We start from the raw sequence: 111006 nt of genomic DNA on the forward strand, positions 1-111006 counted from the left end.
ATTGTCTCAAGGATCTTACAAATGATTGACAGGAGTGACACTGGTCTGTAGTTGCTGATTTCTGCTCTGCTCTTCTTTTTGTGAACAGGGACTACATTTGCCTCTTTCCATAGAGAGGACCATTTACACTGTACTAGGCAGTGCTGAAAGATGCGAGTTAGAGGTGTTGCTAGCTGGTCTGCACATCTTCTCAACAATCTTGGGCTCAACTTGTCTGGGCCCACAGCCTTTTCTTGGTCAAGCGATTTAAGTAGGAAATGCACCTCCTCCTGCCTTATTGTCACCACTGACAGTTTTGACACAGTTCTTGCAGCTAGCCAAGGAGGGTCCCTTGCTGGATCAGGAACTTGCATTTTGGTAGCAAAGTGTTCAGCAAAGAGGTCCGCCTTCTCTTGACTACTAGTAGAGGTGGTCCCATCCTGTCGATTTAGAGGTGGAATAAGTTCATCAGGCAGATAACCTTGTCTGTCCTTGACTAGGGACCACCAGGTTTTGGAGCCTACCCTACCTGATGCTAACTTTCTTTTAGTGTCCACCTCCCATTTAGCAATGGCCCACTTTTGAACATCACCCATATGCCTACAGGCTTGCATGTGCAAGTTCCTGTTATAGGTGGTAGGATGTCTCTTATACCTTCACCATGCTTTGTACTTAGCAGTAGCAGCCTCTCTACAATGAAAGCCAAACCAAGGCTGATCTGTAGGCTTCGTCACATATTGCCGGTGAGGAATGTGTTCTTGTTGTAGATTAAGGATGTGTCCAGTGAAGGCTTTCACTTGGTTGTCAACATCCCCTTGGAGAAGAGCATTCCAGTCGGTGGTGGCGAGCTCAGAGCAAAGGGCTGGCCAATTACCTCTTTCCCATAGCCAGGTTGTGCGTGTGGACTCCTCACCTCGTTCTGTTGGGATCTTAAGTGTCGTAAAAACAGCCTTGTGGTCAGACGATCCAACGTAGCCGAGGGGTTGACAAGTGACTATGCCTTCTGCCAGATCACTCACTCTCTCTCTCTCTCTCTTTCTATCAATCTATCTACCCTCAACCAACGGCATTAATCCATTCCAGAGGGCTTGCCGTTGGTCGAAATTGCTGTTGGTTGAGTTAATTTTCCCATAAGAAATAATGGAAATAGAATTAATCCGTTCCTGACACCCCAGAGTCTGAAAAAATTTTTTTTTTACGTAAAATATACATTTCTTTATATGGAAAGGAATGTGACATGCATAATAAACAATAATTAAATGCCACTTACCTTTATTGTGGAGTTGTTGACGAGTGATGTGCCAGCAGCAGAGGAAATTCAGAATTGTCTATTGCTTGGAAGGAGAATCCCCTTCCAGAAGGACTTCAGGTACCAAGTTCTTTGGTGGGGTTACCTCCCCCCTTGGTTTTTTAATGCCACTAGGACCAGCTTGAGAGTCACTGGACCCCTGTTGCACAAAATAGCTGTCCAGAGAGCTCTGTTTTTCACGTGCCCTTAGGATTTCCCTAAAATGGGACACGAGTGTCATTGTACATGTTGCCAATGTGGCTTGCAACTTCGGTGACAGGATAAAATTCTTCGATAAATGCTTGCACCTTTGTAAACATTGAACACATTTCCCTAATCCTTGATGAAGTCATCTTATCCATCTCTCTTCATCCTGCTCTGAAGAACATTCCTGAGATGTAATCTGTTGCTGTTGCTCCTGAAGCTCTTGCAGGTCTGCAGTGGTTAGTTCTTCCTCGTCTTTCTGCACCAACTCTTCCACATCCTTGTCACAAACCTCCAACCCCAAGGACTTCCCCAATGACACAGTAGCTTCTGCTACTGGCATAGCCTCCTGAGGGTTAGCCCCAGACCTTTCAACATCTCTCTGTTCTACACATTCTGGCCACAGTTTCCTCCAAGCAGAGTTCAAGGTCCTCATAGTCGCTCTCTCCCAAGCCTTACCTATAAGGTTTACACAACTGAGGATATTGAAGTGATCTTTCCAAAACTCTCTTAGGGTCAATTGAGTGTCTGAGGTCACTTCAAAGCACTTTTGAAACACTGCTTTTGTGTAGAGTTTTTTGAAGTTTGAAATGACCTGCTGGTCCATGGGCTGGAGGAGAGGAGTTGCATTAGGAGGCAAAAACTTCACCTTAAGGAAGCCAAACTCCCCTGCAATTTCTTCTTGCAAGTCATGAGGATGAGCAGGAGCATTGCCCATTGCCAGGAGGCACTTGAGTGGTATTTTCTTTTCCTGGAGGTATTTTGTCACAGTGGGGCCAAACACACCATAAAACCAGTTCAAGAAAAATACCCTAATGGCCCCATGCCTTACTGTTTGATCTCTACAGCACATACAAATTACCCTTGATGATATTGTTTTTCCCGAACACTCTGGGAGTTTCAGTGATACACCAATAAAGGCTTCACTTTCCAATCACCACTAGCATTACTACACAATATTAATGTCAGCTTGTCTTTCATAGGCTTATGTCCTGGGAGTGCCTTTTCTTCCTGAGTAATGTAGGTCCTGTTTGGCATTTTCTCCCAAAACAGGCCTGTTTCGTCACAATTAAACACTTGTTCAGGTTTTAGGTTTTCAGTCTCTATGTATTCCTTAAAGTTCTTCACATATTTTTCTGCTGCATTTTTGTCTGAACTGGCTGCCTCACCATGCCTTACCACACTGTGTATGCCACTATGAATCTTAAATCTCTCAAACCAGCCTTTGCTGGCCTTAAATTCATCATCAGCAGCACTATTTTGAGGCATTTTCTTAATGAAATCATCATGTAACTTCCTTGCCTTTTCACAAATTATAGACTAAGAAACAATGTCACCTGATAATTGTTTTTCGTTTATCCACACCAATAACAGTCTCTCTACCTCTTCAACTATTTGTGGTCTCCATTTTGAAAACATACTTGAACCTTTCGCAACAACAGCTTCCTTGATTGCCTGTCTGTTCGCCAAGGTAGTACTGATGGTTAAATGTGATTTGTTGTATTGCCTTTCCAACTCAGCCATACGCACTCCACTCTCGTATTTTTCAATGCTCTCCTTCGTTTCCATAGTAATTCTCATCCTTTTTAACACAGGCTTGGCACTAGAAGCTTTCTTGGGACCCATGGTGGCTTATTTAGCAGTTATAAGTACTATAAATAGTGGAATAATCCAAAATATATGGGAGGCACACATGGAAACCGACCGCAACGGCTTGTAAATAATGGCACACTGACTCTTGGAGTGGCTGGGCCTGCTCAGGTCGCGCTCCGGGCACATCGACACGTTCCGGACAAACGTTTTTGGTTAAGTTTTTCACCGTTGGTTAAGGCATTTTTTTCTGTGGCAAAAAGCGCCATTCTGGACAATGAAAGGGTTAATTAATGAGCACTTAATCAACTTTTTATCAGTAAAATCTACTATATAATCTACTTCTCATTTTTTTATTCATGAGGGCAATCATGGAATTAAGTTCATCTGATAATGGCTTGAGAGTCTGGGGAGTAGAGGTTGTACTGTGTTTTTGATTGTTGCACCCCTCAATACACCCAACAGTCAATCCTTTCTCGTATATTTGGAAGTATATGCAGGTATTTTATACAGTGAAAAATGCTGAATCTGTGAGGAAAAAAGGAGACATATTAATTATTCATTTCTCTGGCACATCTCACTTTGTCTTCGTCTTATTCACTCAGTGACCTGTGAGGAAGGAAGACAAAGGCACAGTCCTGACAGTCTAGTATAACTTAGTAATAATGTCACCTTCTGATAATATTGAACACGTATGTAGTGCTAACTTGCATTTGTCCTCAGAAGTAGCATTCCCACATTTGAGTTACTGTTATATATATATATTTATTTAAGTAAGTTCATGGGAGGAAGAGATGTAAGGGTGCTTACAGACATTTGATCAGTTCTTTGGTTTGGCTTGCTTTTGCTTGCTCATTCTCTTTCCAAGCAAGTCCTCGTTCACTGCAGAGCTCCATGCTCCCTTCCCTATCACTAGTTGTCATTTTTAATTCATAATTTATTTAATTTAGTTTTAATTTTAGGTTACAGAGATATACTTGGAAACATCATGATTTTCTGTATTATAAACATTACTTGGTAAAAATTCTGTAGTTTTGTACTCTTGTAAAATTTGTGGTTGTTCTTGAGGGATGTGTTTTAAATTCTATTCATAAGCTCTTTGAAACCAATTTTTATCTTGAAAATGGTTACTGAGTTTTTTTTCTTGTAGAGAGGATAATTATATTTGATGTGCATCTCTTCAGCATACTGTTATTAGATTTATATTTTAAAGGGAACTGTGCTTTTGTCCCTGAACTTCAGATATATTATCAGACAGGATAATGTGTAGGAAATAAGTCTCGCATTACAGAACTACTTTAAAATTAGTGTTGGTATACATACTTATTTATGTAGATTTAATCGTGAAGAATTTCATTGGCACATTATGAAGCCAGTGTAGCACGTAAGTAGAGTGAGTAGTAATCTGCTACAGGCAGTTAGGCAAGTGCAATTAGTGTGTCATAATTAGTGGACAGAGGGTCTAGCCTTCACCATTTTTTGTGCTGAATGAACCACATTTTAGTATATTGCAGAAATATAAAAGCAAGCTATACCTATGATGTAACCACTTAAGTGTTCCCAGTATATGTTACTATCACTTGCTTTTCTAGGTTATTAGTCGAATGTTGTGTATGCCAGGCTGTTACCATGACTGTCATAGTGGTGTATGGAACTTCACCAAGTCATGGGTTTATTCCTCATCCTAATTTTAAGGGAAGATATCTCGACTTGTGTACCTATCTTTAATTGTTGTTTCTGTACAGATTTCATCATATTATATATCAAATTAATGGCAGCTATGCATGAATGTGTTTATGGAATCTCAGCTTTATTTAATGCTTCATTTTTCTAGATCTGCATTGAAATTTACAGTATTGTAATTGTCAAATCAGGACATTTTTATTATAATTAGAATTAAAGCACTTAGGACTAGAAGCAGCCTTTAACTCCTTAACTGTGTCCAATATACTAGTACACAGGTTAGGACTGTGTGTCCAACACACTAAAATACTATAAAGGAACAATACCATGACTGGAACAATACACAGATAACCTGCACATAAGAGAAAGAAACTTATGATGATGCTTTGGTCGGTCCTGGACTGAAACATCATCATCATAAGTTTCTTTCTCCTATGTGTGCCTTTGAAAAACTCTTAAGACCAGTTGGGTTTACATAGTACATCATGGGTAATACTGCATAACTAACATAAGTAAATAATGAAACTAGGACTTGCTGTTTCACCACCAGCTTCCCTACCAGCAAAGAGGGTGTGGAACTGACAAGATGCCTTATTCTGTCCAAATTCATTACCATTGTATGATAACTAAGGATAATCCAACTAAGTCAAACAATGTAGCTTATTTCCATATTTCGATGAGCATTACATCTTGAAACAATTTTAATATATTAAGATTTCCTTGTAAATATATGTTTTACAGTGGTCTTTAAGTCGCATGTATTATGTTTATATAACCCAGGATATTCCCTCGAACCTAAATTTATAACTTAATTATTAACCTAGGATAATGCAATACAGTCAAACATTGTGAATTATTTCCATGTTTTGAGGAGTATTTTACCTTGAAACAACTGTAATAAGTATTACTTGTACAGTGTTAGAATAAAGAACATTTGCACCAATTTATTCTGTATACTCCAAGTAGAGCAATGTCAAGTTAAAGATTTCGTAAGTTTGAAATGTTAAAACACCTTGAAACACATCTAATTTCATCTAAGAAACTAGTATATAGTGCTAAACATTAAAAACAATAAGAAAATGAAAAAATCATAATATGGCATTAATAAATTGTAATATGTAAATATCACTGGTGTATTTATGCTGCTGTTGCTGACAAGTGATAACTTTTTCGCCAACTTCAACACACCATAAAATCACATTTTTATCACATTCCACTCATTTTACTTTTTCAGTCTAAGATTATTTTTTTTTTCCAGAATTTTGCCATGCACAAAATTTATTTTCTGGGGATGACACAGTTAAAGGGTTCAGGATGCTTTGTTTTAGTTTTGCAGTTGAATTTATAAGCTTTTAATCATTACATATCTTAATTTTAGTACCATGTTCCATCTTAGCTAGTGATAAATTTATTTCAAGTTCACATTTCCTTGAATTATGTGATTACAGATTGAAAACTGGTAGCTAACATTTTTTGGTATCTTTAGTATAATAATGAAGTGTTGGTTATGTGAAGACAAATTGGATTATTTGTAGTGCTTCCAACTTATTAGAAAACTTGTTGGCTGTCATTTACAACTTGAATCTCACTTGGAAGAGTTGCTTTTTTTTATCCATAACTCTCATGCTGGTATTTTGTTTTCACTAATGATGACTGCTTCTAGATAGTGGGGTGTTTTAGTGTACTAGATGCATTCCAATAAATTCAATAAGTTTTTGTAATTCATTTACATGAAAACTGATCTAGTCATCAATTCTTGCATGTTATTTTTTTACATTTTTATGTTAAAAGAATGAATAAGAGTATGAGATTGTGTACTAGGGTAAATATGGGAAAGCTACATTAGATGGCATGGCAGCAGAGAGGTAATGCACAGAAGAAATACATAATTCAGTCCAAGTAGTCAGATCATAGATGAGCCACCACATTTGCCGTCTATAATTATCAAATGACCATGTATATACAATATTAGAATAAAATGATTAACATTGCAAATTTGTGCAATGATTGGGCTTGGTTAAAATTATTGCATATATTGATTTTACACTGAATACAAAGTTTGTCTTTCTAGTTGTAAAGCTTTCAGGGTACTGTAACTGGCCATTTCTTGTAACCTATTAAGATATTTTTTATATTTTTAGCATACTGTTCATAGGCAATATATTAAAAAAAATTAGGTTGACATAGTTTTGATACCACTTGTATAGAGTAGTGCAGACAATGGTTTTAAGGCCAATGACAGAACACAAAAGTAGCTTCATTTTATTTCACTACAGTACCCAGCACTGGCCTGGGCTAGTCCATTGTCATCTGTGTCCTGGCTAATATAACTCCATTAAACAGTGTCCTTCAAGGGAAAAGCTAAAATTTAGCCAAGTGTTTTTTGCATGGTAAATGTTGGTATTTTGGTTGTACCCAATATCTAGTGTTAAGAAATTAGATTATTCTGTCAATGAATGTTTTAAATGTAAAGTTGGCTAAGAATGATCTTAGCTAATACAATTCTTCCAGTAGTGGTTAGGGTGAAATGCATTTCCATTACAGCACAAAAAGTAGCATAAGAGTAAGGTTTTCTTTAATCTGGTAATGGAATTTATGGAGTAAGGTGGTTTATTTCCTGAGTTTGTATATAATTTCATATTTTATCTTCTATGTACTTATCCATATATCAAGTATCTCATTCTTATAAAAAGCCAAGTTCTTTGTACAAATGGATATTTTTACACTTAAATAATTTTAATTTAGAAAACTGAGTAATATGCATTTTAACAAATTGGTGGCAGTTGTCATCAGTGGTTATATATCAGTCATAAAACTGATGATTTTTGTAATGACTGACTAATCATGTGAAAGATCTTTATAATGAACTGGTGTTCCTGTATGCTTGCAAATTTAAAACTAATGTATAATGTGGGATTGTTCTAAGGTTCTTATTGCAGATTTGGACAGTGAATATTTAGTCATTTGCAGCTATAAAATCTTAGCGTTTTGAAACTAGGGTTGGTTTATCAATACTGTATAGGAGGATGCTTGCTATCAGTGTATCTTGTAAAAATTACAGGATATATATATACATTAGCAAAAATAATATATTGATTTTATGCATTCAACTTATATGGGTTATACAGCATTGTGGGTATGGGTGTGTGAGGGTAGGAGTGGGCTAAGGATGGTTTAGCAAGAGTGTATAATTGAAATCATAGTGTAATAGGTTATGCTTCAGCATTAAAAGTTGCTTTTCCTTAGAATAATTTTACTCACTTTGGTTGGTTTGGCAATTTTTTTTTATTTTGTTTTGGGTACACAATCTAACAGTTAGTAAATTCCTCCACTTGTACTGTGTGTAAATGATTTATGGATCATTTCCCTGGCCTAGTCTCAGATGAGGCTTCTTAAATTGGAAAGGAAATATTACAGAAAAAAACTGTTAGAAACAAGTGTAAATTGAATGAAAGATGTTTTTAAAGATTTACATATTCATGAGCTGTATGACCCCATACAGGTTTAGTGCATGTTTTTTAATGTAATAATTAAGTGTCAGTGAAACAAGTTAAAGGTAAGCAGTTCCTGTCAGTGAAAAACAATTATTGGGATTCTGTTTCACTTTTATTGAGGTTTTGCATGGGAGATAATGTGTTACTTGTCTGGCATGCTGGAATTATGAAGCTGTATTGACAATGAAGTACACATACTGCATATACATTATCTTTTTCAACATTATATATACATGTATTTTTTTAACGCGCTGGCTGTCTCACCGAGGCAGGATGATCTAAAAAAAAAAAAATCATTCGTCTCTAAGACTCAATAATGGATATTGCTCATTGTGTTGTTGCATGTAGACATTGGCAAGATAATCTGATATTCTATAAGTTTCCCAAGGTTTTTGATAGAGGAAAATGAAGGATTTCTTCTTGGAGGCTAGCCACATTCTGTTAGACTGTCCTCTCTATCAACGAGCACGCAGAATTTACCTCCGTCGTCTCCGCTCTACTACTCTCTCTTTACCTTCCCTTCTTGCTGATGGACCCTTCTTTAATCCTGACTCTCTCATTGACTTCTTGACAACGACTGATTTACTCCACAAACTCTGATGATAATACCTTTCGCACTCCCCTCAGTCCTTTCTACCTCAATCTCTTGCTGCCCTTTACCCTTTCACTATCCACTGCCTCGCTGTTCTCCGTAACCTATTACTCATCCATCTCCCTTTTGCCACCTGATACCCTCGCTTCCTTCCTGCCCTGCAGCGCTGTGCTGTATAGCCCTTGTGGTTTAGCGCTTCTTTTTGATTATAATAATAATAATCTTCTTTGAGGTAGAAAGACTAAGGAGTTAACAGAAACAATTCCTTTAAGAAGCCTCAGGTATAGTTAAACCTTGGTGTCATTGCCTATTGGGGGAGGAGGATTGACAGCTTAAACTAAACTCTGTTGCACTGAAGTATTTTATGCCACTAGACACCTACTGCTCACCGACAAATGCTCATGCAGCAGATTTAGTCAGCTGTATCAGTGACACTACTGCATTACAGTTTATTATGTATCAGGCAAAGTAAATTTCCTGAAAAAAGTTCAATAATTTTTTCTACCTTTTAGGATGGATTTTGTGTGTGTGTGTGTGTGGGGGGGGATGGGGGGGGAAGAAAAGACGTGGAGAAGGTGAGAGGGATTGGCATAATGTGGTAAAAAGCTGGAGGGTAGGAGTGTGGCCAGTGTGCTTGCTTTACCATTTGCTAGCCACTTTCTGGAGATTATTTGCTGTGAGCATCTTGTCATATCACTCGTGCGTGTGTGAAAAAAGAAGGGGTTATGTAGCATGTTCATAGTAGGAAACAGGATGTTGTTTCTTTTCATTTATGGTCTGCAGCTATTAAATCTATGGTTCTTGACCAGTCTCTGCTAAATAAATGGGAGCCTCTATACATGCATAAAGTAAACACACATGAGAGATGCACTTGGGAACAAACTGAGAAAAAGTAATTTTTGTAACTCACTAGACACTATCACTTGTGGCCAAATGCCCAATGCAACAGACTTAATCTACTGCTGAGATAACACTACTGGATGCTCCCATGTACCAGACTCTTCCAACCTTTGCCTGGTCAGATATTTTGTCTGTTACATCTGAAATCTGTTGTATAGGGGTTCATTACACCAAGGTTTTACTGTACTTACCACCGGTGTAGACTTGTTACCTAGCCCAAAGTAATGGTATGTGTGAAAACTTTTGTAACACGGCATCCTTTCCAGTATTAGAAGAGTGTTCATTACATTTTGATATAAATTAAGTTAATCACATATCTTATAAATACTAAATAGTCACATCCAGTAGGACTTGCATGTAAATCAGCCGAGTTTGGTCACAAGAATGCAAAACCTCAATAGTAAGAACCTCTTCAAGGGGGGCTCCTTGGCGTGGTGAAGAGGCTCTTGGTCTGAGGAATTAGACCTGTCGGTCTACTTCCTCAGACCGAACCTAATTACCCCCCAATCCCCCGTTCCCTATCCCATCCTCCCCTTTTTCCTTTCCTCCTCCTCCTCCCCACCCCTCCCTTTTGCCCTTCCTTTTTGGCCTTTGGTGTTTTTTTTTTTTTTCCACAGGCACGCTAGTTCCTAGGTAGGGGAAAGGGTACCGGGGTCCATCCCATTCCGTTGAGGTTCTTGGCGGTGGCGTAGTTTGCCATGGAATCTGGATTGCCTGGGGATGCCCTGATCCCTGTCCGGTATCCCGGAGGGTGGCTTTGGGTGTCTCTCGGGCGATGGGTGTATCTCTGGAAGCCACCTTTCGGATTCCGGGGGTGGTGGCCGAAGGAGGTATGCTTTGTGGCGGATTTCCGGCCGCCCTCTCTTTTGTCCACAGAGGTAGCTTGGCAGATGTGAGGTTGCTATCCCGGATTGCCGGTTTACTGGCATGATGGGTAGGGTATGGCACGGGTTCCATGCTGCATCTGCGCTACTTGCGGTGCTGAGGTCCTCTTGGGCGCGGAGGGAGATTTCTGGCCCTTTCATTCCTCCTAGGACCTATCCCTCCCCGGTCCCCCCTTTTTTTATTCTTTTTTTATTTTTATTTTCTTTTCTTTCTTTTTTTTTCTTAAAAACAAAAAGAAAGAAGTAACCTAACCATGGCAGCCCTAGTCCATGAACCTGCTACCCCTAGGCCCCTTCTTGATACCGTACTCCGTTCTGATCCCGCCTCATCTTTGGACCACTCTTCGGACACTCCTCATGCCTCTGTACCTCTTGCCGGTGCTGTTTCCTCACCCGCTTCAGGTACTGAGGCCTCGACTGACTCCTTCGATTTATCTGACCTTCGCTCTCCTCTGACTATGCTTCCGGCCTCTCCCTCTACGGTGCGGCAATTTTCAAATCGCCGGCCCGTTCCACGTCGGACCAACTCTGGTCCCACGCCTAAACGACAACGACAGTTACCTGCTGATGATACTTCTCCACCTTCTCATTCTTCTCAGAAAAGATTGACACATCCTTCACTACCTTTCCACGCTCAGTTTCAGACTGCACAATGGACTAAATTCTTCACTTTACGACCGACTTCCTCTAGTGCCTATCTTTCTGACCACAGTATTGGCAAGGCATTCCTATGCCATGTTGGTAAAGATATTTCTTTTCATGCTCTTCAGAGCGGTACGCGCATCGTCACCGTACAGAATGCTACCCAGGCTCATGAGCTTTCTCGTCTTTCCCATATTGATACTGTTCCTGTAACTATTGAAAAGCATCATTCCCTCAATTCTTGTAGTGGTACCGTCATTCTGCCCCATACCATAGTTCAACAAAATTTCCAGACATGTGGCACTGACATTCTTGAACAGCTGGAACTTCAAGATCTTCCAATCCTCAAGGTAGACACTTACATTCTTCCTGCCCGTGGACGGAGATGATACCCTAGCAATGTGGCTCGTTTAACTTTCGACAGCCGTGAACTCCCATCCTCAGTTTATGTAGCAGGACATCGGTTACAAGTTCGAAAGGTGATCCCTACACCGCAACAGTGTAGAAATTGCTGGCGATTTGGCCATCCAGCGAAATATTGCAGATCTATCGCCGAATGCCCAGTCTGTGGTGCCGATGACCATTCTAATACGTCTTGCAATCGACCTCCCTCTTGCCTTAATTGTCATGAGGCTCACCCTTCGTACTCTCGCCGTTGTCAAGTCTACTTAAACGAGCGGGAAATCCGTTACCTCAAAGAGGCAGAAGGTCCCCCTTATGCCATGGCAGTTTCTCATCTCTGCCTCCAAGGGAGACTACCTCGTGTTTCTTATTCCCGTGTTTCAAAACGTCCCCCCACTTCTGGTATCCCATCTTCTGCACCCACCTCTGTGGTTACCTCTCCCATAGTCACTCCTGTAGCTAATTCTTTTGCTGTCCTCGGCTCAGACGTCCCTACTTCAACGTCTCAGTCTGATCTTGCTTCTTCGTGTTCTCTCTCACAAGCCTCAGTAGCGACGAGATCTCGTATGACACCTCCTCCCAATCGTCCCTCTACTTCTCATAAGTTAAAAAAAGGTCTGTTAACACCTCCTACCCATCTTCCACCTCCTCATTTTCCCTTCCCTGTCTCAGTACCTGGTTCTCCCCCTCTCACTGGCTCTGTTACAAGTGTAGAGGTTCACCCTCCTCCTCGTACTGTACCTTCCTCCCTTGTTCCCTCCCAAGTTTCTTCCTCTTCTGCCACCTCCCAGGTTTCTGCCTCTTCTGTCCCCTTTCATGCTTCTCCAGTTCCCTCCACCCTTTTGCCCCCCCCTACCTTGGTACAGTCCATTACAGTTCCAATCTTTACTCATCCTCCCCCTACCATTTCCAATATTGTCTCCCATACGACGTCTCTGAATTCTGAAACACTTGAAGCAATCTCTGAATATATTGCAGAGACCAAACCATCAATGGACACTGATCCACCCTCCGCTCCTTCTCTCTCCTCTACTCCATCTGCGCAACTCCTTTCTTCACAGCGCACCGTTCCTTCGCTGCTTGAACGTTTTCCACTGCCTCCGCATGTGGACTTTTCTAACCCCTCTAGTCCGTAGGAACCCTTACCTGCGGATTTCAGGTATCTTTATCATTGCCAATCATGGCCTATTTACAGTGGAATATTTGCGGCCTCAGGGGTAATCGGGGTGAGCTTCAGATGTTACTCTCCCAGTTTTCCCCTGTTGGTGTTTGCTTACAGGAACCAAAATTACACTCTGCTGTTATCTCTCCCATCTCAGGCTATAATTTATTGTATTCTTCAGATCCTTTTCCCGATGGGACCTTTAATGAAAGTGCCCTTCTTCTACGCACTGATATTCCATACCATCAGCTATTTGTTCGTACTTCGCTGCATTACACAGCAGCCCATATCCACTTGCATAGGTGGTATACGCTCTGTTCTTTATATCTCTCTCCTTCTCGGGCATTATCTATTCCGGATATTGCCTTTCTTGTTTTGTCATTACCACCACCGATTCTGTTACTTGGTGATTTTAATGCCCACCATTTCCTCTGGGGGGGGTCTCACTGTGATTCCCGTGGCATTCAGTTAGAGGCTTTTCTTGCCACCCACCCCCTCCATGTTTTAAATACAGGTACTCACACCCATTTTGATCCTCGGACTCACACTCTCTCTTGCATCGATCTCTCAGTCTGCTCTTCCTCCGCCGCATTAGACTTCACTTGGTCTGTTCTTCCGGACTTACATGACAGCAATCATTTCCCAATCATTCTTACTTCCCCTTCATATTCACCACCTCTTCGCATCCCACGCTGACAATTTGATCAGGCAAATTGGAACCTTTACTCACACCTAACTGTTTTTAGAGAGGTTCCTTCTTCGTCCTCCATCGATGAGCTTTTACACCTCTTCTCGTCCTCCGTTTTAACCGCAGCTTCTCATTCTATACCCCAAACTTCGGGCAGGCATTCTCAGAAATGCGTGCCTTGGTGGTCTCCTGCTTGTGCTCGTGCAGTACGTTTGAAACGCGCTGCATGGGGCAGGTACCGGTACAATAGAACCACAGAGAGACTTCTTGATTTTAAGCAGAAGCGTGCGATCGCTCGCTGTGTCATCCGTGACGCTAAACGCACTTGCTGGCGAGATTATGTCTCCACCATCACCTCTGCTTCCTCTATGAGTGCAGTCTGGAAAAAAGTACGAAAACTGAGTGGTAAATATTCTCCTGACCCGGCTCCTGTTCTGCGGGTTGCCGGTGTTGATATAGCAAACCCACTAGATGTTGCCAGTGAAATTGGCAATCATCTGGTCCGTATTTCTCAGGGACTCCATCTATGCCCGTCATTTCTTTCCTCAAAGTCTGCCAGAGAGTTAGCACCCTTGGACTTTTCTTCTCTCAGAGAAGAACAGTATAATGTGCCTTTTACACTTCAAGAACTGGAGGCAACACTCTCAGCTTGCCGATCATCGGCAGCTGGGCCCGACGACATTCATATTCGTATGCTACAACATTTACATCAGTCAGCCCTTGCAGTTCTATTACGCCTTTACAATCTTATTTGGTCACAAGGAGTTCTTCCACAGCTGTGGAAATCCGCCATTGTTCTCCCTTTCCGCAAACCAGGCACTACGGGACATGAAACCTCCCACTATCGTCCCATTCCTCTTACCAGTGCAGTTTGCAAAGTGATGGAACGCCTAGTAAATAGACGTTTAGTGTGGTATTTAGAGACACACAACAGTCTCTCCACTCGTCAATATGGCTTTCGTAAGGGACGTTCTACCATAGACCCCTTACTACGCTTGGATACGTATGTTCGTAATGCCTTTGCGAATAACCACTCAGTTATTGCCATATTTTTTGACCTTGAGAAGGCATATGACACAACTTGGAGGTATAATATTTTAGCCCAAGCCCACTCCTTAGGCCTTCGAGGCAATCTACCATCCTTCCTTAAGAACTTTTTAACTAACAGGCATTTCCATGTTCAGGTTAATAATGTGCTCTCCCCAGACTTTATCCAAGCTGAAGGTGTCCCCCAGGGATGTGTTCTGAGCACAACACTTTTTCTCCTTGCTATTAATGATTTGGCCTCTAGTCTTCCATCAAATATTTGGTCATCACTCTATGTTGATGACTTCGCTATTGCCTGTGCAGGCGCTGACTGTCACCTTATTACAGTTTCTCTCCAGCATGCAGTCGACCGTGTTTCCAATTGGGCCACCACACGTGGGTTTAAATTTTCCAGCACTAAAACCCACCAAATTACTTTCACTAGACGCTCTGTCATCTCCGATTATCCTTTGTACCTCTATGGCTCCCGTATCCCTGAACGTGATACAGTCAAGTTTCTGGGCCTACTCTTTGATCGTAGGTTATCCTGGAAACCTCACATTACCTCTCTGAAGGCAACTTGTCACAGCAGGCTGAACCTTCTTAAAACCCTTGCTCATCTTTCATGGGGAGCTGATCGTCGAACCCTCCTTCGCCTACATTCCACCCTTATCTTATCGAAACTTGATTATGGTGACCAGATCTATTCAGCAGCATCTCCTGCTACTCTCTCTAGCCTTAACCCCATTCATCACCGAGGATTGCGTTTATGCCTTGGTGCTTTTCGCTCTTCCCCTGTCGAGAGCCTCTATGCAGAAGCGAACGTTCCATCCTTATCCGATCGCTGTGATGCCCATTGCCTTCGCTACTATGTACGCTCTCATGATCTCCGCAATCCTTCCATTTATAGAATGGTCACTGATATTAGTAGACATTCTTTATTTGTTCGTCGCCCCTGTTTACTTCTCTCTTCGCCTTCATTCGCTCTTGTCTTCTCTTCAATTACCACCTTTCTATGTACATGTAACATCTCACTTTTCCCTACCCCCCTGGGAAGTTCCAGCTGTTCGAGTCTGTTCTTTCTCTCTCCCTTGCTCGAAAGCCCAACTGTCTACGGTCGCTTCCCGCTCTCTTTTTCTTGACCACTTTCACTCTCATTCTCATGCCATTGCTGTGTACACAGATGGCTCTAAGTCTTCTGACGGCGTAGGATTCGCAGCAGTGTTTCCGGACAGCGTCGTACAAGGGCATTTACTATCTTCGGCTAGTATTTTTACTGCTGAATTGTATGCCATCCTTACAGCACTTATCTGTATTGCATCTATGCCTGTGTCATCATTTGTGGTTGTCTCAGACTCCCTTAGTGCTTTACAGGCTATACAGAAATTTGATACACCTCACCCCTTAGTCCTCCGTATCCAACTTTGGCTACGCCTTATCTTTACCAAGCATAAAGATATTGTTTTTTGTTGGGTCCCTGGTCATGTTGACGTACAGGGCAATGAACAGGCAGACACTGCTGCGCGGTCAGTAGTACATGACCTACCAGTTTCATGTAGAGGTATTCCATTTACGGACTATTTTGCTGCAATATCTTCCCAACTTCACACCCGTTGGCAACAATGTTGGTCTACTATGCTCGGCAACAAACTTCAATCTATTAAACCGAGTATAGGTTACTGGCAGTCTTCTTATCACCAGTGTCGAGGTTGGGAGACTACTCTCTCCCGTCTTCGCATTGGCCATACTCGTCTTACTCATGGATATCTCATGGAGAGGCGCCCTGCTCCTCTCTGTGAGAATTGCCAAGTTCCATTATCAGTCAGCCACATTCTGTTGGACTGCCCACTTTATCAACGAGCATGCAGAATTTACCTCCGTCGTCGTCTTCGCTCTGCTGCTCTCTCTCTACCTTCCCTTCTCGCTGATGGACCCACCTTTCATCCAGACTCTCTCATTGACTTTTTGACAACAACCGACTTACTTCACAAATTCTGATACCTTCAGCCCTTTCTACTTCAAACTCTTGCTACCCTCTACCCCCGTACTATCCCCTGCACTGCTGTTTTCTGTAACCTGCTGACCATCCCTCCTCCCTTCTGCCATCCAATACCCTTGCTTCCTTCCCTACCCTGCAGCGCTGTATAGCCCTTGTGGCTTAGCGCTTCTTTTTGATTATAATAATAATCAATAGTAAGAAGGTAGTGCCTCAATGTAAGTTTACTGGTTACCACCCTACTATCTTGGCTTATGATTAATATTAAATAGAAGTGCAAGTTTATTATTGGCCAAAAACTAATTGGTTTTAGTGGCTATTTTTATGCTAAAATTAGCATGTTAATTGAGCCAAAATCTATTAAGATACTACAAGCATTGTATTGTGTATTACATAAGAAACCATTAGAAAATTATTGTACTTTACTGCAATACATGTGCAGTTATAAATACAGTGTTGAATAGTTTTTTGGAGCTACAATAAGTTGTTTTTCTCTACATTTAACAGAGCATGAAATGTCAATAAAACTGATACATGTGGATAAACAGCAACAGTCAATTAAATAAAAATACATTATACAGCATATTATTATTATTCCTTTAGTTAATAACTGAATGCCTTGTAATAATAATCAAATTGAGTGTTAAACCCATGAATACCTTGTAATTACCAGTAATAAGTTAGTATTTTTTTCTTTAATTGATTTGTGATTGGAGACTGGTGATAGATAGGCAATACACATTTCAAGGAAAAAAAAAAAAAAGCTATCTGTATGTGAAAAAAAGTGTATGATCAATGGAAGTTATTTTGTTAGTGACTGTAAAAAACATACATGTCAAGACCATTATTATCAAATTATGTGCTAAACCTGAAGGGGTCATACATGTCGGGAGCAGTTTGCTGGGTCCTGTGCTAGTGACTTGTTATTCTTGAAGATGGGGTAGTCTTAAGTAGGGGGTTATACAGCATAGGCCTCTTCAAGGGGGGCTCCTTGGCGTGGTGAAGAGGCTCTTGGTCTGAGGAATTAGACCTATCGGTCTTCTTCCTCAGACCGAACCTAATTACCCCCCAATCTCCCCTCCCCTATCCCATCCTCCCCTTTTTCCTTTCCTCCTCCTCCTCCCCACTCCTCCCTTTTGCCCTTCCTCTTTTTGTCCTTTGGGATTTCTCCCACAGGCGCGCTAGTTCCTAGGTAGGGGAAAGGACACCGGGGTCCATCCCATTCCGTTGAGGTTTCTTGGCGGTGGCGTAGTTTGCCGTGGAATCTGGATTGCCTAGGGATGTCCCGATCCCTCTCCGGTATCCCGGAGTAGCTTTGGGTGTCTTTTGGGCGACGGGTGTATCTCTGGAAGCCACCTTTCGGATTCCGGGGGTGGTGGCTGAAGGAGGTATGCTTTGTGGCGGATATCCGGCCGCCCTCTCTTTTGTCCACCGAGGTAGCTCGGCAGATGTGAGGTTGCTATCCCAGATTGCTGGTTTACTGGCATGAAGGGTAGGGTATGGCACGGGTTCCATGCTGCATCTGCGCTACTAGCGGTGTCGAGTCCTCTTAGGCGCGGAGGGAGATTTCTGGCCCTTTCATTCCTCCTAGGAACTATCCCTCCCCGGTCCCCCCTTTTTTTTTCTTTTTTTTATTTTTATTTTCTTTTCTTCTTTCTTTTTTTTTCTTAAAAACAAAAAGAAAGAAGTAACCTAACCATGGCAGCCCTAGTCCATGAACCTGGTACCCCCGGGCCCCTTCTTGATACCGCACCCCGTTCTGACCCCGCCTCGTCTTTGGACCACTCTTCAGACATTCCTCATGCCTCTGTACCTATTGCCGGTGCTGTTTCCTCACCCGCTTCAGGTACTGAGGCCTCGACTGACTCCTTCGATTTATCAGACCTTCGCTCTCCTCTGACTATGCTTCCGGCCTCTCCCTCTACGGTGCGGCAATTTTCAAATCGCCGACCCGTTCCACGTCGGACCAACTCTGGTCCCACGCCTAAACGTCAACGACAATTACCTGCTGATGATACTTCTCCACCTTCACCTTCTCGTTCTTCTCAGAAACGATCGACACGTCCTTCACTACCTTTCCACGCTCAGTTTCAGACTGAACAGTGGACTAAATTCTTCACTTTACGACCAACTTCCTCTACTGCCTATCTTTCTGACCATAGTATTGGCAAGGCACTCCTACGCCATGTTGGTAAAGATATTTCTTTTCATGCTCTTAAGAGCGGTACGCGCATCATTACTGTACAGAATGCTACCCAGGCTCGTGAGCTCTCTCGTCTTTCCCATATAGATACTGTTCCTGTCACCCTTGAAAAACATCATTCCCTCAATTCTTGTAGTGGTACCGTTATTCTGCCCCATACCATAGTTCAACAAAATTTCCAGACATGTGGCACCGACATTCTAGAACAGCTGGAACTCCAAGATCTCCCAATCCTCAAGGTAGACACTTACGTTCTTCCTGCCCGTGGGCGGAGACGATACCCTAGCAATGTGGCTCGTTTAACTTTTGACAGCCGAGAACTCCCATCCTCAGTTTATATAGCAGGACATCGGTTACAAGTTCGAAAGGTGATCCCTACACCACAACAGTGTAGAAATTGCTGGCGATTTGGCCATCCAGCGAAATATTGCAGATCTATCGCCGAATGCCCAGTCTGTGGTGCCGATGACCATTCTAATACGTCTTGCAATCGATCTCCCTCTTGCCTTAACTGTCATGAGGCTCACCCTTCGTACTCTCGCCGTTGTCAGGTCTATTTAAACGAGCGGGAAATCCGTTACCTCAAAGAGACAGAAGGTCTCCCTTATGCCATGGCAGTTTCTCATCTCCGCCTCCAAGGGAGACTCCCACGTGTTTCTTATTCCCGTGTTTCAAAACGTCCCCCCACTTCTGGTATCCCATCTTCTACACCCACCTCTGTGGTTACCTCTCCCATAATCACTCCTGTATCTAATCCTTTTGCTGTCCTCGGCTCAGACGTCCCTACTTCAACGCCTCAGTCTAATCTCGCTTCTTCGAGTTCTCTCTTACAAGCCTCAGTATCGACGAGACCTCGTACGACACCTCTTCCCAATCGTCCCTCTACTTCTCAAAAGTCAAAAAAAGGTCCGGTAACACCTCCTACCCATCTTCCACCTCCTCATTTTACCCTCCCTGTCTCTGTCCCTAGTTCTTCCCCTCTCACTGGCTCAGTTACAAGTGCAGAGGTTCACCCTCCTCCTCGTAATGTACCTTCCTCCCCTGTTCCCTCCCAAGTTTCTTCCTCTTCTGCCACCTCCCAGGTTCCTGTCTCTTCTGTCCCCTGCCACGCTTCTCCAGTTCCCTCCACCCTTTCGCCCCCCCCTACCTTGGTACAGTCCAATACAGTTCCAATCTTTACTCATCCTCCCCCTACCATTCCCAATATTGTCTCCCATACGACATCTCTGAATTCCGAAACACTTGAAGCAATCTCTGAATATATTGCAGAGACCAAACCATCAATGGACACTGATCCACCTTCCGCTCTTTCTCTCTCCTCTGCTCCATCTGCGCAACTCCTTTCTTCACAGCGCACCGTTCCTTCGCTGCTTGAACATTTTCCACTGCCTCCGCATGTGGACTTTTCTAACCCTTCTAGTCCGTAGGAACCCTTACCTGCGGATTTCAAGTATCTCTATCATTGCCAATCATGGCCTTTTTACAGTGGAATATACGCGGCCTCAGGGGTAATCGGGGTGAGCTTCAGATGTTACTCTCCCAGTTTGCCCCTGTTGGTGTTTGCTTACAAGAACCAAAATTACACTCTGCTGTTATTTCTCACATCTCAGGCTATAATTTATTGTATTCTTCAGATCCTTTTCCTGATGGGACCTTTAATGAAAGTGCCCTTCTTCTCCGCACTGATATTCCGTACCATCAGCTATTTGTTCATACTTCGCTGCATTACACAGCAGCCCGTATCCACTTACATAGGTGGTATACGCTCTGTTCTTTATATCTCTCTCCTTCTCGGGCATTATCTATTCCGGATTTTGCCTTCCTTGTTTCGTCATTACCGCCACCGATTCTGTTACTTGGTGATTTTAATGCCCACCATTTCCTCTGGGGAGGGTCTCACTGTGATTCCCGAGGAATTCAGTTAGAGGCTTTTCTTGCCACCCACCCCCTCCATGTTTTAAATACAGGTACTCACACCCATTTTGATCCTCGGACTCATACTCTCTCTTGCATCGATCTCTCAGTTTGCTCTTCCTCCACCGCATTAGACTTTACTTGGTCTGTTCTCCCGGACTTACATGACAGTGATCATTTCCCAATCATTCTTACTTCCCCTTCATATTCGCCACCTCTTCGCACCCCACGCTGGCAATTTAATCGGGCAAATTGGAACCTTTACTCACACCTGACTGTTTTTAAAGAGGTTCCTTCTTCGTCCTCCATCGATGAGCTTTTACACCTCTTCTCGTCCTCCGTTTTCACTGCAGCTTCTCATTCTATACCCCAAACTTCGGGCAGGCATTCTCAGAAATGCGTGCCTTGGTGGTCTCCTGCTTGTGCTCGTGCAGTACGTTTGAAACGCGCTGCATGGGGCAGGTACCGGTACAATAGAACCACAGAGCGACTCCTTGATTTTAAACAGAAGCGTGCGATCGCTCGCCGTGTCATCCGTGACGCTAAACGCACTTGCTGGCGAGATTATGTCTCCACCATCACCTCTGCTTCCTCTATGAGTGCAGTCTGGAAAAAAGTACGAAAACTGAGTGGTAAATATTCTCCTGACCCGGCTCCTGTTCTGCGGGTTGCCGGTGTTGATATAGCAAACCCACTAGATGTTGCCAATGAAATTGGCAATCATCTGGTCCGTATTTCTCAGGGACTCCATCTATGCCCCTCATTTCTTTCCTCAAAGTCTGCCAGAGAGTTAGCACCCTTGGACTTTTCTTCTCTCAGAGAAGAACAGTATAATGTGCCTTTTACACTTCAAGAACTGGAGGCAACACTCTCAGCTTGTCGATCATCGGCAGCTGGGCCCGACGACATTCATATTCGTATGCTACAACATTTACATCAGTCAGCCCTTGCAGTCCTATTACACCTTTACAATCTTATTTGGTCACAAGGAGTTCTTCCACAGCTGTGGAAATCCGCCATTGTTCTCCCTTTCCGCAAACCAGGCACTATGGGACATGAAACCTCCCACTATCGTCCCATTGCTCTTACCAGTGCAGTTTGCAAAGTAATGGAACGTCTAGTAAATAGACGTTTAGTGTGGTATTTAGAGACACACAACAGTCTCTCCACTCGTCAATATGGCTTTCGTAAGGGACGTTCTACCATAGACCCCTTACTGCGCTTGGATACGTATGTTCGTAATGCCTTTGCGAATAACCACTCAGTTATTGCCATATTTTTTGACCTTGAGAAGGCATATGACACAACTTGGAGGTATAATATTTTAGCCCAAGCCCACTCCTTAGGCCTTCGAGGCAATCTACCATCCTTCCTTAAGAACTTTTTAACTGACAGGCATTTCCGTGTTCGGGTTAATAATGTGCTCTCCCCGGACTTTATCCAAGCTGAAGGTGTCCCCCAGGGATGTGTTCTGAGCACAACACTTTTTCTCCTTGCTATTAATGATTTGGCCTCTAGTCTTCCATCAAATATTTGGTCATCACTCTATGTTGATGACTTCGCTATTGCCTGTGCAGGCGCTGACTGTCACCTCCTTACAGTTTCTCTCCAGCATGCAGTCGACCGTGTTTCCAATTGGGCCACCACACATGGGTTTAAATTTTCCAGCACTAAAACCCACCAAATCACTTTCACTAGACGCTCTGTCATCTCCGATCATCCTTTGTACCTCTATGGCTCACGTATCCCAGAACGTGATACAGTCAAGTTTCTGGGCCTCCTCTTTGATCGTAGGTTATCCTGGAAACCTCACATTACCTCTCTGAAGGCAACTTGTCACAGCCGGCTGAACCTTCTTAAAACCCTTGCTCATCTTTCGTGGGGAGCTGATCGTCGAACCCTCCTTCACCTACATTCCACCCTTATTTTATCGAAACTTGATTATGGTGACCAGCTCTATTCAGCGGCATCTCCTGCTACTCTCTCTAGCCTTAACCCCATTCATCACCAAGGATTACGTTTATGCCTTGGTGCTTTTCGCTCTTCCCCTGTCGAAAGCCTCTATGCAGAAGCGAACGTTCCATCCTTATCCGATCGCCGTGATGCCCATTGCCTGCGCTACTATGTACGCTCTCATGATCTCCGCAATCCTTCCATTTATAGAATGGTCACTGATATTAGTAGACATTCTTTATTTGTTCGCCGCCCCTGCTTACTCCGTCCCTTCTCTCTTCGCCTTCATTCGCTCTTGTCTTCTCTTCAACTACCACCTTTCTATGTACATGTAGCATCTCACATTTCCCTACCCCCCGGGGAAGTTCCAGCTGTTCGAGTCTGTTCTTTCTCCCTCCCTTGCTCGAAAGCCCAACTGTCTATGGTCGCTTCCCGCTCTCTTTTTCTTGACCACTTTCACTCTCATTCTCATGCCATTGCTGTGTACACAGATGGCTCTAAGTCTTCTGACGGCGTAGGATTCGCAGCAGTGTTTCCGGACAGCGTCGTACAAGGGCATTTACTATCTTCAGCTAGTATTTTTACTGCTGAATTATATGCCATCCTTACAGCGCTTATCCGTATTGCATCTATGCCTGTGTCATCATTTGTGGTTGTCTCAGACTCCCTTAGTGCTTTACAGGCTATACAAAAATTTGATACACCTCACCCCTTAGTCCTCCGTATCCAACTTTGGCTACGCCGCATCTTTACTAAGCATAAAGATATTGTTTTTTGTTGGGTCCCTGGTCATGTTGACGTACAGGGCAATGAACAGGCAGACACTGCTGCGCGGTCAGCAGTACATGACCTACCAGTTTCTTATAGAGGTATTCCATGTACGGACTATTTTGCTGTAATATCTTCCCACCTTCACACCCGTTGGCAACAACGTTGGTCTACTATGCTCGGCAACAAACTTCAGTCTATTAAACCGAGTATAGGTTACTGGCCGTCTTCTTATCACCAGTGTCGAGGTTGGGAGACTACTCTCTCCCGTCTTCGCATTGGCCATACTCGTCTTACTCATGGATATCTCATGGAGAGGCGTCTTGCTCCTCTCTGTGAGAATTGCCAAGCTCCATTATCAGTCAGCCACATTCTGTTGGACTGCCCACTTTATCAACGAGCACGCAGAATTTACCTCTGTCGTCGTCTTCGCCCCGCTGCTCTCTCTTTACCTTCCCTTCTCGCTGATGGACCCACCTTTCATCCGGACTCTCTCATTGACTTTTTGACAACGACTGACTTACTTCACAAATTCTGATACTTTCAGCCCTTTCTACTTGAATCTCTTGCTACCCTCTACCCCCGTACTATCCCCTGCCCCGCTGTTTTCTGTAACCTGCTGATCATCCCCCCTCCCTTCTGCCATCCAATTCCCTTGCTTCCTTCCCTACCCTGCAGCGCTGTATAGCCCTTGTGGCTTAGCGCTTCTTTTTGATTATAATAATAATAATAATAATATACAGCATAGGAAAATCAAAGGCAATCAGGTTTGATTCACAAAAAGGAAATAATGGTATAATTTCTTGGGTGCTGGTGAATAAAACATTGAAAGATAGACTGCCTGTAAGAATCAGACCTATCCTCCTTTTCTTTGGACTGAACCTACTGCCTCCCTTTTTCCCCATGTATTGTATGACTCCTACTGATTGAGCACTTTCCCCCATGAGTAAAAATAATACTGAAGGATTAAGTTTTGAATATTAACAGTATTTTATATTTATGGGGAAACACTAAACCTGAAGGGGTCATACAATGGAGGACAAGTTTAATTCCTTGGAGAATGAGTCCCTTATCAACATCAAATTAAGACACATGTGCAACATCTGCTTATCTTTATTGTAGACGTTTTGCCATCCAGTGGCTTTATCAATACAGATTCTAGGACATAATTAGAAGACAGTAGAACTATGTACAAAAGATGAGATAATCAGTCCCTCAGCCTTGGAGTTGGTGTTGGTCTACCACCACGGTGTTCTCAACACCAACTCCAAGGCTGAGGGACTGATTACCTCATCTTTTGTACATAGTTCTACTGTCTTCTAATTATGTCCTAGAATCTGTATTGATAAAGCCACCGGATGGCAAAACATCTACAATAAAGATAACCAGGTGTTGCACATGTTTTAACATTCATCTTGTCGGTATTTTATATCTTTCTTGCACAACATCAAATTATATCCTGAGTGGGATGGGGGGAGGGGAAGGAATATTAAATATTGTCTGAGCATATTTGGTAATTTTAGTATGAGAAAGATGTACAAAGAGCTTAATGAGAAATGGATGAATTAAAGAAAAGGCTCTCAGATGTATGAGCAATCGTGGGAAGAAAGCACGTGGTGCAAATTTAAGAATGCTCTGAGTTCACGCATGTACACACATCCGTGCATGGTAGGTGCAAGAATGGTGGAATGAATTACAAATGGTAAGGAAGAAGTTGGAATGTGAAAAGCATTCATGCTATAAAACTGATACATGAAAGGTAAACCTTGAAAAAGCAAATAGGAAAGATGCATAATGGTAAACAACTGAAAGAATTATTAAAGTAAATGTATTAGCAAATTTGGCTGAGAATAAAAAATGCTTTGGAGAGAGAAATAAAGTCAGAAAATCTAGGAAACATATGGATTTATTAATAGTAGTGAGGTACTTAATAAGGGGATGGGTGTGAAAAGGGACAGAATACAGTACAGTGGACCCTTGACATTTGATACTAATCCATTCCTGAGAGCTATCGAATGTCGAAAATATCGAAAGTCGAATTAATTTTCCCCATAAGAAATAATGGAAATCAAATTAATCCGTGCAAGACACCCAAAAGTATGAAAAAAAAAATTTACCACATGAAATATTAAGTTTAATGCAATAGAATAATTACAATAACAACAATAATAGATTAATAACAATAGAATAATTGACACTTACCTTTAATGAAGATCTGGTGATGATTGATGGGATGGGAGGAGGGAAGAGTGTGGATGGTGTTTAGAAGTGGAATCCCCTTCCATTAGGACTTGAACTGGCAGCCTCACCATGCCTTACCACACTGTGTATGCCACTACGATTCTTAAATCTTTCAAACCAACCTTTGCTAGCCTTAACTTCACTCACATCACCACTAGTTGCAGGCAATTTCTTTACCAAATCATCATGTACTCCGACACACGCACTCCACTTTCGTACTTTGCAATTATCTCTTTCTTTATTTCAATAGTCATTAGCACCTTTTTTTCTCGAAGGGTTGGCACTAGAAGCTTTCTTGGGGCCCATGGTTACTTATTTTGCAAAAACAAGCACCAAAAACAGTGATAATATGGAATGTACCGAATGTATCCTTAGATGCGCGCACACTGGCTGGCTTGTAAACACTGGCACACATGGGGCAGTTCAGGCACACATGGACACGTCTCGTACGAATCGTATCGAATGTCGGGTTTTCCATCAAATGTCGAGGCGAAATTTTTGTGTTAAAATGCATCGAATGTCCACTGTATTTCAAGATGTGTGAGAATTGGACAGAATATTTTGAGACTGCTGAATGTTGATATGAAACAGAGGTAAGTTGCTTTCTTTGATTATAATAAAGTAAAAATTTCAAGCTTGGGACAAGCTCACACCTTGGGACAAGGTGAGATTAAGTAGAATGAGTGAAGAGCCTGAAGTATGTAGAATTCTCATAGTTCCTATAACAGAATAACACCAGTTTATACTAAGATGGTAATTATAAGGATTGCCTGAGGAATCCTGAATAAAAATACCAAGTCACTCCGCTATTGTATGGAACTGTCATTGGCCAAACATAAGCAAAAACTCAAGAAAGTTTAAAAGTTTGCCTTCCAATTGATGCCAAAACTGCAAGGCTTGAGTTACAGGCAAAAACAGAAGAAAGCTCCAAATCTCTTGTCCCTGAAGGAATGCAGAACAAAGGTTATTTTTTTTTATTTTTTTATTATCACACTGGCTGATTCCCACCAAGGCAGGGTGGCCCAAAAAAGAAAAACTTTCACCATCATTCACTCCATCACTGTCTTGCCAGAAGGGTGCTTTACACTACAGTTTTTAAACTGCAACATTAACACCCCTCCTTCAGAGTGCAGGCACTGTACTTCCCATCGCCAGGACTCAAGTCCGGCCTGCCGGTTTCCCTGAATCCCTTCATAAATGTTACTTTGCTCACACTCCAACAGCAGGTCAAGTATTGAAAACCATTTGTCTCCATTCACTCCTATCAAACACGCTCACGCATGCCTGCTGGAAGTCCAAGCCCCTCGCACACAAAACCTCCTTTACCCCTTCCCTCCAACCTTTCCTAGGCCGACCCCTACCCCGCCTTCCTTCCACTACAGACTGATACACTCTTGAAGTCACTTTGTTTCACTCCATTCTCTCTACATGTCCGAACCACCTCAACAACCCTTCCTCAGCCCTCTGGATAACAGTTTTGGTAATCCCACACCTCCTCCTAACTTCCAAACTATGAATTCTCTGCATTATATTCACACCACACATTGCCCTCAGACATGACATCTCCACTGCCTCCAGCCTTCTCCTCGCTGCAACATTCATCATACATACATTCCCCTCTTTGCCTCCAAGGACAAAGTTCTTTGTCTCCACAGACTCCTAAGTGCACCACTCACCCTTTTCCCCTCATCAATTCTATGATTCACCTCATCTTTCATAGACCCATCCGCTGACATGTCCACTCCCAAATATCTGAATACATTCACCTCCTCCATACTCTCTCCCTCCAATCTGATATACAATCTTTCATCACCTAATCTTTTTGTTATCCTCATAACCTTACTCTTTCCTACCAAATTCATCCACCAATCTCTGCAACTTCTCTTCAGAATCTCCCAAGAGCACAGTGTCATCAGCAAAGAGCAACTGTGACAACTCCCACTTTATGTGTGATTCTTTATCTTTTAACTCCACGCCTCTTGCCAAGACCCTCGCATTTATTTCTCTTACAACCACGGTGACATCACACATCCTTGATCAAAATATCATGATCAAAATAACATGTACACGTACCATCCGACTTACGGCCGAGTTCGGTTCCGAGAAACCGGTCGTAAGTCGAAATGGTCGTAAGTCGAACTTTACTACTGAATATCAACAAAACATTTTTGTAATGACTTTATTTTATTGTTTTATTTTGGTATTTCATGTTTTACGTTACTTTTTATGTTGTTAGTACTGTATTTTATACTGTAAGGTTTAGGATAAACACTGTGTACAACACAAATAGTTGCTTATTTCCCAGAAATTTGGCATAAAAAACACGGTCGTAAGTCGGATGGTAGGTGTATATGAAATACTACAAGGTGTAGACAATGACAAACTTACCAGTGAAAAATACAAAGGAATGGGGATTGTATTTGGAAATTGCATAACCAACCTTTACCACTTGGTTTTTATTATAATAATAATAATACATAATAATGCACACCTAACCAAGTCCCTAAGATAATGGGAAAATACTTCTTTGGTGTAAGGCCACTAAGAAAGTGGAACAAGCTATACAAATACGAATTCATTGAAAATTAACCACTTGAGGGTCCATGCCATTGTTCTATAGCTTTGAAGCCAGGGTCTGTGCTGTCGTTCTACGGTGTGAGCTCGACTTGCGCAGATAAGCTGTAAATGGTAAATCTGGGGCTAAATATGAGAGAATGGGTCTATGTGATAAGTGTGCACCACATAAAAAAAATTCTACAGCACGCAGTGCATAATGAGAAAAAAAAAAAGCAGCGACTTTGCAGTGTATTTTTGTACTGTTTTTATGTTTGTATTTACAGTTTGTTGGTCTCTTTTGATAAAATGGAAGATATATTACAGAAATAGTGATGATTTTGATTGGTTTTAGGACCAAATAGCTTGAAAATGAGCTCAATTAGGGAAAATGTTTGATTTTTGCTGATGTTCAAGAGTAAACAAATCACATCATGCATTCAACACACATCAACTGGTGGAGCTAACATGCGTTCACGATGGCACTGATATTATTTACACAATTATCACAATATTTCATAACAGTAAATCTTCTATTTTTTGTGTGAATAAAAAATCAAAATGGAATTCATGTGTAAAGCCTGGAAATGTAACTAATGAAGGAAGGAAATGATATTTTAGTGCCAGGAATGCTTGCATTGTTTATTTTGAAACTGGAATATTTTAAAATTTGTGTGAAATTGGCCCGATTACCAATTTCTGATCACTTTATTGGGTGGTTGAAATAGTTGACTGGGCACTTTCTTGTGCTCAATTGATAAAATGTAAGACATATAAGCAAAATAGCTAATAATTTTGTTGACTTGAACAATGTAATTGGCCTAAAATAAGAGTCAAAGTGGGCAGAATTGCCAATGCATAAATACTGCTTACACAGCAAAATTCGCGATAGCGTAATTTCGTCAATTTTCCATCAAATTTTGTACTTTTTGTTTTATTACCTTCAGAAAAAGATTCTCTACCATTTCTTAAGAAAAAATAAAAAAAATTTTTGTCTGAAAATTCTTGGGCCCTGTGGACAAGTCTCAGATCAGGGGTCTGAACTCTCAAAGGGTTAAAAGAGGGCAGCTAGAGTTCACCCTGCAAATGTAAATAGGCAACTATATGCTTTTAGTAATCCTAATAACATGGTTTTTCACCAGTGTGCATTGTGCTTTTCAGCCACTTTCTGAATGAAGTCTCTATGACTAGCATAAAGATTTAACTGACTGCTAATATCCTGCCACTTAACAGCTTGTGCATCATCTCCAGCATGCAGTTGCAGACTATATAGGATACCATCCTGGCTACTTTCATGAAAGTTGTAAGCTACTGTTTCCATCCAGGCATTGTCAGTATTACGTGGGTCATCAACATAGCCACGGTACACTTCTTCACCTGCAACACAAACAGAACATTAGCTAGTCTGCTATATAAACAGAGAATACGTAGTTATCATTTTGGGAGAAAAAGCATTTTATACGGCACCTAATGGGTTTGTGACAGTAACAATGATCATTTGTATTTCTTGTTCAAAATTCTATAAAGTTAACATGGTGGTGTGTGCACTGAGTATGGATTTTTTTTTTGTGGGCAAGATCAACAAGAACATCAAAGCCATCTTTACCAGCAGTAAGCATAGTAATCAGTCATCTAGTGGTAGTATACAAACCTAGATTGTCTGGTCACAGTTAGGTGTATTGTGGCATTATTGGTTCCATTATTTTGTCTAGGTAATTGTTCAGTTCAGTTTCTCAGGGGATCAGCTGGCACATGTTAGGTGTACTGTTGCATTATTGGTTGGATTACCTTGTCTAGGTAATTATTACATCCATTCCCTCAATGTTACCTGGCATATATCCCATTGTGACATCTATTTTTTTGTGACAGTTTGTGTTCATTGTTTAATAAGTTGGCTTATAAGACAAATTGGTACTACAGGCATGCAACCAAAGTACTGGAGTTCATGAAATGATGTAGTAATTTTTTTTTGTTTTTGACACTTCGGCCGCCTCCCATTGAGGTAGGTGATCTGACAAAGAAGAAAACATTTCACTGTCAGGCCAGAAAGGCACCAACATCATGGCTCAGATAACTTTCTAAACTGCAACATCTCTGCACTTCCTTCAGAGTTCAGGCACTGTACTTTCTACCTTAAGGACTCAAGTCTGGCTCACTGGTTTCCCAGAATCTCCTCATGTTACCTTGCTCACACTACAAAAGCATGTCTACTCATATAAGCCACTTGCCTCTACTCATTCCTATCTAACATGCTCATACAAGCCTATTGGATGTCCAAGCCCCTAGTGCTCAAAAATCGCCTTTACCTCCTTCATTCAACCTTTCCTAGGATAACCCTAACCCCTCCTTCCTTCCACTTCAGATTTACATGCCCTCCTAGTCATCCTATTTTTCTCCATCCTTTCTAAATGTCCAAATCACTTAACAACCCCTCCTCAGCCCTCTGAATAAAACTTTTGGTAATTCCACACCTCCTCATCTCCAAACTCTGAAATACCTGTATAATATTCACATGACACATTGCTCTCCAATATATCTACAGCCTCCTCTCTGCTGCAATATTCAAAACCCAGCAAAACTTGTTGATAAAACCTCTCCCACTCTCTCATTAGCTCTCCTCTTGCACTCCCTCACGTCACTTGTAACCTCTCTATTATCACTACATATTAAAAACCCTTCATATGCTAACTTTTTTCTCCTTTACCACCCTCTTTACCTCATCATTCCATCAATCATTCCTCTTCTCTCCTGTACCCACCCTCTTATACCCACAAACTTGTGCTGCACACTAACAATGCATTCTTAAATTTACCTCCATACCTCCTCTAACCCCCCTCCTCATTACCTGTACTCTCTAAAGTGCACCTTTCTCCTAAATGCTGCTTAAATCTTGCCCTATCTCCTTTAATATAAAAATTTTCACTTCTCTCTTACCTACCAATGACATTCTCCTTGTACCCCATCTACCTCTTACTCTCACTGTAGCTACCACTAAACAATGATTTAATATGTCATCACTCTAAAAACGTACATACAAAAGTCTACCCATCAACCTTTTATTTACTAATACACAGTCCACTAAACTGCTACTATCACACCCTACATCACATCTTGTATACTTTGAGGGGACTTGAGCTAAAGTTCGCCATAACCACCCTGGCGGAGATTCATCTCTAAAAACCTGCATTTGTGGTCACAGTGGGGCCCATGCTAACCTCCCCATGGTGTATAAATTAATCTTACTGTAGCCAGCTGGCCCAGTGTTTTACGTACTGGCCTGGAGTTTAATGACTCACTTGCCATGGATTCAAACCCCACCTGTACCATGGTCTGTACCTATTACTAAACCTCTTTCTATATATAACTCCACTGGAGACCCCATCCCATTATCATTTACTCCTGGCACTCCAAACTTACCTAGTAAACACTATACAACAGTTTTTCCCACTAAAAATTTTGCATTTAGGTCCCCCAAAACAATTTTCTCATTTGATTCAAATCTCCTTAAATGCTCACTTAACCCTTTCAGGGTTCGTGCCGTAGATCTACGGCTTTACATTGAGGGTCCAAACCGTAGATCTACGCCAAAATTCTAGCGGCATCAAATTTAGCGCAAGAAGGCTGGTAGGCCTACATCTGAGAGAATGGGTCTGGGTGGTCAGTGTGCGCACTATAGAAAAAATCTGGACGCCTGCATGGCACTGTGGGAAATGCCACCGAAGTAGCTTTGTCCATCATGCCTGGCAGCAAGGAAGCTCTCACTCCCCACTCACTCTCCTAGCGAATTCTGACTCTCCTCTTCACAACTTACAGTTCTAAGACTGATGGAAGTGGATCTGAAGAGGAATTCTATGGTTTTGAACCATATGGTACCACTGTACCATATGGTACCACTGTACCATATGGTACCCTGCACCATATGGTACCCTGCACCATATGGCACCCTGCACCATATGGTACCCTGTACCATATGATACCCTGTACCATATGGTACCCTGCACCATATGGTACCCTGCACCATATGGTACCCTGCACCATATGGTACCCTGCACCATATGGTACCCTGTGCCATATGGTACCCTGTACCATACAGTACCCTGCACCATATGGTACCCGGCAACATATGGTATCCTGTACTGTATGGTACCCTATACCATATAGTACAATGTACCATATGGTACCCTGTAACATATGATACCATGTACCATATGGTCAGTTAGAGATGTTCATGCCACAAGACTGAGTGACAACGCAAGCTAGCTAGTGATTCAGCAGTTTCCAAGACAAAACGCTTTGTCATCCAAATCAAGGAACATGTTGAGTGGCTGTACATTTGTAAATATATAATAGAACATTACTAATATACAACATTTTTGCATATTTTTGTTGTAAACAATTATTGTAAACAAAATAATGATGAAAATATTAGTGTGTTTATTGTGTTGAATACAACAGTACCATATAGTACCATATGGTACAATGTACCATATGGTACAATGAATCATGGTATCATTGTACCATATGCTACAATGTACCATATGGTACCATTGCACCATATGGTACCATAAGGTACCATTGCACTACAGTGGACCCCTGGTATTCGATATTAATCCGTTCCTGAGAGCTCATCGAATACCGATAATATCGAAAACCGAATCAATTTTCCTCATAAGAAATAATGAAAATCAAATTAATCCGTGGAAGACACCCAAAAGTATGAAAAAAAAAATTTTACTACATGAAATATTAAGTTTAATGCAATAGAATAATTACAATAACAATAAAATAATTGACACTTACCTTTAATGAAGATCTGGTGATGATTGATGGGATGGAAGGAGGGGAGAGGTGTTAGTGTTTAGAAGGGGAATCCCCTTCCATTAGGACTTGAGGTAGCAAGTCCTTTTCCAGGGTTACTTCCCTTCTATGATGAGGCCTCAATAAGGAAGTTCACAGCTGACCTAGAGACTGTTGACTGGCCTACAGAATTCTCCAAGGCCAATGGTATTGATGACTGGACAGACATTTTTCTTAACAAATTACTTAGACTATACAACAAACATTGTCCTATAAAAACGAAACAGATCACAAACAAACGGCTTGGTTGCCCATGGCTAACCAGCACCATTCTGAAATCCATTGATAAGAAACACCAGTATGAAAAGCAATAGAGACAGGGCCTAATACACAAATAGAGACAGGGCCTAATACACAAAGATATTCTTAAAAACTATTCATCAGTTCTCACCAAAGTAATAAAGAAAGCCAAACAACTATACTACTCCAGTAGATTCACTGACACAAGAGGAGATATAAAAAAGACCTGGAAAACACTCTCTTAGATTCTAGGGACCCACAAACTGAAAAAACCCAAGAATTATTGTCTTAACTAAACCTAATGAAACACCACTTCATCCCACTGACACAGCTAACAAGATAAACGACTTCTTCTCAACCATAGGTTCTAATCTCACCAATAAAATCCCATGTACCAATGCCCATGCCGGGGACTACCTAGATGGGAATTTCCCAAATTCCTTCTATCTTGCTCCAACTGAGCCCACGGAAGTCACCGAGATTATAAAGTCACTTAAAAATAACTCAGGGAATCTGTCTCATGTCCCACCATTATTGTACAATAGAGCGGCCCATGTCCTCTCGCATGCTATCTCATTACTTTTTAACAAGTCACTAGAAACTAGCACCTTCCCGAAACTACTCAAGACGGCAAGGGTTACACCAATACATAAAGGTGGTGACCCTACAGATTTAAACAACTATAGGCCAATATCAAACTTACCATTGCTATCCAAAATCTTTGAGAAACTCGTGCACAGGAGACTATACTCATTTATAACGGCACAAAACATACTCAACCCCTGCCAATTTGGATTCAGGAAAAATAAAAGCACTAACGATGCAATCATAAAAATGCTAGATCTGCTTTACACAGCATTGGAAAATAAGGAATATCCACTAGGAATTTTATTGACCTAAGAAAAGCTTTTGGCACAATAGACCACGGCATCCTACTCCACAAATTTGACCATTATGGTATAAGAGGCCATGTGCTTGCATATTTCAAATCTTACCTTACTAATAGGTATCAGTATGTCACCATTAAAGACACAGCATCAACAACACAGCCACTTGATACTGGAGTCCCGCAGGGAAGTGTCCTTGGTCCCCTGCTCTTCCTCATATACATCAATGATCTTCCAAACGTATCTCAACACCTGAACCCCATTCTCTTTGCTGACGACACGACTTATGTCATCTCTCACCCTAATCTTGCCACCCTCAACACCATTGTTAATTCAATTCAAAGTTTATTCTCTATAAGGATTACAATGCTGAGTTTACAGAATTTGGTTATTGTGTGGTTTACATGTAGTAAAATAATAATTACAGAGTGTACCACTAGAACACCTAGCATGGCTAGGCATTTCGGGCAGACTTAAATTAAATCTTAAGTTTAAAATATTACAAAATTATGAGGTAAGTTGGTATTATGGCTAAGTGACTAAATACTAGTTTGTGAGTTTAGCAATGTGAATGCTTTTGTTTTGGCACTATACATAGTTTCAGTATTGGAGTATCACAAGCCAACTTATGACTAGTTAAGATTCATTATTTTGAGATTGAGATTGATATTTCTGTTTATGGTCAAATGGGTGAGTGAGTGTAAGTGTTAACCACCAGGTGGTATTCGTGTAATTAGTTGACAGGGTGTATCAGGGAGATAAGATGTTTTCTGATGGTAGTTTTGAAGGTGATGAATGTGTCTGCAGTTTTAGAATTTTCAGGTAGGGTGTTCCAGATTTTAGGGCCTTTGACATACATTGAATTTTTGTAAAGGTTTAGTCGGTCACGGGGAATGTCATAGAGATGTTTGTGTCTGGTGTTGTGCCTGTGGGTTCTGTCACAACTATCAAGAAAGTGTTTTAGGTCAGGGTTAATATTGGAATTTAAGGTCCTGTAGATGTAGATTGCACAGTAGTAAGTGTGGATGTACTGAACAGGGAGTAAGTTTAGATCTATGAAGAGTGGGGGGGTGTGTTGCCAGGGATGGGATTTAGTGATTATGATAATGAGGAGCTGATCAAAATATCGACTTGGATGACAGCCAATAAACTTACGCTTAACACTGACAAAACCTACTACATTATGTTTGGTAGCAGAGCAGGAGATGCGCAAATTAACATTAAGATCGACAACACTCTAATTGCCAGGCATAATGAGGGCAAATTCCTAGGCCTATACCTCGACAACAACCTGAACTTCAGCACCCATATCCAACACATAACCAAAAAAGTATCCAAAACGGTTGGGATCCTCTCCAAGATACGATACTACGTGCCGCAAACTGCCCTTCTCACACTATACCATTCACTTATATATCCATACCTCACCTATGCTATCTGTGCTTGGGGTTCAACTGCAGCAACACACCTAAAGCCAATAATAACCCAACAAAAAGCCGTAGTAAGAATAATCACTAAATCCCATCCCTGGCAACACACCCCCCCACTCTTCATAGATCTAAACTTACTCCCTGTTCAGTACATCCACACTTACTACTGTGCAATCTACATCTACAGGACCTTAAATTCCAATATTAACCTTGACCTAAAACGCTTTCTTGATAGTTGTGACAGAACCCACAGGCACAACACCAGACACAAACATTACTATGACATTCCCCGTGTCCGACTAAACCTTTACAAAAATTCAATGTATGTCAAAGGCCCTAAAATCTGGAAAACCCTACCTGAAAATTCTAAAACTGCAGACACATTCATCACCTTCAAAACTACCATCAGAAAACATCTTATCTCCCTGATACACCCTGTCAACTAATTACACGAATACCACCTGGTGGTTAACACTTACACTCACTCACCCATTTGACCATAAACAGAAATATCAATCTCAATCTCAAAATAATGAATCTTAACTAGTCATAAGTTGGCCTGTGATACTCCAATACTGAACTATGTATAGTGCCAAAACAAAAGCATTCACATTGCTAAACTCACAAACTAGTATTTAGTCACTTAGCCATAATACCAACTTACCTCATAATTTTGTAATATTTTAAACTTAAGATTTAATTTAAGTCTGCCCGAAATGCCTAGCCATGCTAGGTGTTCTAGTGGTACACTCAGTAATTATTATTTTACTACATGTAAACCACACAATAACCAAATTCTGTAAACTCAGCATTGTAATCCTTATAGAGAATAAACTTTGAATTGAATTGAATTGAATGCCACTAGGACCAGCTTGAGAGTCACTGGACCTCTGTCGCACAGCAAATCTGTCCATAGAGCTCTGTACCTCCCGTTCCTTTACGATTTGTCTAAAATGGGCCACAACATTGTCATTGTAATAGCTGTGTTAGGGTGATTTTCATCCATAAAGGTTTGCACTTCAACCCACTGTGCACACATTTCCTTAATTTTTGAAGTAGGCACAATGTATTCCACAACTGGTATAGGCTTATCAGGGTTAGTCCCAAACCCTTCGAAATCTTTCTTAATTTCCATACTAATTCTCACCCTTTTTACCACAGGGTTGGCACTAGAAGCTTTCTTGGGGCCCATGGTGACTTATTTTGCAGAAACAAGCACCAAACACAGTGATAATATGGATAATATGGAATGTACCGAATGTATCCTTAGATGCGCGCACACTGGCTGGCTTGTAAACACTGGCACACAAGGGGCAGTTCAGACCACATGTGGACAGGTCTCGTACGAATCGTATCGAATACCGGGTTTTCAATCGAATACTGAGGAAAATTTTTTGCGATATAATGCATCGAATACCGGATTTATCGAATACCGATGCCATCGAATACCAGGGGTCCACTGTATATGGTACCATTATATCATATGGTACCATTGTACCAAATGGTGCCATTGTACCATATTCTACTATATGGTACCATTGTATCATATGGTGCCATTGTACTGTATTGTACCATATGGTACCACTGTACCATATGGTACCACTGTACCATATGGTACCATTGTACTGTATTGTACCATATGGTACCACTGTACCATATGGTACCACTGTACCCTATGGCACCATTGTACCATATGGTACTGTTGTATTCAACACAACCACACTAATATTTTCATCATTTTGTTTACAATAAACTTGTAAACAAGTTTTGTAAGCAATATAATGATAAATGAATTAGTGCCGTTATTGTGTTGAATACAATGAGTGTACACTTATACAATATACATTATATTGGTCTCACAGGCCACAAATGTTACTAGAAAAGGAAAGTAAAAAGTATAAAAAACGTAAAATAAAAGAAATGCGATTTTGCAGAAGTCTCTGATGTTGCCGCCACCCGGTCATTTTGGGTCAACTTCCCACTGCTGTATCTCGGTAAGTACTGATCAGAAATTAATTTTTTTTTGTTTTATTACCTTCACAAAAATATTATCTTTAATTCTGTAAGAAAAAAATAATTGTTTTTTTTCAAAATTTCTTGGACACTGGGGCACCCCTTCAGATTTTGGCCTTGGACCCTGAAAGGGTTAACAACCCAAAATCTGTCTCTATGTCTCTCTCTCTCTCTCTCTCTCTCCCTCTCTCCTCCACACACACCTCTTCCCCAGGTGCATAAACGCTTACTATTACCTCCTTTTCACATCCCACCCTTATTTTAATCCATATAATTCTTAAACTTCATGTAATTGTTTTACATGATGGTAGGATTGCTGGTGTCCTTTTTTCTGTTTCATAAACATGCAAGATTTCAGGTACGTCTTGCTACTTCTACTTACACTTAGGTCACACTACACATACATGTACAAGCATATATATATACATACCCCTCTGAGTTTTCTTCTATTTTCTTTCTAGTTCTTGTTCTTGTCTATTTCCTCTCATCTCCATGGGGAAGTGGAACAGAATTCTTCCTCCATAAGCCATGCGTGTCATAAGAGGCGACTAAAATGCCGGGAGCAAGGGGCTAGTAACCCCTTCTCCTGTATATATTACTAAATTTAAAAGGCGAAACTTTCGTTTTTCCTTTTGGGCCACCCCACCTCAGTGGGATACGGCTGGTACGTTGAAAGAAGAAGAATTTTTAAACATATTTTTAAATTTATACTTATATGAAAAGAAGCTGGATGTCCTAGCTTTAAGTGGAACAAAGCTGAAGGGGGTAGGAGAGTTTCAGTGAGGAGAAATAAATGGGATTAGGTCAGGGGTTTCTAATAGAGTCAGTGGTAAGGAAAGAGTAGCAATAATGCTGAAGGATAAGTTATGGTAGGAGAAGAGGGAATATAAATGTATAACTTCAAGATTTATGTGGAGTAAAATAAGGGTTGGATGTGAAAAGTGGGTTACAGTAAGTGTTTATGCACCTGGGGAAGAGAGAAGTGTGGAAGAGAGAGAGAGAGATTTTGGGAAATGTTGAGTGAGTCCATGGGAAGTTTTGAGGAAAGTGAGAGAATACTACTTGGGGATATAGTGTTGGAGTGGTTGGTGTTTTTGTTTAATAAATGTATGAAAGAGGGGAAGGTACCTAGGGATTGGCAGAGTGTATGCATAGTTCCTTTATATAAAGGGAAGGGGAGAAAAGAGATTGTAAAAATTATAGGGGAATATGTTCACTGTAGTGGAGGGAAGGTGGGGTAGGGGTCGGCCTAGGAAGGGTTGGAGGGAGGGAGTAAAGGAGGTTTTGTGTGCTAGGGGCCTGGACTTTCAGGAAGCATGCATGAGCATATTTGATAGGAGTGAATGGAGACAAATGGTTTTTAATACTTGACATGCTGTTGGAGTGTGGGCAAAGTAACATTTATGAAGGGGTTCAGGGAAACTGGCAAGCAGGACCTGAGTCCTGGTGATGGGAAGTACAGTGTCTGCACTCTGAAGGAGGGGTGTTAATGTTGCAGTGTTATAACTGTAGTGTAAAGCACCCATCTGGCAAGACAGTGATGAAGTGAATGACAATGAAAGGTTTTCTCTTTCGGGCCACCCTGCCTTGGTGGGAATCGGGCGATGTGTTAATAAAAAATAATAATAAAGTTTACTGAGTATACCAGGTAAAGTGTATGGTAGAGTTATTACTGAAAGAATTAGAGGTAAGACAGAGAGTAGGATTGCAGATGAGCAAGGAGGCTTTAGAGTGGGTAGGGGATGTGTAGATCAAGTGTTGACATTGAAGCGTATGTGAACAGTATTTAGATAAAGGTGGGGAAGTTTTCATTGCATTTATGGATTTGGAAAAGACATATGACAGAATGGATAGGGGAGCAATGTGGCAGATGTTGCAGGGCAGTGAGGCTCAGGTTAGGGTGTGTAGGAGAGAGAGATATTGCTTCCCAGTAAAAGTAGGTCTTAGACAGGGATCTGTAGTGTCACCATGGTTGTTTAATATATTTATAGATGGGGTTGTAAAAGAAGTAAATGCTAGGGTGTTGGGGAGAGGGGTGGGATTAAATTATGGGGAATCAAATACAAAATGGGAGTTGACACAGTTACTTTCTGCTGATGATACTGTGCTTTTGGGAGATTCTAAAAAAAATTACAAAGGTTAGTGGATGAGTTTTGGAGGGTGTGTAAAGGTAGAAAGTTGAAAGTGAGTGTAGATAAGAGTAAGGTGATTAGGGTATCAAACAATTTAGATGAAGAAAAATTGGATATCACATTGGAAAGATGGAGTATGGAAGAAGTGAATGTTTTCAGATATTTTGGAGTTGATGTGTCAGCATATGGGTTTATGAAAGATGAGGTTAACCATAGAAGAGATGAAGGAAAAAAGGTGAGTGGTGCATTGAAGTATTTGTGGAGACAAAAAGTGTTATCCATGGAGGCAAAGAAGGGAATGTATGAAACTATAGTGGTACCAACACTCTTATATGGGTGTGAAGCTTGGGTTGTAAATGTTGTGGCGAGGAGGCGGATGGAGGCAGTGGAGATGTCATGTCTAAGGACAATGTGTGGAAATTAGGAGGAGGTGTGGACTTACTAAAAGTATTAGAGGGCTGAAAAGGGGTTGTTGAGGTGGTTTGGCCATTTAGAAAGAATGGAACAAAATAGAATGACTTGGAGAGCATATAAATCTGTGGGGGAAGGAAGGTGGGGTAGGGGTCATCCTCAAAAAGATTGGAGGGAGGGGGTAAAGGAGGTTTTGTGGGCAAAGGGCTTGGGCTTCCAGCAAGCATGCGTGAGCATGTTAAATAGGAGTGAATGGAGACAAATGGTTTTTGGGACCTGACGAGCTGTTGGAGTGTGAGCAGGGTAATATTTTGTTAAGGGATTCAGGGAAACCAGTTAGCCAGACTTAGAGTCCTGGAAATGGGAAGTACAATGCCTGCACTTTAAAGGAGGGGTTTGGGATATTGGTAGTTTGGAAGGACTTCTAAACTGTTGTATCTGAGCACCTCTGCAAAGACAGTGATTATGTATGAGTGATGGTGAAAGTGTTGAATGATAATGGAAGTATTTTTCTTTCTTTTTGGGTCACCCTGCCTCGGTGGGAAACAGCTGATGTGTAAAAAAAAAAAACCCACTATCCATAAATGATCATTTAATATTGCCACTACTCCTTCCCTAGCTCTAATTCTCTTAGGTACACTTGACCTAATCCCGATTACACCTCCCACTGAAATTCTATTCCTTTTTAGCTTCATTTTGCTTAGAGCTAGGGCATCCAACTTCTTTTCATTCCTAACATTCACAATCAATTCTTTCTTCACATCCATGCTACACCCATGCACATTCAAACAACTCATCTTTAAAAAATTTTCTTTTGATATTTTAGTCCTTTATACAAGAGAAGGGGTTACTAGCCCCTTGCTCCCGGTATTTTAGTTGCCTTTTACGACAAGCATGGCTTAAGGAGGACAAATTCTCACCTGCTTTCCCATGGAAATGAAAGAAAATACTATAAGAACAATAGCTTAAAAGATTAGAAGAAAACTCAGATGAGTGTGTATACACATACAAGTACATGCACAACTGCATGTGTAATATGGGCTAGATGTAAGGATAAGTAGCAAAATGAACCTGTCATCTTACATGTTTATGAAATATTAAGAAGAGACACCAACAATCCTGTCACTGTGTAAAACAATTACAGATTTCCATTTCACACTCATTTGGCAGGATGGTAGTACCTCCCTGGGTGGCTGCTATCTACCAACCAAATTTCATCAAAATATGAATTTACAAAAAAAAAAAAAAAAAAAAAAAAAAAAAAAAAAAAAAAAAAAAAAAAATGTTTTCTAGCAGTGGATCTTACATTTAAGTTTGAGTTTTTTTAATATTACCAGTTTATAAGCTTCTGATTTACAAATAAGCATAAGCTATGATATACAGTACTGTAATGCAATAACTGAAAGAATATATCACATTACAATTCTAACCTCCTTGGAAGAAGTTCTTCAGCTTGTCTTCAGTTTGTTTCTTCTGCTCATGTGTCATTTCTAAACAATTCAAAGCTTCTTCCTGGAATTCCCGCATAAGTGTAGTACTGACTCGCTCTCCTGGGTCCACCATGCCTCCTGGGATGGCCCATTCGCCACTATCTCTACGCTGAATACAAACAAACTGCAGAATGGGCTTCCCAGTTTCACCTGTTAGTAAATTGTTTTGATAACTTTCAAGAAAGGAGGCAATATATTTTTTTTATGTTTACAGGTACAGTATTTAGACAGGAAGTGTGACTGGAATAACTAATTCAAGAAAAAGACATAGTACTGGAGCTTTAAACATAAAGGAAACAGGACAGATTAATATTATTATTACACTCATTAGAACTGCTATATGTACTCTTATATATGAGGACAGAGATAAAGAGCTGACATTCTAATGGGTACTAAAGATACAATTATCCAAAGACTTTGGAAAAATAAACACAGAAGCAGTATAATGTGATCCTTTATTGACGTTGTTTCGCTCACACAGTGGGCTTTATTGAATCACAAACAGATCTACCTGGGTGAAAGGTATGTGAATATTTATAGGATAGAGTCAAGTGGAGAATGCTGGGTAGGTTGGATCTGAACCTGCATGTGACAATGTTCCGAGTAGGGTGATAGAGGCTAGGACCTTGGATAGCTTTAAAAAGAGACTAGACAAATACGTATATGAGTAGACCTTTTGCAGTGTTCCTCTATTCTTATGCGGGATAACAATGAAGAAGTTCCTTGGCAAGGGGTTCAGCTATGTTATAGAACCCGTTGTTTTGGTTGAAGTTGTTGGATATACAGATAAGTCATGAACCCAGGATTCTGCGGTAGTGAGTGTTTTCTTCTCTGGCGATAAAGCCTTGTGTTTCTGTAGTTGATTAAATGGTTGTGTGAATTACGGTGTTGAACACAGCCATTTTTTAAATCGTTGTCAATAAAGGATCACATTATACTGCTGTGTTTATTTTTCCAATGTGTCCGTATTTTATACCATTTATTTCCATCCAAAGACTTTAATACAAAAATATTCATCTGTGTTTAGACAGGTTAAGGGTCCTTGATCTAAAGAATCAGAGTTACTCTTCCTCTCCTTGATCAAATCTGATTACATTTCATTTTCCCCAGATGGGTTTAGTGCTCCCCCATTAATATAATAATATCTTCATTAAAGCTCTTATTCATAAAAAGTTTCATCAAAGGTGAGACATGCTAACAAATATTGTAATACCAATTCATGAGTGAAGTGTATTTAACCCTCAAAAGAAAGAATAAATGCTTTCTGTGAGCAATAATAAATGTAGGGATTTACAATTCACCTATGTACAAATCATTACTATTACTTGTCAAAGATGTCCTTCACCCATTGACAGAAGGGGCACTCGACAGAAAATGTAAGAAAATTTATCAATAGATTTGAAAATACTCAATAACATTTGGCCTTTCCATAATACCTAACACACTTGTTAACATCAAAGGAAATTAGTATCATCCCACTATTAAAGAATGCACAATATTATCTTGCCTTTTTCAATAATTAGGTACACCATGTGAACTTCAAAATGTCAATGACCAATGTTCTTGTAACATAACTACTTTTACAGTCCTGTTCACTGCCCATTCTCATGTTAATCACATGCACAGATTTGACCAATGCCTCACGATAACATTTTTCTTGTCCTTCCTCTCCACTCTTACCCTCAAATTCCTTCATATATGAAGCACACTGTTTTGAACACTGTACAATATTATATTTTCAATTAACATAACCATATTTTATTGTGGAACATTCAGTCTTATGAGTACAGACTTTTGTACCCTATGTCTGTACAGATTTAAAGATATTGTATATAATTTCATGTGGGTAGAAATAAATGCATTTAATAGGCAAGTACTGTACAACTGATAAGCATTTTCTGACATGCTTGGTCAATTTTATTTATTATGTGTGTAAACACAGGAAACTAATGAAAAAAATCACACTAAACTGCACTCACCATGAGCAACCTCATTGTCATAAATTTTCCACCGAGTAACAATTGGGTCGGCGGCATGATTAGGTCCCCAACGACCAAGGGCTCCACGGCCAGCAATACCTGTACGGCCATGCATGTTCCTGAAAATTTTTTTTTTTTCAAAGTTATTTCCTCCCTTTTTGGTGGAGTACTTTTCTTGCAAATCCAATAATCCTCCCAACACTTTTTCATCACTGCTGTAGTTTACAATATCAGTGCTATGACATTTGTCACTGAAATCTAGAAAATACATGATAAATGCTTTATGAATGTTACAAACTTAAAGTTATGGTCATGTGAACTCAGATTAAATTGTGATAAACAACTGTCAATGAATAAACAGAAAGAAGGATGGGGGTATGAACTGCAGTCTGTAAAGTGACAGTATTTGGAGATATTTACAGGACTACTGAGCTGGTAGACAGCTGTGAGTCATCTGTGTATGTTTCATTTGCTGAGTCCTAGAGATGGGATGTACAGTGCCTGCACTCTCAAGGAGGGGTTTGTGATATCTGCTGTTTGTAGGGACATCCAAGCTATCGTATCTATGTACCTCTGGCAAGACAGTGGTAGTGTGATTGATGGTGAAATTGCTTCTTGTTTGGGTCACCCTGTCTCGGTGGGAGACAGCCAGTGTGTTAAAAAAAACTGTGGGTCAGTCTGTTGAGGTTGGGGAAGCCCTACAGCATATCCTGTATTAAGCCAATCATAACCAGCTTTTCCTAGGTCATAGGAATCTCTAAGCAGAAACATTTTTGTGCCTGAGCCCCCTTTTTAAATTTTTATGGCACATAAATACTTTAATACTTGACGTGCTGTTGGAGTGTGAGCAAAGTAACATTTATGAAGGGATTCAGGGAAACCGGCAGGCCGGACTTGAGTCCTGGAGATGGGAAGTACAGTGCCTGCACTCTGAAGGAGGGGTGTTAATGTTGCAGTTTAAAAACTGTAGTGTAAAGCACCCTTCTGGCAAGACAGTGATGGAGTGAATGATGGTGAAAGTTTTTCTTTTTCGGGCCACCCTGCCTTGGTGGGAATCGGCCGGTGTGATAATAATAAAAAATAATAAACTGCATACTAATATTTAATGAAAAGAAATATATAGTGTTCTATTTAGAACGTGCTGCATAGGCACATGATGTGAGAGGCTTTACTATTATTTATTTGGATTCACCAACTTTGTTGTTTTCCCTCTCTTCAGCCACTTGTCCTTTCGAGTGCTTTTCTGCCTCCCACTATTATGACAGAAACAGAAGTCAATATGTCTTGCCCTCTAGTCTTGCCTTCAGCTAAGGTTGCATATCTTTTTTGCCGTTCCCTTCTCTACTTCTATCTGTCACAGCCAGCCAGTTATTATTATATATGTATAAACATGGCTCAAACGCATACCTGTTTTTGTGGAGACCATTACTCAGGCACCCTCTCAGAAATACTAGTCATTTCCTTCTGCCTCTAAGCATTTCACTGTCTATCTGAGAGATACCCTAGATGTTGCAACTTCTGCCACTTCTCTCTACTCATCTTCTCTTATTTCACTTGCATATACATCTCTTTTATGACTATTTATTCTTGATTTTATTAAACAGTCATTTATGGGAGGGTTCCACTGTTGTTGCATATACAATAGTAACAAAACTTGAAATTTAAAGTTTGGCAAACTAATGTACTCATTTTATAAAAAAACAACTGTATAGGAACTTGCAACATATTCTCACCTGGGGTATCCATCTACAATATTGTAAGATTCTTCATGTGAACAACGATTGATATTTCCATCTACTGCATTCCATAAAGGCTTGAATTCTGGGCAACTGTAAAATAAAAGTAATATTGAGATAGTGAGTTTAACAACTGCTAGAAGGAAAACCTTGCTATTTATTTCAGCTGTACAGGGTTTTCTTTGCTCCAGTTATTAATGTTTCTTTAATGACAACACAACAAATAAAAAATGGAGGGGGTGAGTGGGGGTAAAACTCTTGCCATGCTACTCAAAAAGTTAGTAGCAATGCATGACCCACTTGAACTTAGTGCTTTTTGGTGAGACGGCCAACTTGTTGAAAAAAAAAAAAAAAAAAAAATTAGGTAGTAGGTTGGTAAACAGGGAGGTACTACCGTCCTGCCAAGTGAGTGTGCAACGGAAGCCTGTAGTTGTTTTACATGATGGTAGGATTGCTGGTGTCTTTTTTCTGTCTCATAAACATGCAAGATTTCAGGTTTGTCTTGCTACCTCCATTTACATTTAGGTCACACTACACATCTATGTACAAGCATATATACATACCCCTCTGGGTTTTCTTCTATTTTCTTACTAGTTCTTGTTCTTGTTTATTTCCTCATCTCCATGGGGAAGTAGAACAGAATTCTTCCTCCGTAAGCCATGCGTGTTGTAAGAGGTGACTAAAATGCTGTGAGCAAGGGGCTAGTAACTCCTTCTTCTGTATACTATATTACTAAATTTAAAAGGAGAAACTTGTGTTTTTCCTTTTGGGCCACCCTGCCTCCGTGGGCTACGGCCAGTTTGTTGAAAGAATAATAATAATACTCAAAAGTACTCGAAATTTGTATTATCCAATACATTTTCATTCTTTCTTCATCATAGCTTGAAGGTAACAAAGTGCTAACTCATGTTGCATTTTCAGTACAGAAGTCTCTGTGCACCAAGCATTTTCATATTTTAATATGCTGTGTATCTACATTATTTTTACACAATGGAGAAGCCAATAACATATTGCAGAATTATTTTCAGAAGTGTGATAGTGAGATGCTCTGAAAAATTCTAGCAGTGAGCATGAATGAAATACACTATGATTCGGGAATGACAAAGCTATTGTCATTTATTTTAAGTAAAGCACTAAACTCACATGGATCATTCAGCACAAGCATTGATGGAGATTCAATTCTCTGTCTGCCTACACAAGATGAGGTATTCATATAAGTATTGAAGAATAGAAAGTCACAATACCATGGCAGGATCAATACACAAATAACCTGCACTTGAGGGAAAGTAATGATGATGTTTCAATACAACTTGGACCATTGACAAATGAGACTGAAATGTTGCCATTACTTTCCATCACCTAAGTGCAGGTTATCTGTGCATCGAAGTACGTATTCTAAAGAGTTATAGGTAATAATTTCTTTAAAATAGTAACGAGTATTTACATGACCCTCGTGATTACAATAATCTTGTTTGTTGAAATTTTCTCCACCTCAACAAACTGCCAGACTTACTAAGAGTGAATGACTGAAAAGCTGATAAATGCATTACCATGCTTATAACTACAGTATTTTCTTGAGAACACTAATAAAGCATTGATTTATAATGATGCAGTTTTATTTTATGTCATATGACAAATATATATAGCATTACTTATTGTTTTCCCTCAAGGGCTGGTGAAGGGCTCTTGATCTGAAGAATTAGAGCTACTCTACCCTTTCTTTGATTAATCCTGACTACCTTCTATTCCTCAGATGCTATATGAGCCCTAAAACTTGAGCATTTCCCCAAGAATATTTAGTAATAATATTTATAATTAATTTGCAAAGATCTATCAGACATCTGTCAGACACTTTAATGTCCACATGGTTAGTATGCCTCTTACCTGATATCAGGGTCGGCATATTCAGGACCAGCCAGAATGTGAGGAGCTGTGTATTGCCTTGGTGCATAGTCATGGAAAGATGCTGACCATTCCACCTTATCATCTGGTACCTCTGTTCTTGTTACCTACAATACCACAGATTTTTATTACAGATAACTGCAAAAAATTTAGTTTATTACAGTAAGAAAATGACAAAGCTAAATAATTATATATATACATCTGTATGCTCTAATTGTAATATAAATTACCCTAATGGTGAATAAAATAATGTGAAATAGTAAACACTTCTGTGTGCTCACTCACATTTTAAGAGGGAGAATGGAAAGGAAAAACAAAGAGTAACATATTCATAGGTTAAGGTGAAGCATTTGAATGAAGTACTTAGGATTAGTAGACAGAAGAAACCTAACAATAGGCCAGTACTAAAGACATACTGCAAATCTCCAGTAAATCTAGGTAATACATGTACTTAAGCCAGTGTGCATACTGCAATACTCTTCTTATGAAAGGTCAATTAATGTACAATATTATGTACTAGATCACACAGTGTACACTGAAGCTAGCTGGATAAAATACAATTAATAGATTTATAAACAAGTGAGCATAGTTCCCTTGTATAAGGGAAAAGGGAGATGAGAGAAATGTAAGAATTATAGGGTATAAGTCTGTTCACTTTTAGGTAATAGGTTGGTAGACAGCAACCACCCAGGGGGGTACTATCGTCCTGCCAAGTGAGTGTGAAACGAAAGCCTGTAATTGTTTTACATGATGGTAGGATTGCTGGTGTCTTTTTTCTGTCTCATAAACATGCAAGATTTCAGGTACGTCTTGCTACTTCTACTTACACTTAGGTCACACTACACATACATATACAAGCATATATATACACACCCCTCTGGGTTTTCTGCTATTTTCTTTCTAGTTCTTGTTCTTGTTCATTTCCTCTTATCTCCATGGGGAAGTGGAACAGAATTCTTCCTCCGTAAGCCATGCGTGTTGTAAGAGGCGACTAAAATGCCAGGAGCAAGGGGCTAGTAACCCCTTCTCCTGTATGAATTACTAAATTTGAAAAGAGAAACTTTTGTTTTTCTTTTTGGGCCACCCTGCCTCAGTGGGATACGGCCAGTTTGTTGAAAGAAGAAGAAGAAGTCTGTTCGCTGTACATACCAGGTAAAGTTTATGGCAAGATTAAGATTATTTCAGAATGATACAATGTTTGTACAGAGGTGAATGACATTTAGGTGTGCATGCAGAAAGCCCCTTAATATGCAGAGCATTTCGGGCAAACTTAAGGCTATCGTAAGATTAATAAAGCAATGACTAATTGAGTGCTTATATATTTGTACAGTCTCTTACGTGGCTGTAAAAATAAATTTAGGAGTTACAATGAATACAAGAGAATTGAACATCCTGTTAGTACATGCTATATGGCTTTCATCAAGTTTAATTGTTTTAAGAATTGCAGGTTTGATTATGATTACAAATAATAAGGATTCTAGCATATTAACTTAATGCGGACACCTTCAATATTTTAATGGGTGTGAGGGTTACAGATATTGAAAGGGTTGAGGTAAGAGAAAAGTAGGATTGAAGGAGCAAGGAGGAATAAGGCAAGGTACTAGACAAAAATTATTTTTGTTCATTTTATTCTTTTCTTGCACTAAAAAACCTGATGGTTTGAATATCAAGTAACAGCTGGGGCCTCAGCCTTGTTTAAATACACATAAGGAAAATATATCATCACCAAGAAATGTCAGGACCCTGGAATCATTATTTGAAGGACCACTCTTCTATCTGCTTCTTTATTTACTCTCAATAGTCAGGAGTTGCCTCACACACTAGCTCAATGCCAGGAACCACCAAAATAAAATAAGTTATTTCCAATAACAATAAGTTAAATTCAAGATAGCATCTTAAGTGTTACTGCTGTGTTTTAAATAACAAGGTGTCATCATAATCTTACCTTTTCATTGGTACGAGGATAGAAACTTCCCCTACACTTAATGTGCATTCTCACTAAAGATGACTTGTGAAAACTTTTTATGCTTGATGATGCTGTTCTGACCCATATCATGCCCTGTAAAAATAAAGAATGCAAAACTATTAATTGTATGATTTGCATACATGTACTATCGTATTAATGGACACTATTTATGTACTGTACTATGGTACTATACTTGTCATCACACCTTTCCAAGATGCTTCCTTTATGTTATCTAAATATGTATTGCAGTACTTCCAAATAATTTCAATCTCTTCCATAAACGTCTCCCCCCCCCAAAAAAAAAAAAAAAAAAAAAAGTTACTGGGTTATTTTCTATTTGAAACTTTAATTTCTACATTTTGTCCAACTTTCCCCCCCCCCCCCAAAAAAAAAGGCTGCTGTAATTTAAATACATATACTTTTTATCTTCAGTACTGTATCAAATAACAATTTAAGATCAGGTTAACAAACCTTACCTAACAGTGTGACAAGCTATACATGAAAGTAATGAGTTATCTGTCAAGCTACGGCCTACAATTAACCACATCCCTTTCAAAAAAAAAAAAAAAAAAAAAAAAAAAAAAAAAAAAAAAAAAAAAAAAAAAAAAAAAAAAAAAAAACATTGAAGAGAAACTGTATAAAATACCCACACCATGGAAATAAGACAAATGCAGTGCAATAAGATCCATTATATACTGTGTTTCACCTAGTGTGCAATTTCAAGTCAAAATTAACATCTGCTCAAGTCAACACTATCACTAAAGCATCTCATGACATTATATTCGTGTTTGTTTCCTTTCAAGAGCTACCCAAGCTGAAAATTAAAATTAATATTAAAAAAACAAAAAGCAGAATATGGCATCTTTTTAAACTCGCAGGAGCATAGCATTCTCCTCTATTGTACTTTGTGTTAGTAACACTGAGCACCACAATACAATTCATATTACTGTAATTAAAGAGAACCTCATGCACTGTGAATTTGTGGATATTATTTATACCAGTACAGATACAGTACTGCACTTATGTATGGACGAGAGATCTGAAATAAATACAGTGGACCCCCGCTTAACGATCACCTCCCAATGCGACCAATTATGTAAGTGTATTTATGTAAGTGCGTTTGTACGTGTATGTTTGGGGGTCTGAAATGGACTAATCTACTTCACAATATTCCTTACAGGAACAAATTCGGTCAGTACTGGCACCTGAACATACTTCTGGAATGAGAAAATATCGTTAACCGGGGGTCCACTGTACTGCTCTACAAATCTATTTGCACTATTCTGGGTTAGTTGTAATATGAGCTAATAGCCACGTAAGATATGTTTGGTATCTTTATTGACAAGACATTTTGCCTGCTCAGGAGGTTTCTTCAGTCAAAATAGACAACAGAAATAAAGATGTGGACACGAGGTGTCAGTCCCTCAGTCTTGATGCAAGTCTGAGGTGGTCAGTCCCTTAGTCTTGAAGCAAGTCTGCAATGGTTAGTCCTTCAGTCTTGAAGCAAGTCTGAGATGGTCAGTTCCTCAGTCTTGAAGCAAGTCTGAGGTGGTCAGTCCCTCAGTCTTGAAGCAAGTCTGAGGTGGTCAGTCTCTCAGTCTTGAAGCAAGTCTGAGATGGTCAATCCCTCAGTCTTGAAGCAAGTCTGAGGTGGTCAGTCCCTCAGTCTTGAAGCAAGTCTGAGGTGGTCAGTCCCTCAGTCTTGAAGCAAGTCTGAGGTGGTCAGTCCCTCAGTCTTGAAGCAAGTCTGAGGTGGTCAGTCCCTCAGTCTTGAAGCAAGTCTGAGGTGCACAAATAACCCGCACATAAAAGAGAGAAGCTTACGACGACGTTTCGGTCCGACTTGGACCATTGACAAAGTCACACTAACAGAGGTGGAGCAGGACGGCTATATATATAGGCAGGAAGAGGTGGAGGTAGTAGTAGTAGTAGTAGTAGTAGTGTATCGTTCCAGTCACGGTATTGTGCCTTTTTGTTATTTAAGTCTGAGGTGGTCAGTCCCTCAGTCTTGAAGCAAGTCTGAGGTGGTCAGTCCCTCAGTCTTGAAGCAAGTCTGAGGTGGTCAGTCCCTCAGTCTTGAAGCAAGTCTGAGGTGGTCAGTCCCTCAGTCTTGAAGCAAGTCTGAGGTGGTCAGTCCCTCAGTCTTGAAGCAAGTCTGAGATGGTCAGTCCCTCAGTCTTGAAGCAAGTCTGAGGTGGTCAGTCCCTCAGTCTCAAAGCAAGTCTGAGGTGGTCAATCCCTCAGTCTCAAAGCAAGTCTGAGGTGGTCAATCCCTCAGTCTCAAAGCAAGTCTGAGGTGGTCAATCCCTCAGTCTTGAAGCAAGTCTGAGGTGGTCAATCCCTCAGTCTTGAAGCAAGTCTGAGGTGGTCAATCCCTCAGTCTCGCAGCAAGTTTGAGATGGTCAGTCCCTCAGTCTCAAAGCAAGTCTGAGGTGGTCGGTCCCTCAGTCTTGAAGCAAGTCTGAGGTGGTCAGTCCCTCAGTCTCAAAGCAAGTCTGAGGTGGTTAATCCCTCAGTCTTGAAGCAAGTCTGAGGTGGTCAATCCCTCAGTCTTGCAGCAAGTCTGAGAGGGGCAGTCCCTCAGTCTCAAAGCAAGTCTGAGGAGGTCAATCCCTCAGTCTCAAAGCAAGTCTGAGATGGTCAGTCCCTCAGTCTCAAAGCAAGTCTGAGGTGGTCAATCCCTCAGTCTTGAAGCAAGTCTGAGGTGGTCAATCCCTCAGTCTCAAAGCAAGTCTGTGGTGGTCAATCCCTCAGTCTCAAAGCAAGTCTGAGGTGGTCAATCCCTCAGTCTCGCAGTAAGTCTGAGATGGTCAGTCCCTCAGTCTCAAAGCAAGTCTGAGGTGGTCAATCCCTCAGTCTTGCAGCAAGTATGAGATGGTCAGTCCCTCAGTCTCAAAGCAAGTCTGAGATGGTCAGTCCCTCAGTCTCAAAGCAAGTCTGAGATGGCCAGTCCCTCAGTCTCAAAGCAAGTCTGAGGTGGTCAATCCCTCGGTCTCACAGCAAGTCTGAGATGGTCAGTCCCTCAGTCTTGAAGCAAGTCTGAGGTGGTTAATCCCTCGGTCTCACAGCAAGTCTGAGATGGTCAGTCCCTCAGTCTTGAAGCAAGTCTGAGGTGGTCAGTCCCTCAGTCTTGGTTATGTTCAGCTCCGCAGTATCGATTAAAATGCCAATATGCCAACTGCATTGTTTTTACACTGCAGTGGGCCTATTCACTGTAGTGTTTTTTGTTCTTTTATAATTCCTTGGATCAAGAGCCCTTCACCGACATCAAGGAACCATCCTTTTAAGAGAATAATACTAATAAATTCATCAACACCAGACCATCTTTAGCACTGTAATAATGTTGGTAGAATTACCAACAATATGTAAAGTAAAAGGACACAAATGCAACTAATGTGACATTTTATTGTGGCAACGTTTTGCTCTCCAGGAGCTTTGTCAAACTGTTATAAGAACATAAGAACGAAGGAACACTGCAGCAGGGCTACTGGCCCATGCGAGGCAGGTCCAAGTCTCCTACCGGCTTAAGCCAATGCACCCAACCTAGTCAGGTCAGGTCACATTGACTTAAGGGAGGAACACGGCAACCGACCTGGTAGCACAAGCTATCAGGTCCAACTCACACCCACCCACATCCACTCATGTATTTATCCAACCTATTTTTAAAGCTACACAACGTTCTGGCCTCTATAACTGTACTTGGGAGTTTGTTCCACTCATCTACAACTCTATTACCAAACCAGTACTTTCCTACATCCTTCCTGAATCTGAATTTTTCCAACTTAACACCATTGCTGTGAGTCCTGTCTAGGCTAGATATTTTCAGCACACTATTTACATCCCCTTTATTTATTCCTGTCTTCCATTTATACACCTCAATCACATCCCCCCTAATTCTACGTCTTTCTAAAGAGTGCAGATTCAGGGCCCTTAGTCTATCCTCATAGGGAAGGTTTCTGATACATGGGATCAACTTTGTCATCCTCCTTTGTACATTTTCCAGAGCATTTATATCCATTCTATAATACGGTGACCAAAACTGTGCAGCGTAATCTAAATGAGGCCTAACCAAGGATGTATAGAGTTGAAGAACAACATGAGGACTCCTATTATTTATGCTTCTTGATATGAAGCCAAGGATTCTATTAGCTTTATTGCGAACACTTATGCACTGTTGTCTTGGGTTCAGATTACTGCTAACCAGAACTCCTAAATCTTTTTCGCAATCCATAATATTAAGATCTACATTATTTAGTTTATATGTGGCATGGTTATTGTCCTGTCCAACATTTAGAACTTTGCATTTGTCTATATTAAACTGCATCTGCCACTTCTCCGACCACTGCATCAGTCTATTCAAATCTTCCTGGAGTGCTCTAATGTCCTCGTCAGAATGAATTCGACGGCCTATTTTGGTGTCATCGGCAAACTTGCTGATGTCGCTCTTTATGCCCTCATCTATGTCGTTTATGTAGACTGAACAGCAGGGGGCCCAACACTGACCCCTGTGGAACACCGCTCGTGACGCTTCCCCACTCTGATTTCTCCCCATTTATGCAAACTCTCTGCTATCTATTTGTCAACCATGCCTCTATCCAGGAAAAAATTTCTCCTCCTATTCCATGTGCCTTAATTTTCCTCAATAGTCTCTGATGTGGGACCCTGTCAAAAGCCTTACTGAAGTCCATATACACAATATCATATTCATTACCATGATCTACCTCCTCAAATACCTTAGTGAAAAAAGTTAATAAATTCGTAAGGCAGGAACGCCCCTTTGTAAAACCATGCTGAAATTCGTTGATTAATTTATGCTTTTCAAGGTGGCTACGAACTGCCTCGGCAATTATCGATTCCATAAATTTTCCCACTATGGAGGTTAGGCTTATTTGTCTATAGTCCGAAGCTAAGGACCTGTCACCTGCTTTGAAAACAGGTATCACATTTGCCATTTTCCACTTATCTGGCACCATGCCAGTTTGTAGTGATATGTTGAAAAGATTAGCCAAAGGTTTGCTAAGCTCCTCTTTACATTCCTTTAGAACCCTTGCATACAGTTCATCAGGGCCTGGGGATTTGTTAGGTTTTAATTTATCTATTTGCCTAAGGACCATGTCACTTGTGACCCTAATCGTGCACAGTTTATTATCGTCCTGTTCTACATAATTTATCATTTATGGAATATCGCTGGTATCCTCCTGTGTAAAAACTGAGAGGAAGTATGTGTTAAAAATTCTACACATTTCCTTATCACTGTCAGTGAGCTGACCCGAGGAACTTTTGAGTGGGCCTATCTTGTCCCTGATCTTACTTCTGTACACCTGAAAGAATCCTTTTGGGTTAGTCTTTGATTCTCTTGCAACTTTAACCTCATAATCTCTTTTTTCTTTTCTACTTCCCTTTTTTATTTCTCTCTTTAACTGAATATATCGATTTCTTAACTGCCCCTCTCCTCTTTTGATTTGCCTATATATGCCTCTCTTTTGACCAATCAGATATTTTAATCTATTGTTCATCCATTTAGGATCATTTTTGTTTGATCTAATTTCCCTATTTGGAAAATAATTTGACTGAGCAGCTAGAACTATGCCCTGGAAAGGGTCATATCGGCAACCATCACCACCTACCTGACCCTTAGTCAGGTCATTCCAGTTCAGCCCACCTAAGTAATTTTTCAGTCCTATGAAATCAGCCAAGCAAAAGTCAGGGACGGAGACTTTATTGCCATTGTTAGGGGAATTCCATGATATATTAAAACTGAGTGATTTGTGATCACTTTCCCCAAGCTCATCATTAACCTCAAGATTATTAATTAGTGTTTCCCTACTGGCAAGAACCAAGTCAAGGAGGTTATTGCCCCTAGTTGGTTCTATCACAAACTGTTTTAAAAAACAATCCTGGATCGTATCAAGAAAGTCACCTGACTAAATTTCCTGTCAAATTGCTCCAGTCTATCTGTCTATAGTTGAAATCTCCCATTAGCACAACTTTTTCGTATGTAAATGCCTTATGATTTTCGTCCCATAGAAGTTTACAGCACTCCCTATCAAGATTTGGGGCCCTGTAAATCATACCCAAAACCAGCTTTTCTCGGCCCTCGAGAAGCTGCAACCAAACAGATTCAGTGGCCGACGCTTCTAATTTTATATCTTGTCTAACACAGCAATTTAAATTGTCTGACATACATCGCTACTCCACCACCTTTCCTGTTGACCCTGTCAGTGTGGAATAATTTATAGCCTTGTATGTGACATTCAGAGGGCATCTCTCTATCTTTCAGATTGAGCCAGGTCTCTGTTATAGCAATAATATATATGTTTCCTGCACTTGCAATTAATCTTAGCTCATCTATCTTATTTCTTACACTCCTGCTATTAGTATAGTAAACCTTAAGGGAGCTAGTCCCTTGCTGCCCTCTGCTGTCCCCCTTTGTTTGCTGACCTGATCTATTGTCTTTATTTATAACTTCATGCTGAATGCCTTTTATACATTTACTGTTTCCAACCCTAGTGTTGCAACCTGCTTGTTTCCCACACACACCCATACCTCTATCTTCCATCAGTTTAAAATCATAGGCATTTCACCCATAATAATAATAATAATATCTTTATTTACTACAAGTACATGTACAAGGTATACAGTCCTAACTGACAACAATGACATACTACTATATAGAAACTCCCCTTGTTATGCTCTGCATTTCGGGCAAATTAGGTCAGTGTCCCAGGATGCGACCCACACCAGTCGACTAACACCCAGGTACCCATTTTACTGATGGGGAACATAGACAACAGGTGGAAAGAAACACGTCCAATGTTTCTACTCTGGCTGGGAATCGAACCCAGGCCCTCGCCGTGTGAAGCGAGAGCGTTAGCCACCAGGCCACCAGAGCCCCCATGGACACAGAGGGTATATATAGGCTCAGAGTGAGGTGTAATACTAGTGGTGGTAGTAGTAGTAGTAGTAATACATTATTATTATAATAAAAAAGAAGCGCTAAACCACAAGGGTTATACAGCAGTAGTAATACAATAAGGTAGAACAATCAAGTTGTACACGAGTAAAAGGTTATAAAAGCTATATTTGGGTAGCATAAAAATAGTTGTATTACTACTATTACCACTAGTATTACACCTCACTCTGAGCCTATATATACCCTCTGTGTCCATGTATTATTTGTAACAGTTTGATAAAGCTCCTGGAGGGCGAAACGTTGCCACAATAAAATGTCACATTAGTTGCATTTGTGTCCTTTTACTTAACATCTTTAGCACTTTTCCCGGCTTAATTATGATGTTCAAGAACAAATTTAACTAAAACATCAGCGTGGCAGACCATTCTAATACAATCAACAAAAAGTTCTGAAAAAGGTCGAATATGTTAGTAATTAATGAAGGAAGAGAGACGAAAATTACCAGCAAGTTTGTTTACCTTGTTGTTGTTATGGTTGTTAAGGGTTACCAAGGCAACAAGGACACCAATAGAAATGTCATTTATTCTTTTTTTTTTTTTTGGTTAGCCTACATAGTTTACATATATGTTACTATGTATAACTGTATTTATGTGCACCTTTACCTAAATAATCTTACTTACTAACTTGATGCTAAGTTTTTTGTTTACTATCTTGGTTGGGGTCGTAAGGGCCACTGACAGCTTGTCAATACAATGCAAATACGGTATTATATTATAATTACGGGAGAGCGTTAAACCCGTAGGATTCTACAGCACATGTGGAGTGGGGGGTAGGGATGAAAGGTATTCAGGCTTAATTCAGGGAACTGGAGCATAGATGCATGGGGCATACAGTTCTCCTTGTATGGGGAAGAGGTATTAATCAAAGTTGGGTGATGATTATTATTATTATAATCAAAAAGAAGTGCTAAGCCACAAGGACTATACAGGGTTGGGTGATGAAAAAGGTCACAGGCATCCCCTTTGCAAATAAACACAGTAAAAGTTCCCAACTAGGTCAGGTGGGCTTCATTACTTAAGCCATAACATAGAGGAACTTTTTTTTTTTTTTTTGTGGAGGGGGGGGGATTTACCTAGGTAGTGTACACTATGTATAATAATCGTACTTATGCATACCTGTGCCTAAATAATCTTGCTTATCACCACCATTATGTTTATGGGGAAGCACTAAACCCCCAAGGGTCATATAGTGCCTGGGAGACATTTAGGTTTGATCCAAGGAAGGTAAGGGTAACTCCAATTCCTTGGATTAAAATTCCACTGGCATCAAAGAATCTCCCTTGAGGGGTACACCTCCACCAGTTTCATAACTGGCTCTTCACTCATATCTAAAATATCCACGGAGTGGAAAAATGCTGGTGATGACTTGTGTTTGTCCTGTGTTGTGGCCAGTGAGATGAATAAGAATAAGACAAGTGTTCCAAGAACCAAGAAAATTTGTCATCAATGCTCAGGTGAGACATCAGCACACCGCCAAGGAAAGCACACAAATCCACTTGTTTAACTTTTTGCTATTATAGCTATTATCCCAATCAGTTGGCAACTTCTCTAAGTTAGGCCACTATGTACCTCAAACAGTACTACAGTACTAACATTGTACTATTCTCTAATCTAACATTATATCACCCATGCTATTTGTGCCTGGGGATCCACTACAGCAAATCACTTAAACATAAGAACATAAGAAGAACATAAGAACGAAGGAACACTGCAGAAGGCCTACTGGCCCATGCGAGGCAGGTCCAAGTCTCCTACCGGCTTAAGCCAAAGCACCCAACCTAACAGGTCAGGTCACATTGACTTAAGGGAGGAACACGGCAACCGACCTGTTAGCACAAGCTATCAGGTCTAACTCACACCCACCCACATCTACTCATGTATTTATCCAACCTATTTTTAAAGCTACACAACGTTCTGGCCTCTATAACGGTACTTGGGAGTTTGTTCCACTCATCCACAACTCTATTACCAAACCAGTACTTTCCTATATCCTTCCTGAATCTGAATTTTTCCAACTTAAAACCATTGCTGCGAGTCCTGTCTAGGCTAGATATTTTCAGCACACTATTTACATCCCCTTTATTTATTCCTGTCTTCCACTTATACACCTCAATCATATCCCCCCTAATTCTACGTCTTTCCAGAGAGTGCAGTTTCAGGGCCCTTAGTCTATCCTCATAGGGAAGGTTTCTGATACATGGGATCATCTTTGTCATCCTCCTTTGTACATTTTCCAGAGAATTTATATCCATTCTGTAATACGGTGACCAAAACTGTGCAGCATAATCTAAATGAGGCCTAACCAAGGATGTATAGAGTTGAAGAACAACCTGAGGACTCCTATTATTTATGCTTCTTGATATGAAGCCAAGGATTCTATTAGCTTTATTGCGAACACTTATGCACTGTTGTCTTGGTTTCAGATTACTGCTAACCAGAACTCCTAAATCTTTTTCGCAATCCGTAATATTAAGATCTACATTATTTAGTTTATATGTGGCATGGTTATTGTCCTGTCCAACATTTAGAACTTTGCATTTGTCTATATTAAACTGCATCTGCCACTTCTCCGACCACTGCATCAGTCTATTCAAATCTTCCTGGAGTGCTCGAATGTCCTCGTCAGAATGAATTCGACGGCCTATTTTGGTGTCATCGGCAAACTTGCCGATGTCGCTCTTTATGCCCTCATCTATGTCGTTTATGTAGATTGTGAACAGCAGGGGGCCCAACACTGACCCCTGTGGAACACCGCTCGTAACGCTTCCCCACTCTGATTTCTCCCCATTTATGCAAACTCTCTGCTGCCTATTTGTCAACCATGCCTCTATCCAGGAAAAAATTTCTCCTCCTATTCCATGTGCTTTAATTTTCCTCAATAGTCTCTGATGTGGGACCCTGTCAAAAGCCTTACTGAAGTCCATATACACAATATCATATTCATTACCATGATCTACCTCCTCAAATACCTTAGTGAAAAAAGTTAATAAATTCGTAAGGCAGGAACGCCCCTTTGTAAAACCATGTTGAGATTCGTTGATTAATTTATGCTTTTCAAGGTGGCTACGAACTGCCTCGGCAATTATTGATTCCATAAATTTTCCCACTATGGAGGTTAGGCTTATTGGTCTATAGTTCGAAGCTAAGGACCTGTCACCTGTTTTGAAAATAGGTATCACATTTGCCATTTTCCACTTATCTGGCACCATGCCAGTTTGTAGTGATATGTTGAAAAGATTAGCCAAAGGTGTGCTAAGCTCCTCTTTACATTCCTTTAGAACCCTTGCATACAGTTCATCAGGGCCTGGGGATTTGTTAGGTTTTAATTTATCTATTTGCCTAAGGACCATGTCACTTGTGACCCTAATGGTGCACAGTTTATTATCGTCCTGTTCTACATAATTTATCATTACTGGAATATCGCTGGTATCCTCCTGTGTAAAAACTGAGAGGAAGTATGTGTTAAAAATTCTACACATTTCCTTATCACTGTCAGTGAGCTGACCCGAGGAACTTTTGAGTGGGCCTATCTTGTCCCTGATCTTACTTCTGTATACCTGAAAGAATCCTTTTGGGTTAGTCTTCGATTCTCTTGCAACTTTAACCTCATAATCTCATAATCTCTGTGGCTGTACAAATGATTACCTGGTCTAGTTTTTCACTCTTCAGAAGATTAAAATTTAGGATATAATATTCACTCGTACCACTGTGCATATTATATATACATGTACAGGACAATTAAGTCTGATATTAATCCTGCTTTGAAACTCAGTCTTGATAGCTGCAACAGAACTCATAGGCATAATACAAGACACAAAAAAAGAAATGGAGCACAGGTTCAATAACTTAGAATAAGAGCCACTCACTAGCATCAAAAAACCACCCTTGAGGGGATAATCATATTTTGTATTAATCCAAGTAAACTAATGTCACATTTATCGCAATGTTTATTTTAAATTAGCTAAATAAATTTTAAGATGGTATAGACTATGTATTCTTAATGTCATTTATAATGCTGTTTTATCTAGTTACACACACACATACATACATACAACACACACATACATTCAACTCATATTCACTGAATCCATTTTATTGTGTATAACTTAAATGTTGTATATACATATACGTACAGTGGTACCTCAAGTTTCGTACAGCTCCCAACTCGAACAATTATGTAAGTGTATTTTTGTAAGTGCTTTTGTAAGCTTATTTTTGGGGGTCTGAAATGGACTAATCTAATTTACATTATTCCTTATGGAAACAAATTCGTTCGGCATCGGCACTTGAACAGCCTTCTGGAGCAAATTAAGTTCGTAACTCGAGGTACCACTGTACGTATATAAAATTTTATTGTCCTTGTAGTCTAGTTAGGTCTAAGTTTGTCCAAAATGCTCGGCATGAACAGGGGTTTTCCATGAGTTATATTAAATGTCATCCAATTTTCTACAAATGATGTATCATATGGAAATAATCCTGATTTATTTTTTAATTAAAAGCCATCAAAGCTTATGACTTATTGAACCCGATCTACCAGGAGCCCATGAAAATATACGTCCGAATATGGGTGGGAATTATAAATGAAGTAGTTTTGGAATGAGGATACAATTTCAAGACTTGGATATCTTGTCATTAACAATAAAATGCTTTGCTATATCCTGTAGGGATATAGCAAAGGTTGAATGTTTGGACACTCAAGATAGTGTTCCAGTATACCAAGAGGAATACAGGTGGGCCCCACTTTACAGTGTTTCACTAATGCAGCGATGTTCAATTATACCCATTCTTCATTTATTCAGACTTCCTACAATAAATATTTTCACGACTCACTATAAGCTAAGGATGAAAACATTTTAACCCTTTCAGGGTCCGTGCCATAGTTCTACGGCTTTGAGTCGAGGGTCCAAACCGTAGATCTAGGCCATAGCTCAGCTTACTCTGATATGCTGTGAGCGGTAAATTTGGGCCTAGATATGAAAGAATACATCTATGTGGTATGTGTGCACCACATAAAACAAATCCTGCAGCACACAGTGCATAATGACAGAAAAAAAATTGAGACCATAATTTTCGATTAAAACAGTGACTGCAGTGTTTTTTCGTATGTTTTTTCTAGTTGTATTTGCGATTTTTTGGTCTCATTTGATAGAATGGAAGATATATTACAGAAATAGGGATGATTTTGATTGGTTTTAGTACTGGAAATGGCTTGAAACTGAGCTCAAAGTAGCAGAACTGTTAAATTTTTGCCAATGTTTAAGAGTAAACAAATGACCTCACACGTCTAATACACACCAACTGGTGGGTTTAATATATATTCACAAATGTGGTGATATTATTTATACAATTATAAGCAGCAAGAGTGAAAGAAGGCTATGTTTAACTTTAGTGATTTTCACTTTACAGCAGTAGCCCAGAATCTAACCTGCTGTATAAGCGGGGCCTCCTGTAATAATAATAATAATGATAACAATGACTGTCATCTTGAAGTGATTAATGACAACAAAATAAAATGACAAATAAATCTTGTAATCTACTTATTTACATCTATTACTCATCCTCCAGTACTTCCTGTTCCAAAGAATTTTACTAAGTACATATTATCCAAGACTTTACACCCAACATCCATTTCTGCCGAAACAATCTTCAGTGAACTTTTTTTTTTTTTAACACAGCTGTCTCCCACCAAGGCAGGGTGACCCAAAAGAAAGAAAAACCCAAAAAGAAAGTAAAAAGTTTCATTATCAGTCAACACTTTCACCATTACTCATACATCATCACTGTTTTTGCAGAGGCACCCAGATGCGACAAATTAGATAGTTACTCCAAACTGCAAATGTCCCAGACCCTTCGCTTAAAGTACAGGCATTGTACTTCCCATTTCCAGGACTCAAGTCCAGCTAACCGATATCCTTGAATCCCTTCACAAAATATTACCCTGCTCGCACTCCAACAGCTCGTCAGGTTCCAAAAACCATTCGTCTCCATTTACTACTATCTAACATTAATGCAAATCCAGGTGATAAATTATGATTTCCTATTAAACATCAGTACACAATCTGCCCTTGGAAATATGAAGATGCAAATAATTCATATATAAAACAAGTATTTAGCACTTAATGTAGAGCAGGTAAATATTATTTCCATATTCGCAAAAGAGAGCTAAAACTCGTGTGGATCCTTTGGCCGCCGGCTTCACTAATAAACTTACACTCAGCTAGTGTCATATTTTTACGAGTGAACACTCACCAGGTATCATGAGTGAAGTTGATACTTGTGACAATATTGTTTACAAATTGATCTTACTAACACTACACTTACTAGAAGTCAGTTCAACATAAATTCTTTGGAGCTCTTGTTGAAATTATAAGTAACTAGTCTGTAATGATACAGCACCAGGAGAATGGGAGGTATGTTACAAGGTTTGATCCAAGGAAGGGGATAGTAACTCTGATTCCTTGAACAAGAGCACTTGTCCAAAGAAAAATACTATAGAAACTGATAAAAATGATCTGCACTCTAAAAAAAAATGATTAGGAAGAATTTTATATACAAGAAATCTTTCCAAGAAAATATGTACAGGTCAGTTATCAGACAAAAATCTTATTTACCCAAATTTAATGAAAATGAAATATAAATACAGTACAATGTATTTAAATGCATGAATGGGACACATGACTTGAGGGCAAGTCACTATTTATATAAAAGCATTCATTAACAGTATTCACAACTTGGCTAAGTTCTATTACTTAATTTTAGTATGGCACTCTTCACTTATTATCTAATAAGAACCTGGTCTAGCATGTAAAGTAACAGTTAATTATTCACTACTACACCAACTGAGAAAGAGAGTTTATCTAGTTTTGATATCAAGTGGTCATATCTCATTTATCTGGAGCACACATAACTAGGAACTTTGGTCAGCCAAAAGGATTCCATTGACTTTAAAGAGCCTGCCAGCTTACCTTCTCAAAATGAGACTTTAAACATATGCAATATGGTACCTTAGTTCTATTTTGTATTTTAAGCTCCAATGTGACAGCTTGTCTGGTCCTGCTGCTGCTCTCAAGCTGGTCTTGTCCTGCTGCAGTTCTCAAGCTTGTTTGATTCTGTTGCTGTTCTACTTAAGCTTGTCTCGTTACTGCATTCCCCTAAAGCTTGTCTTGTCCTGCTGCAGTTCTCCTAAAGTTAGTCTGATCTTGCTGCAGTTCTCAAGTTTGTTTGGTCTTACTGCAGTTCTAAAGTTTGTCTGGTCTTGCTGCAGTTCTTCTAAAGCTTGTCTGGTCTAGCTGAGGTTTTTCCTCGAGCTCCAATATTGCAGTCCAGTAGTTTATTTACTTTTCTCAGTCTGTCCCATCTCAATTAGCTATTATGGGTTGGAACTTATATACTGTTATACAGTATTTATTTGATTTCTTTGAATCTGCTTAGCCTGAGTTTCTATGCAATAACTTGATACTGATATTAGTAATATCAAAACTCCTCCCTAAAGATTGAACCCTCCTCTGCCCTTCAGAATCTGACCACCCAGCTGTAACTTCTGAATGGCTTCAGCTTTCAATACTAGTATATATCTTATTTAGAAGGTTCGGACTGTTATTGGTCAATGAAGGTATGAATTTGCTAATTTTATACAAAAAACTCCCTATGAAAGCAAAAGACTCGGCAGACGATGCAACATCCCCCCAGGGGTGCCACTAGCATGATAAGAGGCAACACAATAAGTGTCATGGGCCCAAGACTGTTCAACTGCCTCCCAGCATACATAAGGGAGATTACCAACAGACCCCTGGCTGTCTTCAAGAAGGCAGTGGACATGAACCTCAAGTCGGTACCTGACTAGCCAGGCTGTGGTTCGTACGTTGGGTTGCGTGTGGCCAACAGTAACAGCCTGGTTAATCAGGCCCTGATCCACCATGAGGCCTGGTCACAGACCAGGCCGTGGGGGCGTTGATCCTCAAAACCCTCTCCAGGTATACGTGCATGAAAACAGAACAAGAGGTTTCCAAGTGAAAATTTAAGACTGCCTCTTCTGACTGACTTCAAATTTTTAATGCTGCTGTATCTCACTTAAGAGGAAGGTTCAAACTGTTATTGGAGTAAGCATAAATGTGGCAATTTTATTTAAAAAATTATATTTAGTTTTACTCCTTGAGATAACTTGGGAATGCCTTATTTGATATGCTCCAAACTTAAAACACTGAAGCATCTAACCAGTGGTAGGTTGTGTAGGTGCAACTTTCCCAATTATGTACAATAACTTAATAAAGTGGAGATTATCGATTTCTGAGTGATAACTGGGGAATGCCTCTTCTGATTAACTTTGTTTTCAGCACTAGTGTTGTCTGATCAAGGAAAGGTTTGTATTATTTACCAACTTTATTAAACAAACTGGTAAATATGGCATGCACAACACTTGGGTATCTTTATGGCTGAAATGTCTTGCCTGTAGAGGTGGTTTCTGCAGTCAAATAAAGAGGCAATTTTTGTATTGGAGACACTACAAGTGGAAAGCTATTTTTAAGGTGCTTAGTCCCTGAGCTGTAAAGAATTAATAGGTGTTCAGTACCTTAGCCATGAAAAGTTGATAGGTGGTGGTCAGTTCCTCAGCCTTAATCGAAGATATTCGATCCCTCATTCATTAGCTTCTTGGTATTGGATACCATTAATATAATGATTTATTAAACAAACTGGGATATGTATTAATGTCTGTGAATTGAGTATGAATGCCACATCTGATCAGCTTCAAATTTTCAACAATGGTCTATAGAAACAAAAGTTTGGATTTCTATCAGATTTTGTAATTGTATGTTTAAATCTCACACTGTATTAGTAAAATTAAGTCTAAACCTCCATGAGAAGTTTCACACCTAGTTTTGTTAGATTTATTTCACATTTTAACAGTTTGGGTTGAGCTCTATCTTCTAAGTCTCCTGAGGCTGTTAATCTACAGCTCCTGTGCCTCTTGCAGTTGTTAATGTACAGCTCCTGAACTTCTAATGGGAGTGTTAAGTTGTAGCTTCTGTCTCACGAGAGTTGCTTGAATTATCCCCAAAAGGATGCCCTTAAATGGTTGCCTGAATTTGTTTTCCCTCCTCCAAAGTTTGATTTATATCTAGACAACACCTCACCCACCTGGTTTCAAATTTTCAATGCTAGTTTACTGTAATAAGGAAAGGGTTTATGCAACAAATGGTATGTGCAGGTAGCATTTGGTCATTGTTATACTGGTGTGTCTTAGAAGGCTGAGTATTATTGAAGTGTGTAGGTGCACACTTGCCAATTTTGTGTAAAAAAATTCTCATTCATTCATCATAAAAATATTTTAGTACAAGTCTTTTCGAATTTGACTATGCCTCGTTCAATGGCTGATATATTTTGCGTACACAGCAGTACCCTGTAAGTTTAGTCTATGTAGATGCAAATTTGACAACTTACTAACATGTTATTAACCTTGGAATTGTTGGATTCCAAGCAATAACCAGATAGAGCCTTTTCTGACTGGCTTCAAACTTTCAGCATTGGTGGACTTTATTTAGAAGGGAAGCATTCATTCGAGGGTTAGAAAATTTAACTTGCTTTTTATATTAAACAAATAGTTTTCCAAGCAATTAAAGGTAAGATGCCTCTTCTGATTGTCTTCAAACCCAAACCACTGGTGTATCTTTATGAGAACAATGTTTAGATTTATTTTAGATTGTGTAGGTGCTGATTTTACTGAAATTGTGAGAAGTGAAATATTTGTTTTCATGTGATAATTTGTGAATACCTCATCCAATCAGCTGCAAACCTTCAACACTGCTCTATCTTACACAAAACTTTGGCTTGTTACTAAATCATGTAGATAAAAAATGTTGTTTCATAGGTCACAGAAGGTATGCAGTGTCCTAAAAAAATATATTTTTCCTTACAGACTTGTTGAAAATTTTAAATAGAGCATGAGGAAAGAAAGCTGTGACATATTGAAAATTCATATTTTCATGGTTTTAATTTTTCCTAGGTTAGAAGCCCTATCATATTTTCACATGGTTTTACCAGAGCTGGTGCACAGTCAGCTACATTTTTTGTCTCCCTCCAAGGTTGTTATTTAAATCTTGTCAGACCAGCTTGAAATTAGGGGAAGGTTCATGGAACTACTACTGACATGTGCTGGTACCCTTAATTTTACATACACTATTGTTACGATCATGAAAACAAGCAATTTCTTAATTTGCATTTAATGGCCAATTGCGTTTAACAGACACCCTTTATCATCTAACAGTTCATTAAATCGAAAGTTTATTCTGCAATTCTTCTTGAGTGCACTGAGGTACAGTACACTGGGTGACTGGGAATTACTCCCTTGCATGGTGAAACACTGGGCATGTTTCCTTACACCTGCTGCTCCTGTCCACTTTCCAGTAAGTAGGTACTTGGGTGTTAGTTGACTGTTGTGGGCTGGCTGCATCCTGAGGGAGGATTAAAGGACCACAATGAACATCAGATCGAGTCCCCGATGACGCACAGACTTTACTGGTTTATCCTTGGTGGCTAACCTCTGGGATAAAAATCCAAACAAAATCTTATCTTATGGGATACTGGGGGGATAGTACCTTTCTCAGATTGTGCAGCTACTGAAATAGTAGTAGAGGATTTAAATGACTCTATGGTTGTCTCCTGTAACAAGCTCTTCATTACCCATGACTTAAGTTAAGATGAGCATAATGACCTACTCTACCCTGAGTTCCGTGACAGAGTACCAAATGACAAGGATACAGTAGCAACAAAGGAATTTGTCATCTATGCCCTAGGTTAAGAGGAACATAAAAGTCTACTGTACCTTGAGTTCCATCACAGAGTATTGAGATGAAAAGGATATGGTATCAGCAATGAAATTCATCACCAGTGCCCTAGGTTAAGAGGGGCATAATGACCTACTGTACCCTGAGTTTGAAAGGTGCCAAACATATAGCCCATAGTCTCTCCAGTACTTGCTGGTTCTCTGTTATCATTATGAGAAATTAAAAACTGGGGTAAGGGTTCCTCCATATTATTATGAGCTGACTGTGGAGGTCCTTGTGGTACATGCATTGCTCCAGCATGAGTAGCTTCACGACTCATTTTTCTCTTACGTATACCAGCATTATTATTAGGAACTGCTGTATTTCTGGCATTAATAACTCCATTACTACTACCTTCCCCTGAAGCTATTACAGTTGTGGGGGCATTTGCCTTGACATAAGCTTCCAAATTTTCCATTTGACCATGTTGTTTGATATGTGATAATACAAGAGGTTTCCGCATAAATCCTGCACCGCAGAGAGTACATTCATAAGGCTTTTTATCTGAGTGAGTGAACATGTGAGCCCTACAGTTATTTGATGAATTAAATGCTTTCCCACAAATTTCACATTTAAAAGGTTTCTCTCCAGTATGTATTCTCATGTGTTTTTTAAAATGTTGTTGATAAACAAATGCAGCTTCACAAAATTCACATTTATATGGCCGTTCACCAGTATGAACACTCATTGTGTGACCATTTAATAATCTCTTCCATTTAAAAGCTTTTTCACATATTTCACACTTGTATCTTCTTTCTTGCAAATGTGTTACCCTTTTGTGAGAAGATAAATTACTTTTCTGCCGGAAGCATGACCCACAGATATCACACTCAAAAGGCTTCTCCCCAGTATGAGTTCTTTCATGGTCTTCTGCTTTGCTTTTTGTTGTAAACACTTTGCTGCACTGCCGACATTTGAACTGCTTAATATGAGTAATGTCAAAGGCTTGGCAACCTGTCTTTTGTTTTCCATTACTTTTCTTTCCTCTATGCAGCTTCTTGTGTTTAATCAAACTATCAGCACTCAAGAAACTTTTATCACAAATATCACAATTAAGCGAGTCACTGTTTAAAAAGTGTGTTTCAATATGGCTTGACAAAAGAGTCCTTGATGAAAATTCTTTTCCACAATGACTACAGTTATGAGGTGTGTTTTCATCCTCTGTCTCATCTACTTCTTGATCACCCTGGGCAGTGTCCTCCTCATCAGATGTGACATGCTCTTCTTTAAGTTCTATTTTTGGGGCTAAACTCTCGTTGACACTTCTAACCACCAGCTTACCAGACTTAATTGCTAGTTTACTACCTTTTCGAAGTCTTACCACTTTAGGTGGTCGATTTCTCCTGCCAGCAACTTTCAGCTTTGAAGTCTTACCTGCAAAGGAATTGTGTTTCACAAAAAGCCAACAAAGTTCATTATATACAGTGGACCCTCGTTTTTCGTAAGCATCGAAAGTCGTAATTTTCGAAAATTGTAACTTTTTTCGTCAAAACACTGACTCACGAATTGTCGTTTGACTCGCAAATAGTCATTTGTCCCAGACATGTATGCATGGCCCTGAGCGGCCCCACACTCCATTCCCAGTCAGTGTGCCATCGTTTATCACCGAGTGAGGACGATCCCATGCGTTCATATGATACATTTCATAATATTCCATTTGTTTTAGTGCTTGCAACTGCTAAATAAGCCACCATGGCTCCAAAGAAAGCTCCTAGTGCCAGGCCTTTGGTAAAGAAAGTGAGAAACACAATAGAATTCAAGAAAGACATCATTGAAAAATATGAAAGGAGTGCATGTTGCAGAGCTTGCCAAGTTGTATAACAAACCCCATACAACCATCGCTTCCATCGTGGCCAAGAAAAAGGAAATCAAGAAAGCTGTTGTTGCAAAGGGGTAAATATGCTCACAGAAATGAGATTGCAAGTGCTCGAAGATGTTGAGAAGTTATTGTTCGTGTGGATCAACGAGAAACAATTAGCAGGAGATAGTGTTATGCAGTCGATAATTTGTGAAAAGGCAAGGCAGTTGCATGAAAATCTCGTAAAGAAAATGCCTGCAACGAGTGCTGAGGTTAGTGAATTTAAGGCCAGCAAAGGCTGGTTTGAGAGATTTAAGAAGCGTAGTGGCATACACAGTGTGGTACGGCTGCCATTTCTGACAAATATGCGGCTGAAAAATATTTTTTTTTTTAACACACTGGCCGATTCCCACCAAGGCAGGGTGGCCCAAAAAATAAAAACTTTCACCATCATTCACTCCATCACTGTCTTGCCAGAAGGGTGCTTTACACTACAGTTTTTAAACTGCAACATTAACACCCCTCCTTCAGAAAAATATGTGCGTGAATTCAAGGGTATGTAGAGGCTGAAGAATTCAAACCCCAACAAGTGTTCAACTGTGATGAAATAGGCCTCTTTTGGAAGAAAATGCCAAGGAAGACCTACATTACGCAGGAGGAAAAGGCACTACCAGGACACAAGCCTATGAAAGACAGGTTTACTCTTTTGTTCTGTAGTAATGCTAATGGGGATTTCAAAGTGAAGCCTTTACTAGTGTATCACTCTGAAAATCCCATAGTGTTCAAGAAAAATAGTGCCGCCAAGAGTAAATTGTGGGTGGTGTGGAACGCTAACAGTAAGGCATGGGTCACAAAGGAAATTTTCCTTGACTGGTTCAATGAAGTGTTCGGCTCCAGTGTGAAGAAATACCTCCTGGAAAAGGACAATGCATCTGTTCATCCTCCAGACTTGGATGACCAAATTGTGGAGGAGTTTCGTTTCATCACAGTGAAGTTCTTGCCCTCTAATACCATTTCTCTCATCCAGTCCATGGACCAGCAGATCATTTCAAACTTCAAAAAACTCTACACCAAAGCAGTGTTTCAAATTTGCTTTGATGTGACCTCAGACAGTCAACTGACCCTAAGAGAGTTTTGGAAACATCACTTCAGTATCCTCCATTGCATAAAACTTATAGGTAAGGCTTGGGAGGGAGTGACTTCTAGGACTTTGAACTCTGCTTGGAGAAAATTGTGGCCAGATTCTGTCCAAAAGAGGGATTTTGAAGGGTTTGGGGCTGATCCTGAGGTCCCTATGCCAGTTGTGGAATCTATTGTGGCACTGGGGAATTCCATGGGGTTGGATGTGAGTAGCAAGGATGTGGAAGAGTTGGTAGAGGACCACAATGAAGAGCTAACCACGGAAAAGCTGCAAGAGCTTCATCTGCAACAGCAACAGACCACAGCTCAGGAAATTGCTTCAGAGGAGGAGGAGGGAGAGAGATGGAAGAAGGTGCCGTCTTCAGAGATTAAGGACATTTGTACAATGTGGAGTAGGTTGGAAAGATTTGTGGAGGAACATCACCCTGGCAAAGTTCTTGCAAGCTGTGTCAGCAATATGTACAATGGCAATATCTTATCCCATTTTAGGAAAATTTTAAAGAGACGCCAGAAACAGAGTTCTCTGGGCAGATGTTTAGTGCCAAAGGTGTGCAGTGACTCCCAAGCTGGTCCTAGTGGCATTAAAAAACAAAGAACAGAAGTAACCCTGGAAAAGCACTTGGTATCTGAAGGGGATTCCCCTTACAAACAGTAATTAATCCATCCTCTCCCCTCCTCCATCTTCCATACACTAAGAAGAATTGTCAGTAAAGGCAAGTGTCATGCTATTATTGTTTATTCTTCATATCTCATTGTTTTCTGTGTAGGTAAATGTATACACAAATAACCCACACATAGAAGAGAGGAGCTTACGACGATGTTTCGGTCCGACATGGACCATTTACAAAGTCAGTGTGACTTTGTAAATGGTCCAAGTTGGACTGAAACGTCGTCGTAAGCTCCTCTCTTCTAAGTGCGGGTCATTTGTGTATCGTTCCAGTCACGGTATTGTGCCTTTTTTTGTTATTTAGGTAAATGTATATCTCATGTAAAAAAATTATTTTGTTTAAATACTTTTGGGTGTCTGGAATGGATTAATTGGACTTACATTATTTCTTATGGAGAAAATGGTTTCGCAAATCGTCAATTTCGATATTAGTCACACTCTCTGGAACGGATTAATTACGAAAAATGAGAGTCCAGTGTAGTATGTTTTAATTATTAGAGCAAAATTATATTAAAGGAATGAAATTCTAGTAAGCTTATATAGATAAAAATAAAAAGTGACAATTTATACTCTGTTTAAGAAGGCATTAGCAATATTCTTACAAAAAAAATCTAAATATATTAAAAAAACCTTATGTCTGGTCAGATTTCTTTGAATCATTTACAAACCTTTCTGGAAGGAAGATTTTTAGAGTGAGGGATGTTTGTATTCTTCTAAAAGGACAGTTAGGGAGCAAATGACTATGAATAAATTTTCTTCTTTGGGATTACTTTACCTTGGTGGGTAACTGCTAGTGATGTTTTTATAACATTTCAGGGGGCAAGTCCATAAAATGGAAGGAGAAAGCAACTGTGCTAATTCATAGAGAAGAACACTGTAGCATATTAGGAATATTTAGATTAAACATTTAAGATTTTACAGGCATAAAGCACTAACCTGAATTACTTTCAGCTTTACAATATTTTAAATCAGTACAAGAAACACCAAAGAAAGTCACCTGTTAAGGGAGGTTTTATAGGTTTCTTTGGTTTAGGAGGTGGAGGTGGTTGTTTGGCAGGCTCCTCAAAGACTGCTTTTCCAACAAGTCCTTTTTTTACCAATGCCAGAGTCATTGTATATTTACTGGATACTACCTGGGGTAAAACACAGTTTATCAAGATATGACATCAAAGTTTCTCATCAAACTATAAAAATTACATCACTCATGGTGATGTAATTTTCACTGATGGTGAATACATGTATGGTTTTTTGGAGGGAGGAGAATCACCCTACCTCGATGGGAGAAGTTGGTATGTTTAAAACAATGATAGCCAAAGTTCAATTAGTGAAGAATTTGCATTCACATGGATTACATTCTTGGATATACTGAATATTCTGGGAAAAAAAGTTTTTACTCAAGCAATAGACACTACTGGTACTTAAGTTTATAATACTTTTTTTTTTTCTTACATATTAGCCATATCCCACAAAGGTAGGGTGACCCAAAAAAGAAGAAACACTTTCACTATCATTAATTATATCACTTTCTTGTCAGAGGTATGATGATACTACAGTTCAGATGCCCTTCCAAACTGCAAGTATCCTAACCCATCCTTCAGAGTGCAGGTACTGCACTTCCCACTTCCAGGACTCAAGTCTGGCTAACCGGTTTTCCTGAATCCCTTCACAAATGCTTCCTTACTAACATTCCAACAGCTAGTGAAGTCTCAAAAACTATTTGCCTCCACTCTTTCCTAACATCCTCATACATCTACTAATGAAAAAGGTCAAAATGCTGCATGACATAGCTTCTTAGGTAAATGTGAAGCAGGCACAACACATTGAGTGATGGCACATAACAGTGTAGTCAATGAGCACATGGCAAGGATGAGTGAGATATTCAGTGGCCATCACATAGATCTACATTGTTGATGCCAGGGTCCCTTATGTAGATCTTCATTTTGAGCACGGCTCCCTCAAATAAGCTGTGAGTGGTAAATTTTGGCCTAGATATGAAAGAATGAGTCTATGTGGCAAGTGTGCACAGTATTTAAAGAATCCTGCCCCACATGGTGCATGATGGGAAAAGCAAAATTCTGACCTTGTGTTTGGTTTAAAATAAATTTGAGGTGTTTTCTAGGATGTTTTTTAGTTTTATTGGCTTATTCTTGGTGTCATTTGATAGGATGGAAGATATTCTACTAAATACAGATAGTTTTGAATGATTTCAGAGCTGGAAGCAGCTTGAAATTGGGTTCAAAGAAGCAAAAATATTAAATTTTTACCAATTTTCCTGATGATCGGTAAAGATCCCCTAATCCCCTGGTCTGTTTTATGGGATCTTAATAGCTCTGATTCAATTATAGGGATGCTGCAAACCATGGCCAATTATTCCTGGTTATATTTTATTATCTGAGACATAGAATAACTTTTCAATTTCTGATGATGGATTAAAAATGGAAGGCAAGTATAATATAGGAGAGGTCTGCTTATGTGATTAACGAACAGAGGAAATGTAGTTTTAGTGCCTGAAATTACAGTGTTTATTTTGGACTATTTTTAAATTGGATTTTTTTAATTTTATGTAAAATTGTCCAAATTACCAACTTCTATGCACTTTCTCTTGGCTATTTTAAGCCAATTTCACTGGGGTAATGAAATTGGCTTAAAATAGGAATCAAAGTGGGAAAAATCGCCAATGTGTCAATTGTGCCCAAGGCTGCTAACTTTGCACCTGCATAATTCTGTAAGTTTTTCATCAACTTTTGTATGTTTGGCATCATTACCTTCAGAAAAGATTCTCTACCATTTCATATTTCTTTTTAAAATGTGGACACTTGAGAGCAACATTAATTTCTGGGGTCTGGACAGTGAAAGGGTTGAGCATGTTAAACAGTCGTTGATGCTGCTGAATGGCTCTTGATCCAAGGAGTTAGAGCTACCCTATCCCTCTCTGGAACTAACCTGATTGCCTATTATTCCTCACAACTTTTATGACCCTTACAGGTTAAATTTCTCCATGAATAAAATAATACTATATTAAATCTTAGATAAGGTAAGGTAACCCTTGTATATGTATCATATATAGTACTGTCAAGATGAAGAATTAGACACGTGCAACATCTGGGTATCTTTATTATAGATGTTGCACCATCCAATGGCTCTACCAATGACTCTGTAATGATAAAGTCACTGGATGGTGATTTTTTTTTTTTTTTTTTTTAACAAGTCGGCCGTCTCCCACCGAGGCAGGGTGAAATGTCTACAATAAAAATACCCAGATGTTGCAAATGTGTCTAATTCTTTAAGATGACACTTATATCAGACTTCTGTTGAGTTTTACTCTAATGGTAATATTACCTACCTGCTTCATGTTGACCAGCTGACCTTCTAAGCCATCAATATCGTCAAGCAGCTTGAAACACTTCTTACATACGATGCTGGAGTGAACATTGGCAGTATTCAGCTCTTGGTTTATGATGGAGCCTAAGACATTGTGGATCTGCATCTTTCCAAAAGATGTAGTGACCTGTTTAGAAGTTGCAGTGGAGTGAGCTCAGGATGTCATGCCAGTAAGCACATGAACAATGGACAACCATAAGAATCATGCTGGAATTTGTATTCTACAGCTGAATTATAAAAAGATGACCAAAAATGCAAGAGTAAAGAAGAGAGTATTACAACACGAATTAACTCTTTAACAACTGCCAAGAGTAATACACAATTAACCCACATACAGGAGAGAGGAGCTTAAGATAATATCTTGGTCCAACATGGACCAGTTACAAAGTCACACTATGTGACTTTGTAAATGGTTCAAGTTGGACCAAAATGTCATTGTAAGCTCCTCTCTCTTATGTGGGGGTTATCTGTGTATTGTTCCAGTCATGGTATTCTGCCTTTTTGTTCTTTGCCAGGAGTAATATCCTAAATATTTTTTGCTTTTGTTTCTACTGAGCATAATAAATTGGAGGTACATAAAATTTCAACAATAAAATGATTGAATCTTGGCAATGCTATGTTTGTTGAGTAAATAACTCAGCATGCATTCAGATGAGGAAGAGTGAATGCTGCCTTTCTTCTGAATCAGTGAAGGAACACATTTTTGCATATACAGTGAGAAAATGATTAGACACTGAAACTGATTATACTGTAAGAAGTAATAAAAAAACTTACAGTATTATCATTTTCAATGTCTTATCATTTTCTCAGTGTATATACATAAATGCGTTTCTTCAGCGATTCAGAAGAAAGGCAACATAATATTTAAATGAAGGAATGTTTAAACTTCGTAGTTACATACACAGTATATTTTTAAGACATTGACCATCTCCCACTGAGGTGGGGGTGACCCAAAAGTAAAATGGAAATGCATTCGCCATCACTCATTTAATAGCTGTCTTGCCAGAAGTGTACCTATTTCATAATTAAAATGACCCTCTGAACAGCAACATCTTCACCACTCCTGAGTGCAGGCACTATTTCCCATCTCCAAGACTTAAGTCTGGCTAACTGGTTTCCCTGACTCCCTTCATAAATGTTAGCATGCTCACACTTCAAATAGAATTAAAGTCATAAAAAACACTTGCTTCCACTCATTCCTATCTAACATGCCCGCACATGCATTTTGGATGTCCAAGCCCCTTGCACACAAAACTTCCTTTACCCCCCTCACTCTAACCTTTCCTAAGATGGCCCCTACCTCTCCTTCCCTCCACTACAGATTTATATACCCTTCAAGTCATCTGATTAACTTTGTATCAGCCATTATATCTTTTATCCCACATCTCTCCCCTTCTACTATAACCTAACCTAAACCTCACTATTCAATAAACTCTTTACTGCATTTAGTAACCTGCTCAGTAGAGTTTATGTGCAGATAGTGAAGCTCAAACAAGGGGACAACTTCCTAGTAAAAATAGGATGTAGACATGGATGTTTTCTGTACATATATGTGTGTGTACTCACCGAGTTGTGTCTGTAGGGTTAAGGGGCGGTATTAGTTGCGCGGCACGTGAGCGAAATTTTTTCGAAAAATTATGAAATTGAGTTATTCATATAGAAAAATAGCTTAACTCTTTGGCAACACAATGGTACCAGAATCAATGTTCAATGACGTTTCTACAAGAAATTATAGTCATTTATATCAGGTATGGTGACGGCGATGTGCGTAGAGCATCTGCTCTCAACCCATATATTTTTTGGATTTTTTTCCTTGTTTTTTAATGCTATTTCTGGCATTATTCTTTCTAATATAATAATTGACTATTTGGCATCATAAAAAAGTAGGCAGAGCTTATCCGTAGACTCCAACCAATCAGGAACCATCTGGAAACACTGGCAGTATTCCCGCTCCAGAGAGAGGCAGGAGAAATCACTTCATTATTACGCTTATATCAACTCTACAGCTTACTTATCTATCAGAATTGATCTAATATGATATAATAAACACTATAAATAACAAATAAATGTTATATACTCTAAACTGAATAAAATAGGCCATAATATGGCGAGAGTCCACCAGCAATATTCGATAAAAAATTATTACCCCTCGTCTCCATGTCGTATTCTTTGGCCTTCAGTAAGAGAAAACGGTGCTTTGAAGAGGATAACTGCATTAGAACATCAGTTTACTAAGGAAACCACCAAAACAAACTGGATTTTCGCAAAAACAAAACAAAAAAAAAATTTGAGACTGCATTCCAGGCCTATATCTCGGAAGTAACTTATTCACTTATTTCTCTTTCCTACGCCTTTATTACTTAAGTAGGATGATACTTACAGAAATTGTAAAATAATGATTGTTCTTAATTTTAGTGATGCACTTTTGGAAATATTCCAAATATTTTGGGATTTATGTGGGAGAAAAGGGCATATTTTTTGGCAAAAGTCTAAGAACTAACAAACTTTATTTTTTTTGTGGAATAAAAATAAGATATTTAGAGGAAAGTGCGTCATGAAAAATTCGTATCAGCATTGTTCTCTCGGTACCAAGTACCCAAACAACCTTACGTCATCCCATATAGGACTACGATCCTGCCAAAGGATATTTTCAGTAAATCATTCTTTTTTCAATTATTGTTTGGAATATCTTATTGACAAATATTTACAGTAAATAGTGTAAATACATTGTCTTGTGCACCAACAATGAAAGAAATCTGACGGTAAAAAAAAAAATTGTTGTTATACTGCCACTTAAGACTTAGCTCCTGGTCCCATCTCTGAGACAACTTTGATTAGTATCACTGACTTTTGGCCTTTCAGGCCTTATATCTACCCTTGTTCTGTGTACTGAGTGTGCTTCCACCACTGCCTCATCCAAGTCATTCCACTTTTCAATCACCCTAAGTCTGAAGAAATATGTCCTTACATCCCTATGGCTTATCTGTGTATTTAGTGTTGACCTGTCCCTTTGAACAGTCGGTGTGTGTGCGCAATGTGCATTTATGTAAACCTGTATTTTAACAAAATATATGTGGAATCAAAATAATGTTAGTTTTGCATCCTTATTCCTACCTCCACTCTTAGTAGAACCTCATGTCATATGTGATTTAACACAGAACTCAGTCAATGGAACAATATAAAGAATATTATGAAGTGTCTAGAAGACAAAACTCCACAGAAGTATCCAGGAGAGATAAAAGAAGTCTGGAAAGGCTTACAGTATATCAATAGAGTACAATGGACAGGTTTTTCAACACGGTACACATATTTGCTAGTGTCAAGTACAGAAAATTTACTACAAAATAGAAAAGCAGGTGAAATTAACAATTTGAATAGGCTCTAATTGTACTGGAGAACTGAATCATTACAAAATGTCCCTCTGGAAGAAAAAACGTGTTTGGTCAATATATACCACTAGTAGTGATTTACTAAGGAAAAACATGATTCCTTTGACTGGTGAGTTTCATATATCTAGCTGTGCTTCTTGTAGTGAGCTTCATCAACATTTCTAAAATATACTCCTTGTTGTAAAATAATAGAAAAAAGAAAAATGCTATAAAAACATTAAAGGCTGATGTCAACACAGGCTGGTTGCTGTTAACAAATCACAAAGCAGTCAGAAGACCCTTCATATTACCCCACATTAACACAATGCTGCATTTCAAATCACTTGAGCTCAGATTCTGATCTACATTTTTGTCCAAAGAGCATCAATTACACTTGCATAACTTACTTCTTCCAAGTGATCAATGTCATTCTCTCGTGTATCTGTACCAGCCTCTTTTAAGACGTGTGATTATTGACATGGTACTGCTGCAACAAGTCACCATGCATTGTTTCTCCTTAATTTGAGAGTCTGTAAGTTGCCAAATGGAGATTTCTTTCTGGGCTAAGTTACCATTGTTGGCGACTGAGGCATCCATTCTTGGAAATTAAGTCACGAGATGAAGCTATGGGCGCATAACACATCACTGTGTTTATGCAAGTTCACTAGTTGGACGATTCTTGTGTTGGCAAAGGATTTCTGTTCAGAGAGTTAGACACAAATATTATACAAACATTCAGAGTACTGTACTCAAAAAAACAGAAAAGTTAATACCAAGTAGCCAGTGTATAAAATGTAAATAAAATAATTGAAAACAAAATGATTAAATTTGAAACTAATATACAAGATACAGATATCAAGGAACAAAAATAGCAGTGACCAGACACAATAGAAAGAACAGATCAACTTTGGAAAAGAGGAAATCCTTGAATGGATCCCAAGAGACAATAATATGAAAAACAACAAAAGGCTTATCACTTTAAAATAGGTATTGTTAGATGCAAGTATTTAAAAAGCAGGGAGACTAAAGACCTCCACCCAGCATCATTAATTTACATAGGTTGAGATTGTGTAAATGTATAACGTCTATGTGAAGTATATATACGTATATCTGTACATGTGATGCAAATAAACCTACACAGACAAAAAAACACTACCATGAGTAAAATGAGTTTACTATATGTTCTGGCCTTGCACTGAGGATATCTTCAGGATATCTTCAATGAGAGACCAAAAGATACAGCATTTACTACAGGCTTTTGTTTTACTTTCTCCATATGGGTTTGCTGGTGCTGCTGACCTGTGCTTATTTATATATTGTATGACTACATCTTAAATTATATTTTAATATTAAGGTATATATTGATTATTATGTTATACCTTTTCAGAGAAAACTTCCATGCCACCCTTGGCAAACATGCCAAGATGTACATTGCACACAAGACAATGTGGGGTTGCCGAGCCTCCAGTTCTGTTGATTTTTGGGGCAATTTGTGGAATCTGAGGCAGTGGAGGGTGAAGCTGTTGTGGCATTGGTTGTGGTAATGGTTGTTGTGGGTGCTGCTGTGGGGGTGGTGGCGGTGGTGGCTGCGGAAGTTGTTGCTGCTGCTGCTGCTGCTGATGTGCTTGCAATTGGTGTTGCTGTTGTAGTTGCTGTTGCTGCATCTGCTGCATCTGTTGCAACCCAAAAGGCTGCCATTTTTGCAACATTTGTTGTCGATTGTTCCAATCCATCTGTATAAAACAAGTTAGAATTATTTATCATAGGCAGTTACACCTACCATCCGACTTACGACCTGCTCAACTTACAACCACTCGACTTACGACCGTGTTTTTTATGCCAAATTTCTGGGAAATAAACAACTATTTGTGTTGTACACAGTGTTTATCCTAAACCTTACAGTATAAAATACAGTACCAACAGCATAAAAAGTAAAGTAAAACATGAAATACCAAAATAAAACAATAAAATAAAGTCATTACAAAAATGTTTTGTTGATATTCAGTAGTAAAGTTCGACTTACGACCATTTCAACTTACGACCGGTTTCTCAGAACCGAACTCGGTCGTAAGTCGGATGATAGGTGTATTATTATTAAGGATAAGTAATTAGTTGTAGGTAGTAGGTTGGTAGACAGCAACCGCCCAGGGAGGTACTACTGTCCTGCCAAGTGAGTGTAAAATGGAAACCTGTAATTGTTTTACATGATGGTAGGATTGCTGGTGTCTTTTTTCTGTCTCATACACATGCAAGATTTCAGGTACGTCTTGCTACTTCTACTTACACTTAGGTCACACTACACATGCATGTACAAGCATATATTTACACACCCCTCTGGGTTTTCTTCTATTTTCTTTCTAGTTCTTGTTCTTGTTTATTTCCTCTTATCTCCATGGGGAAGTGGAACAGAATTCTTCCTCCGTAAGCCATGCTTGTTGTAAGAGGCGACTCAAATGCTGGGAGCAAGGGGCTAGTAACCCTTTCTCCTGTATAAATTACTAAATTTTAAAAGAGAAACTTTAGTTTTTCTTTTTGGGCCACCCTGCCTTGGTGGGATACGGCCAGTGTGTTGAAAAAAAAAAAAAGTAATTAGTTTACTACAATCTTGCAAATAATGTATCACTGAAGGTATATACGATTTTTATATACTTTTAACCATACTACAATCACTCAAAAATTACTAGTACAGCAATTGTATATACTATCTAATTTCATAATTAAAATAAGATGAAAATAAAACAAGTGTCAGAGATGAGAGTAATTTGAATTTCATTAGAAAAAAGTTACAGGGATGATGAGTAACAATAGTGGTGACATTTGTAATAGCACTGACAACTGTGATAATAGTAATTACTATTATCATCATCATCAAGTTAAACACTAAATCCAAAAGAGCCCATGCTAGTAGTAAGCTTAATCCTTTGAGTGACCCCTCACATAAATCTATGTTATTCATGCCAGGCCCCTCACGCAGATCTACATTATTTGTGCTGGATCCTTCACGCAGATCTACATTATCCATGTCAGGTCCCTCATGGAGATCTACATTATTCGTATACTAGTGAAACAGCCAAAAAAATCTGATCGATTAGAGCAATGGAATTGGCTTAAAATAGGACCAAGTGGGTGAAATTATTGATGTGTAAATTGGACCCAGATCGCTAACTTTGCACCTGCATAATTCTCTAAGTTTCCCATCAAATTTCAAACTTTTGGTGTCATTACCTTCATAAAGATTCTCTACCATTTTTCAAAAGATTTTAAAAAAAAAAAAAAAAAAAGCAGACAAACTAATATTAATTTTAGTGGTCTGGACAGTGAAGGCATTAATGATGGTTGCAGTTGTGAAGATAGTAATGATGACTGTTGTAATGGTGGTGATGATAGTGATGATTGAAGCACATGGTAATGACAATTATGATAATAAATGTGATGATGATGGTAGTTGTGGCGAGGACAACAATGGTGGTTGCAGGTGTGGTGTTGGTAATGATAACGGAAGCAGTAGTGATGATGGTAGTTGGCCTGATAGTAGTAATCATAGCAGTTGTGATAATAATAATGGGATAGTTGTGAAGGTAAAGATGATGATAGCTATAACAGTGATAGTAATGATAATAATAGTTGTGATAAGGATGGTTGTAACTGTGATGAAAATGATGATGGGTGCAATTGTGATGATAATAGTGGAGGTTATGATGAAAATAATGATGGTTATAGTTATGATGATAATAAGTCGCAGATGTGATGATAATAATGATAGCTATAGTGGTGATGCGAATGATGGTTGTAGATGTGATGAGAATGATAGTTGTAGTTGTGGTGATGAGAATAATGGTTGTAGTTGTGGTGATGAGAATAATGGTTGTAGTTGTGATGAGAATGATGGCTGTTGCAGTTGTGGTGATGATATGGATGATTATAGTTATAGTATGATAACCACAGCAGTCATGATGATAATGATGGTTGCTGAGGTGATGATAATGATGGCAGCAGCTGTGGTTCTGAAAATGATCATAATACATTAGCTGTAGTGCCAATTAATACTGATAATAATTGCAAGATTTACTTTACATCACATTATTTTTTCTTAGGACTATAATTACAATTATTATTTAGATGTTGAAGTTACTCCAGCAGAAATAGTTACTGTAAATCACTTTTCATTTGAGACTATGATTATAATACTTTCAAAGATATATAAATAAAATTGATATAATTTCCTTTCAGAATAAAGATAAATGGATATACTTTCATTCAGGTTCAATATACAAATTTTGTTTACAATTATCTTGTATAATAACTAATGAGCAAATTAATCCAGGATAATCCAATAAAGTCAAACAACTCTCTAGTTTAAAGAAAGGTTTATTATAAACCTGGAAAACTACATTAACGATATTATTATTTTAAGCAGAAGCCAAGAATTTATAGATATTAATATGGTAATAAAGTAAATTTAAAGAAATTTGAAAAAATATAAAAATACAAATATTAAAGAGGAAATATGTTTAAATTATAGTGGAGGTATGTTAAATTTATTAACAAGAAGGCTGACAGTCAATCTCGGTAACTTAGTGCTTGATAAATCTGAAAAATAATAAACTATATCAAATTAGAAACATCAACTTCCAGGTTGTCAGAGACGAGACATGTAAAAACTAACAAAATATTTGCATTTAAAACAACTGAGCTTAACAAATGACTTTCAGACACGAAGAATAGACCTCCAGTTTTAATTGAGTTAAAAGACAAACACTATCAAGAATTACAAGATAAAATATAAGCCATTATAAAGTAGCGTTACTGGAGTCAGTGCTACCAAGGATTTCCAGGGAAGCATCATCGCTCCACCACTCCACCGCCATATTTAAAAGCAAAATCTCCCACTCGTCGCCCCTCGCTAGCTGGTGAAATGAAGGAAATAAGATAAAGGGCATTATAGCATGCTATACCTAGAGTATGGAGAGTGAGAAATGAAGGAAGTGCTAAAATAGAGGGTTGCTTGGAGAATGCAGCAGCGACGCCAACAACGGCGGGAGTGGGCGCTTGTTTTGTTCCAATAATGTTGTGGAGATGCTGTCTCGTTCTGCCTCGTGCTGCATACATTATACTCTCTTAAAATATATATCTTTAAGCTACATTTTGTTTCTCCTACGTACACCGGGTTGAAAAAAAAAATTACAAGGTCTACTAACAGTGGGTACAAACTATCAAATGTATTAACCAGGAAAAATATCATCAGTAACTAAAGTCCCATATTGTACATGTTCAAATTGAGATGAAGTTTGTTCCAGTTTGGGGGCCCAGTCCCTGGACCCATTACGTACCTCTGTAATCTGTAAATACCTTTGTAACTTGACTCAAGAAATCGTAATGACACGATTGCAAATAAACCATACCCCCGGCCGGGATTGAACCCGCGGTCATAGAGTCTCAAAACTCCAGCCCGCACGCGACGGGCTGGAGTTTTGAGACTCTATGACCGCGGGTTCAATCCCGGCCGGGGGTATGGTTTACCTTTGTAACTTGTCATGATTGTGACCAGACTTACCTGGAGTTCATTACCTTTGTAAATTGTGAGTTCATTACCTTTGTAAATTGTGAGTTCATTACCTTTGTAAATTGTGAGTTCATTACCTCTGTAACTTGCTCAGCTATCAAAACTTTGGAGTCCAGTCCCTGGACCAATTATGTACCTCTGTAATCTTTTGACTACCGCCCACAGGATGGGTATGGGGTGCATAATAAACATATTAAACTAACTAACTTATTGCTGAACAACGTTACACTCTTCACTGTGATAAAAACTATTTAAACCCACCCAGTGCACTGTTGTTGTTCAGGATGAGTTTTAACTGTTGTTATTGTTTGTGGTTGTTATTTGTTTAATAATAATAATAATAATAATAATAATAATAATAATAATAATAATAATAATAATAATAATAATAATAATAATAATAATAATCTTTATTTTCTACAAATACATGTACAAGGTATACAGTCTTAGCTGACATCAATGACATACTACTATATAGAAAACCGCTTGTGACAGAATGAACAGGTAAAAGACGGGGTGTTGGCCTGTATATCATAGTCACATACTCAGAACTACTAAATGCCTCAAATGATGTAGTTGAAGTTTTAGTAGTAAAGATCGAGAACCAAAACCTGGTCATTGTGGTTGTATACAAGCCTCCGGATGCAACGTCCCAATAATTCCAGGAACATTATTATTATTATAATCAAGGGGGAAGCGCTAAACCCGGAGGATTATACAGCGCCTGGGGGGGGGATGTGGAAGGCATTCAGGCTTAATTCGGGGAACTGGAGCACAGATCCAATTCCCTAAATCAAGAGCCCCTCACCAACATCAAGGAACCTTCCTTGAGGGGATTCCAGGAACAGCTTTCGAAAATTGACCACTGTCTGGAAAATCTTCCAGCTCCTGCCCCCAACATCTTGTTACCGGGGGATTTCAACTAAAGGCACCTAAAATGGAGGAATATAGCAAATAATGCTGTAGCAGATAACACCAGGAGGTAGTTCAGTTGAAAATTCACACACACACACACGAGCTATTAAATCTCTGCACAAAATTCACCTTAAACCAGCAAATTATAGAGCCTACATGATTGGAGAATACACTGGACCTCATCTTCACTAACAATGATGATCTAATACGAAATATCATCATATCAAAAACAATATACTCAGATCACAACATAATAGAGGTTCAGACATGTATGCGGGGAGCCTCAGACCGACAAAATGAGATCAGTCACGAGGGAGCCTTCACCAAATTCAACTTCAGTAACAAGAACATAAGGCGAGACGAAGTAAACCAAGTCCTAAATGATATAAACTGGGAAGATAGACTAAGCAACACGGATCCTACCCTATGTCTAGAACAAATTAACTCTGTGGCACTTGAGGTATGCTCAAGGCATATTCCCTTAAGCCTTAAGGAAAAGGAGGAGATGTAAACTAGAAAGAAACAGGCGCTCCCTATACAGGCGAAGGCAAAGAATAACAGAGCGGCTACAAGAGGCCAATGTATCTGCGATACGTAGAGAGACACTGATCAGAGAAATAGCAAACATCGAACTAAAGCTAAAGGAATCTTACGGGAGTCAAGAAACATGGGAAGAACTAAAATCCATAGATGAAATTGAAAGAAACCCAAAGTATTTCTTTTCTTATGCCAAATCAAAGTCTAAAACATCCAGTATTGGGCCCCTACTTAAACAAGATGGGTCCTACACAGATGACAGCAAGGAAATGAGTGAGCTACTCAAGTCCCAATATGACTCGGTTTTTAGCAAGCCGCTAACCAGACTGAGAGTCGAAGATCAAAATGAATTTTTTTATGAGAGAGAGACAGAGTTTGGTAGACTCAGACCTATCTGATATTATCCTGACGCCAAATGACTTCGAAAAGGCGATAAATGACATGCCCATGCACTCTGCCCCAGGCCCAGACTCACGGAACTCCATGTTCGTCAAGAACTGCAAGAAGCCCCTATCACGAGCTTTTAACATCCTGTGGAGAGGGAGCATGGACACGGGGGTCGTCCCATAGTTACTAAAAACAACAGACAGCCCCACTCCACAAAGGGGGCAGTAAAGCAATAGCTAAGAACTACAGGCCGATAGCGCTAACGTCCCACCCATCTAGATACCCATCACTTACACAACCCAGGGCAACATGGGTTTATAGCAGTTCGCTCTTGTCTGTCCCAACTACTGGGCCACTACGACAAGGTCCTGGATGCTCTAGAAGACAAACAGAATGCAGACGTAATATACACAGACTTTGCAAAAGCCTTTGATAAGTGTGCCAATGGTGTAATAGCGCACAAAATGCGTGATAAAGGAATAACAGGATACATTTACTCACCTATGTACTCCCACATCATAACTGAAGCAATCACATTGAACCTTTTATCCATTGTTGACAGGAATATAATTGAATCATTTTTTCACAAAAGCATTTTAGAATATAAATACGTATATCTTTGTATTATACAAATTTTGATTCATTTATAATTAATATTCTACTGTACAACTATGAAATAATTACTTTCCTACTGTACAACTATGATATAGTATTTCTTAGTATTAAGTAGAATGTAAGCCAATAATGTTAAGTTGGCCTATAATGCCTAGGCATAATAGAGCCTCTCTTTGCATTGCAACCCACTATTGTATATACACAATCTCAATGTACTGTTTGCAAAAGACATTAAATAAATAAATAAATAAATAAATAAGTAAAAGTCGGTAGATGGATCTATAATTTCCTAACAAATAGAACACAAAGAAAAGTAGTCAACAGAGTAAAGTCTGAGGCGGCTACGGTGGAAAGCTCTGTTCCACAAGGCGCAGTACTCGCTCCCATCTTGTTCCTCATCCTCATATCGGAAGCCACAGCGCCGTGTCTTCCTTTGCAGATGACACCCGAATTTGCATGACAGTGTCCTCCATTGAAGGCACTGCAAGACTCCAGGCGGACATCAACCAAATCTTTAAATGGGCTGCAGAAAACAATATGAAGTTCAGTGACGAAAAATTTCAATTACTCCGATATGAAAACGTGAGGAAATTAAAACTTCATAGGAGTATTAAACAAATTCCAGTCACACAATAGAGTGAAAAACTAATGTCAAAGACCTGGAGGTGATCATGTTAGAGGATCTCACCTTCAAGGACAATAACATTGTATCAGTCGCATCTGCTAGAATAATGACAGGATGGATAATGAGAACCTTCAAAACCAGGGAGGCCAAGCCCATGATGACATTCCTCAGGTCACTTGTTCTATCTAGGCTGGAATATTGCTACACACTAACTGCACCTTTCAAGGCAGGTGAAATTGTTGACCTAAAAAATGTACAGAGAACCTTCAGGGCACACATAACTGCGATAAACCACCTCCATTACTGGGAACGTTTAACGTCCCTAAACCTGTACTCACTAGAACGCAGGAGGGAGAGATACATGATTATATACACCTGGAAAATCCTAGAGGGACTAGTACCAAACTTGCACACAAAAATCGCTCCCTATGAAAGAAAAAGACTCGGCAGACGATGCAACATCCCCAATGAAAAACAGGGGTGTCACTAGCACGTTAAGAGACAACACAATGTGTCAGGGGCCCAAGACTGTTCAACTGCCTCCCAGCATACATCAGGGGGATTACCAATAGACCCCTGGCTCTCTTCAAGCAGGCACTGGACAAGCACCTAAAGTCAATACCTGACCAGCCGGACTGTGGTTCGTACATTGGATTACGTGTGGCCAGCAGTAACAGCCTGGTTGATCAGGCCCTGATCCACCATGAGGCCTGGTCACAGACCGGGCCGCGGGGGCGTTGACCCCCGGAACTCTCTCCAGGTAAACTCCAGGTATGCTGAGCATTTCGGGCAAATTAGGTCAGTTTTGTCCCAGGCTGCAACCCACACCAGTCGACTAACACCCAGGTACCTATTTTTTACTGATGGATGAACATGGACAGCAGCTGTCTTATGGAAACACGTCCTAAATATTATTATTATTATTATAAAAAAGAAGCGCTGAACCACAAGTCATACAGCACAGAACACGTCCTAATGTTTTTCAGCCGTACCGGGGATTCAACCTCAGTGAGTTGAGTGCGCTAGCGATCGATGGTTGTTAGTTTTTTTGTGTGTCTGTTTGTTGGTTGTTATTTGTTATTTGTTATTGGTTGTGGCTGCTGTTGATGGTTGTCAGTTGTTGCTGCTTATTGTTGGTTGATGGTTGTTAGTTGTTATTGTTGGTTATGGTTTGTGAAAATTTGTGTGGACTGCCTCCAAGTGAGTCGCCTACCCTGGCAAACTCTGTTGACACCGAGCTCTGAGGTGGGTACCTCAGCCTCACAAGTGGCTTATAGAACAGATTTTCACAAATGATTGTTATTGCAAGAAACCTCGCCTGCATGCACGTATAAAGGACTAACTTACTTGGTGTTGCAGCATATATCCTGATCTTCAACTTCCTAAGCCTAACTTTAGCCTCTTTGGACTTCCCCTTGGAAACCACGTGCAACCGGGAGCATTAATTCCTGCAATATTCAATCGTAATTAGTGTCCTGCCTGCACCTCAGAAATTCCTATATCCAAGAGGGTATGTATCCCCTAGTATAACTATGCAGCCTCAGACACTAGCTTCAGACGGCTCTGAGACACTGGTACTTACTGGGCATGCTCTCTCTGTAGCACGCCGAGCCCTCAGTAAACTCAACCCACAATCTCCTAAGACACTGGCCAGAACCTACGGGAAAAGGTGAATATCTCGTCTTACTGTATGGGCTGATGGAGGAGATCATCTACGGTACATCGAGGTGCCTCTACCAGATTTCCCCAGGTCTCAGATGTGAAGACACGTGGGGGCGCCGCCTGCTGTTCACGGCACGTCTTGTCCAGTCGGTGTCTATCGTAAGAAGGACGCTATTCTGTCTTTGTGACCTGCGCCCCGCCATTCAAGCTAGGGCTGCCAGTTCTCCCTAGCTAACTTATCCTAGTGTTTGCCTACATTATCGGCCTATTACTACCTATGTTAAGGTCTTAGGTCTACTCTATCATTATCTACAGATGCCTTAGTAAACCTAATATTAGTGTACTACCAGTAAAACTACCTACTCCTTCCCTGAAGAGTAAATCTATAAATTAAATAAGCTTACCAACAACCGCCAACCAGAGAATGCCTTGTTTGGGAGGGTTTAAGGGCCTATAACTATAACTGTGTCTAGCATTAGGAATAATATTAGGAGAGAAGTAAATAATGAAAATGATTGTTATAGGAATGCAGTTAGAAGACTGAGTAGATCTATAACCCACTATGATAACATGAACGTAGATAAGTATGTTTATGGAGCAACTTGCAATGTGAACAGACTGACTGATGTTGTAGTGGCCAGGCTTAGGCTTGGTTACAAGTACTTCTGGCAGTTTGGGAGACACACAGATGATGATCAAACTAAATGTAAATTATGTGATCAGGCATATGGTCACTCTCTTGAACACTATGTGCTTAATTGTCCACTTATTGAGGAATACAGAGACAGACAGTATAATAACCTATGTGACATGTCAAGATATCTTATTAATGAAAATAAGATACCAGATATACTAAGCAAATTTCCTAAATTTGCTTGTAACAGATAAGTGAACTATAGATATGTAGATATAAATCCATATGTATTCCTGTTAACCCTTTGGGGCCTAGTTCCTAGGCCTTTTGTGTATCCATATGCTCTCGCGCTACCGTCCACAGGATGGATATGGGGTGCACAATAAACTAGCCACTTCGGTGGCAAAATCTAAAAATCTAATCTTAAGGGCCGCTCGGCTCAAACGACAAGACGGCCATGCTGGATCTGAGCTGTGGAACTATTCGGACCAAATAAATTTCCACATGGTTGTTAGTTTGCTGCTATTGGCTGATAGTTGTTGGTTCTTAGTTGTTGTTGATGGTGGTAGTTGTTGGTCGATTACTGTTGGTTCACAGTTGTTGTTGTTGGTTGACGGTTGTTGGTTCACAGTTGTTGTTGTTGTTGGTTGACGGTTGTTGGTTCACAGTTGTTGTTGTTGGTTGATGGTTGTTGGTTCACAGTTGTTGTTGTTGTTGGTTGATGGTTGTTGGTTCACAGTTGTTGTTGTTGGTTGATGGTTGTTGGTTCACAGTTGTTGTTGGTTGACGGTTAAGGGTCACTCGAGCCTACGCTATACTGATCCTTACCTGAGTCAGGAGAGAATATATTGCCTAGATAAAGACAGAAATGGGACTATATACTAAGTTTCCTACGCAGAGAAACGAGAATAAAATGTTCTTAATTAAGTCACGTGGACTGCCTCCCCAGTCCACTTGCCTAAACCCCGGTGGAACCAGACTTCCACTCAATCCCAAGGAGCCCAAAGGAAATAAGTCATTTGGTCTGACTTTTTTAGGTTTTTCTAAGTAATTTACCCATATGTTACTAAGTATGATAACTGTAATCACCTAAATTCCTGTAACTGTACCTATATATACCTGTGCCCGCCCCGTGGCTTGGTGGCTAAAGCTCTGGCTTCACACGGCGAGGGTCTGGGTTCGATTCCCAGCGAGGGTAGTAACATTGGGTGTGTTTCTTTACACCGGTTGTCTATGTCCCCATCAGTAAAATGGGTACCTGGGTGTTAGTCTTTAGTTGAATACATTTTTATTATGTATCCCATACCCATCAGAAGAAGCGCTGCTGCCGCAGCCGCAGCAAGCAGCAACAAGGCTGCTCCTATATCTTGCCGTCCCCTGGGCCTATCCGAACTCCAGTGATGGCCAAATTTGCAAGTACTGCTGCAACAACATGCAAGTAACCTATAGTGACATAAAAACTGACGGTGACGACAACGAAATTGACTAAATATGACAAAAGAGGGACCAGCATTCAAGTACCAGACCTGCTGCCAGACGTGAACCAGACACGAGACGTTTTCCACTACAATGAAATAACTGACCTCCATATCAACTGCACCAGTGTTCAACGGGAAGACAACATGGCAGAAAACCTGATCAACTAAATCTCCAAGGAAATGACAGGTCTGTAGGACTTTTTTCTTCAGTGCCAAACGAGGGAAAGAATTGAGCCTTTAAACATGGCTGACCGGCATCCAAACAGCAGCTACTGCCAGACGTACAACTAGCGAAGTGAAATTCTCATCTTTACTGACGTTCATCTGTTGACAGTAGCATCATATCTGTACCACCATCATATCACCTGTACCAGTGCTAACGAGAGGGAAACACAGGAGACATCGTCAAATCAACAGTACAAAACTCCAAGGTTATAGGACGGTTATCCCTCAGTGCCAGTCGTGGGAAAGAAGTGAATAGTTAAATAGTCAAGGTTAATATTTTAGTAGCTGACCTATATTCAGCTGACCAGTGTACAGTGAGAGAATCATAGCAGAAAAAGCCAAATATATCTATAAGCTCAAAGAAAGTCAGGTTGTAGGTGGCGTTACTCCCCTCAGTGTTTTAAAAATGGCTGAGACACCAGAACAGGTCAGGAGACAACAACACCACACAACCCCCGATAAATGGAATTGAGGGGAATTTGGAAGGATAAAACCATTGATTAAACCTTTCTGGTCTACCAGAATGGAAAGGAGTTAGAAGTTAATTGGTGAAGCCAGACTGTGAAGTAAGGTGGGAAGGGGAGTGGGTAATAAGGGGTGTGTGAAGTTAAGGGAAAAGTGAGCAGTGAAGAGGGTTTTGAAGAGGAAATTTTACTAGTAATTCAGTGGTGATGGCTAAAGCAGATACTAAGTGTACTAGAGACTGGAAAAGAGAAATAAATATTATTGTATATGAGTAAAAGAGCGAAGAGTGAAAATGGCAGGCATTAATTTATCTTTCTTCTTCAATTCCATGAAGAAAGAAATCAGTCATGGGGGCTGGAAAAGGTGAATGGAGTAACAGCGCCCTGGATAGTAAAAGCCCAACAGTTGCCATCCTACCAGAAAAGTAAATCTCACTATCGCTGCAAGCTGCCTCCAAGTGAGTCGCCTACCCTGGCAAACTCTGTTGACACCGAGCTCTGAGATGGGTACCTCAGCCTCACAAGTGGCTTATAGGACAGATTTTTTCACAAATGATTGGTATTGCAAGAAACCTCGCCTGCATGCACGTATAAAGGACTAACTTACTTGGTGTTGCAGCATATATCCTGATCTTCAACTTCCTAAGCCTAGCTTTAGCCCCCTTGGACTTCCCCTTGGGAACCACGTGCAACCGGGAGCATTAATTCCTGCAATATTCAATCGTTATTAGTGTCCTGCCTGCACCTCAGAAATTCCTATATCCAAGAGGGTATGTATCCCCTAGTATAACTATGCAGACTCAGACGCTAGCTTCAGACGACTCTGAGACGCTGGTACTTACTGGGCATACTCTCTCTGTAGCACGCCGAGCCCTCAGTTAACTCAACTCACGATCTCCTAAGTCACTGGCCAGATCCTACGGGAAAGGGTGAATATCTCGTCTTACTGTATGGGCTGATGGAGGAGATCATCTACGGTACATCGAGGTGTCTCTACCAGATTTCCCCAGGTCTCAGATGTGAAGACACGTGGGGGCGCCGCCTGATGTTCACGGCACGTCTTGTCCAGTCGAAGTCTATCGTAAGAAGGACGCTATTCTGTCTTTGTGACCTGCGCCCCGCCATTCAAGCTAGGGCTGCCAGTTCTCCCTAGCTAACTTATCCTAATGTTTGCCTACATTATCGGCCTATTACTACCTATGTTAAGGTCTTAGGTCTACTCTATCATTATCTACAGATGCCTTAGTAAACCTAATATTAGTGTATTACCAGTAAACCTACCTACTCCTTCCCCGAAGAGTAAATCTATAAATTAAATAAGCTTACCAACCGCCAACCAGAGAATGCCTTGCTTGTTTGGGAGGGTTTAAGGGTCGCTCGGCTCAGACGACCAGACGCTCATGCTGGATCTGAGCTGTGGAACTATTTGGACCAAATAAATTTCCACATCCTCCCGCCGGCGAAGGTAGGCGCTAAGTCTAGATCAAGTCTGCCTCCCGCAGGCCCCCCCAGTGGGCCCTGGACTCGAGCGCCGTTCGACGGGTCGTCCGGCCGCTCAGCTCGCTCAACCTCTGGTCTGATTTCTCATGTCCCGGTCCCACCGTGTGGACCTCGAGAGGCAAAAGCCTGTTGATGGGTCTTATAGTCTCGACACCGTTCATTCTCACTTTCACCATTCTCAACCGCCCAGCCTTGTCTGGGTGGGTTGACACTACCAGGCCAAGAGGCCAGTATGCCCTCGGCGCCTCGGATTCTACCAGCACCAGGTCCCCTTCACTTAGCATCATCTTATTCGCCTCGGGGTCGGCACCATAGAAATGTTCCCGCAAGGTTGTCAAGTAATCCCTGCGCCACACCTGGTTCCATTTGTCCAGGATGTTCACCAGTCTGTTGTGACTCCTGTGCAGTTCTTCATTGATGGGGGGACCATCTGGCCCATAATAATCCAGCTCCTTGGAAGACTGACTCAAAATTGCGGGGAAGGGCTCAATCCTTCTTCCAAACAGCATGTGATTGGGGGTGAGAGCTTCTTGCTCGTCAATCCCATTTTGTACGTAGGTCAGAGGCCTGTTATTAACTCTTGCCTCTATCTCAACTAACACTGTCCTCAGTTCATCACAGCTCACCCTCCTGCCGTGCAAGACCTTCCGAATGCACCTTTTGACTGTGCCCACCATGCGTTCATAGAATCCCCCTTGCCAGGGTGCCCTGGGAGCTATGAACCTCCACTCGCACTCTATTCTCTTCAGGTGTTCTCGTACTTCTCCGTTGTCCCTAAGATTCCTGAAAACTTTATCGGCCGCCCTAAAGCTTGTGCCATTGTCCGAGATAATCAATCGCGGGCACGAGAATCTGGCAGTAAACCTCCTGAACAACTTCACGAAAGTCTCTGTCGTCATATCTTCTGCCAACTCCAAATGCACCGCTCGAGTAGTGGCACAGGTAAACAGGCAGACATATACTTTCTGAGGGCCCTCCTTAACGTCTCCTGGGTTCTTCAATGTGATAGCCCCCGTATAGTCTATTCCTACAGTCTCAAAGGGCCTGTCACTATGTACCCGCTCCTGAGGCAGCGGTGGTGGACCTGGGTAGGGTAGGGTCCTCCCATCGTACCGCCGGCAGACCGTGCAACTCTTTAGCACCCTTTTGACGGCAGCTCGACCCTTCAGTACCCAGTAATTCTGACGTAGGCAGGTGAGGGTATCTCCAAACCCCCCATGTAAGGTCCTCTGATGGGCATCTTGTATCAATAGCTCTGTCGCCCATCCCTCCTTTCCCAGCAGCACGGGATGTTTGGCCCCATAGCTGAGCTCAGAGTTTTGTATTCTTCCCCTGCATCTTATTAGCCCCGCATGATCTAGGAACAATCCCAATGAGTGAACCAATTTGCTGTTCCCTGAGTCGTCATCGTTGGACACGCGTCCTGACGCCATAACCTGCTGCCGGGTCGCAAGTACTTCCAGCACTCCTGGAAACCTCCCCCTTTGGTACTGCCTTATCCAATATTCTCTGGGACCCACTAGAGACAACTGTCGACCCTGGCTTACCTTGTCATGCAGCTTCCTCACGAATCGAAATACCATTTCCGTGACTCCTATAAGTTTTCTCCACGAGGAGTAGCGCCTGGGGTCAAATAATTCAGTGTCGTGTTCCCCCGCGAAATGTACTATGCTGCTGATTGTCTCCACGAATTTCTGCTCCGGCCAGCAATCCCTTGCCGGTAACCAGTCTGGGCCTTTGAACCAAAGCTCGCTTTTACTCAACTTTCTGTGTGTCACCCCTCGGCTTATCAGGTCGGCTGGGTTTTGATCTGTAGGCACATACAGAATTGTTGACGTTGACTGTAGTTCCCGTATCTCCTTTACCCGATTCCTGACATAGGGGAGCTTAGACCTGTCATTCTGGACCCACTGTAAGGCCACCTCCGAGTCTGTCCATACATAGGTGTGTGTCACCCTCAGATTACTTAACACCTCCTCTACGTACTTACCCAGTCTTGCTCCCAGCAACATCGCTGTGAGCTCTAGCTTTGGGATCGAGCAATCCTTCAGGGGTGTCACCCGCGCACGACTGGTGACCAGATTGACTTGGTCCCCGGCCACCAAATACGCTACTGCCCCATAGGCCCTGGAGGAGGCATCACAAAAGACGTGCAAGTCATAATCCCGCCCGGTGCACCCGATGGACCTGGGGAATGTGAACTCGTGCAATTCCGCTAGGTCTTTGTTAACCAGATCCCACTCCTGGCAGACTGTTTCTGGCAGTGGGTCGTCCCAACCTAGGTTCAGCTCCCAGGTCTGTTGTACTAGCATCCTCCCTCGAATGGTGATGGGTGTCAACAAACCCAAAGGATCGAAGGCAGTCTGCACTTTGCTCAGCAAAGACCTCCTGGTCAGCTTCCCTTCCCCATCAGGCTTCCTCTTTAGCCTAAGTCTGTCTTCCTTGACTTCCCACTCTAGTCCCAACACCGATGTTACCTCAGGCACTGAGTAGCCAGTATAGTCATGTTCCACCATGCCCCGCAACGTTGGATTGTTTGTCACCCATTCTCTCAATGGCATGTTAGCTGAGAGCATCTCCTGATTAGACTCTCGGTAAATATCCATCAACAGCCTTTCATCTGAGGTGGTACCCTGCATGTTGTCTACATAAAATAGGGTCTTCAGTAATTCTTTAAGCGGGCTGTTACAGTTCACAAGGTGGTAGTCTATGGTAGCCTGTAATAGGAATGGTGAACTAGTGGCACCAAACAACACTGCCCTGAATCTATAGGTATCATACCCTTGCTTGGGCATCTCCCTGTTAGCCAGCCACAAGAACCTTGTGTAGTCCCTATCCTGTGGCTGCAACCCAATACGTAGGAAGGCTTTGCTAATGTCTGCCGCATAGGCGTACTGTTCCGTCCTGAATCTCAACAACACATCTGCTAATTTCTGCGTCAGGGAGGGCCCTGTGAGCAGACAGTCGTTCAACGATGGCTCTCGGGGACTCGCCTGCGAGCTGCAGTTGAAGACTACTCTGATGGGAGTGGTTACCGACTCCTTGGTGACTGCCATGTGTGGAAGATAATGGGTGTTTTCCCCAGGGCTGGCATTGGGCACTTTCTCGATGAACCCAAGGGCCAGCTGTTCCTTAATAATATCATCATATTTCCCCACCAGACCCTTCCTGGTCAGGCTGTTCACCAATGAATTCAACTGACCACGTGCCCTCTTGAAATTAGTGGGCAGCGTTGGGTGGCCCGGTTTCCATGGGAGTCGCACCCAATACTGCCCGTCCCTGAACTGCACATGGTTCAAGTAATCTCGATACGTCTCTTCGTGTTCGGGGGGCGGCTGGTCACCTTTAATCCCTACTACATCCAGGTCCCATAGTTTATGGACCGGCTCACTGTCGGATATGCCAACTTGCGCCTCTGACAGGCCTTCGTGCACACCAATCTGCATCACCAGTACAGCCTCAGTCGCTGTAATACCAGAGCCCTCCTTTCCCGGGGTCGCAGGGAAGTGAGCTGGTATTCTGCCTCCTACGATGTACCCCGCTGGAGTCCTGTACAGGCCCACACCTTCCTTGATAACCCTTCTCGTAGACACGAACTCGTCTAGGTAATCCCCTCCTACCAATATGCCTACATTACTAACATTGTCTGTAGCAATGTCTGGTTCTGCTAGCTTCACACCCAACTCCCTCAAACGTTTGACTGCTTCAGCCAGTCCCCTAGTGGTAATGATATTGGGCAGCCTCTTCACCATCAAGGCTGAAATTTCCCGTCGATGCCCGGCTAACCTGACCGTCACATTGACTACTGGATAAGACCTGCGTGGGACTTCCCCACCAAACCCTTCCACCTTCATGTCAACTTTACCAACTGTCTCCAGCTTCAACCTAGTGGCTAGACTCTCCGCTATGAAGGATCTCTGTGCCCCACTGTCGAAGAACAAACGGGTTGTTTCAGACTTCTTCCCGTTCGCGACCACCGCCATTATGGTGGGCAAGGCCACCGAGCCTTGAAATTGCTCACCAGAACAAATTCTCGGTGCCGTACTCACCACACTCATCGTTACTTCTGACTTGTTCTTGCTCTCCGCCCTTTCTTGCGGTTTGCTCTCCTTAACTTGTGCTAATCCGGCATCATTAGGACACAGTGCACTGTGGTGCTTTCCCTTCCGGCAGCCCCGACACTCCCTGAGCATGGTGTTACAGTCCCTGGCAAAATGTTCTCCACAACACTTGAAACAAAGTCTCAACTCTCTTAGCCGTTGAACCCTTTGGTTATAGGTGGTGAAGCTTGAACACCCTGAACTAGCGTGTTCTTCATCACAAAACACGCACCGTCTCATACTGGCCGCTTTAGTGGCTTCTCCCTTGGCCCTGTGGGTGGAGGACTCGCCCTGGGCATAATACGTGCCTACTTTAGTGGGAGGTGGTTTAGGTCTATCTCTCGAATGTCTGGGGAAGTCGACCGACTTCTCCTTGGTAGGTAATTTCTCCCCCTGACCTATGCTCAGGTGAGATATGAGATCCCCTAACCCTTCAATAATTTGGCTTATCGTGAACCTATTCGTCCGATATTTTAAGTGTAACTCATGCACTGTCGTGCTAGCCAGTTTCCTCTGAATCACCTGGCTAAGGACCCATTTTGAATCATTCTCACCATGCAGATCTCTGAAACTATTGGTCAAGCTCATAATCTCAATACGGAACTTCTCTAGACTTTGACGGTCATGTCGGCAAGCCTCTAGATCCAACAACCGATAAAGTATAGCTACCTTTATCTCCTCAGTGTTGCCAAACATGTCTTCTAATTGGTCTTTGGCATGTTGGTAATTAGCGTCAGTAATCGGGTAGTGCCGGACCAGATCTAAGGCTTTACCCTTGAGTTGCGACCGCAAATACTGCAACTTGACGGCATCTGACAAATCATTTCTGTCATCTATCTGGGCTCTAAACTGATCCCAGAAACCAATGTACTCTGTTAAGGTTCCGTCAAACGTTGGTAAATTCAGCTGGGGCAACTTGGGCAACATATTGACAGGTGTGTGGTTGTTTGGGGTACCTGCGGTGTTCAACACCATCCTTGGAATACTAGCCTTTAATGTACTTAACTTATCTTTGTACATATTCATCTCCTGATGACAATCTACATCATCCTTAGTGAATTCGTCCATAGCCTGCTGAAGACTTCCCTGGGATTCCTCATCCTCAATAGCCTGTAGCTCATATGCTGAGAATGCTTGTTCATAGGCTTCCCACTTTTCCCCCAAACTCTTCAAGCAGTTCTGCAAATCATCGCAGTCTACATTACTGCGTTGGCAAGTAGCCTTGCACCTGTTACGCGTTCTGTTCAGATGCCCTTTGTATGCTGCTACTGATCGTTTTAATTTTGTTAGCACTGAACCAGACTCTCCTGAACCCCCATCTGCCATTGTCGAAGTTTAATGAGGAGTGTGACACTAATTGTACTTTACCCAGTCCACCCCACAGCACGTCACGGTGTTAGGTGAGAATGAACGAGTCTTAAGGCTTCTCAACAAGCTTAACAATTCCCTTTGTTATATTGACTCTACTATGAATAAAAAATGTACACTGTTAGCTCTCAAATCCCAATCAAAATGTGTATCGATGTGAAAGCTTAATCTAGCACTCAACTGTACAATGCCAGCAAATAATTACAGGACTTAACCTAGTCTCAGGTATAATTCACAAATCCCACATTAACATGAATCAAAGATGATGAAAATCACAATAAGAGTGCAGTGTACAAATTAAATCACTTGGTTAACACAAGCAAATTCAACAATTCAACTTGTGAAACAGTAAATAAATAATGTATGTAAACAGCTTGGCCTAACTGTGCCCAGCTTACTCTGTTTAGCGTGGATGGTTGGATAAGGTAAATCCTAACCTAGCTAGTGTGCTATAACTTAAACCTGGCTTTATAACTCCCTGTAAATAATAACTAGGTTAAATCTGTCCTAGCTACTATAACCTTTTGTAAATATTGCACAAGCCTAGCCTAACTGTGGCTACCTTGCAAATCCACTGTAAGTAATTAACACACAAGTCTCCTACTCTGGATTACTTGTAATCACTGTAAATAATTAAATTCACAAGCTTCTCTAGCCTACCTGGCCTGCCTGTAAATTACTGCAAATAACAACTTCTGTGTATAGTCAGCTTGGCCTAGCCTCTGAGTAACTTTGACCTAGGTGTGCTAACTTAAACCTAACTTTTTTAAACTGGTTCCTAACTGTGGCCTAGCTATGATAGCTTAACCTAGCTATTCCACCTCCGGTTCGAAGGACCACTTTTGTGAAAATTTGTCTGGGCTGCCTCCAAGTGAGTCGCCTACCCTGGCAAACTCTGTTGACACCGAGCTCTGAGATGGGTACCTCAGCCTCACAAGTGGCTTATAGGACAGATTTTTTCACAAATGATTGGTATTGCAAGAAACCTCGCCTGCATGCACGTATAAAGGACTAACTTACTTGGTGTTGCAGCATATATCCTGATCTTCAACTTCCTAAGCCTAGCTTTAGCCCCCTTGGACTTCCCCTTGGGAACCACGTGCAACCGAGAGCATTAATTCCTGCAATATTCAATCGTTATTAGTGTCATGCCTGCACCTCAGAAATTCCTATATCCAAGAGGGTATGTATCCCCTAGTATAACTATGCAGACTCAGACGCTAGCTTCAGACGACTCTGAGACGCTGGTACTTACTGGGCATACTCTCTCTGTAGCACGCCGAGCCCTCAGTTAACTCAACTCACGATCTCCTAAGTCACTGGCCAGATCCTACGGGAAAGGGTGAATATCTCGTCTTACTGTATGGGCTGATGGAGGAGATCATCTACGGTACATCGAGGTGTCTCTACCAGATTTCCCCAGGTCTCAGATGTGAAGACACGTGGGGGCGCCGCCTGATGTTCACGGCACGTCTTGTCCAGTCGAAGTCTATCGTAAGAAGGACGCTATTCTGTCTTTGTGACCTGCGCCCCGCCATTCAAGCTAGGGCTGCCAGTTCTCCCTAGCTAACTTATCCTAATGTTTGCCTACATTATCGGCCTATTACTACCTATGTTAAGGTCTTAGGTCTACTCTATCATTATCTACAGATGCCTTAGTAAACCTAATATTAGTGTATTACCAGTAAACCTACCTACTCCTTCCCCGAAGAGTAAATCTATAAATTAAATAAGCTTACCAACCGCCAACCAGAGAATGCCTTGCTTGTTTGGGAGGGTTTAAGGGTCGCTCGGCTCAGACGACCAGACGCTCATGCTGGATCTGAGCTGTGGAACTATTTGGACCAAATAAATTTCCACAGGGTGTGTGAAGTTAAGGGAAAAGTGAGCAGTGAAGAGGGTTTTGAAGAGGAAATTTTACTAGTAATTCAGTGGTGATGGCTAAAGCAGATACTAAGTGTACTAGAGACTGGAAAAGAGAAATAAATATTATTGTATATGAGTAAAAGAGCGAAGAGTGAAAATGGCAGGCATTAGGGGGGTACAGGCTGCCATAATTATATTTATCTTTCTTCTTCAATTCCATGAAGAAAGAAATCAGTCATGGGGGCTGGAAAAGGTGAATGGAGTAACAGCGCCCTGGATAGTAAAAGCCCAACAGTTGCCATCCTACCAGAAAAGTAAATCTCACTATCGCTGCAAGGTATGGCAACACCGCATACCCAAACAAAAACAGTGGCACACAGCTCTTATTGTAGCGCTCTTAAGTGGTGATATCCAAATTAATCCAGGACCTCAAACTATTGTGCAGAGGCAAAACAGACAGATAAATGACGGTGATAATGACGGTCTAGTAGCTAGGGATGATAACCTTAACTCCATATGTAATGCATACATAGGTCAATGTGAGACAATACAGCCATTATTATCTCAAACACTACCAAACAGGTACATACACTGTACTATAGTACGCATGAAAAACAGAAAAGGCACCTTATGTGAAATGTGTAAGGGGTGGGTGCATGATGGATGTACAATTATAACAACGGTGCCAGAATTCATTTTGTGTGCAACAAATGCACTTTGGCACAGTTACCCTTTAGCAGTGATGACATTGATTTACCTAATTTTAATACAAATGACCCATTGCCATATATTGATGATTATGGTTGTTTTATGAAAACAGGCCTTCACTTTATTCATGTCAATGCAAGATCACTTCTTCCTAAATTGGCAGAGATTAGGATTCTAGCTAACAAAATTAGGGCGGCAGTTATAACCATCTCTGAATCCTGGTTGGATGATACGGTGACTGACGACGAGGTCAAAATAGAAGGTTACAATATAAAACGCTTAGATAGGAACAGAAAGGGTGGTGGAGTATGTGCCTACATTAGAAATGACTTAGCTTACAACCCAAGACCTGATTTAAATAACAATAAACTGGAGATTCTATGGTTTGAAGTGCTGCTTCCCAAGACCAAACCCATCTTAGTAGGAACTAGTTACCGCCCTCCTACCCAGGACCAGTTCTTAGAAGACTTTTCCAGAGTCTTGTCCGGAGTTGAAAACAATTGCGAGACAATAATACTGGGCGACTTCAATATCTGTTTTCAGCAGCAAAATAACGGGCTATGCAAAAGGTATAAGCAAATTCTAGGATTAAATAGCTACACTCAACTAATTAATACACCAACCCGGATCACACAGTTCTCAGCCACCCTAATTGACCACATACATTGTAACCGCTCTGAGAACATTACTCAGTCAGGCGTCATTACCACAGGTCTTAGTGATCATTTCATCATTTACTGCACCAGGAAAATCACTAGGGATAGGATAGGCCTACACAGGACAATAAAAATGAGAATAAAGTTGGTAGAATTACCGACAATATGTAAAGTAAAAGGACACAAGTGCAACTAGTTGCACTTGTGTCCTTTTACTTTACAATAAAAATGAGGTCAACTAGAAACTACAGTAAAGAAACACTGGTAAATAGGCTACACAATTGTGACTGGACAGAGATAACAAGTTGCACGGACGTAAACGATGCCTGGGAAAAATTCAAAACAATGTTCACTACCATCCTTGATAATATTGTACCAGTTAAAGAGGTTAGGATTAAACGAAGAACTGAACCCTGGATGACTACTGAGATATTAGATAATATGAAATTCAGAGACCAGCTGCTAAAAAGATTTAAAGCAAACAGACAGGATATTGCAGCACTAAATGAATTCCAAAAGGTGAGGAACAGAGTACAGAGACTTATAAAAGGAGCAAAGGCAAAGCACTACTGCTCAAAAATTGAAGACAAAAAGAATGCAGATGTAATATATACAGACTTTGCAAAAGCCTTCGACAAGTGTGACCATGGCGTAATAGCGCACAAAATGCGTGCTAAAGGAATAACAGGAAAAGTCGGTCGATGGATCTATAATTTCCTCACTAACAGAACACAGAGAGTAGTCGTCAACAGAGTAAAGTCCGAGGCAGCTACGGTGAAAAGCTCCGTTCCACAAGGCACAGTACTCGCTCCCATCTTGTTCCTCATCCTTATATCCGACATAGACAAGGATGTCAGCCACAGCACCGTGTCTTCCTTTGCAGATGACACCCGAATCTGCATGACAGTGTCTTCCATTGCAGACACTGCAAAGCTCCAGGCAGACATCAACCAAATCTTTCAGTGGGCTGCAGAAAACAATATGAAGTTCAACGATGAGAAATTTCAATTACTCAGATATGGTAAACATGAGGAAATTAAATCTTCATCAGAGTACAAAACAAATTCTGGCCACAAAATAGAGCGAAACACCAACGTCAAAGACCTGGGAGTGATCATGTCGGAGGATCTCACCTTCAAGGACCATAACATTGTATCAATCGCATCTGCTAGAAAAATGACAGGATGGATAATGAGAACCTTCAAAACTAGGGAGGCCAAGCCCATGATGACACTCTTCAGGTCACTTGTTCTATCTAGGCTGGAATATTGCTGCACACTAACAGCACCTTTCAAGGCAGGTGAAATTGCCGACCTAGAAAATGTACAGAGAACTTTCACGGCGCGCATAACGGAGATAAAACACCTCAATTATTGGGAGCGCTTGAGGTTCCTAAACCTGTATTCCCTGGAACGCAGGAGGGAGAGATACATGATTATATACACCTGGAAAATCCTAGAGGGACTAGTACCGAACTTGCACACGAAAATCACTCACTACGAAAGCAAAAGACTTGGCAGACGATGCACCATCCCCCCAATGAAAAGCAGGGGTGTCACTAGCACATTAAGAGACCATACAATAAGTGTCAGGGGCCCGAGACTGTTCAACTGCCTCCCAGCACACATAAGGGGGATTACCAACAGACCCCTGGCAGTCTTCAAGCTGGCACTGGACAAGCACCTAAAGTCAGTTCCGGATCAGCCGGGCTGTGGCTCGTATGTTGGTTTGCGTGCAGCCAGCAGCAACAGCCTGGTTGATCAGGCTCTGATCCACCAGGAGGCCTGGTCTCAGACCGGGCCGCGGGGGCGTTGACCCCCGGAACTCTCTCCAGGTAAACTCCAGGTAAATAACCCCAGAAGGCTCTGGCAACAACTAAAACAGTTGGGGTATAGCCATAAGCCAGTAGATAGGTCTAACATAGTACTCACTATCGATAATGAGGTATGCCACGAAACATCTAAGGTGGCAAATTGCTTTAATTCCTACTACACATCTGTTGCATCAACACTAGTAAGTAAACTACCAGCTGCATCAAATACCTTTAACACAGACTCTGATAAGTTTCAAACATACTATACCAATAAAGGGGTAACCCCAAACAGTTGTCAACTAGTAAGTGTATCTCATGACTTCATTCAAAAAGAACTAAGCAGGTTAAACCCAACTAAGAGCACAGGCCCTGATAACATCCCGTCTAAGTTCCTAAAAGATGGTGCTTCTGAACTGTCAATCCCTATTGCTCACATAATAAATCTATCAATCACCACTAATACCGTACCGGAGGGGTTCAAGGAGGCCAGAGTTACTTCTATCTTCAAGAAAAATAATAGGTCTGATGTAAGCAACTATAGGCCTGTTAGTATACTCAGTATAATATCTAAAATTCTGGAGAAGGCGGTGTATTCTCAAGTAGTTAAGTACCTTAATGACAACAGCATTCTTCATAGCTATCAATCGGGCTTTAGAAGATCAGTGGTCAGTCGTCACGTGAGGTCACAGACCCTGAGCTGCTTTGGGGATTAGCGTGGACGGTTACAAAGCATGGCTTGCTTCTGCAGTGTTTTAAAAATTGAGGTTGGAGAGTTGAAGGAGGAGGTCTTGCTTCTCCAGGAGGAGATTAGGAGGCTGAAGGTCCACCTCAATGGGTCTGGGAGAGAGTGTGAGGTGGCTGGAGTTGTGGGGAATGAGGCTTCTAGCAGTGAGGTGCAGTCTGTCTCTCGCTGTGAGGAGGCTGTAGGTGGGGAGGTAGCAACGGCTACCAGCAGTGAGGTGCAGCCCAGCACCTGCTACAAGTGGCGAGTGGTTCACAGTAATGGGAGGCGCATCAGAGTAAGGAAAGTTAAGAGTGAAGATCTGAAGGTAGGAAATCGCTTCTCTGTTCTTCAGGATGAATGCACTTCAGTGGCCAGTGAAGGTAAGGGTACTACTGCCCCTGCTAATGGAGGTAAGCGCATTCTTGTGGTTGGTGACTCTTAGGTAAGATATATTGACCGTGCTTTTTGTAATAGGAATAAGAAGATGAGAGATAGAGTGTGCTTCCCTGGAGCTGGTGTTGGGGACATTGTCAACAGGCTGGATAATATCATGTCAGGTAATGGGAACAAGCCCATTATCTGTCTCAGTGCTGGTGGAAATGATATTGGGAAGGGTAGGAGAGAAGAGCTGCTAGATAAGTACAGGTCAGCTATAGATTTCATTAAGTCTAAGGGAGGGATCCCAGTCATATGTAGCATCTTGCCTAGAAGGGGAGTAGGAAACGAATGGTTGTCTAGGGCAATTGGTGTAAATTGCTGGCTAGACAGATACTGCAAGGAACTTGCAATCCCATTCATTGACAACTGGAACAACTTTTATGGCAAACATGATATGTATGCAAGGGATGGGGTACATCTCTCTGGGGCAGGGGTGGTAGCACTTGCAGACTCGATTGAGAAGGCCATTGGTGAAATGCCTATGATTTTAAACTGATGGAAGATAGAGGTATGGGTGTGTGTGGGAAACAAGCAGGTTACAACACTAGGGTTGGAAACAGTAAATGTATAAAAGGCATTCAGCATGAAGTTATAAATAAAGACAATAGATCAGGTCAGCAAACAAAGGGGGACAGCAGAGGGCAGCAAGGGACTAGCTCCCTTAAGGTTTACTATACTAATAGCAGGAGTGTAAGAAATAAGATAGATGAGCTAAGATTAATTGCAAGTGCAGGAAACATAGATATTATTGCTATAACAGAGACCTGGCTCAATCTGAAAAATAGAGAGATGCCCTCTGAATGTCACATACAGGGTCAACAGGAAAGGTGGTGGAGTAGCGATGTATGTCAGACAATTTAAATTGTTGTGTTAGACAAGATATTAAATTAGAAGCGTCAGCCACTGAATCTGTTTGGTTACAGCTTCTCGAGGGCCGAGAAAAACTAATTTTGGGTGTGATTTACAGGGCCTCAAATCTTGATAGGGAGTGCAGTAAACTTCTATGGGACGAAATTTGTAGGGCATCTACATACGAAAATGTTGTGCTAATGGGAGATTTCAACTATAGACAGATTGACTGGAGCAATTTGACAGGAAATTTAGAGTCAGGTGACTTTCTTGATACGATCCAGGATTGTTTTTTAAAAGTTTGTGACAGAGCCAACTAGGGGAAATAACCTCCTTGACTTGGTTCTTGCCAGTAGGGAAACACTAATTAATAATCTTGAGGTTAATGATGAGCTTGGGGAAAGTGATCACAAATCACTCAGTTTTAATATATCATGGAATTCCCCTAATAATGGCAATCAAGTCTCCGTCCCTGACTTTCGCTTGGCTGATTTCATAGGACTGAAAAATTACTTAGGTGGGCTGAACTGGAATGACCTGACTAAGGGTCAGGTAGGTGGTGATGGTTGCCGATATGATGCTTTCCAGGGCATAGTTCTAGCTGCTCAGTCAAATTATGTTCCAAATAGAGAAATTAGATCAAACAAAAATGATCCTAAATGGATGAACAATAGATTAAAATATCTGATTGGTCAAAAGAGAGGCATATATAGGCAAATCAAAAGAGGAGAGAGGCAATTAAGAAATCGATATATTCAGTTAAAGAGAGAAATAAAAAAGGGAATTAGAAAAGCAAAAAGAGATTATGAGGTTAAAGTTGCAAGAGAATCGAAGACTAACCCAAAAGGATTCTTTCAAGTATACAGAAGTAAGATCAGGGACAAGATAGGCCCACTCAAAAGTTCCTCGGGTCAGCTCACTGACAGTGATAAGGAAATGTGTAGAATTTTTAACACATACTTCCTCTTAGTTTTTATACAGGAGGATACCAGCGATATTCCAGTAATGATAAATTATGTAGAACAGGACGATAATAAACTGTGCACGATTAGGGTCACAAGTGACATGGTCCTTAGGCAAATAGATAAATTAAAACCTAACAAATCCCCAGGCCCTGATGAACTGTATGCAAGGGTTCTAAAGGAATGTAAAGAGGAGCTTAGCACACCTTTGGCTAATCTTTTCAACATATCACTACAAACTGGCATGGTGCCAGATAAGTGGAAAATGGCAAATGTGATACCTATTTTCAAAACAGGTGACAGGTCCTTAGCTTCGAACTATAGACCAATAAGCCTAACCTCCATAGTGGGAAAATTTATGGAATCAATAATTGCCGAGGCAGTTCGTAGCCACCTTGAAAAGCATAAATTAATCAACGAATCTCAGCATGGTTTTACAAAGGGGCGTTCCTGCCTTACGAATTTATTAACTTTTTTCACTAAGGTATTTGAGGAGGTAGATCATGGTAATGAATATGATATTGTGTATATGGACTTCAGTAAGGCTTTTGACAGGGTCCCACATCAGAGACTATTGAGGAAAATTAAAGCACATGGAACAGGAGGAGAAATTTTTTCCTGGATAGAGGTATGGTTGACAAATAGGCAGCAGAGAGTTTGCATAAATGGGGAGAAATCAGAGTGGGGAAGCGTCACGAGCGGTGTTCCACAGGGGTCAGTGTTGGGCCCCCTGCTGTTCACAATCTACATAAACGACATAGATTAGGGCATAAAGAGCAACATCGGCAAGTTTGCCGATGACACCAAAATAGGCCGTCGAATTCATTCTGACGAGGATATTCGAGCACTCCAGGAAGATTTGAATAAATTGATGCAGTGGTCGGAGAAGTGACAGATGCAGTTTAATATAGACAAATGCAAAGTTCTAAATATTGGACAGGACAATAACCATGCCACATATAAACTAAATAATGTAGATCTTAATATTACGGATTGCGAAAAAGATTTAGGAGTTCTGGTTAGCAGTAATCTGAAACCAAGACAACAGTGCATAAGTGTTCGCAATAAAGCTAATAGAATCCTTGGCTTCATATCAAGAAGCATAAATAATAGGAGTCCTCAGGTTGTTCTTCAACTCTATACATCCTTGGTTAGGCCTCATTTTGATTATGCTGCACAGTTTTGGTCACCGTATTACAGAATGGATATAAATTCTCTGGAAAATGTACAAAGGAGGATGACAAAGTTGATCCCATGTATCAGAAACCTTCCCTATGAGGATAGACTAAGAGCCCTGAATCTGCACTCTCTAGAAAGACGTAGAATTAGGGGGGATATGATTGAGGTGTATAAATGGAAGACAGGAATAAATAAAGGGGATGTAAATAGTGTGCTGAAAATATCTAGCCTAGACAGGACTCGCAGCAATGGTTTTAAGTTGGAAAAATTCAGATTCAGGAAGGATATAGGAAAGTACTGGTTTGGTAATAGAGTTGTGGATGAGTGGAACAAACTCCCGAGTACAGTTATAGAGGCCAGAACGTTGTGTAGCTTTAAAAATAGGTTGGATAAATACATGAGTGGATGTGGGTGGGTGTGAGTTAGACCTGATAGCTTTTGCTACCAGGTCGGTTGCCGTGTTCCTCCCTTAAGTCAATGTGACCTGACCTGACTAGGTTGGGTGCATTGGCTTAAGCCGGTAGGAGACTTGGACCTGCCTCGCATGGGCCAGTAGGCCTTCTGCAGTGTTCCTTCGTTCTTATGTTCTTATTAATCTGATGGATTACCTGAGAACTGAAATGTCAAAGGGGAACCTCATAGGTATGGTAACCTTAGACCTGCAAAAGGCCTTCGATACTGTCAACCACAATATATTATGTAAGAAACTTCAAGCTATCGGTATAGGTTCTGTAGACTGGTTTAAGTCCTACCTTAGCAACAGGAGACAAATTGTCAAAATCAACAAAACGGAATCAGAACCCCTGCCGATAGCATGTGGAGTTCCCCAAGGTAGTATTCTGGGTCCCTTATTATTCTTATGTTATGTCAATGATATGCCTATCAGTGTCAAGTGCAAACTCCTACTGTATGCAGATGACAGTGCTCTGTTAGTGACAGGTAAAGACCCACAAGATATTGCTAATGTTTTAACACTGGAACTGGAGTCCTGCAGCAAATGGTTAGTAGACAACAAACTATCATTACACCTCGGGAAAACTGAAGCCATTCTCTTTGGCACGAAACATAAACTGAGAAGGGTAAATAATTTTAATGTTCAGTGTAATGGGGAGCCCATCACTTTGGTTTCATCAGTAAAATATCTGGGAATCCCCTTTGACCCATTCATGTCAGGAGAATTGATAGGGAACAGTGTAGTAAAGAAAGCGAATGCCAGACTGAAGTTCCTGTATAGACAAGCACAGTGTCTACCTACTGAGGCTCGCAGGACCCTATGTCTAGCCCTTATACAATGCCATATGGATTACGCTTGCTCTTCTTGGTACTCTGCCTTGACAAAAAAACTGAAAGATAGACTGCAAATCACCCAGAACAAAATCGTAAGATTCATCCTGGACCTGGGACCAAGAGAACATGTAGGCCAGGATGAATTACAGCAGTTGGATATGCTGAATGTTGAAGACAGAGTAAAACAACTGAAGCTAAATCATGTTTATAAAATTGCTCACAAACAATGTCCAGAATATCTTGCTGTCAATTTTGTCAAGGTTGGGAACCAAAGCAATCATAGTACTAGGGGGAGAGAGCACAACTTTGTAGTACCCACAGTCAATGGCCAGGCTTCAAACACCTTTTATTGTACAGCAATAAAGGAATGGAACAGACTGCCCGCACATGTCAAAGCCAGTCATAGCATGAACCAGTTCAAGAAGAGAGCCAAAAGGTGTCTGATGAATGTAGCTACAGAAAGGGAGGGGAATGATTTTCTATTTTTTAGCTAACATACGTGTAAATTTTACCTTATTCCTAGTAATGACCCTCGTATTGTAGATAGTCTTAATGACCCTCGTGTAGTAGATAGTCTTTTTAGTATGATAATAAGATGTTATCTTCATTGTAGAATAATAAGAAAATATTATAACCTTTATACTATAATAATAAGGTAAAAGGACCCCAATGGAAATAAGTCACTCTGACTTTTTTGGGCTATCCTAGGTTCTCTACACATATGCTGCTATGTATGATAATTCTATGTAACTGTATTTGTGTATACCTGAATAAACTTACTTACTTACTTATCAGGGAAAGTGGTAGTCTATGGATTACAGAGGTACATAATGGGTCCAGGGACTGTGCCCCAAGTTATGATAGTTGAACAAGGTACAAAGGTAATGAACTCTAGGTAAATCTGGTCACAATCATGAACAAGTTGCAAGGTAATGAACTCGCCGACTGGGACAAAACTGACCTAATTTGCCCGAAATGCTCTGCATAACAAGCGGTTTTCTATATAGTAGTATGTCATTGATGTCAGCTAGGACTGTTTACCTTGTACATGTACTTATAGAAATAAAGATTATTATTATTATTACTGAACCCCTGAGTCAACAACAACAGGCTATGATGAATGGTTTGAAAAACCGACAAGTTGAAGATTGAGACACTTATGCAGCATATGGGAAACTTTATTCAGGAAACGTTTCGCCACACAGTGGCTTCATCAGTCCAATACAAAGAGGAAGGCGTAAGGAGAGGAGGAGAATGAGGTAATCAGTCCCTCAACCTGGAGTCGATGTGTTCAGTCCATCAATCTTGTAGAATGTACAGCATAGGGCCGTAGACGTGGCTTATATACTGGATAAATTGTCATTTTTGTGGAAATTGGTGTCACGCCCCTTGTGCAGATATCCCAGAACTAGCTACAAGCAGTATTAAAACAGAGAAGTGTTTTTGGGTATGCCCAAATGAGGAAAATCTGTGGACTAAAATCACAAGGGTATTAAAAGAGGACAACATCAAAGCTGCTTTCATAGAAAACCTGGAAGCTTTCTACAACAGATGGGAACATAAAAAGTCTGGGCTGAATGGTACTGCCCTTGATACTGGCCATGTAGTCAGAAACTGTAAGGCTGGAGGTGATGTCCTGGTAGTCAGTAAATGTGGGGCTGATAGTGCTGTCCTGGGAGACAGTAATGGGGAAGCTGGAGGTGCTGTCCTGGGAGACAGTAATGGTGAAGCTGGAGATACTGTCCTGGGAGACAGTAATGGTGAAGCTGGAGATTTTGTCCAGGTAGTCGGGAATTATACGCAGGAAGGAATACATATAAATGACCTCATAGGGGACAGGAGCCATAGTAGGGAAACAAGTGTAGTCAAAGATAAGATAAAACCAATATTGCAAACTAGAAATACCGCAGGAAATAGCAAACAAGAGGACTCCAATAGCAATAGTGAGGATAAATTACCAAAAACAACTGGTGGGAGCTCCATTGTTGGTGCTAGGGAGGATAGAAGTAAGACAGGGAAACATGCACCAACAGGGAATACAGTCACAGAAACCCAAGGCAAGCGGAAACCAAGCCTGTGCACATACTATGCACTTGGTATCTGCTGGCATGGGAAATCTGGAAAAACAGATGGGACATGCAACTATGACCACCCTAGAAAATGCCATGCCCATATGACAACAGGAAAATGCAAACTCCCTTCCTGTAAGCTTTTTCACCCTGAAATGTGTACCTCTTCAGTACAGGAAAGACTGTGCTATAACTTAAATTGCCAGGCATACCATCTAAAGGGGACAAAAAGATACAAAACATCCAGGCCATGGGAAAACCTGGGTAGCCACAGCCACTCAAGAGGGAGAGGTTTTTTAGTGCCAGGAAGGAAAAAAAACTGGCAGGAAATGGCAGAAATCGTACACCAAATCCAGTCATTCCTGGAGTGGAACCACAGTCGATGGCCTCCACTCCAAACCAACAGATACAGATACTAATGCCGGAAAAAAAATCCCCCCCCAGTACCAACAATACCACCAGTCCGATAACATTCTTCTTTGCAAATATACAGGGTCTAAAGCCAGCAACAAACAACAAAATACCTTTCATCCGTGGACTGCTTGCAGAGGCAAAGGCAATGTTCGCGGCTTTCACTGAGACTCACATAAAGGATCACTTAGACAACGAAATATGGATCCCAGGTTACAACCTATACAGATGTGACAGAGTGAACAGGCAAAAGGGGGGGAGAGGGGGTTGGCCTGTACATTGCAGAGTCACTTGTTTGCACAGAACTGCTTAATGCCTCAAATGATGTAGTGGAAGTTTTAGCAGTAAAGGTCGAGAACCAAAACCTAGTCATTGTGGTAGTCTACAAGCCTCCGGATGCAACATCCCAGCAATTCCAGGAACAGCTGTTAAAAATTGACCACTGTCTGGAAAATCTTCCAGCTCCTGCACCCAACATCTTGCTCCTGGGGGACTTCAACTTAAGGCACCTAAAATGGAGGAATATAGCAAATAATATTGTTGCAGTAATAACACCAGGAGGCAGCTCTGATGAAAACTCACACTCACACGAGCTTTTAAATCTCTGCACAAAATTCAAT

The 111006-nt window shown here is 40.6% G+C and overlaps 2 protein-coding genes across 5 annotated transcripts; both read right to left on the bottom strand.

Moving 5' to 3' along the window:
- Positions 1-27392: 27392 nt before the first annotated feature.
- LOC128685783 (ADP-ribose pyrophosphatase, mitochondrial) lies at positions 27393-83115 on the bottom strand. 4 transcript variants are annotated; one of them, XM_070087853.1, is made up of 11 exons: positions 82968-83003; positions 78731-79084; positions 73942-74110; positions 71600-71731; positions 68319-68371; positions 49185-49298; positions 47222-47346; positions 45335-45430; positions 43602-43720; positions 41563-41772; positions 27393-29539 (listed from the first exon to the last, which is right to left on the bottom strand). In XM_070087853.1, the coding sequence occupies exons 1-11, from the start codon at positions 82986-82988 to the stop codon at positions 29298-29300; spliced, it is 1635 nt and encodes a 544-aa protein (XP_069943954.1). In that variant the 5' UTR covers positions 82989-83003; the 3' UTR covers positions 27393-29297. The 4 variants fall into 4 exon arrangements, with proteins under 4 accessions (XP_069943954.1, XP_069943951.1, XP_069943952.1 ...); XM_070087850.1 differs by lacking the exons at positions 27393-29539; positions 41563-41772; positions 43602-43720; ... (1 more) ...; positions 47222-47346; positions 49185-49298 and having other exon boundaries at positions 62779-68371; positions 82968-83115; XM_070087851.1 differs by lacking the exons at positions 27393-29539; positions 41563-41772; positions 43602-43720; ... (2 more) ...; positions 49185-49298; positions 82968-83003 and adding an exon at positions 82307-82441 and having other exon boundaries at positions 62779-68371.
- A 7794-nt stretch (positions 83116-90909) lies between these two features.
- LOC138853121 (uncharacterized) lies at positions 90910-94493 on the bottom strand. The gene is made up of 2 exons (XM_070087854.1): positions 91299-94493; positions 90910-91164 (listed from the first exon to the last, which is right to left on the bottom strand). The coding sequence occupies exon 1, from the start codon at positions 94470-94472 to the stop codon at positions 91935-91937; it is 2538 nt and encodes an 845-aa protein (XP_069943955.1). The 5' UTR covers positions 94473-94493; the 3' UTR covers positions 90910-91164; positions 91299-91934.
- Between the last annotated feature and the right edge of the window lie 16513 nt (positions 94494-111006).

This window comes from Cherax quadricarinatus, chromosome 23, assembly GCF_038502225.1.
Source record: "Cherax quadricarinatus isolate ZL_2023a chromosome 23, ASM3850222v1, whole genome shotgun sequence".
Lineage (NCBI taxonomy): Eukaryota > Metazoa > Arthropoda > Malacostraca > Decapoda > Parastacidae > Cherax > Cherax quadricarinatus.

Bases quoted from the DNA above. Each gene is read 5' to 3' on its own strand.
- LOC128685783 (XM_070087850.1), bottom strand. From the start codon at position 82,988: ATGAACTCACAATTTACAAAG. The intron at 79,085-82,967 runs GTAATGAACTCA...TGTTTTATACAG, and splicing joins TGAACTCACAATTTACAAAG to ATGGATTGGAACAATCGACA. The intron at 71,732-73,941 runs GTAATATTACCA...TACCCCAGGTAG, and splicing joins GGTCAACATGAAGCAGGTAG to TATCCAGTAAATATACAATG.
- LOC138853121 (XM_070087854.1), bottom strand. From the start codon at position 94,472: ATGGTGGAACATGACTATACTGGCTACTCAGTGCCTGAGGTAACATCG.